The following is a 144,179-nucleotide window of genomic DNA, read 5'->3' on the forward strand; positions in this document are numbered from 1 at the left end:
AAAGGTCTGAAGCTTCAGCTGTGAGAGCACATCCAGTACTAATAAAGTCCTTCACACACAGACAAGATGCAAACATCAGTGATGCACAATGGAAAGTATAATAAGCTCTCCAGTATTCTCACAGTTTTTGCCAAGTCCTAAAAGTTTACTATAACTTAAAATATTTAGCTTATTTCTTATAGTTTTTTGCAGCCAAGTCATTAATTGCCAGAGGAAATATGTTTTTAAAAGATTTTGTAGTGTTTATGATTGCAAAGCAAAGCCTAATGAAAATATGACTTGAAAATTTCTTAAAGGTTCTGGAGACACAGAAAATGTGAACAACTTTCAATTCTAATGTCATGATTTTTAGGGCCTGGCTAATGGCTCAGAACACCTGAGGTTGTTGATACTGCAGACAGAATATTTATTTTACTCATAGCTATTAGATTCTTCTCTTTTTCTCCCCCACATCCATCCCCTAAAAGCAGATTAACTGTCCTAGAAATTTTATTGATTTTATTGAGCCTTTGTGACTCAGTAGAAAACATTGCTTAAAGAAAAAAAAATAGTTTTAGAATAATTTCTAATGCCTTCTGCTCAGATTTTTTTAAAAAATACATTTTGTAACCAAGAACATTTTGTACCATGTGTTAACTTCAGTACAGTTAGTCAGGCTTTTTAGACTTCTCAGGATGATATCTTCATCTAGATTTATGTAAAGAGGACCCAATAGACATCACTTTTGCAGAATACAAATATGGTAAAAGATGCTAATTTTTGTAATGTATAATAAATAACTTTGCTTCCTGTTTGTCTTTTTTTTTTTTTTTTTTTTACTAGCTGTTAGTCTTATTAAGTGGATATTTCCTCCCAAAATATTTTAGATATACCTTATTTTGTACTCTCTGTCCCATTGAACATCCTAATTTTGTTCTTAAACCACTGGCAAAATGTTGCACTGTTGTAACAATCACAATGCCAGTATCACTGTAATTGCTACTGTATCAATTTGTAACCTGAAAATTCAGGCCCAAACTCCTGCTTGGGACCTACACCTAAGATCTGGAAGGATAACTATGATATAATGATACAAAGAAATTCTTCTTACCAGACAAGTAAACTGAGTCCACTGCGACACCATCACTGAAAAAAACTAAAATCTATGCACACAAATTGTTTGCAGTACATTCTAAAGTTGCGCATATGCTTGCTTGAGAGATTACAAACTTATCCTTTTGAAGTATCCTTTTGATACGTTTTGGACCATCACATAGGCTGATCTACCTGCCAGATACATTCAGGGGCTCAGATCTCTGAAGAGAAACCATACAAATGTTTTTGCAATGGGTACCTGTTGATACCAGGTCAAGCTTGGTTAACAGCAAATAGTCTGAAGAGCAATAGAAATATCTTTAAATCACAGATATGCTTTCATGACTCTTGACCCACTTGAAAGGAGTGGGATTGTTTACTATAACATAGAATAAAAATTCCATGTAACAGTTTAATCTACAAATTATCATATCATTCAGATAAAGAATTGCACTGGTTGTTTCCGAAGGAATTTTAAGAATTAAGGAGAGTTTTCTAAACAGTTTGTCGCATTCTACCTTGCTTGCCTTTGTATCAGCAGTGTACAAATAGCATAGGAAGCCTTCTGTTTGTGTGCAAAAAAATCCCCACCAGAAGCTATGCAGCTGGTGACTAACATCTACGGCACAGTTCTGATGTGACTCTAGTTGAGATAGACTTCTGATAGACTTCTGAAAGAGACACCATAATTTTGAAAATTTTCTTTGTATTAAAAATATAGCTTATCTTTATTCTAATACTTATTTAGACAACTAGGATTAAGATGCTAAGGCAAACAGTGTCTGTCTAGTCTGTCTAGCTGCAGGAAGCTGTTTGAATACAAAATGTTCACTATAGCAAAGACATAAGCTGGCAAAAGCTTTAAAAGAAATTCCAGCCTCCCATAAACAATTCTGAGAACATGAACATTGGGGAGATATTGTATCCTTCTTGCAAATGATGAAGCAGGAATTAAAGCTGTTGCTTCTTCAGTAATTATTTATCTAATGCCCAACAACCACATCATATTGCTTTGAGTGGCCCTTTCACATACACCCTTGCATCTTCTCTCTGTGCTGCATCTCAGGTGTATGACGAAAAAGCTTAAAGTGAATGAGATATTTAATTGGAAATTATACAGTTGTGATCCTGACCAGAAACAAAACTTCTGATCAGGCCACTCAGACCAAATAGCTTAGAATTGGCAACATCCTGAAATAACAGAATATTCAAATTTCACATTTAAAAGATACTTTGAGTTCCTCTTTCAATCATGTTGCTATGTAGACTTTCAGGGTCATGTGACTTTATTTGAAATGGAATGGAATGTAATCACAGAGAAATGCACTTAAACAGTTAAGACTTAACACTTGAAATATTTAATGACTACAAATTCTTCAGACCTTCACCTCACCTTCTCCCCAAACAAAAAGAGTGAATCCCAAACTGAACAACCCTATGCAAACTCTAACCATACTGCCAGCCTGAGGTTGAGCAACTTAAACGAGAGAACAGAAGCCAAACTTTGGTTTGCATCAGTTGTTATGGACAATGTGAACTAATTACAGCATTCAGAAATAGCATTCAGTAAAAGATCTTTCTAGATTTTAAAGAAAGGTACAGAAGTTCATGTTTACTGATGTTAGAAACAGTCTTGTAGCTGCTTTCATAAAACTGCTTTGTAAAGCAAAATCGGTCTGTTGTTCTTTCAGTCCGTCCCTCCCCCAGCCGTGCCTGTAATTTCCCCTTTCCTTAGTCTTCACTTGTTTTCTTGTAAAGGCCATGAGAACACATCCTTTTGCTCTCCAAATGCAGGCTACTGCTCTTTCAGAGGTTATTATGATGGCAATTGGGTCACCAATTTCATTTTTTGCAAGCTGGTGAGCTAACACTTATTTAGGTTGTGGTACTGCCCTCCTTTCAGGGCTGGAAAATAATTTGAACTCCTTTGTGCTTTGCTGCAAGTTGGCACAGTTGCTCTTTTATTGCTAAATCCTGCTTATGCCCCTACTTCTGTGCATGTTGTGTCCTCCCCCTCACGACTATATTTTTGTCTCTTTACTTAGTGCACTTTCTATGCTTTACTTTTCAAAATCTTTAAAAACTTTTGGATGTAGAGCCTGAAGGTGCGATCTATGTATTTCAGATTTTAATGCTGCATTCATCCATCATTTCAATAGACAGCCCCGCGGCTCTCAGCGTTCCCTGTGGGATTTCAAAATGTGGATCTAGACCATCAGACCACTCCTTTAGCTTGTAGTGAAAACTGTAATGAGTGCAAAGAACACTAAGATGTTTAACAAGTTGGAGTTGTTTTATAACTATGAAGGTATTCACAGCCATCAGCTTTCAGGTATTCCTTCTAGATGAGCTAAGCATTTGTCTAAGCCTAAGAGAAAAAATTTCTGTGAGTATTTTAAGGACTGAGTGCAAACACTTTCTGCCAGGTTTGCCTTTGACTACAGATATAAATACTTGCCCTAACACAGTACTTCACACCGTGCTTGTGGGCCTGTGGAAGCGACATGAAAAATAAGGCATGTGCTGCTCTGCCTGGATGAGCGTGGTGCTAACGTGGCTGCCCTGCTGCTGCTAAAATGCTGGCTTGTTGCAGTGCCTGTCCTGAGCTGTGTGTAATGAATGCAAAAGGATGACACGGATAAAACTCTATTATGGATGACTCATCAAATCTAATGCAATTATTGTCACTGGAAGATGGGCTCAGGGAAACAAATGTTCTAGTGCTTCTGGCTTACCATTGATAGCTTTTAGTCTCTGTTGAAGCCTCATTTCCAGACCTGTTTGCACTAATTTAGAAACACCCTCCTTCTGAGAGGGAAAAAAAAAAAAATACCATTTTCCTGCTTATTATAAGAATAGGAACTGGCAACATAACTGCTGGTTTGTTTTCTCTTCCTCCCAGCAGTTTTTCAAGAATTCCCTGATATCATCCTCTTCCCAAGCTGCTGCTTTTTCTTGACTTTCCTTTATAAGGCTCCTTCTTCTGCCTTGAGTCTGTGTGGTTCAGTTCTTCCTCAGCCTCACTCCTTGCTGTTGCAATTACACTGCCTTTCCCTTTTGAAGTTGAGATGATATTGACCAAAAATTAGAACAATGGATTCTAGCATTAGTAAAAATTTGGAACACTACTAAGGCTGTGCAGATTGCTGTAAAATCAGAGAACAGTTTTCAGCAGAAGTACTGGTAGGTTTATTCCAGCAGTGCAAGAACAGAAGGTGCTTCCCAGGCTATTATGCGGTTGGGCTGCCAGATTCCAAGCAGAAGTAGGGGCAAATTCAAGTACAAAGAATTAATTGTGACTTCATCATGCTGGGAGATTTGTGCAAGATTTGCTCTTCTTTTACATCAGCACACTTAGGATATATAAATCTTTGCAGTAAGTTGTCAAAAGGGATTATTTATTTTGAAAACCTTAACTGCTGTACCTAAACATGGTAAAGAGATACAGTGCTTATAAAGTTTGTTTTTCTAGGCTATTACCTTGGTTCAATTACTATTATTTATATATATATTCATACACATAATGAGATGTTTTTACCTCCTGCTTAACCCTTACATTTTATGAAATAGGTAATTTTTCTTATCAGTTCATGATACTGTGCTTTGCCCAGAGGCAATATTTATTGACTCAATAACATGTCAAGCAGTAGATGCTTTAAGATTCTATTTCCTATCTACCCAAGTATGTGTTGGAGTTTTTTCATAATTACACACAGCTGATCATTTACTGATCACTCTGCTATTTTATGGGTACCTTCAGGATTTCCTGTAGCACAGATCTGAGCACAGGACATTGTTTGCTCGACTTGAAGCACAGTGAAAGCCACAAATACGGATCCTAGCTGTGTACATATACATTGGCCAAATAAGCACCTACAAAATTTTAGGGGACCAAAGAAATACACTGGAATTGGTATTTTACAACTCCTATTTCTCAGTGGTTTTGAACAATTTTTAATTTATCAGGGTGGTGAAATACCATGTGCAAGACCTCTGCATGGTGCTGTTTTTGCTAACCCTATGGTTTAAAGTAGAGTTGTGTGTGCAGTAAGATTTGGATTTTCCCTGAGGGATCAGCTTGGGGGAAAAAGTACTGCTAACATGAAACATTCAAAATTACAAACTCAGAAGTAAAAAGCTTATTAGACACTTAGAAAATGTAGTAATTTTTATTATTTATAAAAGACAAATAATTATTAGTATCAAGGGTTTGCTCTTTTTGCTTCACATGACTAACAGCTGGGTCTCTGACAGGGGAAAAACAGTTGCATGAGTAAAACTGAAACCCAGTAATACTCACAAATAAAACTAAGAAGTGGTCAACCTTGAAATGTTAAGTATTTAACAATACCTGGGAAAATTACAGAACTTCTGCAAAACCCATCAGCCTTAAGAACTGCTTAATGCCCTTCACATTTCTGCAAGAAAACTTATTCTGCTTTTATTGAGGGAGAAAAAAACACTGTAATTGAAGAAGGTTGGTTTTCTTCACATTAAAATAGTAGTGTTGCTTTTCCTCCATCTTTCCTGCAAACCATTACTATTTCTTTCGTGTGCATGTTGTTCCTGGCAATGCAGGAAAAAAAATCCCATCTTGTTCCTACTCTCCTTATGCACCTAAGGCTAACTGTGTAACTTAAAGTCTAGTGAAAAAACAAGCACACAAACAAAAGCCTACAGAACAGTGCTTAAAGGAAGAGCAAGACGGGAATGTTTCTGTGTATTCAAATACTAAACTGCGGTGGCACATCACCCCAGGGTTCTCTGAGCTGGGGCAGATATGGCTCTGTTTCTGAGGAGATGTGTTTCTGTTCCATACTTTATGCCATTACTTAACAGTGTACGTAAAAGGCTATAGGAGTTTCGTTCACAGAATCATTGAGCTTGGAAAAGACCTGAGATCGTCAAGTCCAAATGACCGATCACCACCAAGTCCAGTAGACCATGACATCGAGCGCCACATCCAGGCTTTTCTTAAACATCTCCATGGACAGTGACTCGACAACCTCCATGAGTGGCCCACTCCAATGTCTAAACACACTTTCGAGAAGAAAATTTTCCTAATATCCAACCTAAACCTCCCCTGGTGCAGCTTAAGACTGGGAGTCTTCCCGCCCTGTCGCTGGTTGCCTGGGAGCAGAGACCCCCACCTGGTTACGGCCTCCTTTCAGGGAGCTGTAGAGGGTGATAAGGTCACCCCTGAATCTCCTTTTCGCCAGGCTGAACAACCCCAGCTCCCTCAGCCGCTTCTCAAAGGATTTGTGCTCCAGATAAGACATGAGCCCTTCCTTAGCATCTAGAGCAGGGAAAGACGCTCAGCGCTGCATACGTCACTGATGGATGAGAGATGCCCTGCTTGGTCAGAAATTTAACAAAATATTTCGATTAGCGTCTGCAGCACAGTTTCCTAACACCGAAGGGCTGTAAGACTGGTCACACCAAGGGAGAGAGGGAAAAAACCCCAACCCGCAGTTTCGAGCTCCGTGCCCTGCGGCCGGACCGCCGGTGCCGGGCAGGCGCAGCGCGGCCGGGCTGGGCGCCGAGCGGAGCGCGGCCCCGGCAGGGGCNCTGGCGGCGCTCGCCTCGCCTCGCCTCGCCTCCCCGCGGGGTGCGGGGTAGCTTTCCGCGCGGCCGCCAGGCTTCACCATGCTGCGGGGCTAGAGCCGCCGAGGCGCCGCCGCAGCGCAGCGGGGTAATAATGTTAACAGAGGTAAGAGCGCTGCCGAGGAGGTGCGGGAGCGCGGGGAGCCGCTCGCTGTCCGCCCGAGCGCTCAGCGCTCAGTGCCATGGCTCAGCCCTCCGCCGGGGCCTTCGAGTTGTCTCGGCGGCTGGCAGTTTTCCCCTCGGCCGCGGAGGGCAGAGCCACTGGCCGGCTCGCCCAGGGCAGCGCTGGGCCCCTCTTATCAGCCTCCGTCCTCTCCCGGCAGGGCGGGACGGGAGCCCGGCCCGCCGTGCCCGCTCCGTGCGGCGGCTGGGCCCGGTCTCTGTTCCGACGCGGTCCGCTGGCCGCCGGGCTGTGCTGCCCGGTGAGGGCCCGTGGGGCCGCGCCCCCGCGGCGGGCCCGTGTGTGCAGGAGCGGAGCGCGCCTGCTGAGGGGAACCCGCCTCGGCCCTGGGCCGCGCCGGGGAGATGCCCCCGCCTGGGCCCCGCTCCGGCTTCAGCCCCGCTGGCCTCCTTCTCCGCGGTGGCTTCGTAAAGGCTCCGTGTTTGTTTTCTTGGAGGGTTTAAGCGGAGCGGTTCGGCTGTGCTTGCAGGAGTTTGTGGCACTAGGTAATGCTTAGAAGTTGGCTGCCCCGGTTCACCTCTGCCTGGTGGAGGGAGGGTTTCTGTCCCGAAGCAGCTCGACTGTGAGGCAGGCAGGTATTTGAGGATCAGCGTGGGCTATAAATGTCTGCTGTGTCCAAAGGCATTCTAAAAGGTGGAGTCTGGCAGTGCTTTCCAGTTGCTGGAAATTAGACTTTACCCCGTATTCTGTTTTGTCTACAAAGAGCAATTGATTTTCTATTTTTAATGTCAGCAAGGTGTCCTGAGTGCAGATACTACTGCAATACAATGACTGCGTTAGCCATGTTTTATAATTTGTCATGTTATTCCACAGTGGAGGTTATTAATCCAAAAGTGAGTTGTCTTAAGTCTTTCAGGGTAAAGGCTTTCCAGCGCCTGAACATTTCAGCTTTACTTTCCTGAATGATATTAAACAGTATCTTCCATGTTTTAATTTGCATCATTTCAAAGTTTTAGAAAGCAGTTCTGTGGAGCCATGAGCTCTCAGATTTCTCCAGGAGGGTGAAATTTGCAGAATGAGTTAAACCTGTAAAAATATATGACCTATTTTTGAATTGAGGGTATTTGGTGGGTGGTCAGGATTAATAAGCTGCATTAAAGAGAGCTGGTGAGTGCGATGGCTATGACTATTAGCCATAGTAATTTAGATTATTTTAAGGGCAGCATAGAACGTTCTGGGTCGGTGCCTCCTACTGGACTGTTTGTTCCTTTTGGTGGTGGCTGTGTGTGCCCATCCAAGACATGTTATCATGGACTGAATTTTCTTTTTTTAACAGTGTTGAAATTCTGTGAATAGCAGTGTGGATGACAATCCATTGGCTTTTTGAGATAAAGCTTAATGATTTCACATGTGATGACCAGTTATGACACTTATCCTTGGTGTCAGGAGGAGAGGGTTCTGATGTTCCCTACTTCTAGTTCCTGTACATATGTTATTTGTAGACAAGGTGCTTCAAGGTGAAGTATTGCAGCCTTGAGATGAATTTAAATTTTAAGGGAGTCTAGCAAAACTTCAGGCCTTGCCTGCCTGAAAAGCAGTTGTGGGGATTTCTTTGGGCTGTCAGACAGCTCTAGGCTGTCAGGAATACCCACCTAAGGTGGACTGGAGGAGTCCTTTCTCAGTGCCCTTTTCTGGGTGTTCTGATGGTGACTTGGTAGCTACAACAGCCTGGGAAAACTGGACACAGTTGCACCCATGAACCCTTACCACACTTTGGAAGAATATGCATATTGTTTCAAGTCTTCTGATATGTGATTTCTTTATATATGAAAATTGACATTGACTGTTTGGTGAACTGATGTTAGGAGCAAAAACTGTGGTAGTTTTTGGTGCTGGATATTTATGGCCTTGTCAAGTTTGCTACTGTCTAGAGTGGCCAGAATCACTGTAATTTTGTTTTTATCCATTAAAAATTTAGATCCACTTCCCCTACTATAGCTGCTAGTTTTATAACTTACCAATATAGAAAGCATTTTTTCTTAAATATGTTTAAGAATGAAGGAAGGGCAGATCAGGTTTTACATTATTGTTGTCATGCAGTTACATAGTGTTGAGTTTTTCAAGGTCAGTTTCCTACATCCTTTGACTGCATTGGTATATGCAGACCCCAGCAGATTTGTTTCAGTTTTGTGTGAATGCAGTTAGGATTAGAACTTTGTAATCAGTAATTTCAGGGGAAGATCACACTTCCTGTCAGGAAAAAATACTCTCTGCGTGTTGTTTTTTTGGCCCTTTCTGCCCATCTTATTTTAGTTGCATTCAAAACTCATGCTGTTGGATGCCAAGCACATATGCTTATTTACCTAACTAGAAAATGCCATTTCCAAATTTTTCACCATAAAACTAATTTCTGCAGTAGTGTTGAACACATTCTGTCGGCATGTGTTCAGAGTCCTGCTGTGGTGATCGTTTCCCTCGTCTGTTGTGTTGGCCATTCCGTGCCTTTTCACTTGTTCCCCTTTTCTTGTTCGTCAGATGTCTCCTCTGCTTTCCAGGCCCGTGTGGCCTGTTCCCGTGTGACTTGCTGCCTCAGCACGTTCTCGTCTGGCGAGGCCATGGTGGACACAAATTGCGATGGTCTTTCTCTTGTCTTTTTGGACAACTGGCTTTGTCATGCTCGCCTCTTGTGCTGTGGTAACTGCCCTGCACGGACTGAGGGAAGCAGTTGGTGTTTTACAGCTCTGGCTCTTGGTGGTCAGTAGTGTCTTAAATTCTGATGGACCAAATATTCAGTAGGATTTTGGCTTAATTTACAATAAGTTGTAGATGTTTTTCAAATTGATGGTCTGTGCTGTCTGCATTTGTAGCCTGTGTTGTCTCTGAAGAGGGCACTTTATCTCAGCTGAGAACTAGGTTCCTTTTTTTTCTTCCCCAGCTACTCATTAAACTACTTTGAGATGTTTAGGGAGGACTTCAGAATTTATCAGCAATAAATTCTGAAGTTTTTCAGAACCTAATTCTCAGCTTAGCAAGAGTAACTTGTTGCAGTACTAGTGACAGTTGAGAAGATCTTTGAAATTTGACTTTTTTTTTTTTTTTCTTATCCACAACTAAAAGTGAGCCATACTAAATGAGCTCTGATGTGTTGGTATTTCTTGTTATTTCAGCTGATAATGATAATTCATTAACTACATGCAGTATTTCCTTTCCATTAAACAATCTACATTTTGTTTATAAGAGAGGTTTAGCAATCTTTTCTTTTTTTGGTTAAATTTTGTTAACGACTAGCCATTGAGAACTGTTTCTAAGCAAAACCAAGCAAATTAGCCTTATTTTTAAGAATGAAGGTTGACTCAGCAGTTTAACTTTCTCTAGAATAATAGTGAATTAGCCTTTCTGCAACAGTAGCACATTGTAAATATATTAGTACAGCTCTGAAAGACGCAGAACACAGTTAACTGCTTGATGTACTGTAGCATTAACATTTTCTGTTCCTTGATACATGTCAGTGCCAGATTGCTTTGGTGCTTCTTATGTCTGAACTATGTTCTGCTCGTAGAGCCATTTTCAAATGTGTAGAAATTTACCAGGGTGCTGAAATGAAAAAGTTTTCTGTCGTTTTGTGAAACTTGTGTTTCACACAAAACTGGGGCTTTCTTTAGTGCCAGTGTTTTGCTAGATGAGATCTAGTAGGAGCATTAGCTGCAAATCCTTGGGAGGTAAAAAAGCCTCTTTCTCCTTCAGTGTTTTCTGTCAATGAGGTTTCCACTACAGCTGGTCTGTGTTGTGTCCCTAATTGTTCCTATTACAGCTCTTTTAATAACTCTATAATGTATGAAGTGTCAGTTGAAAATGAGTGAGAAATGATAAAATTAAGAAAACTAACCTTTTGCAAAGAGCAGTTATCATATATTCCTAAGTACTTGCTTTTAAATATTTTGCTAGTAAAACAGTGTGTAAACACTCAGGACTATTCTTAGAGTGTACAGTTGGGCCTAAACTGCTGAGACTGAATGCAGAGTTCTGCAACAACTCTAAAATATCAGTCTGGACCATTCCCTGAAACATCGTGGAAGAAGAAAAGCATGAAGTTCGTTACTGCAACAAAAATAGTAATAACTTGTTGGGTTAGATAGCTGAAGGAGCTCCAAATTATGATTTCCTCTGTCTGGTTGCACTCTAGGGAGTTATCTCTCTTTTAAATATGTTTGTCGTCTTCTCCCCACCCTTACAAAGATGACAAAGCATGTTTTCTTTGAGCTAGCACTGGGAGAATTGCTATTATTAGAAAAGAGAAGTCATTGATATTGTATCTAAGTTATTTGCAACAGTGAAAGGATTAATATTTAGCAGTCTCACTAGCAATTTTCCCCATTGCTTGGTTGAGAATGCCAAGGCTGGAATGATAGCAAAATCAATTGCAGTTGGCACTTGCAGTTATGTGAGCGAGAACCTTCAAGAAGTACAAGGCATTGTAAGCTTAGGTCTGATACTCTGATTTCTGAAGTAATAGAACAAGGCATTATTTAATGATGTAAACATATTGACAAGTTCAAACAAGAGCACTCTAACCTTGTTTACATAATTTCTGTGGGATCACACCTCAAAATGATGATGGCACGATGGTGATTTACAAGTTTGAGGTGAAATGTGTGTTTGTTTGTACTGTGAGTAAGCACAGATGATTGACATGTTCGGCCAGGGGGACTCCTTTTATAACTACCATTTGTTTTGGACAAGAGGTCAGTTCCTACTCTGTCATAGTTTGAGAGGATCTGTTAAAGATTATTATTGCTCTAAAACAGGAGTGGCTGTAAAATTCTGAGAGAGTGGAGATGGATTTCTGAAGAAGTTGCAATGTTGATTGACTTTGTATTCTCTGTGGAATGTGATGTGATCTCAGTGTTGCAGTTAAAATAGTGTGAGTCAAATTTATTGCTGCATTCTAATACTGACATGTTACAAACATTTAAGAAGTCCCACCAATTTTTAACTAGTTTTTTTTCAAGTGGGATGTTATGAAAGATTCGTGATTTCCTAGCATGGAATATAGAATTTGACCATAGTGGTTAGTACAGTAGTTTATTTTGAAGCTGTCCTACTAGTGATGCTGAAATCTTTTCAGTCCTGCTGTTTTGCCTATTTTCTCACAGTGAACACAAGACTAATTTGATTTGAACCTCACCAGTTTGTCAGTCCACTAGTTGCCAGCAGGAGACAGAAATAAAATCATCTCTGCTGGCTTGAATCCCATTAAATCCCTTCATGCATCAGATGGCTTGTGTGATATCCTTTCTTCAACTTCACATGGAAGGATTTTTGGATAATTAGAAATACTAAATTTCGAGAACTTTTTCTTTATTTCACAGGTGGAAATGGCACTATGCTCGTGTGAGGGCTCATATGGCCTAATCAAAAGTTCACAGGTACCATGAATATCTGAAATGCTTAATTGAGTATCCCATTGTGGTTGGAGTTCTGAGTAGGAGGACAAGCTTTGCATGCATTTTCTTTCCAAGAACGTTTATAAGTTTGGAACATTCTTGGAAGAGTATTAACTGCTTAAATGCAGTTTTGCTTTTGTTACAATGTTATTTTTTAAATCTTTTATGTCTGTTCCTTTGTAGTTCTTCCCTTAATCTCATGCTTCTTGGAGGAAGGGGGTGATCCTGGTTCTATTTTCATCATATCTGTTTGTGTCAGAATCTTTTGATTTCAGAACTGTCACTATTGTAAGATTCTTGTTCATCAGTATATTTTTGCAATTTTAGGGAATAACTACTCAGCACTTCTGCTGGTGCCTCTAAGCCAGTGCAGGTTAGGCTATCTCTTGTGATATAAAGGAATGAACTCGAGCAGGAAGTTTGAATTGCTACATATCCTGTAGGGCACCCTGCATTTCCACTCTTCCAGTCAGCGCTGTTATACAAGGCCAAGTAGAAGGTAGTCTAGAATAGCAAAATTCTCGCAGCAGCTGTCCAGCTGATTATGCAACAGTGCCTCAGACTTGGAATGATTTCCACCTACCTCTTAAGTGATACTAAAAGCAATGGGGAACAAATGTGCATGGTGTTCCCAGTCACCCCTTATTCAGGATTTGGCATTCCAGACTGCACAGATGAATTGAAAATCTGGTGGTGTACATGCCTTGGGAAACAAGAATGCAACCTGTGTTACTGTAAAAAGAGTGATTGCTTTGAAGTCTTGCTGGTTGTCAGAATGATCTTGGAACTGACTTCGAGAGATGAGGGAGCCTTGTTGTCCTGCTGCTGTTCTAACAATGGCTGATGCAGGCTGAGATATCTCTGAGTCTTGAGTCTTTTCTCCTTTGTGAGGCCTGCTTAAACCTTTACATTCCATGTCCATGATAATAAATCAAAAATTTGTTTAGGTTGGGTTTCCCCAGAGGTTGTGGTGTTTCATACTGTTTTATCAGCTTAATTTTCTGAAGCCTATATAATGATTTTTTGTGATACCTTGAAAATAATGGAATCAGTAAAAATTATATATATTCCTTATTCACTGAAGGACCTCTTTGTTCTTCAAATTACATCTGTGTTTATCTATATTTGTGTGCTTTTTATTTTTTTTTTCTAAAAATCTATGCAAGTGGTTGTAGTTCTGTTCCCCTCTCCCCCGACCTATCTTGGTATATTTGTTACTGATAGATACCTATTGGGGATTGAGGTATCCAACCTCTTGTAACATACTTGGAAGCAAAATACTATTTTTTATAGCTTATATACTCAAACTATATTTTTGATCATAATGCTAACAAATGGAAATTTCATTAACTTTGTAAAGCAAAATCATATACTGTGGAAATTTAAATCTTGTAGTTTAATGCCTGAATTACAAATTTAATTTGATGGTACATATAATGAAATGGTAATTACTTTTTATGCTTGTTTATTTCTTCTATAAAATTTAAAGAGTCTTGTGGAGAACAAATTTGTTTCTGTGAATATAATTTTATTGTTTTGATAGTTATTTATTTATAACATTAGGCTAGGAGGATAAAATTTTATTTAAAATTTTCACATTTACCAAAGCTTTTTCTCTTCAGAGTCAGCTTTTTTTCTGAATTGAATAGAGTGCAGTAGGTGTTAAAAATAATTTGTCCTTACTTTGTGTATACGAGCACTTAATACTGGTACCTTGCTTTATGTTCATACAACTATGTACTTAATTTCTTCTTTAGTGCTTCATGCTTAACTTGCATGTGTGCTTAAAACTTTGAAATAAATTTCATGTTCATTTCTTTAAGTTGTTTTTAAGGTCTGGACTTTAAATGGTAGTGGTCTGTCTTTCAGTTGGCAGTTGCTCTACTGCAGCTTCTTATTAAAAATTCTTATTAAGATTATGAGTTAGCAAATAGTGACACCAATAGCAAACAGTATGTATGAATGTTTCTAAGCTCTTACTTTATTGGTGATTTTCCTTTATTGAATTCTCCAATTAATGATGGTTGGCTGTTGCCAATCACTGTTTCTTCTAATTGTGCTTTATTTTACTGGCATTTTATTTGTTTGAAATATTTTTTCTCTTTTAGCAATCTCAATATAACATGATGCTTGCAGTCTTTTTTCTCTCTCTAGATTTCTAGAGAATTGCCCAGAACTCTAGTTTCCTTTTTTCTCTGTTTTTTGATGCATTATGCCAAATGGTTTTTTTTGTTTTTCAGTGATAAAAGTAGCTGCATTGTTTCTGTGTAGAGTTGTGTACCTGGGTTGGTCTATGAATGCTTCCACCTTGCTGGCTATGTGGTTTTTCTTTTGTTCATTCTTTTGTTTCTCTTGTGTATTGTCCTATTCTTTATTATTTTCTTTATACATTTTTGTTTTCCTGCTGCTGTCACTGGGATGGCCATATATTTTTCTTTAAATATTGTCCATGCATAAAGGTATTTAAGATGCTAGGAGTGCCATTTCATGTTTGACTTCACTGGATCTAGTTCGGCTGCTACTGAAGTGGTTTTCTCCCCTCCACCAGACGCAAGCTGGTCTGACAGCTTCTTGTTTCAGGTCTAGCAGCTAAGTAGCAACTGCATGAAGGATTTTTTTGCCTTGGTGAACCAGTCTTGTGGAGGGATATGAGGGTGGGAACACAGGATAAGTTGCCAAATCAACAGCTGCATGGTTTCAGTGCTTGGGAAGTGCATAGTGTTAGTCTGCATTTCCTTCTGTGTAGATCTAAAACGAGTCAATACCCAAAATAATTCCTGTTCTTTTGAAAACAGGGACTGTCACTATCCCTTCTGTGACTTCTGATTGCATCTCTGCCTCCAGAAAAAATTACAAATAAGGTTTGGTAGTTCCAGTTAGGTTTCTTTTTTTGTTCTTGGCCATGTGGCAATGATTGAAGTTTTTAGATATCTTCTCTAAACTTGCCCTGGGAGCTGGATATTCAAATGACTATTAGTTTAATCTATAATTAGTTTCAGTCTGTAATCTAGAATTGGCAAGAGTTGATATACCATTTCTATGGTTTCCTTCCTCTCCAAATTCATTGAAATTTGTTGGCAGTTTTCCATGCCCTTATGTATGAGAATGAAGTATTCCAGCAAGTTCAAAAAAACTGTCCCTTTATGTAAATGTTATTTGTAGGTATTCACACTTCCTTTCTCTCTTCTGTGTCTTCATGAGAGAGGTAGTATGTGAACCTGGGAGATATCCAGGAAATAGTTGGCATGCTGATTCTGGGCCCAGATTTTGTACAAGGAACAAGATGATTACATGAGGCTAGAAGATTCATCTAGGGTACTCTACAGGTTCTCTTCTTCCACGGAGTGGCCAGATGGACAGGGGTCATGGACCAGAGTCTTGGAAGAAGTTGTAGGAGACTTCTCTCTACTTAGACTTACCTGCAATGCTGCCAGCAGTGTTCTGTAGCAAACCACTCAATAAAACCTGTGGAATTTCTCAGGGTTGTGCAGGCAGTAAACACAGTTTTCTCAGAAGTGGTGTTAAGGGAAAAGCAAAAGTGCAGAGAGGAATGCGGAAGAGATTCATGGAGTGAGGAAGCCTTCCTGAAAGGGATGGGGGGCCAAACATCTTTGGAAAACAAACAGGTAAAGCACACAAACAATGAAGACTGGAGGAGGTACTGGAAAAAGGGGGATATTAAATACATGAAGGATAAAGATTTTCTTTGTTTCTGTTACATTCCCATTACATTTGTCCCATTGTAAAAAGACAGTAATATTTAACAATTTCTCCTTCACTGATTCAAAGCAAAATCTTGAGTGCTAATTTTCTGTGTTGGCACTGTCCATTCTGTGAAGAGTTAGGCAGCAGCTGCTTATTGAAGAGGTTGCAGATTTTTTGTATACTGTGAACTACTGGAAAACTTGCTGACACTGAACTGATCTCTTTCTCTTGCTTTACTTTGTCTAACTGGGTGATATTCTGTCCAGAAAAACAGCTGAGAGGAACAGTAAGTTTTTAGGCTTACTCTAGCTTTGTAAAGGTTTGCATCACTTTGTATAACAGCTGTCTCCATGGTTGTTTTGTCTTCATCTGGTTAAGCATACTTCATACAAAATTTGGCCGCGTAGGAGTTCAGATGTACTCTCAGAGACCACTGGGAATTTGTGGTGAAATAGTGGTTGTATCAGAGTTTCTGTATTTTATTTATGTAACTGGAGAAAACCTGTGGCACTCAGAGAACTGCATATAATTTAAACTTTTGAAGAAAACAGTAGAGTAACATCACAATCTTCAAAGCAAGGTGCTAGTATTCTGTCAGGGGTTTTAAGTTTTATAAAAATGGACTATATTTATACCTTGGGATCCTACTTGTTAATTGTGTATTGACAACAACTTCTTTGTGGTGCATACTCTGATCTTTGGAGTTCTATTTTTAATATCCATTTAATTTTCCAGCTTGTAGATTATGATGCTGATTAAAAAGCACTATATAGTTTTAAGAACTGTTGTGAAACTATCAGTACATTTTTGACAAGAAATCAGTTACAGTGAAGGGGTGATCATGGCAAGTAGGAGTCGAAACTGAAGCTAGTTCACAATGCTGGCACTGACTGAGCTCTTGGAATGAAAAGAACAAAACAAATCTGCCAAAATAGTAAAATCCATGAATACAGTTGTTGGTAGCTGTTTCTTCAGAATCCAGTCTTTAGGCAGTAGGTGCCCTTTATTATTTTGGTGGCAAGGGTCTAGAGACTGCTTGTTTCTGTGTAGTCAGTGTGTGGCTTTATAATATAGATATATTTTATTTTAGCACAAAATCCTTTGTGGTAGAGTTGGATTTTGTATATTGGTTTCCAGATGGATTTGTATTGTAACAGGAAGACCAAAACTGGACACAGGGCTCCAGGGATGGAGAGGAATGGTTCCAAATGGAGAGGAAGGTTCACTTTGCTGTCTCTGCTGGTGACACTTCTGCTGACAGAGGGTAGAATACTGTTGGCCACCTTTGCTACAACGGCATGCTGCTGACACGTGTTCACCTTAGAGCCAGCCCACCTTGGGGTGTCTTTCGGCAGAGCTGCCTTGCAGAGGGTGGGCCTCAGACTATTGTGGCCCAGGGTTAATCCGCCCCAGATGCACACCTGTGCTTGTTCTTATTGAACTCAATGAGGTTCCTGTCAGCCCCCTTCTCCAGCAGGATTCTGTGCCCCCTTTTACTGAGAGTTCACTGTGTCACATCACCCACATTGCTCAGGCATCATCAGTCCCTTTTTGATGCGTAAAGGCTCCCACCTAGTCACTGGCTGCACACTGTACTCTGTACCACTGATCATGTGTTTGCATCTGGCATTTTTCACTCACCTTTTAATATACTCATCCAGCCTGTACCTCAGCAATTTAGTGATAAGGAAGCTGTGGGATATTGTGCTCAAGGCAAAGTGCACACATCATCTAAGGCCTTGCCCTTGTCCTCAGCATCACTTGCCTCATCACAGAAAGCAGTTGGGTTGGTCAGGCATGATTTGCACTTGGTAAATCTTTTCCTTGCTCGCAACCTTCTTGGGGACTGAGGTGATGCTGACTGGCATATTTTTTTCATTTCTCCTTGGCCTGGACCTTCTTTCTTGCTGATGATCTTTGGCTGCCAGTACAGTCTGAGAAATTATTTATGGTGGCTTTCTGTTAAACTTTGTTTTTTTTGGATTCCATGATAGGAATTATCGTACTGTCTTCAATAAAGGTGACGTTTTGCATTACAGATGAGAAACTCAATGTGGTTTTCCTTCATGAACACTGCATTAGTGCTTACAGCTTTTCTCCTCCTTTTTAGTAAATTAAAAAACAAACAAGCAAAAAAAAAAAACCCAACAAACTTTTTTCAGGGGTAGTAAAAAGGATAGGGATGCTTTTAACCACATTATTTCATTTGCCAAAATAATTCTACAAGGGCAGGTGGTATGACTGACTGTATTTACAGACAACAGCCTTTATGACTAGGGACGATGTGGAAATCAATTTTTAGTCTTGCTGGGTATGTCTGTTACTGGAGGATTCCTGGCAATTATGATAGATAATGTGAATTGGCGTCTTCCACTTGTATTCTTTCAGATTTGTAACCTGACCTAATAAGGCAAGTAGAGTCAATCTTTATATTTAGTACAGTCCTTGATAAAAATATTCTAAAGTTATGTTTTTAGCTTAGTATTTTTAGAGTAACTTTTTCATCTAGATGAGGAATGTTGTGTATTTGGGATGTATTAGATTGTGGTATATACTGTCAAAGAATACTGCATCCGAAGCGGTTGCATCTTAACTTTAGTGGAATAATGATGAAAATTTTGCTGCAAATAGCAACATAATATTACCAATGGGTTAAAGAACTTAACAAAACTCTTTAATGTCTAATTTTATAACCTAACAAAGCCAGAGTACTAAAAGGTTGATCGGAAATTAATGGCTAAATCTTTCTGCAGTAAACTTACTGCAGTATTGGATTTTGTGTGTGTATATATAGTATTTGTGTGTATGTGAAATATGTATAAACATACATAAAATGTTTAACTCTCAGTGAAAAAAAAAAATCCCACATCCTGCTGATATGTATTGAAATGTATGGTTTAACAGTCTGTTTAGAAGAAACTACTGATTTTAAGGAATTTACTTGAAAATAATTATTTGCTTATTGTTGTTTTCAAGCAAGTAATCAAGTGATAGAAACAAAAAATCTTAGTATTTTTGTCAGTATAAAATTTGAAGGTGTTGTCTGCTGTTTACATGTGATGAGTTGTTTAGGAAAAGGCTAAACAGTAAAGCTCAATGACTGCTGCTGCAATGTGCTGTTCCAAAATGTTCCAAATTTTATATAATTTGTCTTATTTTGTACCTTCATGTCTTTGACACTTCTGTATTTGCAAAAACTGTGCACTTTTACTTCATTTCACTTTTTGTTATAGTGGGGCTATTGTTTGAAGGTAGTGAGATTTTCCAAAGCAGAAACTGTATCATTGTGCATCTTTTTTGTATTTATTCTTTTTTAAGCTGATTCTGTCTATTCAAGATTGCACAAACTTTTTTGCACACAGACACTGCTATGAAATTGCTTGGTATCTCTATAGAAAAAAAGAATGGATTTAGTTTAGGAGAAGTAATCATTGTTCATCAGACCTCTTATAACCCATCTTTTCCACTTGTTCTCCCTGTGAAGATCATAGACAATAATGCATTGCCTTTGAAAAGAAGACTCTGTGCAAAATAGTGTTTATATAAATAAACTTATAGTAATGATATAAATTGGGCAAGTGTAATGGAGATTTAAGTTCCAGGAGTAGGCAGATGCTTATTACTTGGTAGAAGAGAAGCTGAGTTGAAATTACCATTACCATGGAAGAACAGCTTAGAGCTAAAGAAATTTCTTCTCTACCTTCCAAAAGCTTAGCTCTTAAGGTATGAAGAAACCTTTTTAAAAACGTGCCCCATGCAGCTGTTTCTGTAGTATCTGTGAGCTCTGCCGGTGTGTTTTTATTAGAATCATAAAGAGATGAGCACTAGATCTGATTCTTGTGGAGAGAGACTCATTTAATGCATACAGGTAAATTTCCATACAGATAAATATTAGAAGCTGGAGTGGTTGAAATTGTTCTCAAGGCAAAGCTTATGATTCTTAACGTTCTTTCAGTGGAATCAGGTTTCTTTAGCAGTGGAAAAAAAAAAAAAGAAAAAGGTGAAAAGAACTTTTAGATAACTTCTTTCCTACAGGAAAGTAAAAAGTTTAAGATGCTGCTTGAGCAGTAGTCACAAATGAAATAGGCAATAACAGTTTCTTGACTTAGCACATGTGACCTCATTATTTTGAGCCATATAGGAGAACACACCTTTTTTTTTTCCATGTGCTAAAGATTTTGGAGGCTTCCACCTCACTCCCCTTCGCCACTATTTTGCACCAGAAAAACTTGAAGTAGATGTAATCTGTTTATTTAGAGGCTGAATGTAGAACAGTCTAGATTATCTCATTGGCTTGCATTCAAGGTAGAGTTAGAGGGATTACTTTATTCTCTCACTTTAGATCACCTTAGGCAATCCTGTCAAGCCTGGCCCTGTTTCAGTCACCTAAGGTGATCCAAAATGCTTTTATCTTTTCATCTTGCTTTCTGTCCATAAATAAATTAGCTTGGATACAAGTCAATATGGATTCTTACAAAGGAAAAGGATCACTTCCTTGGAATTTGTATTAAAGATGAGTTTGAGTCTGTCACTTTTATATTCAAGACAGTAGCAGAAATTGGGGCTTGCATCTCTTATTTCCCATTGCTATCCAAGATGCTCAAGTGCTTCTTTTAAATTTGACCAAAATTCCATATCCTGTAAGTAGAACATGATTCAGACTGGGTTTTATTGCAAGGATGTTATCAGAAAAAGTGTGCATCTGTGAAGGTAGCCTCTTTATTTTTCACAGCAAGTTAAGTACTTGGGCCACTCAAGAAAAGGTTACATGGAATGAAACTTTCTGTCCCTTGCTGATACTTCTTCTATATTATAAAGTAGCTGTTAGCCCTGGAAATAAAGGGTAGTAAAATGAAGGTTAGTTCAAAATTAAACATTTCGCTTCCTAATTTCATGTAATGATGAGCAGTGGTGGCAAAGTCAGGTGTGGGAGAGGATGAAGAAATAATCTTGACTCTTGTCTGTTCATTTGAGAAGAAAATTTGACACTGAAAATATTTACTATTTCTTATAGAACTGTGTTAAACAGAAAATTGGTCTTTTTCTTGTAAAAAACCCATTTGTATCAAAATAGGGAACATAACATTTTTATTTTTAATTATATTACAAGTTGTGTAGTAATATTCTGATTATTGCAAACAGTAAAGTTTTAGTAAGGGAATTTGTTGTTCTCTGGATAAATACTAAAATTGAAGTAATGTGCACAATAACTTTGAATCTTTCTAGTTACACACTGTAACGTTGCATATTTAACGAAAGTGTCAGCATGTATTTTCATTTAAATGTTTGCACTTCTAAAAATGAGCTTCAGCAATAAAACTGCGGTAATAGTGAATACAGATGAAAAATTGTCACCTATCCATTAGAGCCTAATCTATTGGCCACCTTGAATAGCTGTAGGGGAGAGTAGGGGAAAATCCCAAAAGCTTTGCTGTTCCATGCAGTGTGAGGAACAGCAGGAAAACCCAAGCTCAGAACAGTTAGACATGATTATGTTTGAATTAATGCAACTGTTAAGTAATGAAGCCATTTGACATCCAGTGCGTGCATTAGTGGAAGAAGAGGAGGTGAGGTGGAGAGGGCACAGATGGACTCTTGCTTGCAACAGAGTTTCCAGCCTCTTTAACTGCGAGGGACCAGCAGGAATGCTGCACTTATCTGGAAGAAACTTCATTGGCTAAACTTCTTAACTCTTAACATTAATTAGCATTTCCTTCTTTATTTATTTAAAATATTTTAGTGTATATTTATATGCTTTTAGTATTTTAAGCTTTCCTTGGAAAAAAACACAATACAATCTAAACTTAGAACACTAAAAATAAAATAGACTATGTAAAATCTTTTAATTTTTTTTTTTTTTTAATCCCAAGAGTTTCCTTGGGAGTAGTAAAATAGACTATGTAAAATCCTTTAAATTTTTTTTTTAAATCCCAAGAGTTTCCTTGGGAGTACTGCAGTAAATTATTGCGTAGATTCACCACAATTATTTTTCCATAGTATGAAGTAGGAGCAGAGTTTAGGGTGTTTTTTTCTTTGCCTTTTTGGGCTAAGAAAGGAAAAGGGCGAAAGGATAAGAAGAAAGAGGTTAAAAAAGACCTTTAGTCCTGTTAGGAAATCATGATATGCAGAAGTCAAAACCACGTTGAAATATATTCTAGATGATCGCTTTAACTTTGGCAGATAGGGGAATGTAACTAGAAAGTTGTTAATGGTTTATTTCAAAATTGTTAAATATTTCTCTGAGTGGTGTAATGTAACAATTTCATTGCACTGAAATTGGCACGCTGGTTGGTACAGCTTTCCAATTTTACTTGTCATGCTAGTGAAAGAGACAGTAATTTGAAACCTAAAATAATCTTTTTAATCATTTGACAAAAGTGACACTCACCTTAATTATATAAAGGTTTATATGTGAACATGTTCCATTTGCACTCAAAATGGAAGTCAAATTAAAAGGCAGATGTGTGGAATTAACAAAATTAAACTTGACATCTACTGTAAATGCAATCCCTGACAATTTTTCCAATGTGAGCCCAGAGGAGGCATTAAAAAAAACGCTAATAATTTAAACTACCCAAATGGCAAAAATTAGTTTTGTCAGTGTCTGTTAGAAACAGGTCAGCTACTATAACTTTTTAAATATTAATGGGAAAATGTAATTTGATCAACAAGATGAGCAAAGAAGCATGTTTTTGTTTTTAAATGTTTCTGTTCTTTCAAAGCTCATATTATCCTGTTGTGACCATTAAATGTGAAAATAATCACAAATTAGAATCTTCCAAGGTGGAATCAGTCTTTTGGATGCTATTGTAAGATTTAAATTACTCTTCTGCTTCAGCTTTAATAAGATTGACAAGCAGATGATTCCAGAGCCCTGCCTTCCTGTATGGCATTCAAACTGTGTCTCCAAACTTGAAGCCACAATTCCTACCAGTGTGTGTGGGAATTGTGAAGAGAGGCAAGTGCCTGGAACAGGAGCTTCTCACTGGAGTAGGGGGGTGGTGGCACCCAGAGCCACATGAGTGGAAATACTAGTTCTCTGTTCAGTGGCAGAGGGGGCTAGGAAGAACATGTCATCTGAACTTGTGGAGTAACACTTCTTGTGCCCTGAACCTAAGGTAACACATGTGTTACCTTATTGCCAGTTGCAAGCTAAAATTGACAGCGTAGTTCAAACAACAAACTTAGGTTACCTTGGTGAATAATTTCTAGAGAAATATGTGTCAAGACCAAAGAGCTTGCTTGAAAATGGGTGTGGGGCAAAGGTCTGAAAGATTGTCAGATGGATTAAGCAAATAAGAAACCTGTTGAAGCTACTTTTTGCTAAGACATAATTTTGTTTGTTTCTGGAAGAAACAATTTGTAGAAACTTCTGTGTGAATGGTTGTGTTAAGTGATGTAATCAATCTTAGCTCAGCACTACTAGCCATAATGTCATGCAGCTTTAACCATCAAAATGTTGCCTTGATTAGGAAGCAGAAACCAAAGAAAGAAAAAGAAAATATGCATAAGAAAGCAAATTCTTTATGTACTGTTTTTAGTACTTAGCTGTATACTGTGGAAAAACCATTCAGTGTGAAAAATGGACAAAACCTAGTAAAAAAAAAAAACAAAACAAGCAGGTGTCATTGAGGTGGCAGTTTTGTTAGCTGGAAAAGCTGAATCAAGCACGTATGAATATTCACCTTTTTGTGTCTTCTCACACCTGATGTGCCTCTGCAGTGTACTGTTGGAGCTTACAGACTCCCCTGTACTTTAACTGTTTATTTTGCTGAAGCAAAGTAAATATTTTTTTTTGCTGAAGCAAAATATTCAACAGTTTATTTTGCTGAAGCAACTCCAACTGTGGAAAGAAAATTACTGTGTTTGACCACAATTCTGCATTAACCCATTATATATGTATGACCTTGGTAATATTCTGCAGAAGTCTGCAAAATCTTAAACTTGAAAGCTAAGAAGTGATGATGGTGAGACAAACATGGAGTATCTGTAGTGGTGATAAGCAAAAGTGGCTAAAACTGATGAAGTGGAGCTGCGGCTGATACGGAGCGTACATCCTTTACCCACGTGTATGCGCACAGTATATACCCAACCATGCCTACCACAGCACTAAGGCCTGTATATCTCTTCAGGCTTTAGGTAACTGTCCTTAATTCCTTGAAAGTCTGTGAACAGCACTGTGCCAGGTCAGCTTGGAAGTTTGCCCTGCCAATATAGGGCAGGTTAGCTTCTTTTAAAGGGTCTGTGACTTAAACCCCAGCAATTACACCAGAAGACTGGTTTGTTCTTTGTGTTTAGGGTGATAAGCATTCACCCTGCAACTGACTTCAGTATAACTAACAGAGCTTCACTAAATCTGTAAATCTTCTAAAAAATTAACATTGTAAATGTAATTTGGAAATAAGTCGTAAGTGAGGTTTGAATTTAAATACCTGAACTATTTTGATACTGACCAGCTGTATAGTCATATTTGTGTGTGTTTGGACATTCTGTTGAAAAACAGTTGATATTTATGTATAAAATAAGTTTTCATTTGCATTCCTTGGAGTTTTACTGCTGAAGTCCCTTCAAGAAGTGTGGTGTCAGGGAAAGTTTTGTTTACAGTCAGCAGATAGGGTACTATCCTGATGATTTAATCCCTTTGAGTGTCTCAAAATCCATAAGACTATAAAGCACTCATAAGAATATGCAAGAATTAGGCCAATATCTGTTGTGCTTCCTGCAGTGTACCAAGTTGTACAGTTTTTAAGAAATCCTATTAAAATACCAAATGAGATTTGAATCTCTGTACCCATATGCTAAATTGCAAAACTGGAGCATAGGACAAAAGGTCACTGTTTTATTTATTGGAGTTATAGAGCTTTCTTTGTTAATTATGCATTCATCCAACTCTGACTATACATCCATCTAGTTTAATTAAGTCATTTAGAGTGCTTATCCCATATTTAGAACTTAAACTTTTTTGAATGATGTGATTAAGCATAATGGGTTTCTGACATAAAAAGACCAACATTAAATGCTATCTTCTGTGTGCATATCTTCCTTATCATGCCTATAGTGCTCTGCAGAGGCTTTAAAATGTATTTCTGAGGGTATGAATATGCTGAATCTCATTTTTATATTGAAATGGAGATGTGCAATGGGATCTCATGTTTTAGTTAAATCTTGCATTTGCCATGGTTTTTTGTTTCTTTTTTTCAGCTGGTGTGTCCTAGAATGGTTAGGGTTGGAAGGGACCTTAAAGATCATCTAGTTCCAACACCCCTGCCATGGGCAGGAATGAAAAACTTTCTGCTAAACCAGGTTGCTGAAAGCCCCAGCCTGAGGCTTGAACATTTCAGTGTTGAGGCATCCACAGCATCTCTGGGCAGCCTCAGCCCAGAGTGCACTCAGCAGTGCCCAACATCACCTTATATCTAATCTAAACTTAGTCTGTGTTTGAAGCAGTTCCCCCTTGTTCTGTCACTACATGCCTTTGTGAATAGTTTCTCTCTGTCTTCCTTGTGGGCTCTCTTCATGTCCTGGAAGGCCACAATTGTCTACTGCATTTACTTATTATGAGTCAACAAAATAAAATCTTCTACTCAGTTGTGATTTTAGTAGTGTGGATTTTGTGGTTTATATTATCTATTGAAGCAATTCCTCAGCTTAAAGAGAATTTAATAACTTGCAATGGTTTTTTTTAAATTGCTGCTCTTTAATTACACTCATCTACATCCTTGTATGTTTAATTTTTCCCGGCCTCAAACATTCAGAACAAAGCCAGTACAACTCATATCTCCTGCTAGGAAAGTTCAACTAGGAAGAAAATAGAATTTAATCTCAAGGTTCCATTAAACTTTTAACTAGGAAGAATTAAATAATTCTGATTATTACAGTTTAGATCTGTGAAAGTCTCTCTTCAGAGCTATGATTTTGCTTTTTGATCTTGCTCTCAAAAAATAATCAGTTGCTTTATATAGGAGTCTTAATTTATATTATTTTTCATTCTCTATAGGGTTTTTAAAACTTTTTTTTAAAAAAGTTGATTTTTTTTTTTTTTAATCCTGTGACAAAATCTAAATAGTTCCTTGAGAGAAATGAGCTGTAGCTCCTTCATATTAAAAGCTAAAAAAGGGCTCTCTGCAAGTCTGCTGTTCAATCTCTGTTTGTTTTCTAAATGTCAAACTGCAAGACGAGTTTATTTAAATACTTTCTTAGTGCTACTTGTTGACACAGTTGTCTGAGTTCCCATCATGGTGTCATTTGATCACTGTTAGGAAAGGTGTAAATTAGACAACAGCAGCAACCAAAAAAAATATTGAGAATCTTAGAGCTGGAACAGTTTGAGTGGCCTATAAATACTTGTCATTGTTGTGTTTCACACTCTTGGGACTTGGCTGAAGCATGCTTTCCATATTGAACTAGAGACTAGATTGAATTAAATTTATGTAAGCTTTGTTGACTGCATTGCAGCATTGTGATGATTTAAAAACTATTGTCGCTCAGATCAGTCAGGTTTTCACTGCCTTGCCTTTTTAGTTTAGCATGCATGTATGTACAGGTATCTGTCTACACAGATAGATCAAGTATATGTGCATACATGGGTAAATGTAAATGCACTTAGACTATAACCTGTAACTGGAATCTCACTGCTTTTTTTGTACTCCTGCTGGCTGCCAGTGCAGGTCGAGTTTTGCCTGCTGCATTTGTGCCAGACATCAACCCCGAAAATCCCACCAGCCCCATGTGTGCTCTTGTGACTGACTTGAACTTCATCATGGGCTTTTCAAACAACCCTTGCCTCCCTTCCACTGCCCAAGAATCAGTTGCTGAAGTTTCCCTCCCTTTTATTTATGTGGAAAAGTATGCCTGTGCCAATTATTTGGTGCACCTGTTGACCCGCCTGTGACTTGACTGGAGAAAGCGATGCCTTTTTAGTCTTGCACCTGGTTTGATCGAGGGAAGAAACAGTATTTCTTGGTTGTAGAAAATAACATGTTTAGATGTGTAAAACAAGGCTGTATTGTCTCTTCCTGTTCTGTCACAAAGCCTGCTTTTTCCTAGGAGATGGTGGAGAACTTTTCTCACGGTAGGGATAGGGGAAGAAGTGAGGAGGAAGGGATCTCAAAGAAAAATGCATGAAAGGAGAACAGAAAAGAAAAAATTGGCAACTTAAAGGATGATAGTTTTATCTGAAATAAGAAATGAGGAGCAGTATTTGAAAGAAAAATGCTCTTATGTTGGCTAAACTGGATTAATGGCCCACAGTATAATGAAGGACATATTTGATAGCAATATACTCTTAAAAACAAGGGTAATTTTTTATTTAATCAAGCAGAGCTTAGATCTGGTTAAAATGTCTCAAACATTATAGAAACTACAAGTATTTCTCTGGAGACTTAAAGTTGTATGAATATAATATTAATTATTCCTTTTCTATATGTTCTTGTTTACAGACCAGTCTTTCCATATGGGGATGGGGAAGTCTTGGCCTTGTGCTTTTTCTAGTAACTTTTGGACCCTTCGCTATATTTTACTTTGCATTTTATATCCTCTGCTTTGTGGGTGGGTAAGTATATTACTTAGTGTTTTGTTTCATTTGTTGTGAAAGTAAAATTTTAATGGGTGTGTTAGCAAAGAGCTTGCTGTGAAAATCTGAAGTGGCTTTATGTAATTGTTTCCCCATTTGAGCACCTCTTTATGAGCAAAATTTTTGTAATTGAAATCTCAATTTAGCTATTTTTAGTGGATATTAGAGGACAAATGCTTACATTAAAACAGTGATAATTTCAGTTCATACTTTTTATTAGTGTCTGTTCTTTTCCCAGGTACTTCTAAGTACTTACGTTTCCTTTTCTACCATAATCTTACTTTCCTATCTAAGGCACTTCATTCATGGGAGTGGATTTTGTCCTGTGTGTGTGGAAATAATGCTACACTTTGAACAAGTAGATCAGTTCAGCAGCTGTGGACTTTTCATATGTTATCTATATGGGCAGAAAGGGAGCAAATGTGAAGTTTAGCACCATTATTACATTGTATATTATGATGTTTGTCTTGTAACCATGAAAACATTTTTAATGGCAAGTTAGAATGTCTTAGTGGTATATTCTTTTTGCCTTCTTCTTTGATACCATACAGAATGTATCTATATTCCTGTATATCTCATAAAAAATGTAATAGAATGTAGTAGCTAGAATTTCAACTGTACTAGGCTTGGTATTTCATCTCTGAGAAATCAGAATAGTCAGTCTGTTAGAAAAGGGATTTAGTTAAGGTAAAACTAACTTGAAGTAAATGCTTTTGTCTTGTTAAGTCTTGATACAGGTATGGTTGGCATATTTTGTTACCTGTCCAGGGCAAAAGTCAGAGTTTATCCAAAGGGCAAGAGTGCATCTGCTTGCTGTTTTGTCTTACCACTTCCTTAATACTTGCAGTATGGAAAATAACATGGGATGTAATAATTTCTTGAGACGCTATCCTTCATTCTTGCACAATTTTGGTTTGGTTTTTCAAAGCTAAGAGTCAAAGCAGGGTCTCAGAGCATGTCTGAAGTCAGCTACAGTTTGGCACCATTAAACTGCACGTGGTGCCTGAGCTCATTCATTCTCAAGTCAGCTCTCGTATCTCTTTGCTGTGGTTATCGTGCTGCTTTGGTTCATTTTTGTAGCTAGTCAGTAAACATTGAATTTGTTAAGGATAAATTCATCTAGTGGTAGTGTATCTGTTAGAGCAGAGTGTTTACTTACATACATAGATGTGAAGTCTCAGCCCTTGCAGTGGAATGTCATCACTTCATTACTTTAACATATACATCTTGGCTGTGGCTGTGATCTGGCCCTTTGTTACCCTGTTAATCTTTTTCAGAGTGATACACTTACTTTAACATTCAGCATGCAGAAGCGTGAGTGCTAACTAGGCCAAATGGGTTTTTATCTAAATTATTCTTGCCTGCTTTTTTTCCTTGTTGTTGTTTAATTAATTTCCCTGAAGTTTCACAAAGTGCTTGGTCATGTTTCTGTTAGAAACAAACAGAAATTGTTATGAAGTAACTTTTGCACTTATAATTAGCAATTATACGTCATAACATCATATATATGAATTTAGAAAACAAAAATTTAGTTTTGGTTCATGATCATAGTGGTGTCTGCAATATTTACTGTACACTTCTCTGGAGTAAAATGGCTATTTTGGACATGGATTTTTGTGATTGAATTTTTTGTTGAAACTTGGAGTTCTTACCCAATTTCACACAGTTTTCTAGGTCTTTATATTTAATTCAAAAAAGAAGCGGCCCGTGTCAAAGGTTTCTGACTCCCAGTAGCCAAAAGTCCAGTTTCTGTCCCATTTTGCAGTTTTAACAAAAGGAAATGCTGACTCACAGCTGGTCACACTCTTAGTATTGACCTAAGCATATTGACCTAATAATATATCAGTGAGCTGTGCAGAAAGACAATGGTGATGCCATATCTGTGTGAATGCAATCAACCTGTTTATACTGTTTAATTTCTATTATGTGCTAATAATTTCTTTTTTATATGCACTCAACTCTGTGATTGCACAGATGCCTTGTAGTAAATGTACTATAGTTTTTGGTGTACATGGAAGAATACTGAAACCATTTGTATATATGAATGAAAGTTGAAATCACAATTTCTGTGTATTTCATTTTGTTTTGTTTCAAGACTGATTTATAAAATGTTAGCCTTTTTCCATTCAGTGATCATTCACTTAGGGAACTGAGCTCAAAAGCAGAGGCTAAAGATAGATACTGTTTACTTAACGTGTGTAAGGTATTACAGGGTGGTATTCTTTTTTCCTCAAGTACTGGTGTAGACCCCTTTACCTGAGTGCTGAGCCTGTCTGTTACCATCTGTCTATCCTACTAAGAGTGTTTCTTATCTTATTCTCTTTCCTTCTCTCTTTCAGCCCTAAGGAAGTGAAATAAAAATGATGTGAATTGTGGTTTTGCCAAGTACAAAAATTGAAATTTCTTGGAAATTTCAATTGAAATTTCTTGAAATCAATTGCTTTGGCATTTAAAAGTATTTGCTCTGTCATCAAATCCCACCATTATTGATACTCAATTACATCCATGTCTATGTAACTGTCTGGTTCCATTAATGATTGTAACTGCTGACCAAATCAGGAATGGTTCTGTAGCTGCTATTTGACTTTCACAAAGCATTCAGCTGAGACATTACTTTTCAGACTTGAGGGGAAAGTGATAAATCTGTGGTCTTCATTTTTTTATCTTTTTACCTTTGTTCTGTTGTTAATCTACCCTTGAAAAAGCTGGCCATCCAGTAATCTTTGGAAGAATTCTATTTAAATGAAGCAAAATACAATCTTTTCATTTTTCTGGTCTTTTAATTTACAGAAGATGAATACGATTTCTCATTCATGTATTAAAAATCCTCTTAATGAATTAAATAAGCATTTACACTAGAAGATTCAGATTAGCTAACAGATGTCCTGAATGTTCAGACTATGTATCCTTCTCTATTGCTCACAAGATTTTATATTAGAGAATAAAATATGTTAGTTGCTGCCAGAGAAGAAGCAGCTCCTAGCATTTCAAGCATAAAACTGATAATACTTCAAGGCTAAGATTAGCCTTTTTTTAAACCATATTGGTAGTATTAGTATTTTTGAATGAATCATTAGCTTTAAAAGAGAGAAAACAGAGATATAATCTTTAGGTAGTTATTTCCAAGGTTTCATTATTTGAAGATAAGCAACTGGCTGATAGATGTTTGAAATTGAAGTTGATTTTAGGTCAAACTTGAGGATACTGTTTTCTTTAAAAGACAACTGAGGTTTCCAATAGCAAAGTCATAGATAATCAAAAGAAAATCCAAACTTAAATAATTAAAAACAACCGAAAGCATTAGTGAAACTAATATTGTGATTTTTCTAAGCAAGTTCTTGTCTGTGAACTCTGATAAGTGTTATGATTTTTAAGTTGCAGGGAGCGGGAGGGCAATTAATCCTGCTTTTATTTCTTGGTGTCATATGGCAGGTAAGGATGGCTGTAATGGAGTTGGAGGATCTGGTGAACTCCTCTTATGTGTTGTCAAGTTACTGACAATAATTTGTGTAGCGTTTTTTTTTTCCCTCTCTTTCATGGAATTAACCTCATAGCTTCTGAATTACTGGGCCTCTGGGGGGCTTAAAAGGACATTTTTTAATTTTGGGAATTAAAACCTTTAAATGGCATATTTTAGCTTGGATAGGATTTTTTTTTCTGTAATCTTGTGAGAGTATCATATATCAACAGCAATCTATATTAAAAGAACATGTTACTTCAGCACACTTCAGGCCTGGAATAGCTTTGTGAGTTCCTGTGGTCACAAATGCTGGTCAGCTGGCCTTTAAATGGAATGCTTTGAAATTTTTGTAAAAACTGTGTGTGTTTAGCCATCTCAAGGTTAATCTATTTTATTTTCTTCTTTGCTTGATATTTCAAAGGTTACATCCTCTGCTTATTCCAGAACTGGGAGAGACACTAGGTTTTCATCTATTTCTTAGTAAAATCAGCTTGATGTTCATGTGTATCTTGTGCCTTAGATTCATAAACTGTAAATAAATTCTTGCTGTTCTAGAAGGGTAAGCAAAATGTCTAAACATATGCAGTGGTTAGTTATGCTTGCTGCATCAGTTTATTCCTGGACTGTGATTTTGTGGCTTACACTACAGTGGAGCAGCCTACAGAGTTTATTTCTTCATAGTGTTGGAGACTCTTCATATAAATCCAACCAAAGCAACTTCTGTATGTACCCTTCTTCCCAAGTGCTAATACTTGTGAGCACAGGCAGTGTGCCATCACAGCAGGCACACTGTAGCATAGACAATGCTATATAGATCTTCTGTATGGTAAAAATACACCAAGACAGACCATACAAGACTGGGAAACTTCATACTTAGGCTTCTGTCAGTTATTTTGAGCCGCATGTTACAGTGTGAAAAAGTGTGAGAGTAAACAGCGAGGACTATCATGTATTGTCGTTTTATAACTTGCTGTTAAATACTTTCTAGAGGTGAGAAAATGTGACTGTTGTTGTACCTGGTCTTTCTTTTTCTGTTTTAGGGGTTTTGTGGTTACTCTTTTATTTGGAAAAAGCAATTCAGAAAAATACCTTGAGCAGTGTGAGCATTCATTTCTCCCTTGTACATCGGTTGGGATCCCTAAGGTAAGGAAAGTTTTCTGGTCTTCACTTGTAGATCAGATTTTATAACTTGGTAAGAAATAATCAGTTTTAATGTAAGAATTGTGCCCATTTCTCAAGGTAAAAGAACCTGCATTTATCTTTTGAGTCAGCTGCAATGTGTAAATGAAATGACATATTTTTCCTTTATTAAATACAAGTTTTTTAATAGGTTATGGAAAGTTTGATTTAAGTATTGTTTCTTCATTGTGAGAAGTGAGTATGATATCACTGGCTCATATCTGTGAGAAAATTACTAAACCATTCCTTTCTAGACTACTTGTGTGTCTTGGTTTGTTTGGGGGTATAGCTCTTTCTTGCTTTTTTGTGCAAGACTGTCACTATTTTGGTGTCTTCCATCACTGGATCTATAGTCTGTCCACTTTGGATTGTGATCAAAAAGTTGCCTGCCTAACTAAGAAAGTCAAACTGTTACAAAGTCTAGATTTGCAGTGCTTCAAGAATGCAGAGGTCATCTTTCTCTCTCTTCAAGGCCAAGCAAAAATTATGGAAATGCATAGATAAATACAGAGCAGCAGTGAAATCCCCTTTCAGCTCTGTTATTTTCTGAATATCTAACAGGCACATCATTTTGGTTGATGGATTCGAGTTCAGGGTTCCTAACTGGATAAATCTGCATCTGTTCAGAAAAAGTTGTTAAAAGCCAGGAGGTAGAATTTCTAGCAATTCCTGGTTTATGAACCAATGCCATCTTCTTAGGTCAGAAGTTTAGATATATCTTGGTCTAATCTATTTGCATTCATCAGAATAAACACTTTAACCCAAAGATTGCTAATTATAGTAAATTTCATCTCACAGCTATTCTGACTGAAGCATCTTGATATTTCTTAGCTGCCAGTTCACTACACCTCATGTCTATCAAAGGGGTTGATTGTTCAGCATTATCAGTAGCACGTAGAAATTTACCTTGTGATTCAGCAGTATGTTTTCTAGTCACAGAACTTTTTCTGTGACTGGTTCATTGCTTGTTTGGTGTGTGGCCTTTTCACTTAAGTCTTTGAATATTTTAAAATAAATCTGAAAGTGTACCCTAAACTGCAAAGTAAGCTCACTGCTCCAGATGAAAAGTACAAAGTTGAAGGCTGAAAAAGGAAAAGTCAGCAGTCAGCTAATGTTTCTGTTCTGTTAATGAAACCTCATTGTGGATGGCTAAGATTCTTGGTGCTAGATAGACTTTAGTGCTTCTGTTTTATAGGTTGTTACTTAATGTCCTGTGTTTTGAGAGCATATTTAGAGCAGTTTTTCTGTTTTTTAGATTTCCTCTACATGCTGAAACTTTTTTCATATGTTAATGTTCTATTTTGGGTTCAGTATGTTGCTTTGTAAAAGAAAAATCTTGTGGAGATTTTTGTGTGCTCTTTGCAAATTCAGTAGTTTGACATCTGATTTGGGTATGGACTGTTGACACAGCACTTTCCTCAACTGATCTGTCTCAACTAATCTCTGGATTTAAGTTTTGTAATAAAAAGGTATTTGTTTTTAGCTGACTTATGAAATGCTATTTGAAGCTGTTCACCAGATAAAATCTGTTTGTCATCTACAATAGTGTTTTCTCTTTTGCCACTGCACTAAAGTAGTGTTAACAAGGGTAGGTAGGCTTTGCAGTAGCAGTGCTAGTAGAGATGAGTCCCAGCCAAAACCAAACATGTTGTTTTGTGATTCCTATTTGTAAAGTGCTGCTGACTTGTATGGAAAAGAATATTTTTAACTTGTTTTTTTATTATTTTTTTTTAAGTAATTATGGACCTAAGTGGTCTTAAACAATGAATATTCTTTCTAGTGGCTGGTGTGTATAGATTATGCTTCTTCCATAAACCAAGTACAAGCTGAATTCACCTGAATATGAAATTCTTTTGTGGTAGTCTGAGGAGTTATCTGGTTATATTTATTCTTTATAAGATGCTCTTTTCATCAGAGTTTTATTGATAGTTTTGGGGCATTTTTGGTACTTAGTGATTTTTTTTTTTAGGCTAAGATAAATGTTCAAATGCTTGGTTTTACAGAAATCAGTAGTAATACAGAGCATTAAAGTTGTGGCTGGATGTAATGTGTAGAATGTACCATACATTACAATACCAGATCTGGTTCTGATAGGTTTCCTTGATTGCTGCAGGTTATACTTGCAAATATATAGTTAATACCTCACATTAAGGAGAATACTTAAGGTACATTTGATGGAAGATTGTATACCTTTCTACAATTTATTTCTTTGTTTGTTTACATACAAGCAGGGAGGCTTAAAAATTAGGCTTAGACTTGCTTTTCTTTTTGCAAGTCATATATAACTTCTGTGTCAGGAACCTACAGGATGATACAGTAATGAACTGGCTCTGCAACATACACAGTTGTCTGCAGGCTTGTATTAAAACAATGTTGAGTGAAAGGTAAGTTTGGAGCCTTCTGAACTGTTAACTTGAATGCTACTTTCAATTGAAATTACACTTTCACTCCAACATAAGAATGAAATGTTTGATTATAATAGTTGATGTCTCTAAGCTTTACCCAAAAGACAAAGAGTAGGCTTGGTACAATATTGCCAAAGTACAGTGAGAAAACAGTGATAACAACTTACAAGCAGTAGTTACATGTTGGATCCCAAAATAGCCTCTGAGTCTCTTTAAGTCAGTGGGTCATATCCTATGTCTCGGATTTGAGGCAGATTTGTAAATACCCTATGTCTTGTCCACTCACAAAATGTGACTGCAATTGACAGTCTAAATGAGCCATATTTCATATTTGATAGTTACCTAACAGTTTCGAAAGAGGACTTCAAAAATACCCATTAGTGCAGTGAAATAAAAGTCTGAAATAACTCATTCAGTGCAGTTAGATGCTTGTGGAGCCCAGATTTGTTTGTGCTGCATCTCACTTTGTGGAGTCTGTCTTGAATTCCTCCGAAGTGCTTCCTCCTGCTCAGAATGAAGCAAGGAGGTGTCAAATGTAATAGTAACAAGTGATGCCCATTTTTCCTAACCAATCTTTTAATACTGGTAGAGTGCATCAGCTTAATTGTGAGTGAAGTGACAGTCAAATGGGACAGTTGTCATGTGAGTTGGGTCCTTCCTTTAAGTCTGTCTTCTGTGTCAGCATCTGGGAGGCAGAAGTAAAACCATCAGTGCTTTCCAAGTGAGACTAGAGTCAGCTGTTGTGCCTGCAATGGAATAAAAGCACATACTCTAAATTTTAGATATTTTCAGACATATCAAATTAAATTATACTGCAGGCACATAAAGATTTCACTGGAGATAAAGAGTAGTTAAAAATGGCCTAACTTTGTAGTTGGCTCTGCTTTGAACAGAAGGTTGGGCAAGATTAATTCCTGAAATCTGGGTCAAAACCTGGATCCTGTGAGCATATGAACACTCAAATTTTTACCAAGTAGTCTTGCATATTCTCTGTGTCCCGCTCTTTCTTGTGCCTGCTGCTTTTTTACTGCTATATTTTCCTCTCTGTTTTCCAAATGTGGGTTTATGCATGCAGTCCTTCAAAATTATTTTGAAAGTTTTGTGTGGTAATTTGTACTATGCTGTGTTTAGTAAAAATGTTTAATTATTGGGTACCATGTAATTTTTACTTTGCAAATTCATTAGTCTATAGGTGGAATATGCTAATTGTTTGAATGTGACCCAGTCTTATTTGTATTAAAGTAGCATTGAAGGTTCACTTGCCTTGAAAGTTAAAAAAACCCCAGAATTTTGCAAAAAAATATTTCTGTGTTGTGATACAGAGTTGCTTAAATAGGAGGATGATTTTTTTTCTGGCCTCAGGTATTTCACTACCATTCACTGTTAACTGATTTGAATGAGTGATACTTGGGGTGAGTTTTATTCACATAGAATAAGAAGCTTGGATATATGGTTTATAATTCCTTCATTTACGGTTTTTGCAGTTCTTTTCCCAATATGGTCATAACTTTCTCTCTAGATCAAAGAAATTACTGGTTTATTTGAACAATAGTGTGAGTTGTCGGGTTGTTATTACTGTGGAAATAGAGGAGTTTGTTGCCGATTTCATTGAAATTTTGTAGAAAGACACTGCATTAGTCCACTTGAGAGAAGCACTGATAAAGGGAGTTCTTTTTCAGTATGTCACTTGCCGAAAGTCAGCTCTGATGAGGTCATTCTTGGAGTGAACTGCTTTGAGATGCAAATCCTTCAATAAAGTAATTTCTTTCCCTCCTCATTAATTACTTTCAAAAAGGCTCATCTGTTGAGTAGCAATGGTATGAAAAAGTAATTTCTCTTCTGGTGTACAGAATAAACTGAGTTGGATAAAGAAACCAAAAACCCAACTGAAAACTCTCTGTCTGAGAGTGCACAGTCAAGTACACAAACAAGAGGGGAACTGGAATCTTGCACAAAATCTACCTTGTGTCTCCCCCTTCTCTCCTTTTCTATTTGAGTTTTATTTCCTTCTGATTTAGTAATTTACCAAATACTTGCTCATTTATATTAAGCAAAAAGTAGGTTTTCAGGGGTTCTTCATCATTATATACTATATAGAGAAAAATACAGAAAATTTTGCTGCCCAGAGAGGTGGTGGATGCCTCATCTCTGGAAACATTCCAGGTCAGGTTGAACAGGGCCCTGAGCAACCTGATGCAGCTCAAGATGTCCCTGATCATTGCAGGGGGTTTAACTAGACTTGCCAACCCAAATAATTCTATGATTATATCTTCTCTATAAATTATAATAATATAGAAAATATATATAGTCATTACTGGGTGTATGCATATATATCATAAGTGGTAGAGCTGTTTTTTAATTAGAGCTAAACCCTGCAAAGTTACATTTCCCACTCTCTTTCAAGTGCATAGAAGAAATGAAACGTGAAGCCAGACCTATTAAGATTGACAGAAGACTGACAGGTGCAAACATAATTGATGAGCCTTTACAACAGGTAGGTTCTAACCAGGACTATTTATTTTTTACTTTTATTACTTTGCAAGTATTGACTATGTAATGCAGAAGTAGTTGAGTGACAAATAGCATTTCAAAATTTTACCATAGATGAGAGTGATAAATGAAAAAAACATGGGAGATGGGCCAGGATATTGGGCAATATTTGAGTATGTTTTCAGTATATTTTATTTTCTCAGTGTAGTGGTGATAAAAACAATGTGTGCAAACCAGTCTGAAAAGAAATTTCAGTGTGTGAATTCTCTTGTTTCACTCCCAGTTTCATAATGGCAAAGGAGTATCATTCATTCTGGTAACCCTTTAGAAAAACTGCTGTTGTGTTACCAGGTACAAAAAATCGTTGTATGTTTTTTTTGGTCCTTTTTCATTAGTTCTTTTTTTAAAAATTTTCTTTCCAATTTCAGGTGATCCAGTTTTCCCTGAGAGACTATGTGCAGTATTGGTATTACACACTAAGTGATGATGAATCCTTTCTTCTGGAAATTAGGCAGGCTCTTCAGTATGCTCTTGTTCAGTTTTCTGCCAGGTAAGATTTGTTTTTATTTACATCAGTATACTGTGGGCTGTGTGGTAGTAGGTAAGTGGTTATGTTTATCTACTAGCCTAGTTCAGTGCATTTAACAGAAAGAACATATAAACATTTAGGATTATAATATAAGAAATACGATCTTTTGCTGATCCCCTAGGGAAATAATGGAGATGACAGTGTTTGAAGTCATAATCTTTTGCAAAATGGCCATTTCCAAATTTACATTGTCTAAAATCACTGAACTGCTATTTTTTTTCCTTTTTTACAATTTAAGCATTAAGTTTGTGAATCATTACTTCTTTGTATTCTTCATGTAAAGAGTAGGGCAACTCCTAAGGTAAGTCTGAATACAGTCCCGAAGTCTGAATTCAACATATCTATCACGTCAGATGATTTTTAGAAGTGGTATGACTCTTCCATATGTAAGAACAATGGGTATTTTAGAAAGAATAGTAGTCCAGAGAGTGAAATAGAATGTCACATAGGAAAACTTTTTTTTTTAAAACATGTTTCCTGCTACTTGATTATCAACTTGTCTGGGAAATTAATTTCTTTTGTATTTTCTCAGCCCAGTATTTTCTCAGCCCAGTATTTTCTCAGCCCAGGTACCATGTGCCTTTCTATCCATATACTTGTTTATTAATTTTTTATTTCAGGTATTCACTATGCTTATTATTACTTGCTTTCTCTGCGGAAGAGGTTGTGGGTTACCTAAATATAAGTAACTTCTTAGCAATTTTAAGGTGTTATCCCCTTCCTCTGTTGACTTGAAAATGTAGGTTAGTGTGCTTTTCTGACAGTAAGGGTCAAAGATGGAAGGTTGGGTTTAATATTAGGAAAAATAAATTATAATTATAAATATAATGATATATGATATAGTAAAGTAATGAAAATCCTAGGAAACAGTATTGAAATTGTGAAAACAATGCTTAATAAACAGTTATAGCAACCAAACTTATGCATGAAATGGACCTGACTACCCAGCTTCAGTGTTTTTGTCTGTTTGGCACTGTCCAGTTCATTGGGCAGTGTTGAGCACTGAGTTTGTGTCAAAGTAGGTCAAATTCTTCCAAGTTTGTTTTTCTTTCCTACAGTACAATGGCTCTTCAAAAATAGGCACATTTCCTGTGCAGTTGTGTTCTGCTGTAGAAAGCAAATCAGTTTCACAGGCCTGCAGCCATTCTGCAGAAAAAATGATGTAGTGTATTTATAATGCCTGTAGTTGGATATAGCTGAAGCAGTTTAGGTTAGTACCATTACCTGTAGTTTCACACAGCCGTCAGCTTCTGGAGAGAATGAGTACAGTGGGAATTTAGTATTCCCTGAGAGCTGCCGCTTTGGGAGCCTGGGGTAAGGCTGCCATCCAGAGGTTTTGTGCAGTTCTGTCTTGTGCAGTTGGGGTTCTGGATTGTTTGATCAATGGCCCTTTGGGAGAGCTCTGTTTATAATTTACACATCTAGATTTTGCAGTAGCCTTCCCTTTCTTCCAGAGTTCCTTATCTCTTTCTCCTTGAGAAAAGAAAGAGCAGGTAAGGGAACAAACACAAACAAAGGAAATGTTGTAAAAGGATTCCTGTTATAACAAAGTGGGCATCTTGAGAGAGTTCATGCAGTAAAATACTTAGTGTGGTGTGGGAGCTATTACTAGCATCAAGGCTTATTAAAGCTATAGTGCACAATCACATTTTTAGGCTACATAGTAAGGCACAGATTCATAAAAATACCTCTTTCCTTTTCACACCTCTAAGGAAGTAGTTTAATGTAACAGTAACTATTTTCTGATCTAAACCTATGTGTGTTGTTGGAAGAGTACACTAAGAACCTCATATAAGCTGTGGAATCAATTGTTGATAATATTAGATAGTGTTAGTTTCAAGTGAAGTGTGTGTTTTCTCACTGGTACGTATTCTGCAAGTTCAGAAGAAAATTATTTTGATTAGATGCCTTCCAAAATGATAGAAAGTATGGCTGAAAAAGACCTGGAGAGTGTTTTAGTTTTATGTTTTGAACTGTTTATATCAGGACTTCTCACAGATATTTGACACTGTCACAAATCAGAACACTATTCTTGATGCAAATGTTGACTTTCAACTAAATCGAACATAAATATTAATGTGGTACAAGAGTGGTATTTTACAATATTTGGGTTTTCAGTGGATAAGCAATTAGGAGACTGATTTATTTCTTTGCTTTTCCATGTTTACTATCAGTGTGGTTCTTGGCAGGAAGGAATGAGAGCTAGGAATTTATTGTTATTCTTTGTGTTCACAAGAAAATAATTACTTTCCGTGGATGTCCTTTACTAATAGGTCAAAGGAAACAGACTGGCAGCCTTATTTTACTACGCGACTTGTTGATGACTTTGGCACTCATCTTCGAGTTTTCAGAAAAGCTCAGCAAAGGATAGCAGAGAAAGGCAATCAGATGAAAGGTAATGTGAAGTATTTTTTATTTGAGTCTGAGTAGACTGGTATCTTATGTGTGTGAAGTATGGTTAGCTTTATTTTAGAATTCTAAGTTCTCTCTCAAATTTCTAGTTTTGACAAAAACATGCTTTTTAAATTTTCTTTTGCACAGATCAAGCTGAGGAACTTGTAGATACATTCTTTGAGGTTGAAGTTGAAATGGAAAAAGAAGTCTGTCGTGATCTAGTCTGCACTTCTCCCAAAGATGAAGAAGGTCTCTCAATATTATCTTCTGAGTAAATATTTTAGTATGGGAAACTAAATTAAAATATTAATAATTGTGTTCACCATATGAAATGCTTTAATATCTTAGCATATGACTTTCAAAGTGTGGTGATCTACCATACATGTATATTTCCTCTGATTTGTACATATTAATGCAATAACTAAAATGAAGTATGTAAGCATGACTTACCTATGTAAGTCTTCCTCCTTTCAGTGGAAAAATTTTAAGATAAAAATATTTTTCCCTGGGAGGGAGGGGATGGTTTTGCAGATTCTTACTGCTTTTTGGTAGATGTGCCTTCCTTATCACTATTTTGTAGTCTTCCTGCAAAAAGCACTATATTTTTAGGGAAAGTCTTGAAGGAGAGGAAAAAACCCTGAATATGTTAAGTGAGGAAAATGTATTTGAGTTAGGTTGTTCCAGTTTTTTTTAATCTTGGCTTTTGTTGTCTTGGGTTTGAGGTAGATTATTTTTATCAGTGCTGCTTATATTCCATCTGAAGGTGCTACTGTAATGCTTGGAATGTAAGAGATACATGATTGTATGTTTGAACTCAGAATTAAGGATTTATCTATGGCATTTGGTGATATCAGGTAAGATGTGAAGTAACATAATGTAAAATTGTGCTGAGGGGTTTTTGTTTTCTTTCTCTAGGATTCCTAAGGGATCTGTGTGAGGTTTTACTGTATATATTGCTACCTCCTGGAGACTTCCAGAACAAGATCATGCGATACTTTGTCAGGGTAAGTTCAGATTCTAAAAGCCATCCCAATTCTTTGGTTTAATGTCATAAAAAATTTCTAAGCTGCAGATCTTAATTTCTAAAATTGATCTAATTTAATATTAGGGTATTTAAAAGTAGTAGAATCTTGATAAGTATTTAATAGCAGTGAGCAGTTTGTCTGAAATGTTTTTAAGGGCTGTTTTAGCTCCATCATGACAAAAGCTTGAGAAAGTAGATGTTGTTTATTTTGAGGTTGTTTATTCTTGAGGAGGCTTTTTTTTGTAATTTCTTGCAATTGCAAATTACATTTGTAGTGTTAATTGGAGGAGAATGTGGTAGTGCCTATTAAATGTTTTCTGTAATTACACTTTTGTGGTTTAAGCTCTACACAATGATGATAAATTGTTGCAGTTATACTTGCTTTATGAATAAATGTATAAAATGATGATCTAGAAATCCTTTGTTTTTCAGGAAATCCTCTCCCGAGGAATTCTGCTTCCGTTAATAAACCAGCTCAGTGATCCTGATTATATTAATCAGTATGTCATATGGATGGTAAGATATAAAATGTTTAAAATCATTTGTATTTCCAGAACAGGTTTCTGGTATAAATCACCAAATATGTTGGCAGAGAGAATGAACTCAGGGCTGCTATTTTTAATTTTATACACACATACACATAGAGTCTATATATCTGCATTCTTTATTTGATTGTTCAGCAATAGTTGCCTGACTGAGGACTAATGTATCACAGAATGTAGTGTTCAGTCCTTTGACTGTTCTTATTGGCTGTTTGGGAAGTATGGCCGTACCTGTGGAGTTGTTTTCTGCTGACTGTTTACAGTTTGGCCTTTCAAGCTTAAGTGGTCTCAAGAATGAAAACTAAGAAACATTTATTTTCTGCTAAGGAATTTCAGGGCAGTTATTCTAGGACTGTTTGTATTACCCCTAAATAATTCAATGGAATGGGCAGAAACAAATTTTTTCCTTTAATAACTCTCTAATGGACCTACAAGAAAAGCCCCCAAACTTTTAAAATGGTATTATATAGTAAAGTTAACATAAATAGAATATTTGTGCTTTAATTAACACTATTGATTCTTGCAAAGCAAGTTAAAACTACTCTTATACGTTATTATCCTGTATAGTTCATGAATCAATTTTAATTTTTTCCCCCAAGTTCTCTCTTTTTATTAACATAATTTAGTCTTGTAGTGTACATTCAAATCCTATGCTGAAAACACCTTTGCATTTCAAAGTTGTTCTTATGTATGGAATTATGGAATAGCTTCAAGTGTATATGTACAATGTTTCCTTCACTCCAGCCTCCTTCATTTAATGTAAAAGTTTGTACGCATTCTACAGGAATCCTAGCTTTAGTAAGAAAAAATATTGCTCATCTGGAGCAGAATTTTAAGTTGTCGATTCCCCTTTCCTCCTACGTGTGTTCTTTATTTGTAACTTGGCCTCATTCTTTATTTACTGAACACTGCCCCCGGCTGCATCCAGAGATAGGATTCTGAGCTTTTTATAAAGCTTTCTGTTATGATAGTGATGTCCCAAATAACTAATTTTCAAAATTGCTTTCTGAGATGAAGAAGCAAATGTGCTGGGCAAAAGATAAGGAAAAAATTTAATACAAGTCTTATGAAATGGAGATTGTTGCAGAAATTAAGGTCAGAAGTAGAGATGGCTGAAATAAATCTTGGCTCCTTTTGGAACCTTTGACATAAAGTCACACTTGAATGGAAAGATCAGTTTATGGAAAAGAGAAGTTTAATTCCAGGCATACCACAGTCCAATACTAATTACATTGCAATAAAATACAAAGCTTCAGTACAAAATCAGAAGTTAATTCAAACTTCTCTCTTCACTATGAAATTCACAAATCTACAAAATGTTGTAAGTTCAAATACTGCTTGTACTATTACTTTTAAAAGCAGATTTTTAGGGAGATTTTCCCATTAACTTTGATCAATGTTATCCAGTCTCCATTCTTTCTGCTTCGTGCAGCTCATGTCAATGCACTTCTTCGGTACAGACCAAGTATTACATTTCCATCAAAGTGAGCATTTATAAGAGATGTAGGTGAAGTGACTTTTTTAGCTTCAGATGATTGAATTCTAATGCTGTCTTTACTCTCAGCACCTGTGTGCACGTGTTGTAAAGCTGCCAACCTTTCCCTGATCTCCATGCTGCATTCACAGCACAGTTTCCCAGTGATCTTGGCAGCACAGCAGGCTTCTTTCACTTGCATAAATTCCTTTTGAGTCCCTAGAGCAGGTTCATTCTATGCCAGTACTGGTAAAATTGTATGTATTTGAATAGCTAATAGTATTTGTCAGGGTATCTGAATTAGGGTTCCAGAGAGGAGTTGTGTAGAGTTGTTTTTCCCTCAGTAGGTTGTGATTACATGGTAGAATGTGTTAATTCTTTTTGTAATTCTGTATCTTAAGAAGCCATTACTCTGGGACCATGTATACTTGTAGGGGATCTTGGTAAAGGTGAACCTTTTCAGTGGTCTCTCCATTTTCTACCTACTTAGCTGAGGAGATAATAGCAGAAGATGGTGGATTGGATTTTGGAGGATCTCCATTAAGGATGGACTTTGTTGTCTTGATGTGTCTGTGTTGTACTTCTTGAAAACAGAAAGTGATGGTGTGAAATAGTTTTTGACTATGTATGCTTTTTCTGTTTTAGTCCATGTAAAATTTCTGTACCAAAAGGAAAATTTAGAAGCGTCAAAGAACTTTCAAAATGCCACTTTGCAGTACTGTATCAAACTAATTCACTTGAAGAAGAATCATGTCTTGATGTTGCATTTTGCTGTTTTGCGTTACTTACACTGTAAAACTTTGTGTTTCAGATTCGTGATTCCAACTGTAACTATGAGGCCTTTATGAATATTATTAAATTAAGTGATAATATAGGCGAGTTGGAAGCTGTGAAAGATAAAGCAAGTGAAGAATTGCAATATCTTCGATCTCTAGATACAGCAGGAGATGGTTAGTGCTGCATTGTTTTGCAAAATATGAAATGCATTTAGAAGCATGATCTCTGTAGAATATTGCAGCAATTAAAAAAGAAAAGCTCTGATGCTGCATAAAGTATTTTATTTTTAAAAATTGCATAAGAAGTGATAAAACTTAAGTTTTCATTTTCATAAGTGTTTGTTGGTTGGTGTGTGTTTGATTCCTTTTTGTAGGTTAGCTAAGTGTATTTCTGTTAAATCAAAACTGTCTGACTGGTGGTTCTGAATTTCAGTAATATTTGAGGTAGTAATGGTAGTCAGTTAACCATTAATCGGAAAAAGGGAAAAGAAAAATATTTCTTCTTGTTCACTTCCATTAGCAAGGTATTTAAACTGAAAAAAAAACCTGCAAGACTTTATTTAGTCATCTGCATTTCTTAATTCTCTTTGTTTTTGCTTGCAGATATCAACACTATAAAAAATCAAATAAACAGTTTATTATATGTTATTAAAGTATGTGATTCAAGAATTCAGAGGTTGCAGTCAGGAAAAGTAAGTGTTTTAAAATTTTTTTAGTTTCAAAAGAGTGAAGTTGCAAATGACGGACTAGTTGTTTGTTTTGCTTGTTTTATATTTAAGGGTTGATAGAGCTGGTATGTTTGGCTTTACTTAGTTTCCTGACTCTTAATTTGGCCTAGATGTGGTTCCAAGATAATGTAATATTCTACATGTATTGACTATTAAAATAATTAAGCATTCTGTAGCTGGACCTGAAGGTATTGCTGTAATAGCAAGAAGTGTCATATAGGCAGAAGAAAATGTGACAGAGATGAATTTAAGTTATGGTGACCTGTGGCCTATCAAATGGTGACGTTAATTCTTGTTAATTAATTTTCTGCTACTGTCACTGCTGATGAGGTATTCGGGGTTAATTTGACCTGTAGAGTATTACATGAACAGTAGTTTTAAAATCCAGCTTATCATGTAGCAGAACAGCTGCAGCTGGTTTTGAAGGCAAATAATTAAGAAAACATGACCTTCTAATCTAGACTTTAATTTACTAGTGTTCATGAAAATAGCTAATCATTGAGCTGCTACTTTGTTATATGTATTGTAATTTTTTTAAACCTCTGTGCTTTGTAGTAAGTAAAAGTTTTAAAAGTCAATTTTAAAAAAAGCCTATGAACACACTGAACTATGGTTACAGGAAATAGATACTGTGAAACTGGCAGCAAACTTTGGAAAACTTTGCACAGTCCCTCTGGACCATATTCTGGTAGACAATGTTGCACTACAGTTTTTTATGGGTAAGTGTCAATTTATCTGATCTGTTTTATTTATAAAGAATATGCTAACTCACAGGACTGTGTACTTGGAATTGCTAAATGTCAGTACTAAGGATATCCATCAGTTTTGTTGGTGGTTATAATCCTCTTAATGCAGTAGATGGGAACAGTCCAGGAAGTTTCTGCAGTGCGTGTGTGGGAGGTACTTCCTGACACAGTTAGTAAGGCAGCCAATCTAGAAAGGCACCTGTCTGAACCTGTTGTTTGCAAACAGGGTGATGTGGTAATTGGAGGCTGTCTTGGGCATAAAATGAACACCCTCAGTCAGTTTGCAGATGACAGTTAAGTTGGGCAGGAGTGTTCATCTGCTGGAGGGCAGGAGGGCTCTCTAGATGGAAGAAGGCTGAATTTATGGTCTGAGATCTTTGTATGAGATTCAGTAAATTGAAGTGCCAAGTCCTGCACTTGTGTCAACCCCAGGCAGTGCTGCAGGCTGGGCGCAGAGTGGCTGGAAAACTGCCTGGCAGAAAAGCACCTGGGAGTGCTGATTGACAGCAGCTGAACATGAGCCAGAAGTGAGTCCAGGTGACCAAGAAGGCCAAGGGTATCCTAGTTTGGTTCAGGAATAGTGTGGCCAGCAGGATTAGAGTGGTGATTGTTCCCCTGTACTCAGCACTGGTGAAGTCATACCTCAAATCCTGGCCTTCACCATAAGAAAGACATAGAGGTGCTGCAGCATATCCAGAGAAGGGCAACGAAGCTGAGGAAGGATCTGGAGTATAAGTTTGTGTGGGCTGTCCCAGGAAACTGGGGTTTTTTTCTTAGGCTGGAGAAAAGTATGCTCAGGTAGGACCTTATCACTCCCTACGACTGCCTGAAAGGAGGCTGTAGTGAGGAGAGGGCTGCTCTCTTCTCCTAGGCAGCTAGCAAAAGGGTGAGAGGAAATTGCCTCAAGATGTGCCAGATGAGGTTTAGATTAGGTATTAGGAAATATTTTTTCACGAAAAGGGTGAAACATTGGCTTGACTGGCTGCCCAGGGGAGTAGTTGAGTCACCATCCCTGGAGGTATTTAAAAGACATGTAGATGTGCTGCTTAGGAACGTGCTTTAGTGGTGGACTGGAAAGTGCTAGATTGGCAGTCTTGAACATCTTTTCCAATGTAAATAATCCCATGATCCTGTGAACCTGTTTTTTAGAAATTCGGTTTGAACTTCATCTCCATTTGTATCATGCTGTGCAAGCCTGTTATATTCACGTGGTAGTGAAGGATTCACTTTTTACATGTGCATTTGAGGATTCAGTGCTTAGTTCCTAGACTTTGCTCTCAGGTTTTTTTTACTGATTGTCACCAGTATGTATACATATATACACATACGTATCACAAATATGTATATGTAGTTTTTGTATTTACTCTATATGGCAAATATTCCAGATGTATAACCAGATCCTGGTATTCCATGTGTAGTCAGCATCATAGAGAATTCCTGTTTCAAGATGTACACCAGTAACTACGGTCACGTGGTGTCTGTTTTCTGTAGATTACATGCAGCAAACTGGTGGCCAAGCACATCTGTTTTTCTGGATGACAGTGGAAGGATACAGGGTTACAGCACAGCAACAACTGGAGGTACTTCAAAGCCGGCAGAAAGATGGAAAACATCAGACTAATCAGACCAAGGGTCTATTAAGAGCAGCTGCATTTGGAGTTTATGAGCAATATTTATCAGAAAAGGTAGGAATAACTTCATTCTGCAGTTTGTTTATTCATTATACTGATACTTCTTTGATATAGTTATGGCTAAGTTAATATGAAATGGTTGATATGTAGTACAAGTTGCTTACATGTAGACACTTAAGCTATTGTGTGTGTATCTTCTCTTTCTCATGTCAAGCAGTAAGGAAGTCTTCCTCTTTTGTGTTCCCCCTCATTTATAAAGGCTCATGTTGCCCTCATTGCTCTGACTGCCTTGCCAGATGCACTGTGTTCCTCAGAAGTTGGCTTTCTAGAATACACAAACTAGAAACAATGTAAAGACTGAATAAAAAAGTCTGCATATGCTGTCCTTTTCCTTCCTTTTATTCTACCCTCCGCCCTTGCCAGCCCCCTTAAGAAGTGTTATTTAAAAAATGGAACAGAGTATTTGTCCAAACTTGGATTAAGATTGGATTTTCTAATGAAGTAGCTTCCTGTGCTTCTCTACAATTGTCTGTGTAAATCACTCAAATATCACCATTGGATATCTTTCAATAGGCAGTAAGGATTCCTCTGTGGAAGAAACTGCTCATCAACTTGTATTGACAAAGCATCTTTGTTCTAAATTTGTGTGTGCATAAACCTCTCACTCAGAAATGGGCAATTGACAAACTGTTAGCCTTTCCTCAGATGTTTCAGAACTTCATCCTAGTACTTTTTTATTGGCTTGTTCTTGATTTCTGAATCTTCATCTTTTTCATAAATAAATAAAAGCTGTTCATAAGTCTGAGTAAATCTGATTTAGGTACTTCTTCAAAATGCATGTATAAATTGTTTTTGAGGCAATTCATAGTGTTTAATAGTGAAACTTCCAGGTTTTAACACAAACTCTGTACTTAATTTTGGGGGTGGATGGGATCTGACTCCTGTTGTATGTTCTAGACAGTTACAGAGATACTTGTGAAAAAGAAATTTAGTTTACTTAGAGAGTTGCAGCATTATATTGGATTTTATTTGATAAAGTAGAATTTTCTTATTTTTATGCTGCAAAAGTTGATTTAGATCTCTATGACAGGCATCTCCAAGAGTTAATATTGATGACAACTTAGTAGCAAAACTTGCAGAAACATTGAACCATGAGGATCCAACACCTGAAATCTTTGATGACATTCAGAGAAAGGTATACTCTATTCGTCCTTCATTTCATAAGAACTGTTAATGCTATGGAGTATAAAACATAACTATAGATGCTAGAAAAGAAGTCAAATATCTAAACCCTAAAAGCTGTGTAACCATTTTTCTGATCTATGAAAATCACACTCTTTTAAAATTGTCAATTTTTACTTTTCCATTCGTTAGCCCATGGTTTTCAGAGCAGTAGATAGAAGGAGTAGGTGTCCTTCCTGTATGAATCTAAGTATGAAACACAGTTTAGAATGATCATGTTTTTATTTGTGTTAATGCACCAATTTAAGAAAAATGTCATGACTACACTGAAACATACCGTTTTCATTCAGTTTTACTTCTGTTTTTCAAAGATGAATGTAATGGTCCCTTCTTAAATCCTATAGCTGTTCCCAGAAATTAGTTTGACTCATCCATTTCTGAAAACTTGAGCAGTGAAGCACTCAGAAGTAGCAAGTGCTGAAGAAAAAACCAGTGTATTTACTACCTGCTTATGTAGACTTTATCATTCAAGTGTAATATATGTATTTAAAAAGGAAAAGTGAATGATTAATATTCTGGCAATAACTTAACATACCCAGTCTGAAATGTTTTTATTTTAGATCCTTACTTCAATGTTCTCATTCATGCTACAAATTAGTGATACGAGCTGTAGAATTTAGAATCACACTATTTATGTGGGACTCCCATTTAAGACTAATTAAAGCAGCTTGTGAAATCTGGGCCTTGCTTGTGAATTCTGCTGAAGAGCATAAATTTCCCATATGTTACAAAAGAATTGAACTTCCTCAGACCTGGATGGATTGTTGTTTTTTTTTTTTTTTCTGTTCTTACTAGATTGAACAGTGGTCCATGGGAAAAAAATAATTAAAATATTCTAGAGTTTACATGAGTATCCAAACATTATGAATTAATTCCTGCTATGTATAGATACTTGTGTATATGCTGTGAAGGTAAATTGTTTGAGGTGGTGTGGTTAAATCTTTTTTGAGGTATGGCTATATTGTATTGACTAAACTAGAAATTTTCAGAAAAGTGACATATGGTGTCTTCCCTCCCCTTCTGTCCCTCTTCTCACCTTTTGCCCTAAGTGTTTGCCGGTCTACATTTATAGTTTATCTACAAGGAGGGACTGAGATAACCTTTTATGAAATGGATAAAGACCAAATAGGTTTATACTGCAATTGGAAGGGCTCTGAGCAGAGGACAGAAACATTTGTATGTATTGTGCCACTTCCCTTCCTAGATGTGCATGTCTGACTCATTAGGTATTTTCTGATAACCTTTCCATTAAGAGTAAGTCAGAGACATGTATGCAGAGGTACTTGTTTAAGTAGAATTTATGAAAACTAGTCTGATTCATTAAAAAATGCAGTAAGTATTTCTGAAGTTGGCATTTTTGTTTCAATAAGGTGTATGAGCTGATGCTGCGAGATGAGAGGTTCTACCCTTCGTTCAAGCAGAACGTGTTGTATGTGCGTATGTTAGCTGAGCTGGATATGCTGAAGGATCCCAGTTTCAGAGGTTCAGATGATGGTGAAGGAGGTGAGCTTGGTATCTCTAAGGGGTATTTCCTGGGACCATTCTTTTCTCTGCTTTAAAATGAAAAAAAAAAAAAAATCCATACTGTTTTCAGGAAATTAAATACTTCTGTGGTGTCTCGTATTTAAATTTATTTTCCTCCTTGTGCTTTTGTGTGTAAACTAACATAGGGATTTCACTGTAATAAGTTTATTAATCTTATATAAATTCTTGTCAGGTCTTGGTAACTAGTTTGTCATTAAAATAAATATGCAGTTCTTCCATTCTACTTTTTTCATGAAAACACTTAAAACTCTTCAATGTATTTGGTTCTTTAATGCATAAGTATACTCCTCTCTGGAAATAGAAATTGAAAATGCATAGGAGATATGGCTTTTTAAAGCAAATGATATTATTGTTCTTATTAACTGAAGTACAAATCCAGTGGAAAATTGTTTTCACTGTTGAACCAGCTCTTAACAAAGAGTACCATGTGGAGATAAAAACTTAAAAAAAAAGTTGAAGTATTTATTTAGAATCCTTATAAATTTACATTTCTTTAAGTGTCCTTACTGGAAATTTGAAACACTCGCATGTTGCATGCAGCATTTTGCCCAGTGCCACAGTTCTCCTTCATTCTCCATGTTTTGTGCATCCATTTTTATTTATGTGTGGCCCTACAATGGAGGGAAATATTCTAACCTGGTTTTTCCTTTCCTTTTCCTCACTGCTTCCAGAATCTTTTAATGGGTCTCCTACTGGCAGCATAAATCTGGTAAGTGCTTGGATTTGATTTTGTCCTCAACAGTAGAGCAAGTGTGATAAAATAGTTTAACTTAATGTACATTACAGGTTTCACTTCACTGCAGTTGAATTTCTGAAAAAGTTTTTGAATCAAATTGAAACACACAAGTTATTAATTATTCTGTAAGGTAAAACTTCTCCTTTTTGTATTTTCCCATGTTTAATGGCATTTTGTATTGTTTCTCACGGAAACAGTTAATTTATGGAAAGCATAATTTCTTACCCCTATTTGCTTTTCTTAAATAGATATAAATTTGGAGTTATGTAATAACAGGTGAAAACAAATACTTTGAAACAGAAGTCTCCAAGGATTAAATTCAAATAGACTGTAAAACAAGGCATTTAATTGCATTTTTGTTGGTTGATTATTTTTTTTCATTAAAGTATCTGGAGTTTATTCCAACCATGAGTCTTTGTTTTTTTTGTCTGTCCAATTTCAAGTTCAATTTTTTTTTAAAGTGATTCTTGACCTGTGTCGGTTTGTCAAAACCTTTTCTTTGTTAAATGAGTGTACCTAAACCAAAAATGCAAATACATTTATTTAAAAAGTCGAAATCATAAGAAGTTTGGTATGTATCCTCCCCATGTTTCTGCAGACAGTGGGTAGCTGAGCCCCAAAGTATGCGAGATTCAGTTGGGCATATGAGAGTATGTTTCCAAACCTTTTAGTATCATGAAGATTTTATGTGGAGATTTACAATCTGCATGCAATTTCCTGGGTTATGTGATGCCTGGGCCTTTTTGTTTTTTTCTTGGAAGGTGCTGTAGCTCCTTAGGAGTTCCACTGTAATGATAAGGTCATGCTTGCATCAAAAGGAATGAGTGTTTTCTAAAGGAATACACGTAACATTAATGTTACAATAGTGTTTCACTGTGATGGTTTGTTGTTCATAGGGTTTGGGTTTTTGTAAGATTTGGATGTTTTTTTAATTTAAATTGGGATTTTCTTTCCTATTATTTTCCTGTTGTTGGCATTTTGAAATGTAAAGAAGAGGGGAGGTGTTTAGCTGATACAATTTATGCAAACTCCTGGTTGATGCAGAAGAAAAACTTAGCCATATTTTTCACAAGAGCCTTTTAACTAATTTCTTTTAAAGATGTTTCAAATGTCTTTTAAGTACTCTTTCTAATAATGTTGTGACATACCACAGTTTTGTTTTATGAATGAGGATTTGTCATTGTGGTGGTTTATCTGGCTAGTGGTGATCTGCTGCTTCATTTCAAGTGACTTTCCAAGCTAAGTTAGAAAGTCCTAAAGTCTTTACATAGCACTGTTGCAGTGCTAATAATAGGTATTTGCATGGAACTTTTCAAAGACTTGATTTTTGGTTTTGTTGTGATAAGGGTATTTATAGAATGCTACATTTATTATAAAGAGTTAGGAACATTCTAGGAGAAATGCATAAGTAAATTTCTCTTTATGCAGAACTACTTTTACTTTTCTGTAGTCCATATTGTTCAGGGTGTTCATTGCTTTTACAGGTGTTTGAATACTGATAGATTAGTTTTTGCTGGCTGAATTCCATGTCAAGAGTAAGTTTCTGTACACATAATTTAGCTCCCTTGTGTTAGTCAGTTACATAAGAAAAATAGACCTTGGAAAGGTTACTTCAAAGGTCAGGGAATTTCTGTACTTGCAGCTAATGACAATGTATTAAATAAGATTGGGTTGTGATATTTTTAGGTTTTTAATTAACTTGTGTTCCTGTGAATATATCTAATAGTAGAGATATTAGCTCATATTAAATGACTCTCTGTTGTGTAATCTGTTCAGGTTTCAACCTTTTAATTTACTTGTATTAATAGTTGCTGCATAGTGCCTTGCCACAGTAGTTGAGTGTTTCCTAAAGTTTCTATTATAAAATAAATTGTCTGCAATTCATACTTTCACTGGAAGAATTTGGAAGACAGGCTCAAAACTGTTTTGAAGAAAAGTTGTTTTACAAAAATACCTTAATTTCTGCCTTTTGATTTGATACATTAATCTACTATATTAAATCAGTGGGTCACATTTTGGGAGTATAAAATTATTGTAAATATTCACAGACTCTTGCAGATTTCCTCTGAAGGATCCATAATGGGAGCTTTGCATTGAGTAAATAGAAGGATTTACACAGGTGTTCCAAGACCTTGAAGGGCAGCAGAAGTGGCTGGGTTGAACTTTTGGCAGTCATTAGCATATGTCAGCTTGAGCCCCACTCAGTAATCACAAAGAAATCTGAACTTGAGTGACAGTGAAGGGAAGCAGGAAAACAAGAAATAATTATGCCTTTAGAAATATAACAGTACCTTAATGCCAGTATTTTGTAGCAAACAAAACATTTGAGCAGTTGACAGTTACTTGTCTTCTCTTACAGCGTCATATCACTTCCATCTTACTGATAATCAAATCCTAGAGCTTTCAGAATATCAAGCACTTTATCCAAGCTTTCACAAATGTCTTCTGTTAGTCACTCTCAGGTGATACTCTGCTCCTAAACTCAACACTTCAGTATGGAGCAGCACACCTGACAGGGTCGTGGCTGTCTGAGGAACTTGCACAAGAATGGATTAAGTCAGTGTTATGTCCAACAATGACTGAAAGCAATCATAATAAAGATTAAAGGAACAGCCCACTTATGGTGATACTTAACCAGAATAACTTTCCAGCATCCAGTAACTTATAGATTCTTGAGGTAAAGATGATGTCTGCTGTCAAAATATTTTTGCATAAATTCATCTGTTCTACTGTTCAACAGACATAAACTTCTAGCACTATAGCATGTTGTGGCAAAACAGATTTTCCCAGAAGGGTTTTTCTTTTTTCTACCTTTTCTCAGTCTGGGACCTTGGTATTAGAAGTCTACAGGCATATTGTTCAGGAGAATCCCTACTGCAACACGTTATTCAGCCACTTACAAGCTGTGTTTTATTCAGTATTGAGACTTTATAACAGTCTATGTTATAAAGTTGTCTTTTACTTACCTTCAGGAGTAGACACTTAGGCACAGACTGATTGAGGGGGTTGAGGCAGACAAGAGCCATTCCTTGAAGAGAACTAGAGGAGGAAAGAATGGAGCATTATGTTGGGATATTGTGAAGTTGATAAAGAATCAGATGAAGAAGGGGCAAGAGCAGAGTCTTTAAATAATTCATGTTTAAGTCCAGCCTATCTTTTGGTTGTAATCTTGTATATTGTTTTATGTTTCAGGAAACAGAGATTTAGAAACTTAATTGATGTAGGTAGAGATTTTAATTTGACATGGGCATGGCACTGCTAACCAATAAGCTCTATTGTAGGCAACTTTGCATTGTAAGTCACTATTAAACTGGCTTGGTTAAATTGTAAAAGACAAATAGCTGTATTCATTCTGAATGTGTTTCTTTGGATAATTTTAGAATTATGGGGTAAAATACGTAAAGTAACTGGGAGCCACCTAAGTAGAATTCAGACACTCGGATCCAACTCTTTTTTTTTTAATCTCGTAATTTAAGATTAGGATGCATATTGGCCCATCCTCTATTTTTCTCAGTTGCATATGCAAGTCTTTCAAAAGTCTTGAAGAGCTTTATTATGTTAAATCTTCGTAATCAGATGTATTAATTTTAACTAAAATCAAAACTTCTCTAAAAGACCCATCAGGCTTCTTTTGATCTCAGTTATTATTAAATATGGAGACAGAGCATTAACCAGCTGAAGATGTACCTGTTCATTTTTTTATGACAGAAAATATTCCTGAGAAAAATGTTGGCTGTTTCTTTTTTTTTTTTTTTTTTTTTTTTACATAAAGCAGAAAAACTTCCAGGTTCTTCTGCTGTGTAACATTTGTGTAGGGCGTAAAGACACTTGAAAGAAAGCAGAATGCTATGAAGGTAAAAGCCAAAAGACCTGTTACACATCTCTCTCTCCCCAGTTGTTTGGGGAGAGAGAGATGTGGGTCACATGAGTGATCACAAAACTATGTGTGAAAATGATGGGGGAAGTGAAATGCCCTGTACTGTGCACAAGAATGGCTTTGGAAACCAAGTAGTACAAACACCTGCATTGTTACAGTGCACTAAGCTTTTAGTATAGTGAACTGAAAGTTTGAAAATTAAATAGATTAATCAAAACACATCTCAAATATGATGTATTTCTGATCTTATTCTTTTTTTCGCATTTTTTCCTCCTACATTATCTCCCACCCTGCAGTCCTTGGATGACCTTTCAAATGTCCCTACTGATGAGACAGTTCAGCTCCATGCATACATCTCAGATACTGGTAAGTGAATCTGTTATAATGTCTGCTAACTTTTTTGCCACCATTTATTTTGAATTTTGTAATATTACAGGCCTTTGGAATCCTGATTTTCTCTTTTTTGTTTTTGGCTCATAAAACATTTGAATTCATATTTTTCATTAAGTCTTTTTGGAAATCTTTACAGTATTTGTTCTGTAGGTCAGAGACTATGTATTTGTACTTAAAAAGTGATTTAATTTTTATTGCATATGGTAGTATTATTATTGTTACTACTTTTATCTCTGGAAAATCATTCATTAAACTTACTATTGAGTAGGATTTTTTTTAGCATTTATTTAAAGAAATTCTGAAAGGCATCTCTCTAGTCAGAATTACAATTCTTGACTGTTTCATTCTCTTAGTATAATATTTTTCCCTTATTATTTGTACTTCCTTACTGACTTAGCTTAGTTTAAGGAAGCAACTTCTGTCGTTATTGTGGTGGCATTTTTGGTTATCTTTTTAAAAACTTTACCTTGAAAGAAATTATTTTTCTTTATTACATGAGATTAAATAACAAAAAAATCTCAGCTATTATTTGCAAATACTCTAGTCAAATGAGATTCCATTGGGCAATTAAATTGTGAAGTGATCTTCAGATACTTTTTTGGTAGATTTTACTGTGCAATATGCTCTTAAATCTATGCATTTATCAAGTGGACGCATGCTGTCAGCAAGCATTGAGCTACTTTACATTTTAATTAAACCTATTCCAACTCAGTGTGAGGGCAGTGTGCAATCCAAGTGTCATGGTAGTCAGCCCTCAGGGAAAGTGGAAAATTAGTTGGTAGTTAAGAACGAAATTCTGCTTTTTTATTAAAATGGCATGCGGTACGTTTTTTCTGAATTAAACTTAAAAGTTTCATTGTTCTAACCTAAGAAAGAAAGGTAAACTTAAAACCACATAGATTGTAACATCTATAGTCTTGAGGGCTGCATGTATTGATAACTACCAGTCTGAATTTGAATACATAATGCTCCAGTTGTATCAGGAGGTCTGTGAAGGTTTTTATTGCCAGATAGTATTAAACTGCATCTGTGAGACGCAGTTTAATACTTTTCCTCACCCAGTTATTGTCCTTTTCTGTGTGTGAGGGTTATATACCAACAGAATTATTTCAGTGTGTTTCAGGATTCACACTGTCTTGGGTTGCAAAATAAATACTAATTAAGAGGCTGTGACATAAGGGACAGCAGGACAACTTCCTTCTTTTTCTGTCTGAAGTGGTTCTAAAGATGCCACTTGGCAGTGCCCCTGGGATGTGGTCTGGTGGCTGCAGGGCCAAGGGGTCTATGTTCATGTAGAGGACAGAGCTTGTGCAGCATCTGTGGTGCTGGAGGTTTCTGGCTCTGCTCTCTGGGCAGTCTTTTGGCACCATCCTCACTGCTGCTCATTCCCCTAGGGATTCAGCACTCAGCATTCTTCTTTTAGAGGTTGGATGGCAACGACAAGATGCTCTGTGCCCACTTTTCACCTTCCTAGTGTGTAGTTCTTGCATTGGCAGCAGCTGGCACTATCCTACAGGTGCTCCCTGAGTGCTTAGACAAAAGCAATATACTTCAGAGAAATCAAGACTGAAATACTACAGAGGATGATATTGATGGTTTCTCAGGAGGATTGTATTTTATGCAGTGTGGGTGCATAGAAAAATTCAGACACCTTGATTAAAAATATATTCATCTTGCCACTGAAAAACTGTACGTACTGGATATTGGCTCAGTAATTAGAAATGCAACATGTTGCCAATTTAAATGGTGTACAGTGTAAACAATATTGGTTCTAGGTTATTCTCTAAATAAAATGGAAGGTTTTGAAACAAACTGTACTGGGAAAAATTCTGTGAGGGAGGAATGTCCTGGAAGACTTAAGTATTTAAAGGAGATCAAAAAGATGATTGCTCTCTGTTTCAGATAGCTATATGTGTTCTTTTCATTTATGAATTGACTTTTCCATACAATGTGTGTGTGCACTCACAGAGAATGCATTACATATACGTACACACGTCTGTATATATAGTTGACTAAAATAGCATGGGGAGTGCTTTTTATCCTAGAGTTAATAACAAACTGATGTGTTAATAACAAACTATTGATGCCAATAAAAAAAACTGAATGCTTGCAGCTTGCAATCATTGCCTTGTATTTATAGGCTTTTCTGATGGGCAGACTTTTGCAATGTTTTGCGGACTGGAATTTCTTCTGGTTTCACAGTTGTCTTTCACCCCCATCTTGAGTTCTTTACGTTAAAATATTTCTTTAAAAGTTCTGTTTACTATTTAAAAGTTGAAAATTTTTCTGTTTATGTTTTGCATGTCATTGAAACCTGTCTAGCTTTAAAGCTGCTTAATCTCTATTTAAGTTTACATAGTAAGTTTTGGAGGGTATCATACAGTGTTTAAGTTAAAGGGATAGTTTAGTCTTCCGCTTGCATGTCCATTTTTGTCTTTCAAATCTGTCATTCCAGACATTTCTGCACTTCACATTTGTGTCCTTTCGTCTTCCTTCTTTCTGTTTGTTCCTTTTTTATTTTTGTTTTTAAAACTGCTAGTCTATGCTGACTGTGACCCATATGCTGTGGCAGGAGTGTGTAATGACCACGGCAAGACATACGCCCTGTACGCCATCACTGTCCACCGGCGAAATGCAAACAGTGAGGAGATGTGGAAGACATACCGGCGCTACAGCGACTTCCATGACTTTCACATGAGGATCACTGAGCAGGTAACCAATCTCATGAAAACCTTTACAGGTGCTTGTTTCTGTAGCTTAGTAACTGATGACTACAATTGCTCTTTGAAAACGAAATGGGAACTTAGAAAGTCTCCCCCCTTTTCCCATATGGCTTAATTTTACTTTAAATCCTTATATGGAAGTGCTGTTGGTCTCAGAGAGAGTTAGTTATATTTGTCAGAGATTAAGAAATAAAAGCTGAGGTTGGGAAATAGGTATTTAGGATTTTAAGTGAATGTTAAGAATTGGTGGGGTTGCAAAAGGGAGAGATGGTAGCACTTCACTATACTACTAGCAATCTGCCTTTTACTGCTGTACTTGTATTCTCAGACTCTTTAACCCTCCTAAAATGAAAGAAGGAAGAAATAGAGAGTTGTAACTCACCAGCTGGTACAAAGTAGAACCTACTGACATGAAAAAAAGGATGAAAACACAGTGCTTTTAAAAGGAGGCTGAAGTGCTTTTTAACCAAGCCTTTGGAGAAGTCAGATTTGACTGCATAACCCTTGAACTAGTCAGAAGGGTCAGTTTATATCCCTTTACTCTGTTGTTAATTGAGAGTCATAGAGAACAAATTCTGTGCAGGTAAGTTAGCATTTTAAAGTTACAGCAGTAATAAAAATTGAAAAGGCTTTATTAAGAAAGTAAACATGTTAATACTTGGGTTAATTATAAATGAAGTCAAACTTTTCTTTGAATTTCTGATGGTCTTAATGTGCTGTCAGTAAATTTGAAATACTGGTTTTTGTACTCTTTCAAATTCATTTTCTTATATTAATTCAGCGTTTTGAAGAATCCTGGATCTTAGAGTGAATTAACATTCTCCTGGTACAGGGCAACCATTTAAAGCTAACATAACTTTAAATGAGTAGAAATAAATGTCAAAAGCAAAGATGTTCAGAATATGAAAGCTCAACATTTCTGATTGCTAAGTCTGATTGAATTTATAGAGACTAGAAATGTTAACCTAGAGCACTAAGACTGCAAAAAATAAACAGATTTCTGTGATTCACTGTGGCATCTCAGATGTTCCCAACAGTTGTGCTTAGTCTTGTCAAGAAAATAGACGTTCTTACTGTCTTGTGTGCTTGTCTAAGACATTTTTATTGACATGTTAAGGGTTAAAGTTAGAATAATTGATTTAAAATTAATAAGAAGGTCAGGGACTGTTTTTCAGAGAAAATAGATAGCTGATCCAAAATGGAATTAGTTAGCAGTTCAAAGTTAGCAATTCAAAGTATCTGAGGTTTTTTTCCTTAGAGCAGTGAATAGATTCACACCAGTTCCTTTAGTTAGTCATGTAATAAATACCATTTGAAGTAGATACCTATATTTAAAATAGAGGCTGTTAGTTGCTTATATTGCTTCTGGTTAGATATAAGAGTCCAAATGAAAACTAGACCATCTTCTGTTCAGTTGCTTTCCCATATGACCTACTTGCAAGGGAATGGGATTTCTAAAGTTGTAAAGAACTATTCGGTGCTTTCTACAGACCATAAATTTTATATGAGCTTCGTTTATATGGCCTTCCAGAGTTTAATGATGCAAGAAGAGATCTTCCAGGGACTGAATGGAATCCATATCTTTAAATCTGTAATGCTGTGATCTTTTCTAAAGAGGAAAAGGATGCAACCTGTTTCCAGATTGTTTCTTAAAACCTAGAATGCTGTATGTTTCTCTCTTTGCCACCTTAAGGATAATATTTACAGCAAGTCTGCATTCTGTATGGGGATAGTCCTGATTCTTCAAGTTTTGTTCTTGTCACTTTTTAATTTTTTGTGCATTTTACCAAATATATTCAGCCTTATTAAGTGTTAGAGCCTCTTCTTTCCTTTTTCCTTCCCTGGGACTGCCATTCTTCCTGCAAAAGTAGATCAGAGTACATGTCAACCACATACAGTGTCAAAGAGTACAGTGCCAATCACTGTTATTACCTGGAGAAAAGGCACAGATCATGATATATAGAGCAAGTTGTGATAAACCTGTGTGTAAACTGGGTGCTGCCATCTCTCCAGGGAGAAAAGCTTAATTATTTCCTTGATAGGCTTGATCAGGATAGGAAAGGAGAGAGATTTTTAGAAAGAGTTACAAGTTCTCTTGAAAATCTTTACTCTTTATGTAGTCTTATAATTGAAATAACTTCATTCCAAATAATAATGATAAGTTTTGAGCCTAAGCCTTTTGCACACTCTACGGGTTTGTATTTCAAAAGTGTACTGCAAAAGAGAGTTTCACAAGAAATTAAATTTTACCCTTGATAGTCTCCTGGGAGTTTTCATGCATTTTTTATTGACAGCGTACCTCGCTCTTTGACTTCTCCAAGAATTCTGAGATCCAGGCATGATTCAGATTCTTTTTGCCAGGTGTTAGATGATATGTAAGAATAGGTGAATAGAATGTGTTTATATGAAGACTTGAAACTCTTGAAAACAGAAAAAAAAAATCTTCTCATTTTTTCTAGTTTGAAAACCTTGCAAATATACTAAAACTTCCTGGCAAGAAAACATTTAACAATATGGACAGAGAGTTTTTGGAAAAAAGGAAAAAAGATTTAAATGCTTATTTGCAGGTAAGCTGTTATTGGGGGTTTTTTTTAGCTCTGTGCTTGGAATTATTTTTTAGAGGTAGCTTGTCTTTGCGGTTTTTTCTTTTGTAAAAGAAAAAAAAGCTCTGTTGTATTTGGTATGCAAAACTAAATAATATGCCATAAGAACTTGATACTGTCTCATAAATTTGCATTTTCTTTGGCATTTTGGTTTATTCTCAGACATTTCTGTCACAGCTTTTCTGAGCTGATGAGGTTCCAGGTATGTTGGTTTTGAGCTTCATGCCATTGACCTCCTCCTGCTGACAAGTTTGTGTTCAGTTTTTCTTGTGCTGCTATGTAAGGATTTCTGTGGCACCCACTCCAGCAGTGTAGAAAATCACACAGTTCCTCTGTTCAGATAAGGCGTGTATCAACCCAAACCAAAAAAATCAGTTGTCTTCCTTCATAAAGACTTCCTGGTCATTAAGCACTAAAATTTCTTGACCAAGTCAATGAACATGTAAATAGCAAATAATGAAGATAAGTAAAACACTGTGACTGTTTGATGATAAAGGTGTATATTTTTCTGTGAGGTGCTATAATTACCATTGTGGTTAAAATTATGGTAATTACTAAGAAACCCATTGTTTCTATCTTTAGACTAGTGTAATGTTGGAATAAAATTTAGGAATGAAAAAATACATAGCTACATGTGATGTCATTGATTGTGTCTTGTTAATTAGGTATTAAAATAACTTTTAAAAATTATTTTACTCAGCTCTTGTTAAATCCTGAAATGATGAAAGCTTCTCCAGCTTTAGCCCATTATGTGTATGACTTCCTGGAGAATAAAGCCTACAGCAAAGGGAAGGGGGATTTTGCACGGAAGGTAAGTACAGTCAAGGGAACTTCAGAGCATTCTTTCGTGCAATGATTGCATTAAACAGACACGTTGAACTGATATTAAAGAGCTATACAGCACTTTGAAAACATCTTGCAAATGCGTTGCTTTAAAACTTTCAGTGGCAAAGTGTCTGAGGACATACAGAACCAAAAAATGACCATTTTTATAATAGGTAAATCTGTTTGTATGATAAGAAAATAAACTTTTGAAACTGGACACTGTAAATTCCACTGAGATTTCTCTACTAGTCTAAAAGTGTAAACACACTTTGTTGCAAGTTGCTTTCTATCAGACATCTGTGGTTTTATTTTTTGTTTTGTGGTCTTATTCCTTCTGATTCCTTTTTTCAGTTCTTTACTCTGTGTTTGCTGCTGTTACCATGCTTTCCACTCTTCAGTGCAAAACACAATATGCATTTCCCTTCAAAAGCACCTCTTATGTATTTAGGTGTAACCGTCCAGAGTCATTGGTCAAATTCAGAGCTCTGGGCTCTGCAATCTCTTTGTTAAGCCACCAGACCTGTCTCCAGACAAGTGGTTCTTTGTTCAGTTTGTGTGAGCATCTGCTTTGCAAATGTAGCCATTTCTAAAGTTTAAGCAATTTAGATATAAAAAGCATCTGCAACTCTATTGTCAGCTCAAGTTACTGTCCTGCCTATATTCCTTAAATAATTAACAGTGAAATAGTTAAATATTTATCAAGGTTTCTATATTGACTAAGATGTGTTTTCCAGCTTACAAGTTTCTTCATAAGCATAACTTTTTAAAGGGCATTACTCTGGTATTTGTGCTTTTGTTTGGACTGAATTCAGAGTATATACTGAAAGAAAAATTGTAACAGTTTCTGTGAATCTACTTTATATTTTTAATTATACTTGCCATGATACCTACTATTCCAGTGCTGTTTAGGAGAGGTATGTTGCAAAGATGAAGAGTTGAAAGCAGAATTGAAACATCTGGAAGCAGAAAGCTTGGAAGGGAGAAATGGTATTGAATAGAGAAGAAAAGGAAAATAAATTTAAGCTAAGAAAAGCCAAGGGATGGGAAATGAAAATTACTCAGGAAAACATCTGTTGAAAGATGTAAATAGCTGCAGTAGGGCTGTAACAAATGAGAAATATAAATGGAAGTAAAATTAAAGCTGTATTCTGCATTCTGTAATGAAGTTAAGTAATTGGACTGGTAAGAACAACTACTATGTTATTGTTCTCTGTGCCATGCTTCTCATAGTTTATTAATATGCTGGTGTCCTCATAGATAATACAATTCTGGTTAAACATCTTCCCCTTCAGATGGACACATTTGTAAATCCACTGCGTAACTCTATGAGAAACGTATCAAATGCAGTCAAGTCTATCCCTGACAGCTTGGCAGAGGGAATGACTAAAATGTCAGACAACATGGGTAAAATGTCAGAGAGATTGGGACAAGACATAAAGCAGTCATTTTTCAAGGTAAGAAAATACTGGTGGTTAATACATCCTAGTAAATTGACAGAAGAGTCATTATTGGCTCGCTGAAAGTAATGTTATATAGAAGTCAAGTCATTAAACACAGCCAATCTGTTTTGTACCTGCACCTTTTAATAAGGTTCAGCAATGATTTTACTGCAAAAAATGGAGGTCTTTGCAATTAAGTAGCATGTTTTAAGATGGCATCTACACATTGTTACAGTTCTCCACTTAATTTGGTGAAGTAACTTGAGAAGAACATGAGATTCATGGCTTATTTTTTAACCAACCATTCTCAATCAGCTAATTTTCTGCATCTGCTGTTTTTGTTAGGGAAAAAAAACCCATATATTTTGAAACTTAGAATAAGGAGATAACCTCTTTTCTGCTTTTTCCTTGCTGAATTCTGGTTTAAATTTTTTTTTCTGTCTTTCCTGCCATCTTCCCTCATCTCTTACATTGATAAAATAGAATACTTTAGAGGTGAGGAATGGTAGCATGATATGCAATTTGAAAGTCGTATGAAAATAGTTATGTTCAGAACATGTTCATCTTCCCTTTGTTTCTCTGCTCTTCCTCTTTCTGTGCATAGCTGTAAGGTTTGTGGTCAGGCGTTGTTCTATTTTGTGCTATATATGGCAGATGTAGAGCAGCAGCTGAGATGGGTGAATTAATCCTTAAATCATGAAAGGGAATAATAAATCTGGGCCTGGGGGGATATGTGAGGCTTTTTAATTACTTGCAGGGTAAAATGACTGTCTCTGGACTTGATCATTGTTAGTAACTTCCCTGGTGTGTGTGTGACTCGCAATATCATTGCAGTTTTACTCGCTAGACAGGAGTTAAGATCAGGAAGAAATATCAAAAGAAATATCAGTCTCATAAGAGTTTTTAGGTATTTTCCAGTTGAAGCACTAGGCACTTGATAAATCAGATGTGAATTGTCTTAAAGGTGGTGTGAATTTTGGTAGCTGTACAGAAATGTATACAGACTTGATTTTTTTATTTTGCAAGGTGAAAGAGCTGCTGTGTATTTATCCACAGCAGTGTATATATTAGTTTGCAGTTACTTTTAACAAAATGTTGTTGTTTTATATTTTCATAACCAAACTGCTTATGAAACCTTTTCTTATTTATTTGTACTCTAAAGTATTTTTTTCTTTCATTAACATAGCCTTTTTTATTGTAGGTGCCACCTCTGATGCAGAAAACCTATTCAGATCCTGACCACTGCCGTGTTGCAGCACCAATTGATGATAACGTGAGTCTAACATTTGTTCTTTCAAAGTTGACACCTCTACAACCAAACAAATTTGTTACTTACTTTGCATTGAGCTACACTTTTTTCTTATCTGACACTATACCAGGCACTTCAAAACAGTTCTAAGATTTTTAAAAAGAAATTTGCATACTTCCTTTTAAAATTAATATTTTTGCTATCATTGGAATGGTTTGCACAAGATTGGAATAACTGTGAAGAGTGCATGTACTACTGTTTCTGTGTATTAGGGCTGGGGGCATTCATTATTTTTTTTTCTCTTCTCCCTCCAACATGTTTTTTGTAGGCCTTTCTGTGTAACATTATCTACGAAAAAAGTAAAATTACAATCCTTTTCTTAATCTTCAGGCATAAAAGCACAGGATAGTTATGCAGGTTACAATAATGCCTAAGTAAAAAGCAGTTCATTGCAGCTAAATGTCAGCGAAATGTTTTTAGTATCCATAAGAAAATGGTACCCAAGAAAAGCTCCTTCTTGAGTTTTTGTGTGAGGCAGCTGGAAACACAGCAACCAGGAAAAGATCAGGGATGAGGTCTCTCTTTAGGACATACTTACATGTGTTAATTTTATTCAACTTCTGTAATAACTGTTGACTTTTGAAATAGCTGCTTCTTCTTGTCATATTTTAAAAATTCAGTGTATTTGGTTTTATATTTAATTTTCAGTCCTTCTTTGCTACCAATGATTTTATAGAAGATTTAGGGAAGATTTCATATTACAGTAAAATATAAAGTAAAGTGTTTGTCATGGTTGTGCTTATACTAAAGTATTTGACAGATAAAGTAGCTTCTAAAACTGCAGCTTTCTTGAACTGAAATAAAATTTACTGTTTATTCTTTTACTTGGTGGTCAGGTGGATGACAATATTCCGCTGAGAGTAATGCTCCTACTTATGGATGAAGTCTTTGATTTAAAGGAGAGAAATCAGTGGCTAAGAAGAAATATAAAAAATCTGCTTCAGCAACTTATTAGAGCAACATATGGTGACACAATTAATAGGTACTGCTTTTCTTATATAGAGCAATGATGTGAGTGATGCTGTATAGTATCTGTCTATACATCCTTCATGGTAATACTAAATTATCATGCTTTAAATCTGCATGTATTCCTTCTCAGAGAAAATCAATAAACTAAGTGAAAAAGTGGTGTAAAATGGGGGATAAACACAAAACATTATTGAAAGAAAAATTCTAGTAACTCTTACATGCCGGAGAACTTACAAAAGAGCTTTCACATGTAAGTGTTCTTGTTTCTGTGAATGTAACTTAATATTTATGCTTTTTGTCCTGTTTTACCACTATACCTTTTTTTATTAATATTATTTATTATTTTCTGCACTATTTCTGCTTACATCTCTTTCATGCCACAAATGATACAGTGGCACTTTCAAATTATGTGAACTGAGTTGATGTGTTAAGTTTTTGGTCTCACACTTAAAAGATGGAAGTGGGAAAGGAAAAGGACTCCTATGGGGTCTGTTTTGGCCACTTCATATTCTTTGTAATTCACATGTACTCTTATTCATGCCAATGCAAAGCCAGGTAATAGTGCTAATTAAGTAATGTTTCTTGCCCTCAGCTTAGAAAGATACATTTTCCAGTCTTGCCTTCTAATAATTTTTTTCTGAAATGTGAACAAGTATAAAGATACATGTTTAGAACTGCATTGTTACTTTCGATTTAGTGCCATGAATCAAAAACTTAATTTCTAGATGGTGAGAAGTAGCTTCCTCTTATTTTTTTTCAGGACATTTGTCACTGTATCATTTCTTTTTACCCTTCACAATTATATTTGTGATGTTTTCATCATCACTGTTAAACATACAAACTTGTGGTAGCAGTAATGAGGTAACCATGTGATAAAATAGCACTGGTATTTTTCAAGTAATTCCTTATGGCCGGTTGAAAACTGTCTGGATAACTGTACTTCTAAGAACATGCTGCCCTGTTGAACAACTCTGAATGCTTTTTGCTGTTTCCAGATAGTAGTATAAGCAGCAGAGTTTCTGCACAGGCTGCTGCTTCCTTATTACAGAAGTGACTGTAGTGTAGTACTGGTTTGCTTGTGCATTTAGAGCCATTTCAGATACTCATGGCTTCCTTTGGTCAGCAGTCATACCTTCCCTTGGCACGTTCTTGGGATTTAATAGCATTCTGCAGAAAAATCATCTTTTTCTATTTCTTAGAAAACTAAATTCAAATTGTGGCTAGGGAAACAGTCCTGGGATTGTGGTGATACACAGATGCATCTATCATTTCTGTAAGCATCCTAGTTTGGATATAGAGCTGTGTGTATGGGTTGGTGAATGAAGGCCTGATGAATTACCAGTCTGTATCTCCTGTTAAGGATTGTGAAGTAACTGTACACATTACAGCAAGTATTTTGAGATTCTGAGTAAGTCCTTTGCTTACAGAAGCAGAACTTAAGACTACTCCATAAAGAGCGTGAAGGGGAGTGCTCTACAAGCAAACCAGTTATCTAATGCTGACAGGAAATGCAACAGCAGCTTTGCAGCCAACTTCATTATCATATATTTATCCAAAAAAAAAAAAAAGCTTTGTCTTTAGGGAGTGATCAGTGAACTTAGATGTCTATCTTGAGAATCAGTGTTTGCCTTCCCATTGTGCAGTATTATAGAACCTACTTACAGAGTTGGAGAAAGTTGAAATTATGCTTTGTTTTCCCTAGAGTGCTCATTAAAATGCTTCACTTATGGGTTCTCTGCTTTAAAAATTAAACAAGAGATTTGTTGCTTTGATTTTAGAAAAATAGTTGATCATGTTGATTGGATGACATCTCCTGAGCAAGTAGCAGATGCAGTGAAACGCTTCAGGTATGTCTTTTATCACAGATGTTAAATACAAAGCACTCACCAATTGATGTCTAATATCTATATGTCTTTCTTTTCCTCTTACATGAGCAAATTATTATTCTCCAGAATACAATTGGATCATACACTGCTTTTTACACGTTAAGTGAGAGAAAGCAATTGTCACATGGAAAAGAGTATTTTTAAGTTTTCTCCTCTACCTTAAAATTTGTCAACCAGTCTAGAAGAGCTAGCGTACAGGTATACTTGGAAATTTCATCATTTATCACTGTAGCGATGTAATGTCTTGTTTGCTTTGATGAAGGCACGTATGTGCCTTGCTTTTAAAGGCAAACAATCAGTGCTGAAAGAGCCCTAGCTCTGAGATAGTGTTTCACTTTGGATAGATACAATGGAACTGAAGTCTGAATTTGAAACTATCAATTTCCTAAAAGTTTTAATGGCTTCTACATTGGTGTTGAGAAAGTGTTACACACTTTTCCCCTATAGTTTGAGGTTTTTTTTGTTGGGGCGAAAGTCGAAGTAGGGTAATGTATTCTCCAAAGGATTATACTTTACAAGTGTACTGTTATTCTTTGATTAAACTGTAAGAATGTGTACTTTTTATTCAGAAAAAAATCGGCTTTCACTGAGGCAAAGCAGCTTATTAGAGGCATGTCTTTTGCACTGGACTTTCTACTACACTGGAACTATTTATTCTCAGTTTTAGCTTCTTGAAAGTAATTGCTAGTGTCAAAATTTTGATGAAGCAATTAATAGACCTAGAGTCTCAGTAGCAATAAAGCCTGGTAAAAGCAAGGCTTAGGCTTCTTTTATGTAAGAACTATGTGGTATTTGAATTGTTTTGATTTGCATTATTTTATTAAAATTTCATTTCTTCTAATTCCTGTAATAAAAAAGTATATGGTAGCTGCTGATAGGTTGAGTATATTGTGCTACTTGCTTTTGATTTCTTCATCTTCTTCATCATTCTTCATTTTTTTTCCTCTCCTGATACTTGAAATGTGTGTTAGGTTGTGTGCAAATTACTTTCTTGTATTTATTTTATGAGATAGCCTTGAGAGATTTAAAAGAGCTTTTCATTTGATAAAATGTTAATGTATTTTGACAGATTTGCTTTTGTTACAGAGACGCTTTTTGGCCCAACGGCATTTTAGCAGAATCTGTTCCACGAAGGGACAAAGCTATTAGAATGAGAACAAGAGTGGCAGGGAAAACCAAATTGCTGGAGGTAATGCCAGGTAAGTGAGTCTGGGATTAAAACCGAATAATCCCTACCACATATTGTTACGAAATTAATGTCAGTATTCTTGTTGATTGTTTTAAGTACTGTAAAGAAACCTTGATATATGAACTGTATTTAAAAAATGGGTGTGTTCCAAACCAGTACAATTTCTTGCAAACATGGTTTCCACACGTGTAGGGCAAGAGTGAAGTAATTTTCAGAAATGCTCACTTATGTAAGAGAACTTTTAGTTTAGTCATGTTGTGTAGAGGCACTGTTACCTCGAATTTCAGGCTACATAGTTTGAAAGACTTAATATTCAGTTTAAGTTTGTTGTTAACATGGAATTAGAATTTAGCTTAAACTTCTGTGTGACTTCTGTTTTTGTAGATGAACTGAAGCACATCATAGGCGCTGAGACGACGCGGAAAGGCATTCTTCGGGTCTTCGAAATGTTCCAGCATAGTCAGCTGAATAAGAGAATGGTGTATGTGTTTCTAGAGAGATTCCTAGAAACCTTATTTCCACAAAATAAGTTCCCTGAGCTGTTCCACAAACTGCATTCAAGGTCAAAGCAAATGCAGAGGTATAAGCAGAGACTACACTCTACTCAAGCGCCTTCATTACAGAAAAGGTGACACTTCAAATCCATTAAGCTGGTGTTTGTTTGTCCAGGATTAATTACTTGGGCAGATTCTCTGGGGCTTCAAACTCACATGCCGTCATTTCTGCACCAGTCTTCTAGTGTCACATATTAGATTATTAATGCATCTGTAAGACCTGTGGATCTTCTCATCTTCACTTGTAGTTCAACCACGACCAGAATGGTTTGTGTGTCTTAAATGATTTGGTGCGTCTTCATGCAACATTGGGAAGAAAACTGGCCCAGTATATCAGAATGCTGATCCCTTCCGTTCCTGAGTCGATGTTCTGCCAGCAATGCAAAGTGCCAGATTGTCCAAGTAAAGCACAACTGTGGTGATACAATTGAAGAAAAGGCTGTTTTGGCACTGGGAGATAGTGCAATGTGTGAGAGTCAGGTGGAATTCTTCGGCGTTACACGTGTTGAGGCTCTGTAGGGCTATTTTAACATTCCTGTAAAGGCTGAATTAACCGGAAAAGCAGTCTGTGGAATAGCAGGTTGATAGGAGCAGGGAGAAATAGCTACAGCCCCATAATAAAAGTACATTTATTGAATAAAAGTGGAGGTAAGGTGGCTTTTATGCCACATTTGCATCACCTTTCATGTTTTGAAAATTAAACTAACCTTATATCTAATGGGGGGTTTAGTAAAAGCAGAGGTGCAGTAGAAACAAACCCTTTATTCTGATTATTCTGTAGCATTTAAAGGCCATATGCTGCTCTTACAGCACCTGGCATACATTTTGCATGTAACTTAAGTGGAGAAGGAGCATCATATTTATGTTCAGTTGGTCTATTGGAATATAAGTCAAGTTGTTAGTTGTAGAAGGAAAGGAGTATATGTTTCAAAGAGGATAGATATTCTGTTAGAAGATGAGGAAGTTGCACTAAGACACAGTTTACACACAACTCCCCACTAAAATCTGGAGCATTTTTGGGATGTGAAAGAACTATGTCCTACTTAATTGAAAGATTCCTTACCTTTTAGTGTGTAAGCCTCATATGGGAAAATGTTAGAATTACTTGGTTCCTCACAGGTAAAAGATTTCATTAGTCATATGCAAACACTTGGAAATTTCTGAATGCATCTCAGTGTATATATGAAAATAAAAAGGAAATAAAACAACAATATTTTTTTAAATAATTTTTTTATTTTTTGCATAGTGTAAAATTTTAATAAAAATTTGACATCAAGGCCCCACATCCATCTGTTTAGTTTCATGGGAGATGTTCTGTCCGATTAAAAATACAGTAACATTTGAAAAATCCTGTTTGGCCACAGCATATCTCAGTTTGTGTTTTCTTTTTCATAGTCCCCGACTGTTTGAGCACTGTCTTGAGTGAATAGAAGGTAGTCTTTTAGAGTCCCTTTTTTTTCTGAACACTAAACACAGGGTAAAATACAGTTATGGATCAAGGATCCCAAGGATCCTTGTTGTAATTTGTGTCTTAATGGGAGCAAATGGTCCTTTTATGCAAGAGAGAAACATCGATCTTTAATGAAAGCATTCTGAGACAAGATAGAAGGCTCTCAAAGGACCTCATTAAATTGACTGACACTTCTATATAGATAATTTTTCTCATGGACTCTATTAATGAAATGTAGCCTTTTATCATACTACTTAATGATGATCATATTGTACTGTTAACATTCTCATACAGTATGCATGGGCTCAAGTGCACTTGTTTTTTTCTTTTTTGCAGAACTAAATGCTGTAAATTAAATCCCTTTCTTTTGTAATCCCTAGGAAGACAACTTGGTAAATATAGAAGAACCCCTCTCCCTTCCTCTCTGCAGGTTCTGTGGAAGTGTGATGGTTAAATGCTTTTGAATTTAACAAAATTCTTGAGTTCTGTATGAAGTAATCAACATAGCCAGCTCCTATTGTTTACATGCCTGTATCTTCCTGTCAGGGTGCTCACGCATAACTGATATCTGACGGATGAAATATCATTCAGCAGTTGTTCTTAGTGATACAGTAAATATCTCATTAATCCTACCAAATCTAATTTATGTCTTCTAAGTCACTAAATTTGTTAAGCAGTATGAAAGTGGGAAGTTCAAATACTGTCTTGTCAAATCTGTGGAGCCTTTTATATATCTGTAGGTACAATGAAAAATTTCAACAGGATAGTGATAATATACAAATTTGGCTCTTTTTTCTTTTAGTTATCTGGTACATTTCTGTACAAAAATAAAATAATATCTCTAGGAATGTGAACTAAACATAATACACCATACTTACTAGTCATTTTACTTAATAAATTTATTACATATACCTATACACACATTTATATCCGCATGTGTGCATACGTATATATGTATTGAAGTTTTGTCTTCTGTATTTAATTACAGAATGTGGCTTCCTAATTCAGTGGTGCCTGTTGGCTGGCAAGAACCATCAGAAATGAGCACTTTTTGTTAAAGTGAGTTTGTATGTGTCTTTATTTAAAAGGTTTTCCTGTCGACAATTTGAAGTACCCACGCTGTCAACCCATGCAGCCTATTATCCTAGGAAGTCTCCAAAACTGAATGTTAATATACAGCACTTAAGTGTCTGGGTGTATCTTCTGGCCTTTAGGTGCTGTGACTGGCCGCTGAAAATTGTGCCACTGTCAACAAATGCACTTGTTTTAGCCTTAATTATTTTTAAGAGAAAATAAGCAATTGAATTTTTCATTTGGTTCATCCTCAAGCTTGTGCTGCTGGTGTTTGCTAGAACTAAACAGTTAATTTTAAGTGCTACCAGAATGTGTACCAAAATGAAACTATATAAATTCCACAATCTAAATTTTAATTTTGTGCAATATATTCATTTAATGCATGTGTATTTGAATAGCTGTAAAATAAATGAATTTTTAATGTTCTGAAGTCTAGGTTAAAAATGTCTTCTCAGGTGAACAATTCTGCATTCTGTTGTTACTTTAGTTTATTTAAGGACTTGTTTTAAAAGTCTTACTTGTTACTCCTTTGTTAATTCCTTTGTTCTCAATGATCGTTGCTCTCCTGAGCAAAGCTCATGTATTACAAGGGAAGAATCTGAAGAACACATCTCATAAACTCATAGAGCTGTTATAAATTACTTGTGCATATCATTGTACAGTAAGTGTCAGCTGTGTGCCTAATTGTTCTATTGATGCTTTTCCCCTCCCCTCCCCCTCCTCTCGTTTCTGTAACAAAGAATGAACATGAAATGGGCTGCCATGGTCACTTCTACTGAATGGCAGAGGACTCTGAATTTTTTTTGGAGTTTGCATTTATGTTCTGTCCAATAGAAAGCTAAAAAATTACACTAATAAAGTATTAACAGGATTAGTATGAGTCTCCATTTATTTTTCACATAACTTTCTCACTAGCAGGTACGAAAGGTTGCTAAAGATAAAACTACTAGTGTTTAAATAAAGTAACCATTCTTTGAAGTTTTTCTGATGTTTTATAAACTGGGTTTGCTTCTAACAAAATAATCTTTACATTAATTTTTGACCAGTGTTTGCAGAGAGTCATGTGTTTTAAAAAGAAGCAGAAATAATGGGATTGTATGGTGTAAGAGGGGTTTATATTGCAGGTTTTTTAAATCTTCGACTCTTTCCCCCTGGGTTTATTTTTGCAGCAGCTGGGTCTACCATGGGATCACAATTGTTACCCTTGATCTGTTTATTCCAGCTGCTTCACATTCATCAAAAAGATGTCCTGAGCTAGAGAGATGTTAGTTCTTTGGCCCCTGAGTAAAGTGTTTACCACTTTTGCTGCAGGATATAGACACATATCAGGAATTTTACTAGCTGATTAGAAGTTCTTATTTGTTGAACCTGTTGTCCTAGGGTAATTTCATGGCAAAAATACACTCCAATATAGGCTTATTTTTTTAAAAACATCTTAAAATTGTCTGCCCTTTGCTAACTGAGGGTTATATGTGTCTGTGGTTTATTTAAATCTTCAGCCTAGCAGATTATTAATTTTGGTTTTGATGTCTAATGTAGCGTGATTGCTAAAGTTTTTGTGTCAGCATCAATCTTCCTTAATATGACTACAAATTCCATAATTTATCTCTTGGAAGAAGGCCAATTATGTCATGAAAACAATTAGTTCACTTTTGGTATGTATTTCAAAATAAACTAATCTTCAGTAAACACTTGAAACACATACACCACTACAGTATGTGTTCCTCCCCAAAATATGTTTGCCTACTTTTGTATTCAGATGTCTCATATAACTGTTTCCCAGTTATTTGAGATATTTGCCATGTCTTTAATTACTATGGCATGTTGGGTTTGGGGTAATCTGCATGGGTCAGTTAAATAATTTGATACCTGCTTCAGCAAGGGCTAGCTGGAATTCTCATTTGGCACATTAGAATTAGCCTGCTAATTAATTCTGAGGTTTGGTTTAAGTAGAGAACAAGATTATACTGAATTTGTTGGCAGTCAATACGTACTAAATGAAAATAAAAAATGTAGATTTCAAAAATTGTATTTTTATTTCTAACCATAACACTTTTAAATATGATTCCAAAGTAGTCTTTAGAGGTTTTTCTGCTGAATTTTCTCAGCTTGAGCTCTGAAAACATGTTAATTCTGAACTTAATTGAGAGATAGTGGTGAAATTTTTTTGTTACCAACTTTTGAGAGTTTTAGGTAAGAGATTATAAAAATTATTTGAATTGGGAACATTCTTCATTTGGAGCATGTGGAATATAGTTCTGCAAGTTCCTGTATAATTCCCTGCACAGAATAGCCAGAACTTTCACTTCTTTTGTTCTTTTTCATAAAATAGCCAGCCTGTATTAGGGTAAGTACAAAACTTTGCAGATGTCATCTCCCCTACAGGTTTGTTATTTTTCAGTGTGACAGTGAAGTTGGAATTTGATTATGAAAGGCAATGTTTTTGTTATCAAGAACTTCATACAAAGCATTCCCTTACAGTCTGTTTAAAAAAGTTTCACATCTTAGTCAATTTTATGTTATCTATGTTGATTTAAAACACTGGCATCCCATTAATCCCAAACATAATTTCTGCAAACAAACAAGACCTGTTTATGTCTAATGTAAAAACATGGGTATCTGGGGGAAAAAAGGGATAGGACCTCCATGCAATGTCCTTCTGTCTTGTATCAGTGCAAACTTGAAACTGGGATGTCATGCATTTGGAAATTGACCAGTTTTGCTGACTTTGTACAGTACCACGTAAAGAAAACATGGACTCATGGTTCTCCTGTGGATCTGAAGGAAAAGTATTTTATTTTCTTCTTATTGCATGTGTGTTCTAAGTGTTGCTGAGGCTAGTGGTGAGTAGTTGTGGTAAGTGCCTCTGAATGGGCTGGAGCCTCACTGTTCTGCTCATGAGGGAAGTGCAGCATGTAGAAATCTGTAGAACTCACGGGAGTTCTCTAGAACCAACACATGGGGCTGTCACCACTGAAATAACTTGCTGAAGCACCTGAGTGATACAGAGTGATTCCACACAGAAACATTTGTGCTGTTGTACTTGCTATAATATCCATCCTTTTTTACTTTCTGTCAATGGTATTGCTATTGCCAAGAATATTCTGGTCTCTAGAGGGTGTATCATCCTGAGCTTCAGGGGTGTAGCAGTACTGGATAGAGGGCTCCTTGTGTAGGTGGACTCTTGGCTTGACAGTCGTAATACTTTTCTCCTAGTATTGTGGACTACAGCTGAAAAGAATCCATAAGAAGCAATAATAAGAATAAGAGGAATTCTAAATAATAATGATTAATTATTAAGAATAATAACTTTAAAATTATTTTAACAATAAACTTTTAAAATTTATTTATTTATTCAATGCCAAGTCAAGTGATCCCTTACCTAACTGAGAAAGATGTGGCTCTCACAGTGGGTCTATTAACCCATTTCTTAGAAAACAAACAGTAACATTTTGTACTCATTTAGCAACAGCATGTGAAGTACAATATTCTCAGTTAATTAACTTGAGAAAGAATTGAATAATCTGAAAAGAGAGCACTGCAGAAGACAGATTGGTAGATCAGAAATATCTCTCAACTTCAGATTTATTTTGAAAACTTAAATAAAACCTCTATTGACATCCCATTCCAATACTTTAAGCTCTTACTCTGTTAATGCAAATTAGACAGTAATTTATTGAAATTTCCAATATAATTGATTTTTTATGCATCTCTAATATTGTGTGCATTTGTGCTTCTGAGACTTACATTTTGTATTTAGCATTTCACATCAGAAAAATACTAGTACACATGCAATACTTGTTTTCTTTCCCGTTAGCTGCTTGCAGGTTTTACCACAGATGAAGGGAAGCACTCTCCAAATAAATTGCCTAGTCTTTGCAAACTGCTTTAGTAGATCACATCAAAATTAGTTGCATTTACTCAGCTGGAAAATACTTCTCTTTTGTTAATAGACAAAAAAATACTAAGTACCACCACTACGAATTGCCAGAGATAATGTTTGTTTCATCTGATTTTTTTTTTTAATCAATCAGCAAATCTCATGTTCTTTCTTACAAGGAAACCTAAATCAAGGAAATCTAACATGTAGCATTAGGTTATATATAAGTACATAAGTGTATGTTGTGTGTTGCAAGGTATAGAACTAAGTACCACCCTCCTGACCATTTTGTGGGAACGGTGCAGTTTTAGAATCAAACACGGGAAAATTAAAAATAATGCTTTTTATTTTATTCAAATATAAAATATGCCAATCTTAATGCTTTTTTTTTTATTGTGTGATTCATTAATTGCTGTATGAGCAATGTTTTGACAATCCTTTTGCCTTCTACATGGTGGCCATTGCTCTAAGTTAAATAAGAGAGAAACCCCAGTTAGGACTTCTGTTTCTGTGCCTATTTTTTTATGGGCCTGCAATAATTAAATTAAATGAATCTTCTCTCTCCTATTAACAATTCCACTGTGAGCTAAATTCCATTCTTAACAGCTTGCTGCATCTTTTAGGTAATTTCAATTTACAAGTCCTAATAAAAAATATTGCAAGGATTATTGCTTGAGATTTTCCATACTTCCACAGTGTATTACCCTAACACATCAAGTTAAAAATATTCTACTCTTGATTTTTTAATTTAATTATGCTTGAAGTAAACCAGACAATTCTAGTATTGTTTGTGCTCAGTAGGTTTTACATTAACAAATGTTTACTCAGTGTAGGAATAAGTTTGAAAGACTGTTTTTTGTGAAACAAATGTAAACTCATAAAAAAATGTAAAATATTTCCAAATGCAATTAAACCTGCTCAAACACTTTGTAAAATTTGCTCTTTTTCAACTCTATAGTCAGAAATCACCATTTTTGTTGTTGCTGTTGCTCAAGTTGTTTTGTTGCAAAGTACAAGCACAGGATAGTATGTTTCTAAAAGCAGATGTATTTTGAAGGAGACTGCATAGTGCATATGTACAGTTGAATGATGCCTGTGACGAGGTACTTGTGAGTAGGCAGCAAAATTACTGAGCTCAATTAAGAGGTGGAGTAGAGGAGCTGAAAGCCTCTTGAACTGTAGAGGTTAAAAAGAGGTCAGGCACTGAAGTCCTTGGATCTATACCCCTTCCTCTTGTTCATCCTTCCCACTCCCTGCAGTGTTTTGGTTATGTTTTATGGCTTCAAAATTCAAGAATTTTGTCTCCTGGCCTGATTTGCTGCTGACATTTCATAAGAATAATTGGTTGTATAATAGGAAAATAAATACTTCAGAAATATTTATGAATTCTCATCCAAAACTTCATGGTAGCTAGTTCCAGGCCTCTGTTCTCATTTATTCTAACCGTGAGCCACGTTCCTGGTCTACATTCCTCTCTCTTCACAAAGTGTTTTATTTCTGTGGTTTTTGTCAGTGTGTGATGGTCCAGTAGTGCCTGAGATGTGCTTGGCATAAAGAAAGTGGTTATGTATGTCTGTGTGATCAGTGCATGCAGTAAGGGAGCTCCACTGGGGGAAAACTGACACACAGCAGGTGTGCAAGGAATAAGCAAAAACATTTTACTATGATAAAGATCATGAAACTGAAGGCCAGAGAATGTCAACTATTTCTAAGACCCCTGACATTTTCATAAAGTGGTCTTATGGTACACGCTTGCCATCATCTGTTCAGCTGTGGAGGGTTTTAGAAAAAAATGTTAATTCAATGCTGCTGTCCTTGATAGAGTCCCAAAACTTCATGTTATTGCACAAAAGTCTGTAATCTTTGAAATTAGTGGAAGGTGTAATTAGAAGTATTTTCTTCCAAAGCACTTGATCTTTATGCATTGTAGCACATTTTTGGTTGTTTGTGGGTGGGACCATGCTTTGAACTTGGGTTTGAGAAGCACAGGAGTTTGTGTTTCTGAGCCCCACAGGATAGGGCTGAATACTTGCTACAGCCAGGTGTGTTGCAAGATGGGCACCACCTCACACAGACAGAGGTAAGCTCCACCAAAGGCATTTATTCTTTTGGGAAGAGGGAAAGGTCTATTTTTTAAGTTGCACTTTGGAAATTCTCTGTTCCCTTTTGTGTCAGACCTGCTGTCCCTTTTGTGTCAGAAGAGGCTTTTCTGAAAATATGTGGGCTGTGGGTGTACCAGGAGGTTGTCCTGGATTTAGCAGTTGGATATGGCATATCTTCTATTGAACATTATCCTGCCAAAAGTCAGGGATCTCCTTAGCATCTGAGTCATCAAGAGATGTCTTTGCAGGTCAATTTGCTGAAAATCTGCCTTAGTTTCCCTCCTAGGAAAGAAGATTTGAGTAGGAACAGGTTGTGTGGAACCTGCACTGAGCAGAAGCCTTGAGGAACATCTGGAGAGTCCCCCAGCTGAGAGCTGGCCAGGCTCGGGGCTGAGCCCATGGGAGCCTCCATGTCTGAACAGGAGAGACTGTCTAGGCAGTGGAAGAAGAGTTTTACACCCCAAAATGTGGTGTGACCAGAGGAATGGCATCCAGGTGTAGTGGTACCAGGGTGAGATCCTGCACCCTCACAGGTAAAGACTTTCTTTCATGGAGCCCCAGATTGAGCCTATAAAAAAACATGGTTCTGCTTTCAGGGGCACAGAATGAGCACAAGGTTCTGCAGGGAACAATTCGGTCCATTGCTTTTCATTTTAGTCCTTCCCAGGAGCTTTAGGGTGGTGCTCATAGGTTTCAGCTTATTGTCTGAATGATAACTAGTAGGATAGCCTTGAATAATGCAGATAAATGAATCCATGACTTTTCCAGCTGGTGTTATTGATGCCTTGAGAGGCATCATGCCTAGAACAGAGACTAGACAGTGTTAAAGGAATAAAGTTATCATTTATTTAAAAGACCTTCAAAGGATACGCCTTGGGCAGTACAAGAGCCTGGCCATGGCTATACCCAAGATGGATAATGGGTCACAATTTTTCACACTTTTATAAGTTTTTGTCCAGTTACATATTGGGATTAATTGTCCAATTGCAGCTTCAGGTTATTTAGTCCCATCCTCCCATACTGTTCTCCTCAATTCACTGCTGTTTACACTTTTTGGGCCTGAAGCTGCAACAATGTCCTTGGTTCTCGGGTTGGAAAAGGATTTGTCTAACTAAATTGTGAAATGAACTTGCCAACTCTTTGTATGAAGTTCAGAGTTACATACTAATGCAATACAGAATCTGGAAAATATGAAAGCTAAAACTTAAGGCACCACTATTTTAAAGCCCTATCTTTAGTGTTCTCTTTTAAAAAAATAGAATTTAACTGGTTGCATCACTATATTTTTGCTTTGGTGTATCAGTCTTGGCCAGCCCAGCTTCACAGTAGTTGACACTTTTACCTTCTTGGAAAAAAACTTTCTTGCTACAGGTGTTTTTCTTTTTCTGTAAGGGGGCTCTAGAAGGTCACAGAAGCATGAAATGTATCCTAATTCAGCTTAGCTGCTAATCACAGAGAGAGAAAGGAAAGTGTGACTGAGTATTGAGTAAATGTCAGTTGGCACCTGTTTTCACAATCTCAATTTGTTTTTCTTCTCACACCATATTACACCTCTTAATTTAATTTGTGACTAGCCTTTTCTCCTTCCAGCTGTCCAGGGCTGCAGGGCACACGTTCCAGCTGGTGTTTTTGGGGGCTTTGCTTAGCCTGAGGACTGAGCTGAGCAAATCACCCAAGTCCCGCAGCCGCCCAGGATCTGGTCGCTCTCTTGCTGCCTTATCTCACTTACAGGCTGGTAACTTGATTCCCTGGACCTGAAATGGAATATGCATATTTCAAATGCCTTTAAAAAGTCTTTCCCATCCTAACTATGTTGTTTTGGGATTAAAATGGCCTTTAGGTAACAGAGTGACCCATTCATCAGCTTTGCAATAATTATGGTGCTAAAGTTGATTTAAGTTTGTTTTTTTGAAGAGAAAGGTTCCTAATGGCATTTGCAGAAGGGTAGGCTGCCTGGCAGTTGTACTCTGAGTGTGTCACGTGTAAGGGCTGCATTCTCCTTCTCTCCCATGTGAAAGCACATGAAAAACAGCAGGGCGGGAGAAATCCAACATCCCACCCCTGAGCCACAGAAAAGTTTAAGGCAGTCCCAGAGTGAGGTTCAGAGAAGTAGCAAATTTAATTTCTTGGACCACAGGCTATGGTAGCTTAATCCTTCCTCTCCAGAACAGTTATCTTCAAAAATAACATGCATGACTGGCAAAAATAACAGACAGACTGAGAGATGATGAATTTGTAAGATACAAAAGCCAGAGTTATCTCCAGAGCTTGTCTTTGTGTAGATCTTGCATTCCAGGTCAAGAAAGAAGGAACAGCCCTGTTCTCCCTGAGCAATTTTTTCTTGTCTTCTGTCAACTCTGAATTTCTAAAAATTATCGTCTATGTTGTAGCGCACATTATTAAATAGGCTGTTAATTTGTTGTACAGATGCTAGTCTGTTGCCAGCTCTGACTACCAGTGAAATCTGCTAGCTGAGGATACTTCCATCCTGATAAGCTCATTTTTTTTTTACAAAAATCATTGTCACAATTTCTCTGACTACTGTTAGCAATTTCTCCCATTTTAATTTAGGAAAGTCCCGTATAGTATCGTGGTCCCTATATTAAATGATACTTTTTTTCCTCTCCATAAGTTGTTCCAGAGTGAATATGTTAGCAGTTGTCTTTGAATAAGTAGTCAGATTGAAAATGTATTTCTGAAAACAGGTTCTAAACAGAAGAGTTGTATGAAGGGTTTTTTGTTGACAGCTTTTGTTTCTTTGTTTCGTTTGTTTGTTGTTAATTTTTTTGTGGGGGGGAGGGGTTGGTGGATTTGCATGGAAAAAAAATTGGAAAATCTTTTCTTTAGATGCAGTTTTGATCAGCACAGGCTGTGGTTACAAGTGGTATTGGCAGGGCAGGCATCAGACACATGGTCTTAGAGGTGGAAAGGGCAAAGACCTCGGTGGGAGTGGATGTCAGCTCTTCTAGCTCACAGAGGCTGTTTAAGGAGGTTCTAGAAAGTCTTTTTAATTTTCCCAAACCCCAAATAATTGCAACTTTTGTATTAAGGATGACCCAATATTGAATTTCATTTCAGGGGTCATTCACTGTTGCCCTTCTCTGTCATTTTCTTGGCTTTGTGTAAAAGCTCCTGGTGGGCAGAGGATCTGACATCTATTGAAATGTTACCCCCATTCTGCATGTATTTCATGGACGTGGGATGGATATTTAAGAAGAAACAATCTTTCAGTCTACAGGTTTTGATTTTTAGTAAGTCTCTGCTTGCACATGATGACTAAAGAGGAATTTTTAGAAAAGTCACTCTTGTCACAGCTGGTGACTGCTTGAAGCTTGAAACTTAACACATGTTGAGGCTATCATCATATAGGTTACTTCAGCTTGCTTTGTCCCCTAGCCTTGACAAGGGCAATCTTACCTCTCCAGAGGACTGCCGAAAAGACTGTATTTTTAACAGGAGCCATTATAATTTTCTGCTTTTCCCGCTGTAGCTGTTTTCAGAGTGCATGATCTTTTAGTCCCCCAGAACCTGTAGGAGCAGAAACAGGAAAAACTAAACTGCAGAGAGATCCCAAAACAAAGTCAGAAAAGTGCACGTTGGCAGTTTTTGTCAAATGATATTTTTTAAAACCTCCACATGCTCATTTTGATTTGTAATTTTTTTTTTTTTCACAAAAACTGTCCCAGCTGTACTACTTTATATTTCTCATAGACCTACTTCCTGTGTACAGCAAACACACTTTGAGCAAATGTGAAGAGTCTGGTGCTCAGGTCCAGTGTGGTGGCTGCTTCTGCAACTGGTAGAAAACCTGGGTCTGCTCATAGCATCACCTTCCTCCTCACCCTGGTGCAATGCATGAGATGATAGATAGATAGATAGATAGATAGATAGATAGATACATACATACATACATACATACATACATCCACTGAGTGATAGAGATTAATTTTTCTTGATTTTTCTGATGTTTGCTCTTCCTGTTGTGCCTGATATTCAGCAAAATTATGTCATAGAAATTGGAAGTTTCTCTGTTTTGAATTTCCATATTTCTTTTTCAGCTCTCCCAGTCTGCAGGTTTGCCATAATAAAATTATTAGGCTCTTTTTTTTTTTGCCTATATTTACTTATGTTTTGTGCTAATTTTCACTACTTTGAGTCAAAAACGTGCAGATGGCAACACCTGATTTTCAGCTAAACTCAGCAAGTAGAAGGTTTTTATAAAATGTTGGAAGAGATTTCTGACTTGCTGGCAGTCTTCCCTCTCTCTTGCCTCATGTTTCCATCTTTATTTTAACCCTTACATTGAAACCTGCCCTTTCGAGAAGGTATCACAGGACTGATATGGCAAATGATTTTACTTGTGTGCCTATTGCTGATGACAAAAATGTCATGTTAAACTTGAGCATTTGCAGGTTAATCTGTAGAGGCTGCTGAATTTCTCTTCCATTTTCTCTAATGGAGGATTACTGCTGCCTAAAACTGTCACACTGAGATAGGGAAAAGTGAAGCTTGGAAGAGAAGTAAACAGTGGGAAAATTTATTTGCCTAATTATGCCTTGTGGAAACAGGCTGGATTGAACTTCCTAAGATCCTTCTGTGTTCTGATAACTTTTATTTTTCTAAGTGCAGAGAAATTCCCTAACAATAAAACAAAGACTAAGGCATTTGGCTTTAAAGTAGAACCACTTAAAAATAAATATTCCACTTTTCCTGCAGTAAAAGTTGCTATTCTGAGTATTTCAGGCCCAGCACATCTTGAAAAGTAATGTGGAACAACATCCAAACAAAGTATGTAAGGAGAAGTGGTGCATCCTTTTCCTGCAAGAAGAGGCTTCTCTTGAGAGGAGTCGAGAGAAATAAGAAGGTTTCCTGGTTGAAAGTGCAGCAAGATTCTCTGCAGAAGGAAATAGAGATATTTATTTTACAAGCTCTGAATAATTGACTCAAATCAATGAAATGAGACTTTAAAAATAATTACCTGTTTTAGAAGGTCCTAGTTATATGGATCCTGCAGTGTCTGTAGGACTTTTCTGTCACAGATCTGAACAAGTCTTGTCCTGTGTCTCTCCAATTGCTCACATACAGCTCCACTCCTAGCCCAGCATAGTGGGGGAAGAAGGCAGTAAACATGTTCCTGTGTGGCAAAAGAAGATCTACAGAGCTGGGGAAGGGTCTGCAGCACAAGTCTTACTAGGAGGGAATGTAGGGAAACTGTGGGATTGTTTACCCTGGAGAAAAGGAGGCTCAGGGGAGAGAGACATTATGGCTCTTGACAAATGCCTGAAAAGAGGTTGCAGTGAGGTGAGGGTCAGTTTTTTCTTCCAGGTTACGAGTGACAGGACAAGAGGAAATGACCTCAAGTTGCACCAGAGGAGGTTCAGATGGATATTAGGAAAAATGTATTGTCTGAGCATGTTGTCAAGCACTGGCTCAGGCTGCCCAGGGAAGTCGTGGAGCTGCCATTCCTGTGGGTATTTAAGGGAAGTGTAGATGTGGCACTTAGGGACAAGATTTAGTGGTGAACTTGGTTAATTGAACTCTATGATGTTAAAGATCTTTTTCTATCTTAATGATTCCATGATTCTCTGAAATTTGTCTGAAGCCTCTGCTGCTGGAGGGACATGGCCTGGGCACTCCCTCACTGGTCTCTGCCTGAAGGATTCCAGTCCTGCAATATTTCACTGATTCAGCCTTCTGTGTTCACGTGGATTTTTTGCATGGCTGAGAATTAAAACTGGTGCTTAAGGTCTTTAGATGGCAGTACCTAATAACTGAGAGCTGCTGTTTGTTCAAGTTACCTTTGTTAATTGTGCCCCCCTGCCTCTTTCTGTTCGGGTTTTATAAGCATGCATTTTTAGGTTAGACATTCTTCACTACCAAATCTACTCATTAATGGAAACTTTTCTGCCTCTGTTTTTTTACGGCTGACCACCCTGACTTAAACACAGATTCAGGTTTTCCTGAAAGAACATCTTTTCCAGGGTAATTGTGACTTTGCTTTCGGCTGCTGACTCCTGTGCCAGTATCATAAGTGTGTAACTAAGGCAGGAAATACATGACTATAGTTGTTGCCTGTCTTGTACTTCCTTTGTTACTGGCAAGCTCTTAGACAAATTTCGTGTTCAGAGCAGTATGTTTCTTCCAATGTTCGTTGGCAAATCAGGGTTTAATAACTGGTAATATTTGGGTGCCTGTAGACAGAAATCTGTTGAGCTAAAAGTGCAATTAATAACTGGAACTGCATTTATTTAAAAAGTTAATCTTTTATGTAAAGAACTTCTTAAGTAATACTCAAACTGAGGAATATCAAGCATTTATTGAAAGGTGACCTAAATTTTTCATGTGCAACTATGCCTAATCTAAGCACACTGAAATACCACAATATTATCTAAATTCAAGGGGAGAAATTACACTGTGTTTTTTGCAAGGTTTAGCACAATGGTGGTGTCCTCCCAGCATTTCCCCTCACAGAGGGATGGCTGCAGGGCTTTGTGGCCATGCAGAAATAAGTATGCTGCTGCTTTTTTCTTTTCTTATACTTACCAAGAAGGAGGGGTGCTGTCAGCAACCGTAACAAATTTGAGCAGAGGGCGTTTCCTGATGACCTGATGACTGACTGGTTTAAATGACCCTCAGCTTTTCTTTGGGTCATTAACTCTCCTAGGTAGTTATTAATCCCCAGGAAACATTCAGGGTCGCAATGTTCACTGTTTAAAGACAAGACAGTCTCTTGCAGATATTTTTCCTACAAGGCATCCAAAACACATATTCGACTATTTTCTTTTTTCTTTCCAGATGTTCCAGTGTTTTTCAGTCTCCAGGAGGAATCTTCTCTTATCTTAGTGATTTATTTTGGTCTTATGTTGCATTGGTATGCAGCTAGTGTACATCTGTGAATTGAAGGTTTCCACACCCTCTGGTCTTGGGGCCTTTACTCTCATTTCATTAAATGAACTGCAAACGCCTGTACACAATATAATGATTATTGTGCTTTGAAACATATAATTTATTGACCTAATTCTTGCTTTCTGTCCTTTACAGTCACTGTGCTGTACTGGTGCCCAGAACAGCAGCCTCTTGCAGAGGACAGAGGAATAACTACGGGAGCCAGGGATGACGAGCCCTGGACCTCAGCGGCCACAGCATGGCTTGAATGGATGGTGTCTCAAAGCACCAGAAATTCTTTGGTTCTTCTCTTGTGTGCCCTTATTTCCTTTAATATAGGAGTGCTTAGAGTTATCAGGATGGTTCTTCGAAAAAATTTACATGATGATGAAAAAACATCTGCTGCAATGTACAGCTGAGTCCCAGAGAAAAGAGCCCATTTTAGGTGCTGATCTGGGAGGTGCAGCCGTGCACTGGTGGGGATCCTGACACTGAGCATGTCATGGGACACTGATGAGAAGCCTCAGCTCCTGGTGCTCTCTGTGAACAAGCTCTTCCCTTAGCATTGAACATTTTGGAATCTGCAACATCAGAAATGAAATGGTTTGTTAATAATGGTAGACCTCCTTAGAGGCTGATCTCCTGGTTTTTCACACAGCTTGCAAGATGAAGTTCTTTTCTCCAAACTTAGAATTTCTTGAAACATTTCTGGGGTGAAAAATACCAGGTTATGTCATGCAGGCTGTGTTAGAGTAATCCCTCTGGAGAGCAGAAGCACAGCTGTGGTGCCTGTGAAAGCTCCCAGTCAAACTGTTCTCTGTGATGCACCTTTGTCTCTCGGTGTGTCTCTGTCTACACCCAGGACCTTGGAAAGCCAGAAAGGCCAAACTTTCCCAAAATGCTCAGAAATGCTGTGGCAGAAGAGTAGAACTCAGGGAGTGAAAAATCATCCCAGACTTGTGTTTCCTCCTGTTCTATAGTGATCACAGAGTTTGTTGTGGTAAATCTTCCATTTCCTTCACTGGGTAAGGTGTTGGTGAGTGGGATCAGGCTCTGTGTAAGAAGTAGCTCCTTCCTCTTTATTTGCAGGATTTTTTTTTTTTCTGCAGACCAGGGCTGAATTTCTTTGTAGTGTGTATGCATTTTTTAAATATATATTCAAATATTGTTTGTGTGTGTTCAGACACCCATCAATTTTTTATTTTATTACAGGTTCTTCCAGGAAGCCAAATTTACAGCATCTTTCCAATACCAAGTTCCTCTGTGCTCATTTTGTGAGGAAGGCAAATCCCACCTTCTGTAAAGAAAGCTTTCCATTGAATCTACTTCCACTTTAAAAGTTCTGCCTATGAAATAAGCTCATGGTCAGTTTCTCCACTCTAAATGTAATTATAAATAAGAGACCTGTTGCAAAATAATTCTACCTACCAAGAACAACTTTTAAAAAATATTATTTCCAGTTGGAATGCTCAACTTTAATATGTCTTTATTTCTAGAGATGAGGAGGTTTTTTTTCTCTTTTGATGTTGTGCCTATAGTAAGATGTAGCTGCCAATTGAAAATTGAGTTGGTTTTCATTATTTATTCTGCAGGCATGCACAGGTCAAAGTCCCGATGCTGGAGTGTGACTGAAAACAGCACAAGTATGAAACAAGATTGCCACCTCCTGGTTGGAAACTGAGCTGAATTGGATGGATTGCAACAAAATTTAAACAGATTTTATGCGACAATATTGATGCCTGCTTTTCTGGCTCTGTGCTAGCTAACTGCATGCCTGGTCGACGACTGTGATGAATCAGGATCCCTGGGAGAGGGTGTCACGCAGGGAAACAACCACAGTCATGTTTATTAACTTTAGTCAGCTCTGCAGCCCCTTTTAAGCCCCAGAATCCAGGGGGGAATACATATTGAAAAATTTAGAGATATTAGGTAATTATAGCTGTGGGAAATCCAACCAGTTAGAGCTGTCTTTTATGCATTAAAAATGGAAAAATAATTGTAGTGCCTGAAGTATTCCTGTGGTGACAAGACAAGGCAAATATTTAAATACTAGACCTTTTTAAACTATCTATTGGAAAAACAGTGGTGGGCAATGTAGATGTTTACCAAAGCAGCACTTTGGTTTCAGAGTTTTGTACTAATTCCCCCATTTGGAAATGAAGCTAACAAATATTGTTTTAAGAACTGTTAAATATCTCTGTATTTAATGTACAGTGGTATGGATAAACATTTGCAGGCCTATTGAGCTCGAAATCAAGGGTGACTTCCTTAACAAGTAGGAACTGCAATATCAAAACTGAATCACTTCACTGATCTGATATTTTTGTAGTGGAACAAGCAACCTTACTTTTACATTCCTACTGCACATACTATTTTTAAAGACATATATTTAACTGTTGGCATAAGTCAATCTAAAGAACCAGAAGCTCTAGACCTTGAGACAATATTTTATAAACAAGCTATATCCCTAATGATTTCAAAGGGAATGCTTTTTCAGAACTGTCTGGCTGGGCCCACTGTGGGTGCAGAGCCTCTCTGCGGGTCCCCTCTCTTGGCTTTGCCTTGGCCCCTGCAGGGGTGGCAGTGGCCGGTCCTCTCCCCAGCTGCCCAGTTCTGTGTGTGCTCTTTCTCGGCTACTGGTTCTCTCTGTGACTGATGTCTGCCTCTGGACACCAAGAACAGAGACAGGCAATACTCTTTCCATCATTTTCGTTATAATATAACTTGTCTTCTTCTCCTATCCTCTCAAAGGGCCACATTACTGTCAGCTGTTTTCTGCCACATAAATGGCATCTGAAATGGCACATTTGCTAAAACATCTTAATTAAAAATATTTGTGAAGGCTGAAGTCACTTCCTTGACCTTTTCTCAGGTGAAGAACAGACAGACTGTATGGAAGTTGTATAGACATACATCCAAACTAAGGATAAATCCACTTATCCAAAGTGTATGAGCAGTGGTTAAGTGCTTTATCATCCAAACAAAACTAGGTAAACTCCATTTACCTTAACCACCCTCTAAATATGATTGATATATTGTGATGTCTTTTAACCTCATGTATTTAATTTGAGCAAGTACAAATATTGATATATGGCTGTAGATTACAATACCTCTTTTCAGACTAACTGAGCTTTATCCTACTCCCTACAACCTACTGAAATTATCTTACATTGCTACCTGGCCATAAGGAAAAACTGCAGAAGAAAACTTATCCATGAGAGAAACTTTTCCAGTGTGCACTTTGTTAAATGGGGTCTATAAAATGCATGTAGAAATAGTACTGAGGGTGCTAATTACTTATTATTGTTTATTGCTGAAATAGAGAAGAAAAGAATTCCCTAGCTTTTGAAAACTGGGCCCAAACAGTGCTCAGAGCTGACTCTGTTTTTGTCCAGCATTTTTTTTTCTGGAAACTGAAATATCCTTCTGCAAAGTGTGAGGTGCCAGATAATGTGCAACCTGAAAGAACCCTTGGTCTTGAGGAACTGAGCACAATACTCTAAAATGTGTTTAAACTGATGGGTGGTGGAGGCTGCTAATGCTGCTGTGTGGTTTTTGTGGCAGGAACATGCAGTCACAGAGAGGCTGCAAGGTCTCAGCTGCACGTTTAACCTCACACTGGCCACTGGCGTACAGCTGGCTGTGTGCAGCTACAGCAGGACAGGACTTACATGCCCTGCTTCCTTCCCAAGCCTGGGTAAATAGCTGAAGGGGAGATATATGGTGTCATTTATCTGCTGGGAGTTGGACTGAGCTGACTGAGTCACTTAGCAGAGGTCATTACTTGGAGATTTGCAACTGTCTCAGTCACACTACTGGGAGGAAGACTTTAGACTCTCAGCCATGAAGCACTTGCAAAGTAATGCATTAACTCCTATTAAATTCAGCACTTGTTCTTCCTTTTTCAGGGTTTGCTTGGTGAAACAACAAAATGAAAGTGTGTGCCTGGAGACAGAGCTACAGCTCTAAGCATTACTGCTGAAAATTTGAGGAGAGCTGCCAACTAATTAACACATCCAAGCCCCTAAGCTGTCCTGCTGAGTTACAGCTGCCAAGGGACTATTCAAGGAGCTGGTTGGCAGCACAGTGGTGCTCTGTGCCTTTTTCTGAACTTTTGATATGTGAGCAAGTGACAAACTGGAAGAAGAAAAACATTCAAATAAATACTTTTAAAGTACCCCAGAAATTACTCATAAGCACATGTTCCTGTGAATAATAATATATGATTTTTTAAAAATATCCTGCTTGGAAACATTGAAGATATGCTCAATACAGAAGGGTTGTTTTAGGTGGGAGGGATTTTCTTCTTTCATATTTATGATTCTGACACCTTCTAAGAGTCAGATTTGCCCCAACTCCTATTTCATCACCTGAGATCCAGATTTTCAGAAGTAGTCAAACTGGTAAGTGTGTTTGAAAATGTAATTCTAAAGGGCTCTTGGTCATTTGGAAACCCAGTGTATGATTTACTGTCTGAGCAAGGCTGTGGAATTTGTCCTGTGGGAAGGCTGGGACACACACATATAAATGGGCCTTTCTTTTCTGTGGCACACAAACGAGATAGGAAATGTAGCCTTGCAAGATGTTGTGCACCTCTGCCCTGTGTCCTGGGTACCTGTCACACCTGCCCTGGCATCCTGGCCCCTCCTTTTCATGTCCCACGTGCATGTCTGCCATTAGCTCTGCTTTGGAGCTAGATCACAGACCACTTGAAAGTGTTGCTTGTGATGTACATGACCTTTCCATCAGGGAAAAGACCCCAAGGGGAGTGGGCTCTGGTTTTCATGGGCAACCATTGGGTCTTCACTTTGACAGAGCAGTGCCACAGCTGTTTCTTATTTTGGCTTTACTTTGTTTTCTTTGCTTTTCCTCTCCATGGGCTGGTGCTGGATACCGACCATGCCAGCTCCTGGCTGCACCCACTGCATACACAGCTCACGGACAGACAAGCTGGATGGGCAATCAGGAAAAGTAACCCACCAAGAGTGCTGGAGAAACAGCACAGGCACACAGCAGGGCCTGCTGCTTTCCTTTGCTATCAAAACAAATTTGGCTTTCCTTTCCACCTTTCTCTTGGTAATCAGCCTTGTGAATCATTGGCCTGCTGGATAAAGCAGTGTTGGAGATCAGAGCAGTTTCCGTGTGTTTTGTTGTACATCAGTCCTGCTGCAGGCTTTTGTGACGAACCCTTGGGCTGGCACATCCACCCTCCCTGAAAGTGTGTCACCTTCACTGGAAAGCACTGGATGTTGTGTCCCAAGTTATTAGCTCTTCAGGTTAAGAAAAGTCAGGCTCTAACTTCAATTCCCATCATTTTCACTTTTTTTTTTCTCAATAAAAATCAGCAAACCTACTACATGGACTATTAGTTCAAGTTTTAATAGTCAGTAAGTAAATAAATACAAACAAAATAAGTAGCATCCATTATTACTATTACTGCAGCTCAAATTCTCTGTGTAAACATTTAGAAATGTCAAGCTTAAGGCACGAATTTGTTGTTTCTTCCTCCCCCCATGCTGGATCTTTCAGTTTATGAAGTTTAAGCACCATTCAGAGCAATATAAATATAAAGTGATTTACATGTTGCATTTTGTGGCCTTAATATCGTCTAGAAAAATTACTTTCCTGCTTAACAGGACAAAACGTGTCAAGTTAAACCCCTGAAGAGCTCTTAAAGAAGGCTTAAAAAAGATAATATTGCTTTTTCAGACAGACATTTGCAACAACTAGAGTAGAAAATACTGAAGAGCTCTAAATTCACTGGTGGACTCGTAGTGCCACCTAGTGAATAGGGGAGAATTAGCCACCTTATACAACCCTCTACTAAATGAATTTATTTTTTACAAATATGTCATGAGTTTGAAAGAGTAGCTTTGAAAGTTAATACACTTTCACTGGATTTTAAGCTTGCAATGCTTGACATTAAATACACTTATTTAGCCTTGTGAAAAGACTTGTCTACTTGATAAAGTATTGCCACAGGGTGATATATATCATGTAATGGACTTTTTTCCCAGAAAGCCTATGCAAGTTATTTTTTGTGGCCTCTTGAAAGTTTTCCCATGCTGTGTCTGGGTAAACTTATTTTATGCATAATCCTGATCACAGGGATAGCTTGCACATTTAATGTTGTTCCCAAGTGACATTTTCACTGGAGGGATTTAAGGATATGACATCTGGAAATCAAGAGCAGGTGAGCTATTTTTCTGTTTATTTGGTTGGGTGGGTTTGGTTTTTTTTTTTTTTTGTTGTTTTTTTTTTTTTTTTTTTTGGGTTTTTTTTTTTTTTTGTTTTTTGAGTTGTTTTTTTTTTGAGTTGTTTTCTTTGTTTGTTTGTTTGTTTTTTGTGCTGCAGGTTTGGTTGTTTCTCTGGATTTTTTTTTTTTAGGGGAACTCTTAGATGGTAGACTTTGATTTACAATATTAATCCCTATTTTGTGTCTGTCATTCCCATGGTGACTGCTTTCTGCTTTGTGGAACCGAGATATGTGCTCTAAATATTTGGTCTTACACAGAAGACAGAAAGGCAAAACACTAAGTATCCTTTCTTGTATATCACTACTTAGGTAAATGCAAACAGCTTTTAAAAGGTATTTGCTTTAAAATATGCAAAGAAAACAGTGAGCGTTTCAAGTAATAGGGAAGGAAAAACAAGAAAAAATATGGCCTCTTTGTATTTGTCAGAAGTATTGTCCGTATTTTTTTTACTTCCATTTAAGCCATCCGAAACACACTAAATTCTTACTGGAAACAAGAACATTTACCATCAATAACCTTGATGTGTCACTGTGTTTGCTTCCTGCTTTCAGCTATTTGTCTTTTGCAAGAAGAGGGAGTCTTAAAAAAGAAATTTTTTTTTGTAGTTTTCTTTCACTTGTTTGAATTATTTGGGAAAAGAAAAGTCTGCATTTAATCCCTGCATTTTAAAATTTATTTTGGTAATATTTGCTGTCATTTCCCTCATACTGTTGTCCTTATACTGGGAGCAAACAAAAGTACCTGATTGCAAACAAAAGCTCCCTTGTATCCTACTCTTGTGGGATAGCTCTAATTTAGTTGTATATTATTTTGGGGGTTTCCCCCTCCCCTGGTCTGAACAGAGCCCTTTGGATAATTTTACTGGGATGTAAAATTTTGTGACTGCTCTGTTTGGAAGTTCTTTCTCAGCCAGAAATGGTGGAGCAGACCCTGTCCCCAGGTGCCTCAAAGAGCACTTCCAGGTTGGATGAACCCCTTTTTGAATGGAGCCATGGCAAATTGTTGTAGAAAGGAAATGCAATTAGGGAAACATCAGCCCGAGCTCTTAGATATGAGTCTTCAGGAAAACCAACCAACAACAGATGCGCAGTCTTTTGCTGACCTCCAAGGTCAAAAACTGGCACATTTAAAAGAAAAATGCTTTGGTGACTAATGGAACCCTTGCAGTAACATCCTTTCCCAGCCCTGGAGAGTGGCCATTTCAGCTTTGTCAGAAAACTGCCTCTGAATTGTATCACAGCCCTGATAACTAACTCTTTCAGAGTAGAAACAAATTCTAAAGCATTCAAAAGCATCTCTGATCTTTTATCTTTATCCATACTGTGGTGAAAAGAGTGTGTGCACTCTGGGCATGCTATGAATAGGGATGCAATGAGTGTGCTGGCAGGTTCTTTTTTTCAAGGAAGCTATTCTATTTAATACACTGAATCCAACTCCTATGAGGTTAAATTTCAGATATAAACTAAAAAGTGCGAATTTAGAGGCATGTTGTTTCTTTAATTACTCCCTTGTGAGTAATGTGCATTTGTTTTGACGTCAGAATCTTTCATGGCATAATCATGTAACACTGACTAGCCTCACCATTTTTGATGATACTGATCATCATGTAATTTTTCTTCTTCAACATGTGTATTTTTAGGGTGTAATAGGAAGACAGCGGGTTCAAGTTCTTAAGATTTTTTTGAGTTTCAAAATGAATGTAGCACTTGTCTTTAATATTTTAGCAATGCTTTAGCAATGCCGAAACCTGAGGTTCTAATCCCTAGACAATGTCAGAAAAAAAGCAAAGTAGAAAATGGTGAGGATCTCAGGCTGGGGAAAGGTTCTGGCACTCAATGTTTATACACACAGCATGGAACAGGCAGCTCCAATGGGATGCAGACAGACACCTTTCAAGCTTCTTCTTACTGAGAGCCAGCACAGGCCTTGGTGTGGGATGACACAGCTCAGACACTCAGAGAGGCTGTATTTGTTTGACTGCAAAGTCAGAAAAAGGACATTTGCTTGTCCATTGATGAGTCAAACCAATGGTTTTCCAGGTGTTGTTGAATTAATGACAGTTTCCCAGAGCTGGGGAGAGAATCTTGTGTTATATCCCTGTTCCTAAATGCCCATTACATGCTCCCATTCCTACCCTGTCAGCCATCAAGAAAAGTGGTGTTTGAGCAGCTTCTCATCATGATTGAATAGAGACCTCGCTCGACATGTACCAACCCCTTCATGATCCCCCCAACCAAAGTGATGGCACTTTTTTCTTTCCCTGCTTGCTGGTCTGGTCAGTCCTGAAGGAATAGGTCCAGTCACCAGAATAGCAGCTTGGCTCTTAACATCAGCCCTGCAATAAATCCTCTTCACGCCAAGATAACTGTATCAATCAGTTACTAAATGAAATTAAGTTGATGTGTTTGAAGTGCTCTGGTGTGTTTTACTAGTTTTGCAACTTTTGGTGCTAGCAGCAGTTTCAGAGGCACTTCAGCTTTCTGTGTACTCTGTCAGCTTCTGTTTGGCTAGCTGTGTAAGGGCTGTCTTTTTGGAAGACAAAGGAAAGAGACTGTCAATAAGATTTCAAGGCTACTTAATTTTTGTCCTTGCCAGCTGAGATAGCTGTCTTTGGTCTTTAACAACTGTAGTCAAGTGGCAACTAGGGACTGAAATAATTTTTACTATAAAAAATATACTGACAGTCCTGTATATTCACCGCTGGTTTCAGGCTACTGTAGGCAACTTGCTTCAGCACTCTTCAGAGGGTCAAAATCAGAAGCCTAGACTTTCAAATGCAATGCAGATGGATGCAGATATTAACTATGCATAGCCACAAACAATCACTAGTGCTGATGGGACTCCAGGGAAAATTAGTCTTGATTCCTTAACTTTGACTTGTATGCCAACTAGAACCAAGATTTCTGTATGTCTTTCTTGTTTATGTGCACTCTGTGTTTCTATTCTTAGTGAAGGAACAGAATTGTGTTTTTGTAGTACTGCATTTGTTTGCTCTGCTGAAGCTGATGCTAATGGTAGAAATATGTAAAGATTAGACTGATTTTCCTGAGCTGTTTTTACCAAGCAATGCTTCTGCTTTGGCATCCAGTAAGTGCCTTGATACATACACTTGCACTTCATAATAATTCTCAGTGACTCTTGCTGAGAGGCTCTCAAGAGCTATTCCTACTGGACCAGGATTTGCAGAGGGATGTTGGGAGCATCAGCCACTGGCTGATACTATTATCCTGTGGATGCTTGTCTGTGCATGCCTACACTGGCTGATGGCTGAAAGATAACTCCTTTTCCCCTGCTAGATAGCATTATGTCTTAGGGCAGAAAATTCTGCACAACTCTATGCTTAGTTTTGTCATCACACATTTTCACTTTGTTTTAGCTGCTGGTTTTGTTGTTGTTGTTGGTTTGGGGTTTTTTTTCCAAACTGGAACATGTTTTTGTATTCTGATGCAAAATACCCATTCAGTTAAAGGCATGTTATTGCTATGGTTCACAATATGGGGAAAACTACATCTCAGGTGCTTTATTTATAATCACTGCTTGCTAAAGGTAACTTGCAGCCTTAGGCTTGAAAAGTGGTTAACAATGTGCTGATGGGCAGAGTTGTGCTTTTGGAAATCTTTCATTCTGTTGCAGAACAATTTAAAAAGGATGACTGTTTGAGAAGTTTACTGGGTGGAAAAGATGACTTGGGTACTTGAACATGTACCTTCTAATTGAAGTCATCCATTCACACATCTCATATGATTTGGCAGGCTAACATAGAAACACATCTAGCTCAAAACTAACCTTGCCTCATTGAGGGCTGGGGTGGGGAGAGAAAGGAAAAGTTACACAAGGAGTAAAGCAGAAAATTTATGGCTTCAGCTGACAGAGGTTTGGCACAACAGGCTGACTTCAAAGTGTACTAATACTCTGCAGAGATCAGTAAACATGATTAATATATAGTCTGTGGGATATTATTTTCTCTGTGTGTGAAGTTATATAAAAACAAAAACAGCTTTTATATTTAATGTCTAATGTGTTCCATATGAGGGAGTGTGTATCAATATGTCCCCACTAAGGGACAGATTTGGGACAAAGTGCACATGCTGAGTAGTAACTTAGTCTGCAAATAGTGCAACAGCACTCTTCTAATGAGAAAATAATTAGCATATGAGTTTAAATTTCCCATATCAATATGTTTATAAAACCAGCAACATGTTTCTCCAAGTTGTCTCCTCTGTGGTCTCCTATTGGTCTCCTGTACTGGTTTTCTATGCATTTTCTCCCTGGAGTCTCCTATTGGTCCCCTTTAACAGGCAGCCTGGGGAAACATGTAACTCTGATATTAATTTTTATTCTGTGGTGGGTCTGCTGTGTCTGACTATGTGGTCTGTGCTACTCATGCAGGGGTGGCTTTACTGGAAATTCTTTCCCAGAACCCACTCTTCCTTTGTGCATCTTTTTTTAGCTTGGTGGGTGATACATCTTCTCATCAGCGGATGTCATGAGCCTAGAGCAGTGCACTAGTGGGTCTTGTGTCTCACATGGTAATCATGCTCTGATTCAGGTGTCCTGAGTCATCTCTTCACCTTCCTTAGCTTTCTTTAAATGTCAAAATTTATGCAATTTGTGAATTTGTATTTTGTAGACTTAGAAGGGTCTCCTTTAGATATTTGTAGAGGAGTTAAACTCCAGCTGTTCTGCTATCTAGCTAAGGGTATAAACTGTTCTCTTCTGTTATCATTGGTTTTTCAGCTGGTACAGAAATTTGGTGTCTGTAAATGTCATTTCCCTGCAATTCTCTTACTTCCTTTTAAAATGGTGGGGGCAAGGGGGAGAATGTATGTTTAGTGTGTTTGCTTTCTTCTTCCATTTCACCTTGAAATTATTTGTACCAAAGCTATATGCTGTTAAATTGTAAAATTTCCCTGTTTCTCCTCCTTTCCTCTGCAGCTGCTAAACAGTTGGCAGCCAGCTGTAGCTTAAAAGGAGAATTTTGATGCCGTTTGTGATTTTCTGCTGGCATTGAGGCCAGGTCTGCCTGCAGCCCCACTTGGGTTTGCTGGATTTTGTGCAGCATATGTGTGCTCCCTGTACCCTAACTGCTGTAATTACTGTGAGCCTGGAGAACACAGCCTTTTCTTACTGTTATATAAACTCCCTTGGCCAGCCTGTGTCAGCTGTCCTTTGATCTACAGGCGTTGCTTGCCATGGCCTGCCAGTGAATGCAGTGAAAGGTGCTGTATTTTTCTTCATTCAACTTTTGTAAAAAGCTGCTATCAAATGTAATACATTAATTTATTAAAACTAAACACTGAAATACTGTAGATCCCAAACTGAAGTCCACAAAATGCTTGTGTACAATGTGCAAAGAGTTGCCCAGTTCTGTATTATCCCCTTCTCAAAAAGCAAAGTAAATTTATGTTCTTTCCAATAAGAATGTGGCACAACTAATATTTATGACAGCAATAAGCAAAAGATCGTCTATTATTTAAAACAAGGCATTTTGAGGTGTAAATCTGCAGATGTCCAAGAGAAGCCAAGCAGGTGGGTTTTTTGATGACTTCAGTCCTTTTTTCACCTGTACACCACTCTGACAGGCCAGCTGGCAAGGGTGGCAAGACTGGGATGTGGCCCTTTGTTGTTATGTCCTGCCACTGCAGAATATATTCCACTCTCTGACCTTCATCTGTCCATTTAGAGATGGGCCATGTCTATCCTGGATGTTGGAGCTCTCCCATTCTGACTTTCATACTAACATTGACAAGGGAAGGCATCTAGGGCTGAGTTTCTGGAAAAAGACCCTTCTTTATTAGGCTGAAGGCTGGGATTGCTGTGGAGCATGGCTTTCTTGCAAGATGGAGAGAAATGACTTAGAGTGTTTCCAATGCTGCAGAGCTTCCAGGAATTGTAAGGTTTTAACCAATGCTGGTGAGGCATTATGTAGGGACTTTTATTTCTGATCCATGACATGAGGTTAGAATTACAAAAATAGTAAGCCCTTGCAAGAATTTGGGTTTGCTAGAGTTGTTTTCATTTTTTGTCTATTACTTAAATTTCTAACTAAATTTTTGAAATGTATTTTTATTTTCCTGTAATTTGACCATGGATGAAAATAATTATACCTATTACACCGTGTGCTTGACAGCATGTTTGGACTGGAAACCTGTTAAAGATCCATTCAGTATGCTAAAATCTTATAACAATCAGGTGCATTACTCAATAGCAACAGTCAATTAACCCAGAAACTTAATAAATGCAACTTTTTCAATAGGTTTTCCTTGCTTGTACAGGCAGTAGCATGCATCATGCTTTGCCAAAACACACTGTGTAACCAAGAGCAGTAGAAAGTGAATATATGAGGTTTCTGCTGAGGACAGTGAGCTCTTGGAGGGAAATATTAACCATATTCCATCAAAACCAAAGCGATTAGACATACAGTATTAGTGCGAGAAATATCTGCTTGCTCAGTGGAGTAGTTCCTTCTTCAATGGAATTCTTCTTTTGAAGGTGGAATTAAAGCTTCACAGCATGGAAGGACAGAGACCAGGCAGTGAAGTTTTCCACAATCTGCAGGAATCTTAAGGATTGAAATCCATTCCTCTTTGCCACTTGTTATACTAATCTTGATTTGAAAAGCCTCAAATGATCCCAGGTCGCAAACAGTTAAATATTAAGATGTTTTCATTAAGGATTTCAAAGCTCTGGATTTCACAGTACTCTATCAAAGAGAAATACCACAATGAACCAAATATTTTGGAAGAAATTTCTCCTCTGGGACAGAGACATCTACAGAAATTCCGTACATGAAAATGTCAAATGTTACTCATCCTCTCTGCAGCTTTTTTCCCCTTTTTGAAGTATATTTACTTCCACTTGCTAGCTGAGGGTGTCACTGCTTGTTATTTGATATGTGGAACTGGGGCACACAAAAGGATGACTATTCCATTTACTGGAATTTTACAGTTTTCATCAAGGCCACAGTTTCCATTTCAAGCTTTATAGTAAAAGCAAAACGTCAACTGGCAAACTGACTTCTGGTTATTGTTGCAGTAAATTAACAAGGATTACTATTAAAGTAAAAGTGTTCTTTTTGAAGGTTTTTTCTTGAATTGAAAAGAAACTTACATTTAAATATTTTCTCAGGGGCAGTTTATAGTAGCTACACTGAGAGTAGAGAAGGTTCCCTGTCCTGTTACCTGGCAGCATATTGTGTCCTTTTGCAAAAACACAGGCTCTCTCTTTCTGTGTCTCAGTCACCCTCTCTCTCTTTCTCTCCTTCATTTCATGATTGAAATGTCAAGACCAGTGGTTTTCATCCAGGCTGAAATAAACTTCTTGTTATAGCTATGTGACTGTCATATTTATCAGTGAAAAATACATTCATGAATGCCTTGTAATAATTTTTCTTTATAATTCAGCAGAACTTGAGGAAAAAGACCTCATAGTCACTGTCTTAAGCTGTTCCTTGCAAAAGCCTTTCCTTCTTCCAGTTTCTCATGCTTCTGCTGCAGTGGTGTTTCTAGAGCCTCAGTGGGGGCAGCCATTGTAAGCTGTTCTGAGCTTATGTGACAAATTTGACTCCCCTTTTTTACAAAAAGAAATCAAATGTTAAGAGCCACGAGTCTGCACTCCAGCTCTAAGCCCCTTTAAATTACACCACTGTGGTGAAGTCTCTTCACTGGGCCTGGATCATACCTGCAGCTTCTCCTTCTTTCCCTTTCTGCTCCCATGAGTTCCAGTGAGTCTGGTTTTTTGCTTCCTTCCATCCTGCTCTCTCCATATTACACCCTATTGTGCACCACTTTCTGGCCTCCTTTGTAGTGGGTTGCTACAAAAGACCACAGACTTTGGAATAACAAGATAGACAAAAAGAGATTAGTTTTATATAGAAACACAATCGGGGTTGACTCATTCTTTGCATTATTGAAAATCCTACAGTACATGGTATTTTCTCAAGCCCAACTGCTGCAGATTTGTCTTCCTAAAGACCTGACCTGGGTGAAGCTGGAGGATTTAAATAGGTAAATTCTAAGGGTTGGTAGTCACAAATTTGGAAACTTCATGAGTTTTAAACCAAATCTGTTTGGATTAATCAGTCCTGAATATATGACAACTTATTTTATTGCTCAGTGGATTTTTCTCCTCTTTTCGTCTGGACACTGGGTCTCCATAGTGAAGTCCCTTTTTTGTGATGTTAAATACAATTTTTTCTGGGGGGGAATTGTTAACTGCCCTTTCTGGTGTAATCAAATAAAGAAACTACCAACACACAAAGGATAAATCAGAAATCTTTGGAAATAAATGAAAAATGGGGCTAATCTGCATTGGAAAGATCTCTGTTGTAAAGTCCTCCAATTCCTGAAGACTGAATTCCTCTTTTGCTGGCAGCTCTGGGACAATTTTTGGTTTATTGAGACTGAATGCAGGTTTTGGCCACATGCTGGGACCAGACAGATGAATTGTGCAGGCTGAGTTTCTTTGGAAGTGGGAAATGTGGGATGTCCCCCTGTCAGGTACATCAGGTAGAACCTGTCTGCGTGGGTGGCAGGTCCCACCACACTGCCAGCCTGCTCCGTCTCTCAGGGCAGAGACCTTGGCAACTGCATCCCCCCGGTGTGTTTTGCTCTGGGCTGAGTCTGTGCCAGCCAGCCCTGGTGACTTTGGGCACAAGGGTCAGTCTCCTGTAAGTGCAGCCAAGCTCACCTGATTTATTTTGATAATTGTAATGACTCTTTCCCATGTAATACAATTTCCTCTCCTACATGATCCTGTGTCCAAACTAAAGGTCAGTGCTCATCTGGTTCAAATCATCATGGCTGTGCTGATTTCATGCTTGCATATATAACTAATGAGCTGGAAATTTACAGCTAGCACTGTTATACAAATGGATGGAGACTCATGGCACAAGGGTCATCAGTGACAACATGAGTAAGGATGTTGAGACATTTTGGAGTTGGTTCTTGTGATGTCAGTAGTTGCGAATTTGGAAAATCACCCTGCCATACTTTTTGTGGGGGCCTAACATCTCTGTTTTCAGTTAGATTTCAGCTTTTTATAATGAACTGTCTATACTCCTACACCATTCTTCCACATGCTGTTCATCAGTGTAACTCTGCTAATGAACCAAACGTGGCCATCCCCAGATCCCAGATCTTCCTTGTAAAACTTTCATTTGCTTAAATGGCAGCCAGCCTCAAAGCCTTCCTTTTCTCTAAGTCTGGTGAGACACTGGTGAGACAGAGCCACTCTTTTGACAGCGTATTGAGAGTGGTCTCAGAAACCACTGCTGATGCCAGTGTTACTCCTTTGTGTGTTGAGGGAGCCTCCCAGAAGCTGGAAGCTCTGCCATGACAGTAGTTGTCAGCAGCTGAACTGCTCTCTAGAAGTGGAAACTGTGTTTTCACATCTTCTGCTAGTCTTCTCTAATGAACTTTGAGGGGTTTTTTTCCTCTGCTTTTCTTGCCTGATCAAGCAAGTTACCTAATCAGCTGAACCTGTGTACTACAACTATTGTTGTCCCTTAAAGACTTGGTATTAATACAAATGTCTCTCTTAGCATATAGAAATATTTTTAGACACTATTTCAAACAGAATAAATTGTAATCCAGCAAAAGTTACTACCTCTAGTTTTATTTTTTTTTATCTCTGTGAGATGCTAAGAATGATACTATGACTACCCTACATTTTAACACCATTTTATGGAAGAAAACAAACATGACCAGGTTAATGACACAGCAATAGATTTGTTTTCTTAGAGAGAGCTGAACTGTAGGGTGTCTGTAACAGTGCTATACATGTACTTGGACATTGAAAGTCTGCCAGGAGTAAGTGCTCCAAACTGATCTGCATTGATTACATGTCTCCCCTACACACTCTCTATGGAGCAGCTTTCCCTCTCTTAGATTTTCCAGAAGGTGTCACTGTAAGGCAGTGATGGTCAAAAGTCTGCATGCTTAAAATTAAATGAGTGAGAAGTGCTTAATGGCTCTAATTTTCTTGCAATTATTATTATTTAACTCCTAATAAATCAACAACAATAGTTTAAAACCTTAGCATAAGAACAAGAATTAGGAGTGTCAAAGTTTCCATAGTTTGAATTTACAGCCTGTCTGTTTTGTCATCCCAAACAAAATTCAGCTGCTCAGGCCATTAGTTCAATAGCAGAGACCAAAATGACTGAGCAGTTTTAAAGCCTGCTCTTCTAATGCTCCTATTATGTGTGTGCACACAGGGGCACATCTGAGAAGCATATGTGCACACCAGTGGATTCAACTTCGTAAAGAAAAACTGGAAAAAATAATATCTATTTTCCCAGGAATTCAGTGAGTGTGTTTGCTTGCTGATTTCAGCTTCCACTGATCTTGGGGGCTCAGCACAACACACTGGGGGCCCTTACAGATTTGGAAGTTGTGCTGCTGTGGGTGGAAGGATTGGAGGGTAGCGCTAAAAGAGCAGATGAGCATGAGGTCTCCAGCTACTGGAGGTGATACACATATTAAAATGGAGTGCAAAGGCTCAGATTTAGGAAGAACAAGCCAAAAGTTTGTCTGTAGGCTACAAGTGAAGACATGGGAAGAAGGCTCAAGTCACACTGGAATCCATATATCTATAATCAAGGTGTAGAATCAAGGGGAAGAGTTTGCAGTGAAGCTGGAGGAGCTTGAGCATCTGTGACCTGAGGCTGGCTGAGCACTCACCTAGAATGTTGCACCCAGCTCTAGTCCTTGGCCTTGGGAGGTGGTGAGTGTGGGCTGAAATGCAAAGAGCACTGGCATGCCTGGGGGCCAAAAGTAGCATGCCAGAAACACAACCTAGGGTGTGGGGAAGTGGCAGCACAGACTAGTCAGGGGATAGTGTCCATTCAAGCTGTAAAGCAGACAAACAGACTTTGTGGACAGCACCCTTTTATTATGGTAAAATTAACTATAGATTATGTGATGTCCATAATTATAACTCAAGACCAAAGGTGACAGTTCTGGAGTTGCCTGTGTCCTTCCTGTTTCCTCACGAGATAATAACATGCAAATGCTGGATCATTCATTCCTCTTCTTCCTGGCAGGGGGTGGGTGCAGCCCCAGACATGATGCTATGTGACCTATCATCTGTTTCATGCTATCCCAAGCATAAACCTCTATGACCGCTCTTGGGAAGGAGGAAGAGGAAAGCAAACACTTTGTTCTGGTCTTGGCAGTTTTCCTGGAGGAGCTCGGTCTTGTGAAAAAACCCTGTAGCAGGAACAGTTTTGGGGCACGGGTGGATTGGTGAACTCCTGGGTCTTCATTGAGTGGGAAGGGGGTACCTGCCAAAAAACCCAACGGATACCACAGATACCCTGGTTGCAAATTTGCAGACTTGGTTTATGGGTCCTTTGGATGAAAAAGCTGACCTGAAAGGTGGCCACAAAGCCATGATGCTCCTGTGATTTCTGCTTCCCCAGGACAGTCATCAGAGTGGAAAGAGGAAAGGAGAGCAGCGGAAAGTGGCGGGGAGGCAAGGCAAATATTGGAGTTATGTCCCTGAAGGACCCTACTGCGGCAGACTTTCAGGCATTCATTTTTACAGCACATTCTTTAGCAACAAATTTTCTATTTAACCAATGTGTTGACAAATAAATCCTGATTTGAATTTGTACATTGCTTTGATTCTTCAGGCAACTCTTGGATACGTAGCCAGATTCTTAATATAGAAGCAACTGGAAGTAGGTCATTTCCGCCCTTCAAATACCATTAAAAAGTTTCTCTGTTATGGAAGAGAGGGAAAAGTTTTCCCTGTCTTTTTATCTTCCTAGGTTTCTGCTGTGCAAAACAGCCTATGAAAATAAATTGGCATCAAATAAAAGTTATTTCCTTTTTCCTTCGATTTTACTCTTCATCAGGACAGATTTAATGAAATCCATCCATTTAGTTTGTGGGATTCTAGTATCGTACCTTCTCATTATACCATAAATAATGGCAAAGTAAGAATCTTATGACTATTACTTTTAAATCAAAGTTATGGGTTTCCTAATGGATTCCATAATACAAATTTCAAAGTTTACAGTAGTTTAACCATACACAAACATTGTGTCCTCCCCTCCTTTGTAATTCAGCTGCTCTTTATTTTCTTCTGCAGCTTCATATGGTTTAAACATCTGGGCTTTCGGAGCCGTTCCATGCCTGCTTGCCTTGTTAGAGGGTTTGGTGCTGGAGCCTCAGACTGAATGCCAGAATCCTTCCCTTTGTGTTCCTCAGTGACGTACACAAGAACTTTGAGGTGGTGTAAGAACAGAAGGATTCGTGGCTAATAAATACTTCATCTGAATGGGTGAATGTTCGAGCTGGGCTGTTGGTTTAATTCTAACCATAAGGAGAAATAACCACAGCATACTTAGGGTGGGAGAAGATATCAATCACTGTCACTTTTCAGCAGAGGAAAATGAGCAGAGAGAGAAGAAGCTGGGGTAGATTTTAGCTTTTGGAAACCAGGATGTAAGCTTCTCATCCAGGCTAATTGTCCTCTGGGTTATTGGTGTTCCTAATGTTTCATTTCAGTAGTAACATTTCTCCTGTTACTAGGTAAAACAAGATGATTAATACATGTATAATGACCAAGGCTGGCTACAGTTACATGATTCAATTGTGTTGGATCTTAGGAAGACCATATTGGTGCCTGGGTGTGTACAGAGGTTTTCAAAGTAACTCCCTTGACACACCAGAACTGACATACCTCTGCTGTGCTCTGAAGTTTTTCAAAGTTATTCAGCCTTGGGAGAAGTACTGTGAATCTTGTCACAACTTAACATGCTGCCGTATCAAGCATACAATAATTTTAGAAGCTTCTTTCTCATGGTCATTTTAAGCTTAATTTACACTTAATTTACTAATTTATATTTGTAGGCAATATAAAGATTTGCTTTTAAATCATCATGGTATGTTTATCAGGGACAGTGATTCCCTAACAGAATTCTTTCTGAGGTGGAAATTATTTATTCCCTTTAGTAAGTTTTGCATTCACTGTTTTACATACAGAGGATGAGCTCCTGGCCCTGTAGATGCCAGGAGAAGGTTTGCCTTTGACTCTAGAATTTCCAGACATCACCTTCAGTCTTCAGTGCAGTCTGTCTCCTCATAACCCTCATTTCCCTGAAAATCTCCTCAGCATTCCCATGATTAATAAAAAATCTCATTGACACTGTCTCTTCCTATTTGGTTTTTGGACACTGTGTGCACCCAGGGAAATCTCATTTTTGTCAGCAGCATCAGTGCTGTCACTGGCATGGGTGGGGGGGCAGCTGTGACACTGCATCACTGTCTGTGCCCATTACCAGCAGAGGAAAGAGATCTCCCATATGTCTTATTCATTTAGAAAGGAGCCTTTTTCAACTGCAAAACTTCAGTCTGCTAACTGTAATCACCATAGATTTTTTTTTTCTTGCAGACATATTCTGCCACGTTGAAGCAGCTGAGTCTTTTTGTAAAGAAAATGCATTTTCTTCTTCTGGAAAACTGCTGGCACTCTGATGAGTTGCTACTTCTCTTAAATCTCTCCCTCTGCCCAGCTTGAGAGCCAGCTGAGTAACACAACAATACATAAATGAGAATTAAGTGTCAAGGGGTTTTGCTTTATATTTCCCCCTAATCATTATTACTCTATCCATGTCAGCTTCAGATTTACACCAGATTAAATTCTGAATAGAAAGAAAGCTGACAGAATCCTGCTGACACAGCAGGATCTCCTAACAAAACTCTTTCAATCAGTCATATTTTTCCACCTTTGGTTTTAACTTTTCAAGTTTAGTGGCCTGATCAGGTTGGAAATGTTCTGCTTGTGTCTTTTGTAAAAGCATAGATACCATTTCTGTACTTAAATTGCCATATAGAGTTTTTCTGTTCACTTCAATGGAGCTAAGAAATTTTTTTTTGTGTCAACAGATATACTGTAATACCCATTGATAAAGGTAGAAGTAAAAGAAACACTTATTGCTTTTTAAGTGGAACAAAAATAAAGGTTCATCATGTATTTTTTTTTTCCCAATAAAAGCATTTTCTAAACAGAATTTTTGGTTGAAAATGTTGGGTTTTTTCACATTTAATTTCAGCCTGGCTGATAGAAATATAATTGGTTGAAGAGGGTTTTTTAATACTTTGTTGCTTTTTTCCTCTTTTCCACCACCATTTCTTAGAATCCTCCTTCTATTGCAGTTTGTTTTGTTTTCATAGTGGTTTCCATTTTTATTTGCTTATGTATATCTGCATGTATGTATATGTTGTTTTCTTTTGCTCTTTGTATCTCTCCTTTTTTAGAAGTCTACATTCCCTTCCCTCCCCTATCAGCTTGTCCATGCTTCTACTCCTTCATACTGAGGGAAGTGACTAAAACCTCAAATCTGCATTTAAGATCATAATTTTACTCCTCTCATGTGAAAAACTGAGTTCCTTAGTACCTCCATCTACCATGCAGCTGCTAAGGAAGGAAGGTAATTCACCAGACAAAAATATCTATAAAATGGATATTGGATATAAAATATCTATATAATGGATATAAAATGGAAACAGTGTAAAGCACTGAGCTGGTGTTAATAATGTGAGTGTCAGAGGAAGAGAAGACCACCAAACATTGTATTTGGCCTCAGTTGTGGAGACTCAGCATAAGGTGGAACTCCGGTGGATACGTGGGGCGTGGAAATCCAGCTGAAGCCTGGGAGGCTATTGAATGGTTTTACTGGGCCTTTCTGAACACATCTGTGCATGCAGAAACTGGTGATTTGCTTTGAGAACTTCAAAGCTGTAAATAAGTACATGGCGAGCAACGTTTGCTGTAGTAGCAAAGCTGCAATTTTGGTGCATATGTAGAAGATGGAGAACTAGAAATATGATGCAACCCCCGAGAGCATACCTGATGCAACAGCTCCCAGAAAGGACTGGAGAAAGACAATCACAGTCTCTTCAGCTGGTGACTGGGGTGTGCACCAGAAGCTCATCTGGTTTGAGTAAATTCCTGTCAGTAGCCTGCCTTCTGCTTAATGAGGTTTGGGGTCAAGAAATTAGACTTCCTCTTGCCCTAGCTCTCAGAATTTTTTGTTTCTAGTTCTGTGATTTCTGGGGCTCCCATAGTGATCATATAGGATTCATCTTAACACATTGTGTGTGTGTTGAGCAGTCTTCTGAATAACAGCCAGAGTGCTTTTTTAGAAAGTGGGAGATTTAGATTTCAACTCAAAAGATTTTTAACAGCACTGTACACATAAAAGAGCGCTCTAGTGATCTTGTCTAAGTATCCTGATAAAGTCTGACCCACTTTATCTGTGGAGTTTTGTTTTATGCAAGTTATCTGAATATTTTTTGGAGCACATAAAAAAATTACTTTCCAGCCTCATAATCTGGTCCGTTGCCTTGTGAGATTGGAAAGCCAATTTCAAACCTGTGATTATTTGCAGTTATTGTCCTGAGTTTTAATACAAAGTGAGGAAAAGCAATAGGAGTTCGAGGGTACCCTCAAAACCAGTCTATAGCCTTGTTGTTCAGGAACTAATTGCATTGATTTAAAATTCCTTAATAAATGGAACTAAAGTCCCTACAACTTTAAACATTTTTTGATTTTATGTTTGGCTATTAGCAGACAGCCTTAATAATTTTAAAATGTAGGTTTTGTTTCACAGACTTTTACTAGAGACACTTTGGGGCATGTACTCTCTAAGTCAAAATTTTCTTTCAGTCTGTGGCACCTTCTTTGAAAAGTTTTGTTGGTTTTTTTTAAGCCAAAACAGTATTTTTGTTTCTAATAATTCTGTTCTGTTTTATTCAAATCAGTTATCAAACTTTTCTGATTACCTGCTTAAGTCATTCGCTTTGTTGACATAGTAAGGGAAGCAAAGACTGATTGATTGCTTTGAAAAAATCTGTTTCTTTCTTCTGGTACACAAAATAGAGGTGGTTGACCAGACAAAGCCTGCTCTTATTCTTGAAATAGTTCTCAAGTGGGAATATTCAGCACCGTGGTTGATGGGTCAATGTGTGTTGCCAGTGAAGAATAAACATCTCCATGTTTACACAGTAAATAAAACTCTCCCTGCCCCAACTACCCAGGTCCCCTCTGGATCTTCCTTACTGACCAGACACAGAAAAAGCATGTCAGCACAGAGAGATGGAGCTGATTATGTCAAAGGGAGAATTCAAACCACATACCTAAAAGCTGTCTGGAAACAGTTTTGATGTATCACTAAACCTGAAGACTACTTGTCTTTGAATCTCTCCTGCAAGTGATCACCCCTAATCCCTTCCAACTAAACTATTAAAAAGATTTCGCAGACTGACTTTCAATTCACTAGTTTTGGAAGCATAAGCTCTCTTACAATAATAAGGAAATTGATCTTGGCATCTAAAGTACTTCTGCCTATTCCACACTGGATCTCTTCAAATGACTATTGCCACTAATGCTCTTGTAATTCATATGAGTTACTACATATCTTTTAATCCTGTTAAATAGAGAATAGTGATTATTTAGTTAAGGAGCTCATTGGAAAAATGATCTAAATTCTGCTCTGAATCATTAAACAAAGCCCATAACTGAATTTTGTAACACTGTGGAAAAACTTGTGTGATTATTTCAGAGGGTCAGCAATGAAGATCAATTTCAAATGTATTAAACTTTGATTACATCCAAGAAGGATGTTATTCACTGTCGCTGTTTCTTATTTTTATCCATATCACTTTTGAATTAATTTAAAAATTTGGGATTGGATGGGTTCTAAAAAAGTACTGTCAGCCAGTTGTAATTCTTCTGAGCAAATGTAGCATCTGCTAACTCAGAAGGATGACAGTGTGATTACTCACCTGCTCATAGACATATTCCAGTTCTTAGTGCATTCAAAAATTCAAATTTTAATTGTATTTTTCTATCAAATATATAAACTTTTTTACCTTTTAATATAGAAACAGATGGTTTTTTTCTCTCTGAAACCCCATTCCCCCCAGTCCCCTAGTGGTTTTTCTGCTGAAAAAGCCTGTATTGCTCTTCACCAAGCATCTAGCAAAAGTAAAGACATTTGAGGAACATTTAAGAGGAATGGTGCAAGTCTGAAGTGTGGTGGTGAGTGTGTCTCTTGAGATCTGACCACTCTTGCAAGAAGAATATTTTTCTATTTACCTGAAGTAAATGATGAATCAAACCCTGCTTTTAACTTTGCTTTTCTAAGAATATTGCACTACCAAGTAACAGAACAGACCATGACAATTGGTTCTGTAAATAACTATTTTCAACATTAAAAAAGTTATAGGAATTTCTTTTTACCTGTTTCTTGAATCAGAAAATGTTTCTGGAACACTGAGCCCTCTGCTGAACCTACCTTGTTAGATAAAAGAGAATTTAAAACTCAGTGTTAATATCATTGTTAATGCTTAGCCATACATCTTTAGCAAAATTATATTAGGCATATCAAAGCAAAAGAGTGTTCAAACAAGCAAAATATGTAAAAAACAACTTCACATTCCCCCTCTCTTACTGCTTTGAAAGAGCAGTTTCATAAAGCTGAAAACAATTAAGAGCTAAATCTTTGGGGAAAAAGCTTTTAAACAGAAAAATGTGAATGATAATTGGGAGCTGCTTAGGAATATTTTACCAAACGCTTCAAAAACCACAAATGAGAGAGAAGGCCATATTGGTTAAAAAAAAAAATACCACCCAAACAAAACAAAACAGAATGAGACCCTGGCTCAAAGGGAAAGTGGAAACAGAAACGAAACAAACAAACAAAATAAACCCAGGAAGAATGGAAATTTAAACAAAAATGGAATAAAGGCAACTTTGATAGTGGTACAAGTCAGAATCACAGAAACATAGAATGGTTTGGGCTAGAAGGGACCTTAATGAGGGTGGGAATTTTTCAACAATTGTTAAGGGAAATAAAAACCTCACAGAGACAGAACATGAAGAGTGTAAGAGGGAAGTTTTAAAATATGTTAAGAAAAGTTGCAATCATATTGTTCCATTGCTAAAAGAAAGTGCTATTATTGTCTATAATAACCCAGAGAGTCAGAACTGCTCTGTAAGTAATCACGTCATCCAGTACTTAAGGACATCAAACACATACCATTCAAGTTAGATTTTTTTAAACTAAATTAGTTTGATAAGCCTCCCTGTAAACATTTATTCTAATCTAGAGCTGGGAAAAATTAATACTATACTAATGTTTTAAAGGAACAAGACAGTGACTGCAGTAGGTGGAGGATTTGTGGGAAGCTGCTGAAGAACTTCTACATGAAAAATGGAAGTCCTAGTGTCAGCATCAATTGGTAAAGGTTTGCAGCAAACAGCTTCTTCTATCTTGTTTAGAATAAATTGAGATATTTGGTTGTTAAAGACAATAGCAGTGAAGTGTTTGTCGTTTGGAATTCTGGTTAAGACAAAAAGGCAATTGGTAATATAGCATAGACTAAAACCTCATTGTGATAGCTCACATTTTAACCATTTCTGGCAGCTATCAGAGGAGAGGTGGTTCCTGTCCTATGATGTATCAATGCAGAAAGAAATTATTAATAATTTATTTTGGTATGGGAAGGTTATTCATCAAAGTATGAAATAGTGCACCAATGCAACAGAGGAGATAATGGCTGAGGGAAAGTGGTGACAATCCTGTGATCAGGATTAATAAATGGCTCTCCTGACACATTTGGTTTCTGCCTTTCTATCTACAAAAAATTCATTAGTATGGCCAGAAAGTATTGTCATAGTTTGTCTACTGCTGCTATTCAAGGCAAATTTTTTTTTAGGACTTAATTGTGGGAAGCCCTGCAGTCTGTGAGAAGGTCAGGCTAGACAGTCCCTTACAATCGATGAAGTTATAAAGGAAGAAAAGACCATCCAAACCATGAAACCCATAGAGGGAAAGGGAGAGAACTACCCAGGTTTGAAAATACTGCTGCAGATGTCACAACTCACAGAACATTTGGAGAGTTTTACGCTAATGTAATCCATCTCCTTAAAAATGACACATCTGTTTCAACTTTCTGTTTCTTATATTATCTTCGTAACATCACTGTAGACTCCATCTGGAACTGAAATTCTCTTTAATTTTTTCAAAGCAGCGTTGCTGATAAAATCTGGCATTGTAATGATTTGAAGGCAAGGGTAAGCTTGGAAAATGGAACATTTTCTGTTTCCTGCCCATGTAACTATGGTCCTTCCCTCTCTGCAGGCATGCATGGTAAAGACATACAGAAATATGAATGCATTTACATCACACGTATACTGTGAAGGGAAAACCAACACAATTAGATTAAGATGATAGATCCTTTTTTTTATTGATAACATTGTACTAATCCTAAAGATGAATTAAAATGTGTATTTGGAGAACAGTTTTAAATATTAAAAGGCATGATTCCTAATTTCTTAGTATTAATAATTGTTGTACTGTTCCTTCTTCTTATTACTCATGTTTTAAAATTTCCCTTGGCTTTGTAGTCAGTCCAGTCTGCTGGGGCTTGTTCTTGTCTTACTGCAGTTTAAAGGAATTTTGTCACTGATTTCAGTAAGGGCCAGCTCTACTTTTACTTCGGCTTTGCAGCCTCTTTTAATTTCCTTTACTGTACACATTAGCCCAGAGGTAATATTCCCAATCCTGTTACTGAAAGATCCTTTTGAAATTTCAGCATTTAACTATTTCAGTGGTAGTATGAATAATATTTGTGTGTGTGTGTGTGTTTTGATGATTAATACTAAGAGGGACTATTAAACCGTATCCTCAAGCTGTTTATCTATGGATTTAACAGCGCAAAATATATTTGGAAGTATAAAAATATTCTTGGTTAATATGGAGTAACTTTGGGTGTATCTTATTGCATTAGGAAGAATGAATAAATGTGATTACTGGAAAACCTGTTTAGTCTCATATTATGTTTCCCCTAGAGGTCCCAGTACAAACTCTCCTGGAGTCAATGAAGACTTGGAGTGCGAGCATTCCTCCAGTGCCTTTGATTTAGCAATAACAGTGACTTATTAATTTTCAGTTGCTAGACTAGAGTGGATATCTTTCCAGGAAAAAATGAACAGTAATACTTTGCTCAGGGAAAAGGAGGAAAAGAAAAGCAATTTAAAAAAAAAAAAAAAAAAAGGAAGGATTATATTTTTAAGCAAAAAAATCTATTGAATTCCCTTTAAACTGAGAGGGAGATAATCAGGAGGGCTTTCTGGTAACCTAGAGGTCTCCCAGTGTCTTTTTCCTGGCTGACTAGTCAGGTACTTCAAACTTTTTTTGCTGGCCAGAAAAGGAAAAAATAAGTAATGCCAGTCATATGACAAAATTTGAACACGGAGTATAAGAAGGCAGCTTCAAGGAAGACTGAAGACCATTTCTTCTCCAGATTCATAGCTCAGTTTAATTTAGATTATTTTTCCTTATAGAGGAGAGGAAGTATTTTGCAGCGTCACATGTGGTTATAATGGAACTATCTCTAGACTTCTCTTTCTTCTTTTGTTTCCTTGCACTCCCATTTCCTGCCTCAGGTTTGGGAAGGAAATGCACTGCAGCCCCAACACAATGCCTTAGTCCTTCACAGCATGCGGGAAAGGTCTGAGAACTTGTTCATGGTAGTGGCCTGGAAATATCCTTTCCCTGTGAGAGCTGGCACTACATAACTCATCCTTATGACATCACTCCTGCTTTTTCCCAGAACCTTATCTATGTGACAACAGCACTCAAAAGGCATTTTGCCTCATAAGAGTCAAGTAGCATCTTGAAGCTGTGTGCATTTTTCACTTTTCCCATCAAAGAGGGTATTGAAGTGGTTTTATTGTGCCCCAAATAAACAGTTATCAAAAAATTATGCCATCAGTACATTCTATCCATTTAGAACTGGTAATTTTACCCTCTCTCTCACTCTGTCCTAGGCATGTACTTGTCTAATCTGGATAATGACCCATCAGTCTAATCTAGTGTGCACTTTGATGGATGCAAGTAACCAAGACCACCACCACCCACAGCTGAAGTGCAAGGTGTAGGTTTATTCCATCATGCTGCTGGCTGGAGGATTCCAAAAACAAGAGGAAATACATACACTGTTATGCTCAGTTTGTGTTAGCAGGGGCAAAAAGCTGGGAGGACATTCCCACCCTCAGCATCCCCAAGGGCCTGGCACACGCAGAGTACTTCACAGTGCTGTGCTCTTGGTGTGCTTTCCATAACCCCCAGCTCCTCATCTCTCTTCCAAACCTGCCCATGAAGAATGTTCCAAGTCTTTGGCAGCTTTCTGTAATCCTCTACAAAAACTCCACCTCTCATGACAGAAAACAACCCAAAGCGAGCACAATACACAATTAGCATCCCCCAGCTGCAAGGTCACCTTGAAAGAAGACCACTCTACTTTCCCCTCTTGCCAAATCTGCTTTCAACTCTTTCCCTGCAACACCTAGATAGATACATTGATGGATAACTATGAAAATGAAGGAGTTATTTTAGAGATTTTCAAAACATCCCAGACAGCAGTCTCTGTTACAGTTCATGGGGGCACTTAACATTTAAAATTCTGTCTTTCAATGAAGACTAAGAACAGAAAATGAAGTTCCAAATACTTTACAAAGAAAAAAAACAAGAAGTAAACCTTCAAATAGTGAGAAGATTTCTCCTGACTGTAGAGGAGACTAGATCAGCTCTCTGGCCACATCATGCAGTCTAGACTGTCAAGTGATACTGATAAATATTCATAATAGCATTGAAGATTACACAGGGCAAACTGGGCATAAATGTATACATGTATTGCGAAGTTTTAAAAAATCTTGGATGGGAAAAGCTAAACACCCAGCCATTTAATTTTGTTAGCAATTCCAATTGGGCTTAGACTGAAAAGTTCTGAAAGCTGTGAACATTGAATAAGTAACCTGAGTTTGCAATAGTAAGGTAGTTGCAGAGAGGGACCCATCACAAAATCTGCCCTGATAGCCAACAGTTTTCAGTAGAGACATCTGCTTCTGTTCTTGAGTAGAGAAGAGGCACTGTCATTCCAAATCACAAGGAGCTAGCTCAAGGATTGCCATTTTAACTCCCTTGAGGCCAGATGTGAAACATTAGGTGGTGTCAAAGCTGGAGCCAATAGGATCTGGCTGAGTGCTCTGAACTCTGTCTGCTACAAAACTACCATTGCCATATTATTGAAAGAATTTTTAATCAGTATAACTTAGATTTACAGTTTATGTCAAGATCCTTTAGAACCTTTCCAGGAAAGACATGGAAAACTAAAGTGAAGATAAATTGGAGTGAAATGACTACACCTTAAATTGCTACTTTTTTTTCAAGCAGTGAAAAGAGTACTCACTGCAAGTGGGAATCTGCTGTCCTTAATCAGGACTCGGGAGTATAAATTTTCTGTAAAGCTCCTTGAAATTTCCTCTGTTTAAATGAGAGAAATATTTACAGAAATAATCAAATTTTCTGGACCCCATTATTCATCTGTCATGAAGCAGTCTGAAAATTTTAATTGATTTTAGTGTTTGAGAAAAATTGACCCATGGAAGGAGAGTGTATTATTACTTTTTGTAATCTCACATGCGGAATTCAGTTGTGTACTATATTAAACTCTTTGCCTTTACTTCTTTTCACCACAGAAATGGAAGTGACAACTTTATGTAAGATTTTCCCATTTGCAGAAAGTACAAAGAAATAATACACAAATTTAAAGTTTATTTTTGATAAATTTAGCACTTCTCTATGTTAAAAAATTAGTTTCAAAACGAAAATATTTTCTCATCGAAATGCCAACATTGGAAATGTTCGGTCAGGCTAAACACAAATTTGCAAAAGCCTTGGGTTTGCCAGAAGCTTTCATACAGCTTCTGCAGCTTGTCAAAAAAACTAATCCAGTGTTAGTCTTAATTTGCTCTGATATGAGTGTGAGAGGAAAGTTAAGCCACATGTTTCCATTTGCTCATTCTAAGCCCTTTTATGAAGTGTCCAGTTTCAGTACAATCATATCAGATTTGAGATACCCACAGATACACTCTGAGATCAGCAAGCTGGAAGCGTTTTGACAGGTGGTGATAGGTGTGGATGTGTGCACACACACGCCTTTGGAGGTTTCCTTTGAGGCTACGAATCGTGATTTCACCCAGTTCTACATAAGCCACTTAGTTTTAATGGAAACTTTGATCACTGATAGAAGAAAATAGTTTTCTTTATTCAAATTTAGAATGCAGATGATGACTTAACAGTGAAGTGTATGCTCAATGCTCACACCCCTGTTTCAGCCCCACTGTGCTGCGCTTTTCCTCTCAACCCAAGAACATCACATTCTGTTCTAAAGATTGAAGTTGATAAGACATTTAGGCATGTCTTTCAGTACATGTTGAACCCAAAAGTTCACTGCTTTTGTTTCTCAATCCTACTTTGAAAATTTTCAGAAGTCATCAGCTGTGGAAATGATCAAAAGCAAGAGCTGTGACATTACAGAGAAAGATTTATTGCTTAAAATGAAGGAGAATGGTCATTCAAGAATTGCCTAGGGCCAGGGAACCATGATACAATTTCACAGACAATGCAAAATTGATTTTTTGCTAAATAGATAGACTTCTTATAAATAAAAACATTTTAAATTATCTTAAAATTAAGAATTTTATGATAATGAATCTCATGCTAGTTAAAGCATGGCACAACAAGATAGAAAGAAAAATACTAAAAGAAGAACCTGGTCTCATTCCCTGCTCTGCTGTTGGACCAGTGGATAATCTCAGCTCCAGTAAAATCAATGTGGTTTCAAATAAATTAATATTAATTCCGCTGATTCTTGGGGTTTTTTTTTCTTTCTCTATTTTTTTACCCCCAGTGTGTGATGCATGAAGAATGAAATCTGTATTTTCATGCATTCAGTGAAGAAATTATGACATTAGCAAATCCCCTCAAGTTTGTTAGTCAAGTGATAATCTGAATGGAAGAAAAATTACTCAAAAATGAAATTAAAAACACCTGCAACTGTAGGTGTTTACTCAGTACGGAAATGCACATTTAGATGGATTTCTTATCATTAACTGGGTCTGCAAATTCCTAAATATATAAACATCCCTGTCTTTTCACAGAAGTCTTTGAGTATGACTGGATGCTGGAGTTTCAACCATAATTCTTGATTTCTAGTATGTATAAAAGAAAGAACACTAACATTGGGTTTTGTAACTTTTCTCTCTTTGACTATGATTTGTACAGCATGTGGTCAAACAGCCAGGTGAGAGTGTAAGGAGATCATCCTCTCTTCTTTTTTGTTTCATACATGGCATGTGTCAGCAGAATGGGCACAATATGAGGGCTGCCAAGATGTTTGTCCACATTTCTTCCAAAAAGCACTGCTTCTCCTGTATCTTCTGAAGATAAATTACTTGCATTTCCAAAGGTTTGTGCTTATTACTGTGTAACAGTGTTTAGAAGACACTATTGCATATAATAATTTTCTTCAGAGTGGTCTTTCTGAACTTTTCAAAGCATTTCCTTGGGAGACTGCTGTTAACCCAGAGGAAGCCAGGCAGCCAACCAAGACCTGATTGAGTATTCCTCAACTACATTGTGCCACAAAGAGTTGTTCATTGTGCTTATGCTGCTACACAGTGCCATAATAAGCTCTGAAAAAGAAATTAACAGAAAGAGTGCTCACCAGCTCTAAACATGATATTCTTGTCTGGCTAAAATTTTTTTACCTTTCATTCTTAAGAAACTTCAAAAAGCTTGTAAAGGTGATGAATAGGAAAGACTTTCAAGGGAGATTTATCATGTGGTTAAACTATATACCCTCTCACACAGGTGGTTTTGGTTGTAGTGGAGAGCTTGTGATATGTTATAGCTGCTTGAGTATTCTCAGCAGTGGATCTGCTGTGATCTCAGAACTCCTGACCAGAAGTCATCCCTCTGATGTGACCCCAGGGGGAGTGATAGGACCTGTGCTTCCAAGGATCATTGATGGTAATTCCAGTCCATCTCCTTTCTGTTATCAGGATGTTGATCTCACAACTCATTTGCTAGTGAAGTAGAAGAAAACCAGCTGCTGTAAGACTGCTTCTGGAACAAGTCCCCTGTTATGCCCACATTCTGCAGTTTGTTCACTCCAAGACAACATTACACTATTTGACCAAACTGGAGAGCTTCCAGTGAGAAGAGATCCAGCTGGGTCCTCGTGTGCTTACACCCCTTCTGGCCAATTGGGCCAGACTAGACTAACCTGCTGTAAAATCCTCTTTACTGAATGAAGAAGCTGGCTCTTCAGGAACAACTTTGTCTTTCTAAAGGTCTGCTCCTATTACAATCCATCACCTGCCAAGGCAGACACAGACAGATCTCAGTTTCTTGTTGTGAACACAGGTATACATTGGCATTTTCTGTAAACTGATGACAGAGCAGTTTTGCTTGATAATGCTTTCTGCGCACAGCTTTCCTCCAGAGCTTGACCCAGGCAGATCCATGATTTAAGCATGGATGCTCCCCTCCTTGGCTGCTTCTCGTGACTCAAAGTGAAGGCTACGGCTTCCTTCCTGCAAGAGAGCAGGCTGACCAGCTGCCACACCTCTCTGCTGATGGATTGAAGTGTTTTCAGGCCTGACCTTGCATTCCCTCCAGCTGCTACTATGTATACAATTTTTACTAGGCAAGAATAAAGGGATTTAAGGGAAGAAGGAATAAAAGTGAATTTTCAAAGGAAATCCTGCTGTTGGTTCCCACTATTTCCTTCTATTGTTGAATGTCACAGATGCTGAAGTAAATGTCTACTGAGATGGGAATCCCACATTAACTATTGTCATCCAAGTTTGGTCATGGCCAGCAGTTAAATCATTCTTCCTTCTCATTTGAACAGCTGGAGTCTACAGTGGTATTTCAGATATTTTCTGAGTAAGCATGTAAAATGTTTCCCACAGGTCACTGTCCTCTGAAACGGGCCAAAAAGATTTAAACAAAAATATTGAACCTATTCATTATCATAAACTTTCTGGCAGTTTCTATGGAATTGCATAGAGCAGGATGCTTGCCAAAACAAACAACTTATAAGAGCCATATTTTTTTTCATTCTCTTCCCTATATTTTTAATTTATATGGAACACAATTCAATCCCTCAGTGATGCTGCTGATTTTCTCCCTGATGAGATGACTAGAAAATTTCTGAGAATCCCTTCCAATCCTGAAATGTTCAAATCACTCACCCTTGAAGATATAAATTCAGTGTATGGGACAATCTCTGTTTTTGCATGCTGTGCTTAAAAGAAGATTTAGAGACCTCATTGTGCATCATTTCTAATGGGGCTATGAGAGCAAGGGGAGTGCTTGGCCCTCCTCCACTGACCATGCATGACATTATCCTTGCAGACCTGATTGTGTTTTCTCTCCTGCAACATGAATTCACTTTACTAGAGAATGTGGGTTCCAAGTATTCACTCTGGTCTGCAGTTCTGTTCACAAAAGACAGAAAAATGATCCCAGTGAGAATCACCCAAAGAAAGAATCCAAGCAATAGAATTAGCTATAATGCTTGTTAAAACTGATAAACTATTAATGCTTGTTAACACTGAAGATGCAAAGAGTGGGAGAGTAAAAAGACAAATATCAATCCACTTGCAAAGTGATATAATAGGCAGTGTATTTAATAACTATTTTACTTGAAAGAGGGTAAGAATTTAAAAGCTGTCTGAATATGGCCTGTAGATAATTCCTTCAGGGAACAGTCTCCTAGATGGGTTAAATCTGCTGATTCTCTGCTTCCCACCCCTCCCTCCCCTACAGTAGTCAGCAGCACAGGGACTGAAGTGGGGCCAGCTGTGCCAGGACACGCTGTGAGCACAGGATCCATCTATCCACCCTCTGGCTGAAATTACTCAAGATATTGGCATTGCTGGAAAGGTTGGTTTTAGAAGTTTCCAGTCACCCCCTCTGCCCTGGTGCCTTGTATCTCCTTGCTGGTGTTTACCATACCCTCAGGTCGCACTTCTGTGACAAATTAAACAAAGCTGAGTCAGCGCAGTCATGGTCCCATCTCCACATTTTGCTCTGTGTCTCTCCCCTCCTCTCTTGTACTGCTCCTGGCAGCAGAGTGCAGCCTACAGAAATTTCTGGTAGCTTTCTGTTAAGCCTTTTGATCCAGTTCTGAGCCACTGGAAGCTGCCAGTGCCAGCAGCAGAGGGGTGGAGATGGCAAGAGAAAGACAGGGATGTTGGTGGCAAAGTTGGTTTAAGCTGTTGAGAAACCTCATCCCCATTGCACAAGAAAAGCATATGGGGCTACTCAGTGAGCTGAATTACTGACATGAACAAAACAAAACAAGCAACTCCCAGAAAAACCCAAATCAAAATCTCCCTCCCCATAAAGGGCTGGTTTTGGTGTGGCTGAAGGGGTAGTGAACTACTGCAGAGTTCCTTTGGGGTCACTGAGGTTCTCATTTCACCCCATAAATTTCATCCCATAAATTGCCCCCAGAACTAAGAAGATAATAAAAAAAAGAAAGTTAGAAAGCCTTTTTTAAACTGAAAGTGGTATAGTTTTATTTGAATTGGAGTTGCTAAATTAGAATACTGAATTTTAACAGCCCGTTCAAAGTTATTGAATTTATGTCTTGGTATTCTGCACTGCAGTTGAGTCAACGAAAACCTGTTGTGCCTTTCAGAAAAGATAATTAACTCTCCTAAATGTGTTTGCCAGAAATATTGGGATATAAATCATCCCAACAGAGTGGTTTGAACAAATTAAAACCAGTCTGTTAGAGTGACAACATGCTTACTTAACTCAAGATACAGTAATAAGCTCTTTGTTGTTTTCCTAACTGAACCAGATTCCCAAAATTATTTTCTACATTTAATTTTAATGTCTTTAATTTTGTTTCTATGTCTCATTGAAATAAAACCCCATGTGTTTTGTATTTTTAGATGCAGCACCACTCATTTTGGAATATTTTTGGATAAAATATTTAAAATGTTGACAGAATTTTAGGTGGTGGATTGTTATGCTTATTTATTTATTTATTTATGTGAAGGATAGAAGACCTTTCTTCCTTATCAAGTATACAGATAATCTAAGTGGCTGAACAAATATTTCCTTCATCTTTGTTTTTGAACATCTCTATGTAAGGATAACATCTTGTGTTAAGAAGCTGTGTTAATAGTTAAGTGGATCTTTTAACATTGTACACCTCCACTTCCCAGGACAGGCAACACAGCAGAACTGTCCTTAGTACTGTTCTACATCTTTTTCTTTTGCAGTTTATTAAAGAAGGACATTATGACATATCACGTGCCTTGCTGGGTGCCTAATTATGGATTTTACCCTGCTTGTTCAAGGGTCTGTGCATCTCTCCCAGTCTCATTTATTCTGTTCCATTAGTACCCATATCATGAGATGTTTTAGTTTTCAAAGGAACATTCAAGTGAATTTCCAGAAGATGAAAATGCTCAATGGTACCTGTTGTTTAACTATGCTGGTTTGGTTTGACTGTATGGCATTATTTCTTTAGTACAGCCATGCCTTTGTGTTCCTGTGTCATGACATTAAAGCAGAGCTGCCTGTCTTTTGTAGAACACAGTGGCTAAACTATTGGGGATGACAGCCCAATAGGTGTGGGCATCAAAATTTAGATAGTTGCATGCCTTGCATCTTTTTCTTTAGGAAAATAATGGACGGTCAAGATGTTAGTAACGTCTTTAAAAAGAAATAGCATCATTTCAAATGAATGGAAGAGGGGTGTGCCTGGTTCTCACACTCTGAAAAGAAACCTCCAGAGCTCTAAAAAATGGGATTCATCACAGGGCACAGCTATGTCCAAATCCCTTCCCTGCTCAGATGATTTCAAAGAAACAAATGAAATTCAAAAACCAGCCTTGTGGCACAGTGAGCTGGAAGAGATGTGTTCTACTGAGATTTATGCTTATATCTGGGTAAAAATTCTTTCTGTTTTCTGTCCTAAAAGAAACTGCAGCTACACTTATAGACAGGCTGTGGGTGCTGGCTCCAGGGTATTTCTTTCTTGAGTGAAGGAAAAAACAAAGAAACCCCTAGTGGAGGTGAGAGAGGATGTGAGCATTTTTAGTGCTTTGCATTATATTCTTCTGCAAATTGTCAAACAATCGTCATTCTTGTTCTATTCATAGACTACTTAGCAGAAAGCAAACTGTAATAGCATCTGAGAAATCCATAGGCAAAATAGACTTTAAGGCTCTTTTGAGCCAAACCACAAAACATACAATTTATTATGTTAATTTGAATTAATGTACTTTGACAACAAGATTCAGAGTTGCAACACTTTAAGTAGAATAAATAACAGAGGCTTGTTTTCACTGTTTCTAAACTTCTGCTGTTCCCAGTAAATTCATCAAGAAAAAGAGCATTAGAGAAGAAAAGGTTTTTTCCACAACCATTCCCAGTTCACACTTCAGAGAAAAAAATCTCCCCAAGATAACTCATAGTCTGTGCTTCAACTAAATATACAATAAAAATCACATTGATTAGGATAAGCTAATTACCAAAGTCTCAGGACAAGAGTTTAAGGTGCTGTTGGCTAGATCCCAAACCAGGGAATTTATCTTACATGTATCAGAGCATGGTAGCTGTGCTCTCCCATGTTCCATTGAGTTTATCAGATGACAAAAGTGTTTTCCTGTAGAATTATGCTATGGAAAGAGAGTGCCTGTCCAGAAGCAATGGAGAGTCACTGGTTTACTTTATTTTCTCTTATTACAGTAATATTGAACAGGTTCTTCATGAATTATTTAATGTGTGTTTTCTGTGGCAAGTATAGCATCTCTAGAGCTATTTCAGAGGTGCCAGTTACTGCTGTTTTCCTCAAATGCATATACATCCTAGGGATGATCCTTCTCTTATTTGACATAAAATTGTCATTTCTAATCTTAATTTGTAATATTTTTGTTATTACAGTTATGAATTATTAAGATTACAAATAATATGTTTTTCAGAAGTTCCTGCCATCCTAAAGCATAGAAGAACATTAAAAAATTTACTGATGGAAAGTTACCTTAAAGCACAACAAAACATACTTCATTCCCTTTCATATAATTGCTTTTATACATTTTGGTTTTATTATTTTATTTATTGTACTTGCTCTCAGTTTTTGAGATTTATTCTGGGAATTTTTTGATTTGAAGCAACCAAGACAAGATGGTACCACTCAGCCTTACAGTGCAGAGACAAAACTGTGCTAGGCACAGCTTCAGGAGCCTTTCTTTTAATTTTTAAAGGGCTTGAGAATAGGCAGGGGAGAATGTAGTCTCTGAAGTTCAGCAAGGCTGGAAGTTGCCTGAATCAAGAGTTTTTATGCTGTTTGTGAGGTTGAGGTGTTGTTGTCTAATCTGCCAGTAAGGATCTTTGTTCCTTAAGTAATTTCTCTTTGATTTGATTGAACTGAAATCTGAAAAACAAATAATAAAGGTGTTCCAGATAGAAGGAGATTTGCAGTCTGTGCTATCAGTGGACATGTAGCATGTAGCTGTGTATGAGCTTATGCCTGCCTGTGCTATGAAATGGACAAGAGTTTGGAAATAATCCTCAGGTGCAGCACTTTTTATGATGCTTCAGTATTAATGTAAAGTGAAGTTGACTGTGTTATCTACATGCAGTCATAACACAGCAAGATTACAAGGGTAAAAGGCCACGACAGCTGCCTATTTGCCATGCTGTTTTGACTCACAGGCTGCTGCAGCTTTCACCAATGCTGACTAAACCTCACTGAAAATTCTGACTCTTAGCTTGAATAAAAGGGTCAGAATCTCACCCCTAAAGAAAAAAAGATAAAACCCATAGGCTGGACTGCTCAGTTCTTTATTGAGCTTGAGTTGTGGTGACATTTTTCTATTAAAATCTATACCAGAGTATGCATATATGAAAATGGATGCATATACAAAAATGTATGCATACATATTTCACATCCTGAATATTGTTCTCCAAAGAATGGCATACTTTTGCTCCAACAGCAGAGGAAAGTAATTGATGAGGTTTAGATGTTTAGAAGATTAGAAGATTAGCTGCCAAAGTCTGGTTTTAGTTAAAACTCTAATAAAGAAAATAGTTCTATATTTTCTGTGCAAGAATTTTGGTGTGGGTGCCCAGAAGGCACCGTGATGTTTTTTTTTGTTTGGTTGGCTTTTTTTTGTGTTTTTTTTTTTGTTTTGTTTGTTTTGTTTTGTTTTGTTTTGTTTTGTTTTCAAATAAACAATCTTCTTCCCTTGAAACTGAAAAACCTGACAGCTGCTATTCAAAGATAATATATAACACTAAACATTCAGTGAACTTTTTTTAGCACCAACGTAACTCTTGTTAACATTAGCACTGACTATGCGAAAGATCAAGACAGTAGGGACATTCCAACTATTAAAAAAAAACACTGCCACTGAAAAAACAGGTATGTGAATCTTAGGAATGCTCATCTAAAATTTGGGAAAAAATATATGCATTAAGATATGGTGTTGAGAAGCTTTAATTATAATTAGTTTGATGACTGAGTCCTGAATATAATGTCTATCTCTTCAATATATGTTTTTTTGCATTTTGTTGGGAAATTGTCTGCTTTTTTACACATGGCCTAATACTGTATCCTTTGTTTCAGGGAGTGGTGTTTAGCCATCTAAATAGCTGGGATTAAGTGCATGCCTAAATACTGATGTTGAACTACTTGCATAAGGAGCTACCACTCAGTGGGAATAAAACAGAATTGGGTGTAGAATTATTTGTTTATTACTCATCAGACAGAATTACTTGACCACCCAAATGGAGTCCCTGAGGCTGTATCTGAAAGCCAGTAGTTAAAAAAACCCAACCAGATTACTCTCTTATAAGTGGTCTGTATAGTGGATTTTTAATTTAGTTTTGTTCTGGAGAGACTTTTTTACAGTTTATTAATGACAGTGTTAAGAAAAGAACATTTGAACTTAATTAGTGATGTAAGATAATACATATAATTACAATAAGAAGAGAAGCTAAAATATCGGTACACACAGTGGCTGTAGCTATTCCCACAGTAATTAGCCCACATATAAAATGACTTTTCAGACCAAATTCTTGAAGTTAGTGACACATTTGGATAGCTTTCTAAAACTATGAGAACCTCACTGGCGCCATCCGACTTCCTCTGAAGTCAATGGAAATTTTGCCTGCAACTTCACTGGAAGTAAACAACGAGAGTTTGGAAAACAAGATGAAAGCTTTGCCATTAGTGAGTCATGAAATTTGGAATCAAACTCCTACAGTCTCTACATCCTTCAGTCTCCATGTAAGCGTACAAAGCAGAACTTCTGAATTCTTTCTTTTCCAGCAGTGCTGAGATCAGAGCAGTTGTGTAGTACACTCACATATGTGAACCCTTAAGCAAAGGCCCATGCTGTTGTAACCAAAACTCTGATTCTGCATTCCTGCCTTTTTGAGCCTGATGTTTCTCATGTATGGCCAGAGATGTGGGTGTTCAGAGCCTAGAATTTTGCAGAGGTCTGGCAAAACTGTGGTCGCCTCCATCGATTTCTCTTGTACTAAAATAACTAGAAACAAAAGTCATAGTTTTTATACTCTAAATGTTTTCCTAAGTAGCTTTTCAGCAACCTGAACAAAGAAAAACTATGGTCCATAAAATTTTGAGAGAATTCCTTGGAATAAGCATACACATAGAACATGGGATTAACGCAATTAACAACATAATTTTTCAGAGTGAAAGGACTTTTCTTTGTAAGGTATAAAGGGAAAACATTTTCCCACACAAGATCCCTTGTTACTCAGAGGGTGAAAAATGCTCACGTCAGGATAGAAGACAGGAGAAAACATGACTGGCATGGAGTTAAATCCCCTGTGAAAGTACTTTGGGAAAGGCCACTTCAATAAGTGCACAATTGTGCAAATAAGGATTTCATCCAATAGTCTGCCATGATTCTCTGAATACAACAGTGGTTCAGTTTGAATGTATTGTGCATATACTGCAAACTGGATGTCAAGGCTCTCTCTTCAGACAAAGCCTTATTGTTTATTAAAATGTTTCATAATTCCTTACTGTGGGAGCAACAAACCTCTCCTCCCCACCAAAGCCAGATCCAGTTCAGAGCACGATTTGGAATGCATGTCCTTTTTAATTTAAAGTACAGAATAGCCTCTCTGTGGTCTGTGCTAAAAATCCATCTGAATGCAATATCTTTTCCCTAAGCTTAAATGGGCCATGATGTTTTGTGTCAAAATAAAAGCATACAGTGACCCTGACAGTCTGCTCTGGCCAAACCATTTTCTGTCTAAAAGTGGAGGAGGATTTAGAAAGAAAGAATATTCTTGTCCACTTCTTAATTTACCTTATTCTGCCCATAGTATAGGTAAGTATAACTTTATTCAGGACTCTGATAAGTTTTTGCTTCACAGTTTTTTCTCCAGAAGATGTTGAAGCAGAAGGATCTCTCCATACACTGGATCTACCATAAGCACCATCATTGCAGGCCTTCTATACTGGGTCCCTCAAGTGTGCAGCACAGAAGTATTGTGCTCCTTCTCCTTTTTCTGGGATTTTGTTCCTTTGCAGCACCAGAAATGCAATAGAAGCTGTAGTATAGCAAATTTAACCCTCACATTTTCTCCGTTTTAATCTTTTAAGTAGAAATGTGAAGCATTTGGTAGAGATGTTATTTCATCATAAGTCTCCTGTAATTACTTAGACTCTTAAGAGTATTTTCATTGTTCTGGTAGCCTGAAATGTACTTCTATGTTTTTACTTACAGTAGTTAGATATATTAATTCATGAGTATTAGGGTTAAAATCTTGTTTCCATTGGTAAATGAAAATTATTTATGGATAAAATTATTTCACAGGGAATCAGAAGCTGTAGAGTGGCTAAAAAGTCTTCTATTTTTAGTTGATACACAATGTCACACATCTGTATTGAATCACGGCTCACTGATTCCCTTACTGTTTACTAAGAGAGCTACACTTAACACTGCAGCCCATGGGTTAAACAGCTCCCTCACTGCTGGAGAAGAGGGATGTATAAACTCTTGGGTAAATGGCACTACAATTTTAAAGGTTAAAAACATTTTCATGGAATTTAAAATAACTCACATTATTTAAGAAAATTGTTTGGATTCTTGATTTCACTGTTTTCCAAAGTCTTTTGATCCAAACCAATTCTGTAGGTGGCTGGGGCTTTATCATATTACCCTGTCATTTCCCTGAGATTAGGAACATTACTCAAGACAAAATAACTTCCCTGTTATTTATTGGCAGGGAAAGGGGAGCAGAAGGTGAGGTAGGAAAAGGACAAATAGAATCCCTCAGTGACCCATACCTTATGTTTTAGGTCAAAGACTTCAACAAAAAGTTACAGGACAGCAGGATAAGGAACTAGAAATTTAATCATAAAGTGCATCTTGGATAAATATATGAAACAAAGGATTCTGCCTTTTCTTCCTCGGAAGTATATTTTAAACATAAATATAAACCAGTGTTTTTCTTCTGAAAAACCTCAAACCCCAATGCAAGCACGTTCAAAAATAACTCCTGGAGAGAACAGCCCAACATAAACAACAATGGCCCACAAAAAGCATTTTTGGGCCATTGATGGACTTTCCATTTTTCTTCAGAATGACAGCTCAGGAGAGCTTCCAGTTGTGTTGGTATGTGCAGCTCATCAGCTAGAGAAGGAGTGCTGTCATTTATCCCATCAAAATGAGAATGCACCAACCTCAGCTCCCCAAAGTCACTTATGGGCTGCTGCATGGAAAATGTCCATCCCTGAAAGCTTGCACATTTCAGCACAGATTTCTGCCTCTCTGGAAGTACTGTGTGATCTCCCACCACAGCAAATGTGCAAGGGACTGGTTGCTACTCTGGGAAAGCAACATGCTCTGCTCACTGCCTCATGTCAAAAGGGAAGATTACTTACAGGTTAGCTTTTCTTTTTTTTTTTTTTTTTAATTTCCCATATCTCAGCTGTAGAATCACTGTCTAATGTTTGCTTTTATCCCAAGAATTACAGAGGTTTTGATTGAAATTAATAGTTTTCACCAAAACCTTTTCCTTGTGCTTTGCAGGAGGCTGTTTATATCACCTGTTTTACTTTGATGGCTTAATCACCTGAGCATTAAGCTCTTGCTTGCTAAACTGGGATTTGTCTGGCTGTCTGGTTTTTTTTTATCCTTCTATTATCTAGTAATATCACAGGACAGACATGAACGTGTATGAGTATGAGTAAGTACCTGGGCAGCCTGGGTGTGGGAATGAGGCATTGTCCTGGTCTCAGTGGGAAAATGGTGTCTTACCTTTAGTAGCTGTTTTCTTGGAAATGAATAAACTTCTTTTTCTTAGTGAAAGATGTGCCCTTCCTGCCCTGCAAACCATGGCTGGACAAAATTCCTCAGGCAATTAGCATGGAGGGTGCTGAGGAAGCATATCTGAGGGGGAGTTGACTTTAATTTGGGCTTTTGAGACCAACTGTAGTTGACTTTAATTTGGGCTTTTGAGGCTAACTGTAGTGTTTCTGCCTTTGTTTAAGGATCCAGCCAATACTGTCACAGTTCCTTCTTCCACTACGTGCCTGCTTTCCTCCTGACCTTTGCCTGGCCAGAGGAAGGAGAGGAAGGGAGTGGCAAGAGATCTTCATACCCAGAAAACATTTAATAAATCACCACAGCTTTGTTTTCTGCATTGTGTCCACGGAAACACCCACAAAATGAGAATCCGCTCAACTACAAAACCCACAGGAATGCCCTGTTCCTGTACAGTGTATATAAATTGGGTATCTTTACTTAAAGGAAAATTAGGAGTTTATAAAGAGACTTTCACAATCACTTAATATCTCCCCCTGAAAAATCCTGCATGATATTTCTTTTAGTGAGGCATATGTTATTTGATGAACAAAAGAAGCTTTTGTACTAGTGTGATTTAAAACTTTGTGAGCATTTTCAATCACATTCCTTGTATTACAAGGGCTCAAGAAAATACAATAAGAAATTAATATTTACCATGGCATTTATTAAATTAAATGCATTGAGGGATGTTTCAGCCTAAGAGGTATGTGAGATTTTAAAGCTGAGATTCCAGTCTGAGCCTAAATTTAATTCATGTACTGAAAGGCCCATGTGTGTGTCCAAAACAGCACAAAAAGCCTTCATGCTGCCTCTCTTCTCTTCTCTTCTCTTCTCTTCTCTTCTCTTCTCTTATTCTCTACCAGTGACTGATGCTGTTGCAACATCCCCACTTTGCCCTGCCAGGTACCAGTCCCCACCTCTCACGTCAGGGGCGGTGCTGTTCAAACAGAGCTCCTTGCGCCCCTCTGTAATTAATGGTGACAGCTTTCCGAAGAGAGGGAGGGCCTGCAGTATGGGCTGGCCTACAGCCTTTGACTCAAGCCTTTTGACTTATTACGCAGGACATATTTTTCCCGCCTACTCCTCTATCAGAGGGGTGAGTCAGGCTCCTGTGCACTTCGTCCATAACGTTAGGGAAGCTGCCTCATTAAGCTCAGTCTGGCGACACACATAAACCTTTTCAGACTGTGGATGCAGGACTGCAGGCCTTGACTCTGATGTGGATATCCTTTTCAACATCTAACTGTATGTCTTGATCTAGAGTGAGATTCCTCTGTTATTTGGGGCTTCTAAGTATAACTAAAAATGCCTCCAGGCAATAAAGAATATGGATATCTCCTGGTCTGTCAAAATAAAAGAAGAAAGGGAACAACTCACTGCTCTACCAACTTAATCTTATATTTCTAGCGAGTAAAAATGGTTAAATATGAACCCGCCAAGGCCGCATGTTCCTAACAGGTGTTGCTTCTGCATTTAGCTGCCAAAAAACATGTCTGTGTTTGACTCCAAAGGTTTCTTCAAAGACTTAAGCATCTATATGAGATCTTCAGGATAACAGTTTTGCCAGGTCTCATGATAATAGAGAAGCAAATCAGGACAGCTGAACTCTTCTTCCTTCAGGGTCACTGGGATAGCAAATTCTGATTCTGGTAACAGAGGAGTAAGTTGAAAATTTGCCATCTCTCTCTAAACCAGAGAATTTCACCCTGGTGACACTGTGTTAGGTACACATAACATTTAACTTATCTCAGCAACGGTGTTTTTGTTTTCTGGTTTGAAACTTGATGTTGCCAAGGTTTTGTGTGTTGTACAGACCTGTGGGAAGGGAGTTAAAGAACACTGCAAATATTTACTATAGGCTTTACCAGCAATTAAACTTTATATTAGTCCCTCCTTCCTAAGTAGTGTCAGATTATAAATGGCCTGAAGTTATATTCTAGCACTGCAGAAGGCACAGAGCATGGGTCTTTGTCAGCCATATATATTTTATGCAGATACAGGTTAGGACTTAGATAGCAGTGGTGAAACCAGACAGATGGAATACTTTTTTTTTTTTTTAATCAGGAATATTAACCTGCATTGCAATTCCTGCCTTACAGCAAGCCTTATGCCTTAAGAGATAAATTCCTACTGCAGGAATGAAAGCAGAAAGCAAGCTCCCCTTTATACAATGGCCTTTCTAAAAGTCTAGCATCCCAAACTACAAACAGAGCAGCTTTTCTTCAAGGACTGGAATCAAGACTGTACACCAGAAGCAAAAAAACCCGTGAAATTCTGTAACATGTTTAATGATACCATTAGGTCATGCTAGCATTAAGATAATTGTGTTCAAGACTTTAGTTTTCTTTGTATTTTTATATTTTAGATTTAATAAATTATTTTTTTTTAATCAGAAGTTATGTAGACTCTGGAGGTATGAAGAGGAAAGTGAATAGTTTTTTGAGTGAGATGAAATTTATGTTCATCATCTCTGAGAAAACAAAGCAGATCTCTATCATAGTGACTGATTAGGGTGAGGAAGGGAACAAAACCTGGAAGAAATGAGGTTATTTCAAAAATATTTGTAGAAGAAATGGAAAGGCAAGGGCAAAGGGGTCCTTTGCTGGCCCACCACACCACAAAGCCAGGCCCAGAGCACTGCTGGCTCCCCTGCTCTGATGACAAATAGATTTGAACAAGCTGTGACCACACCAGGCAGTAGCAGGGAGGGCTTGTACAGAAAAACCTGCAACCCTTCCCTCCCCACTGTTCTGGCACAACGTTGTCCCAATGTCTCTGTGACTCCACCTTGTAGGCAAACTTAGGCACCATCCTCCCTATTCACTTCCCAACAAACCCACGGTTTTTCTCCAAGGAATGTTGTTACAGAAGATGCAGTGCCACTATTTACTGTATTCAGAACATTGAAACCAAGACTAGTCAGGATGGTAAAGGTTTTGCACTAGCCAAAGAGATCAGTGTATTTTTCACGTCATTTGTCAGCTTAATTCTAGCCTTTCCACCACAAAAATATATTTGTCAATGGACAGCTTGTCTATTTAGTCTCTTTAGAATTACTCTCAGCTATTGGTGACAACAAATCTAAATTATTTTTTGCCAAATGAAATTGAAACTGCTGCCTAAGGCATTAATATACAGATGGCTTGAGCATTCAGAAGAGAAATGCCACATCAGCTGCTGGGAGCTCTTACTGCACATATAGTTAGAGCAAATTATCTGTAAAAAGAAGCCATATGAGAGAGGAATATTATTTTTAATTTTTACTATGGTTTCATTACTTAAAATCAGACTTGATAGAATCTTGCTTTATGATACACACAAAAATTTCCTGTGATACTTGCAATGGGATGAAAAAAATCTTTCCTCAGAAACTTCTTAGGACTAATATCTTCTGTTTACAGGTCCAGCAAACACCTCTGCTTATTCTACTTTTCATGCTCGTGTAAGGACGCGGAAGAAGGGAGTTTGTGTTGGTAATTAGGACGTGCTCTGTCCAGAAGAGGATAACATTGTACAGTACCATTAACACAGCCTGGTCATGGTGGTTGCACACCATTCTTCTCCCATTACAGCTTCAGGGCTGATGCTTTCTGTGCTGTGCACTGCATAGCTCTTTCTCCTCTGCTTTTTGACACAAATATCTTCTTTACCTCGTTACTGGCATTCCCTATGTGGTGCTGCAGCCTAACAAAAGAAGATAAAATTTAATATTTTCAATGGTATGCCATATACTCACAGTTTGCATGATTTTAAAACCAATGACTTGAAACATGAAAGTTCCCAACAGAACAGTTTCTTTCCAAAGGGTACTCTCCTTGTAAAAGAGGTTCTTTCCACTTAGCCTGGTGCCATCCTCTCCCTGTTGTCCCAAAATCTGTTTCTCCTCATAAGATCTGTCCTTATTTATGCTTGCATTCTTTATTATATCTAATTATAATAATATAACCACATAATATAATAATGTCTAGCTGTAGTTCTACATCAAATAGAAAGATTTTTGTAGAAGAATACAAATTTTCAGTGCAATAGGGAAATGAAAACACAAGCTCACTTGAAAGAAAGTAACATTTTTGCTTTGTTAGCTATGCATATCTACTAGTACATTTAATTACTTATTTTTTAGAGTTTGGCATTAGATTGAGTTGTTTAGCAAGCAAGTTTTTTTTTTCCAATGTTCAGCTGAAGCTAGACCGAAGCTAGTTAAAAGAACACTGGACACTCTAGGATTCAATAGAAAAGCTGAAAGTTCTTAATCAAAGACACATCTTGGCTGAGAAAAAAAAAAAAAAAAAGAAAAAAGAATAAATAACTATTTCCTTCTTACCTGCTCCTTGGTTGGGAATAAAAAAATTGATGCTATGCTCAAGGGGCAAATAATATAGGTTTGGTAAACCTAAAAGGAAATATTTTTAAAGGGGGGGGGGGGGGGGAAGAAAAAAGTTTCATTTGAATTGGAGTTTTTTTTGATGAATGAGAGTTTTCAGTCTAAATTTAGCATTTTCTTCAGAAGCATCCTGCTCTTCTATAAATGACTAAGACTGTGTACACACAGGCCTTCCTGAATGGGATGTTTACTTGCAGATGCCAAGATGTCCTTCAGACAAATATCTAACACAATATTATAGAAAGTGGATGCAAAACTAACTCTTGCTGTCAAGGACAGCCAGCTGGCCCCCATGTGTCCAAGCCAGAGAGAGATCCAGACTTGAGAGAAGCTGACGGGAGGTCCATCCTTCCCAAACTGCTATGGCTGTGAACATCTTAAAAATTCCTCTGAGAGTGGTTTTGTTTAGAAATTCGAGAATTTAAGATTTGTGCTTTTAATATGTGAAGTGACTGTGCCCAGAGTGTCAGTACAGAGTGAAAACCCTCTATGGAAGCCAAATTAGATTTAAGTGGTTTTAAGCACAAAAACTAGAAGCTGTTTCTTGAGTGGTGACAACACAAAGCAGTGAAGGAAATCAGGTCACATAGAGCTGGGATAAGGTTTTGATATGGAGGACTCTCTATTCAAAGCACAAAAATTAGATCTGTTTTTGGGAGTGTGTGAGAACTCAGAACTGCAGCTCTAGGAAACAGCAGGGCAGCCTTTGAGGAGGTCAGACCCAGAAAGTAACATACACTGTGCTGCTGTGTTTTGCTTCAATAGTAACAGAAATCTAAAAATACTCTTTTTTTGTCATTGAAGTTTTCTGCAACCACAATTAATTAAACCTTTATCTCTCACTTTCCAATGCAGAAACAGAAGCACCAAATTTTTAAGGCACAGAGATACCAAGTTTGGTTGTAAATGCAACAATATTTGTCAGAGAGCATTTTGCTGAGATGCTATTGAACAAGTGTAATCTCAGAAAGTGTAAAGCGGCAGAGATGATCAGACCTTAGAATTCATTTTCCTCTCCTCTGAGAAAACCTTCTTTCCTTTTTCAGAGCTCTAAATGTGAGATGAAATTTACTGAGGCAAAAATTGTATTTTAAAAAAGATACCTTCCTGCAAACTCTTGTCAGAATCACAGGAGTGTCTGTCATGTTAATAATTTTAATATGGACACTTTACAGCTGCAAAGAGAACCTTGGAAAGCAACCACCAAATGTCTTGGATTTGGATGTCAGAAATAACCTGATCATAATCTCAACCACTGGATCTAAATATTTCTTGTTGATGATCTCCTAAAAGAGCTCTTCTACATTATCTGATCCTGTAACTATAAACTCCAGAAATAGCCAACATTTCTGTATACAAATAGCTATTGAAACACTGAAATGTAGTGTTTCATCTTCATGCAGTTATTTTAAATTTTAAATCATTGCTTCTCAGTCAAAAAACCTAAATTTTTTAGTGGAAGAATGTTTTCATTCGATGCTCCCAAATTTTATTTAACATCTCACTTCATATTCGCAATAGCTATTATTATAATACTTATTGTTAACATGTTCCTTGTGTCTTTCCTTTTTGCAAATTTGAGTGTTCTCAAAACTTCTGTGACTTTAAAAAAAAAAAAAAAAAAAAAAAAAAACCCCCCCCCCCCCCCCCAAATGGGGAGGAAACTATTACATTAGGAATAATATATTTTTGGGTTTTGTATACTATATTGCATATACTAAGCTGAAACAAGCTTGTTCCATTCTATCATAGGTAACTGTTTTTAGACTTCAGCTTTTCTCCCCTCTTCTTGCAAATCTCACTCTATTTCTCCTTTTTAAATTGCACCTATTAAACACCTAGTGAGATGGAGGTGGTTTGTGTCTCATTCATCTCCTGCCTACACATCCTACAAAGCAAGGAGTAACTGCTTCTTTTGCTTCTCCATCCCCTTCAGCTAGTTCTGTGCCTTCTAGGATTATTCTTCCTTCCAGCTGGTCTTCTGAATATTCTTTGAATTTCTAACATTAGCCATACTCCCATTCCTGATTTACATTGTGTTCTTTGGGCTCCTGCATGCCGTTCTAATTTTCTGCTACATGCCATCCCCTCACTTTCCTTCTGTCTGCAAAGCCAGGTTTAGTGAGCTTTGTGAGATCTATTTAATCACTAAAAAAGCTGTGCAGTCCAGCAGTAAATGTAATATGTATTCCAGAAGACCTACAAACAAGTTTTACTTGGCACTCACAGCAATGAGGTAAGAGGATAAAATGAGTTTGTGGTCACATTACCAGACCACCAGCAGTGAGTTATGAGAAAACTAGACCCATTTTAATTAGGAAAAATATAAAAAGTTTACATGAGAGCCATCATTCTGGTCTTCTATGAACCACAAGCTGTAATTATAAACCCAAAGTAAGAATTTTCTTAGCTTTATTCTTGGATTTTAATATCAGTGTGTGAAACAAAAGTTGAATTTCTTTAGGTTATTCAAAGTATGCCTTTATTAAAGAAACATTTTTTTCAAAAAAACCCTGCAGGAGATTAGACTCGATAATCTATATGGTCTCCTTTAACTCCCAAATTGGTCCATGCCATGCTATAAATCTGTGCAGTAGAGGTTTTTAATTATTTCCATGTAAGTAGAACTGTACATCTTAAAAATTCAACCATTTGTCTTGTGTAAGGGGGGAATTAAAATATTCAGCTTTTCTCTGAAGCAGTTGTGTCCTGAGGAGTTGTTTAATTTTTACAGTGAACTTATGACAGGATGGACTGTTGCTTGTGCTGAGTGAAGGTGATTTCTTATCATGCAGGAGTTAAATGCAATTTTTTAGTCCAGTATTGCAATGATGGGATCAAACTTTTACTTTGAGGAACTGCTCAAAAGATAATGAATTTGATAAAAATATTCTCATGTAACACAGTCTCTGGTATTTGTTTACATCAGCAAGGATATGGTTAGATGGAAATAATTCAATGTCATGTTAGAAAGGTGAAACTATCACCAAACTAGTTGGTATGAGTCTGTGGCATAGTGCCACACTTTGCTCAGTCACTAGTAACCAACTTGGTTTCCAGAAGGAATGTAGCTCAATAAACATGATGTGGTACCTGAATTATTAACCATCAAAACTGGGTTTTCTGATGATAGTGGGGCAGTCTTTGCTTTCTCTGAAGCTATAACTGTTTAGCCATCTTCCTCTTAGCAAAAACATGGACCTATGTTTTCTAAGAAAGTGTAATCTCTTTGCCAAGTACATCTACACCATAATTTATAGGAAAATATAAAAGAAAATATGAAAAATCATTCCTGTGGTAGATTTAACTTCTGAAGCAATGGAACTGTGGGACCTGGAGTAAACTAGGAGTAGAATACTGGCTATTAGATGTAGGGGAAAACTCCCCTGAAGGTGAAGGGGCATCACTATTGGATAGCCTTTCTTGTGTACCTGTTCCTCTTGTAGTGGCTGTCATGACACTGCCCATCTTTAATTCAGTCATGATACTGCCCATCTTTAAATCAATAATTCAGTGATTTGGACACTCATGTGAATGTACCATAACCAAACTAGTTTCCTCCTACTGCTTGCTGAATTTTGGGTCTTTGCCAGCTTGCAAGCAAATGCAATGAACTTGTGATAATTGTATCAATGTACATAACTGCAGAGGAAGGGACAAGCAATGACTGAAAGGAAGAGAAATCTCTTGTTGAGGTTGTTTTACTTCGATTAGACATTTGTGGTCTCACAAAAGTGACTTCCATAAAGATGCTCAATGTCACAAAATTCAGAGAATGAGGAAATCTGGATTTCCTTCTGTCAAAAATAATTTAGGTTATTCTACAAGATGGCACAGGTTTAATAACAGGGACTGAGAACCATGTGAGGAAGAATTCTATTCAGGATGCTACAGTGCTTGCTCAGAAATTTTGCCTGTATGTACTTGGTCTTCTGTACTGGGTGTCTTGAAAAGCTGTTTGTGCAAGGCTCTGGATGATCTGCTTAGTCTGGTGCCATCAGCGCATTCCATTGCTACAGCACTTCTCCTCTGGCTTCTCCCACTGGTGCTTCCACTGCCCTCGATGGGTATGATTTTTTAGAGTAACCTGGGATGTTCATCAGTATGACTGGGAACTCAATAAAACCCTAGGTCCACAAAAGGAAAAAAATTGAGTTTTTCTAAATGACATTTCAAAGTAAGATTTTTTTGGTCTTGCTCATGTAAATTCATTTCTGCTCACAATGAAGATAAGATGCTAAAAGCTAAGGGACTGGTCTAAATTGTTTTTCTTGATGAAAACAGAAGAATGCATTGTCTAAGGTAAAGAAATGGAATCCTAAGGCTTACTGTTTACATCCTGATCATGACTAATAATTAATTTCAATGACTTATCTGGTAGACAACACCAGTAATTGTGAAAATAGCTGTCTCCTTCTTTAATATTTTTCTCTGCTTCAGGCTAAGGAATTCACATTTATTTTGAAAATAGGTCTTGCTTCCTTGAGTTGTCCTTGGAAGATAGTCCTTGGAAGAATTAGTGTTTTGCATATTATAGTGTTTCTTAAATCTTTAATTATTTCCTTACACTTCTGTCCCCATATGTGATCTGTGGCTTTACCTCTCTTATTTTCATTAGCCAGAGAACAGATTTTATTTTCTGAGTTCATTCGTTTATGTAGCTTTGGACAAATTTAGCCTGAGAGCTGCAGACTGACCGTAGGAAACGCCATGGAAATTATTAGTCTAAAATTCACTAGTCCTGATCTACTAATTGAAAAATTAGTGAGTAATCTCATCAAAGTCCAAAAACTAAATGCTGTTGAAAACATTACTTATAGGAGTAAAGTTTGGTGAGTCCTTATCTTAATTTCTGAAAGTGACATTTCCTCTTCATCATTTAAAAAATATTCTTAATATTAGAGCTCTGATCTCATTTGGTCCAAACTGAAATCCTTCTATAAAGTCAGATAGACTGATTTAGACCAGCTGAGCCACTCCACCTCCCTTAACATCCAGATTTTGTCCTTGCTCTCCCACACAGCTTTAAGTTGTGTGCTTCTGTGTACAATGGCCTTCAACAGCTCACAAAGTTATTTAAATTTTTGTGCTTTCCTCCCATAAAAATCCTCATGGATGAATGCCATTAACATAGAAAAGTGTAGAAAAGTGTAGAAAATTCTGAGCCTTCCTGACTGGAAGGGGCACCTTTGCATCAAGTTTCAAGCACAGCATTTTATATCAAACTTGTGTCTGCCTTGTAAACTCATGGGCTCTACCAATGAGATCTAACATTGATCTTGGTTTCTACCAGACCATAATTCTGTGGTCAGTAAGGTGAACTTTTACTCTTTTGGATTGCTTGTTATTATAAATTTGATAGAGATATGTCAGGCAAATTTCAGATTCTACTCGCCCTCCTGGTAGACCCAGGGATGTCTACTCTTTCATAACATAGAGCTGTTTTGGGATGGCTTACATGTAGTCCAAAATATTTGTGACAAAGGAATTAGTGAACATTTTCAACAGTTATGGAGAGGTTTATGTACTATACACACACACACATATATACATATATATATATGTAAAATTATATGTCCCTATCTCATGAACTATATTAAAAAGATACATGTAAACATTTCATTTTGAATTATGCAACCATACATAGTTTTGAGACAGAAACCAGTGCTGAAGAATTTTCTGACAGATTTAATACTCTTGTAATTTAGAGAATGCAGAAAATGCACCTACTTTGTGTGCTTTATCTGTAATATTTCAGGAATAGCCAAATTGTGTGGTTAACTTTGTTACTGGGCCAACATTCTCATTCCTTGTATGTGCTGTAGGTAACAGTTGCTTATGGATTCCTTACCCATACAACTTCCCAGACTTACACAGTGTAATTTCCTGTTTATGGGCCAACTAACCCTTGATTGCAGAGATTTACAGAGTGGTTTCATGGCCCACAAGTTATGGTTTAACATAACTTGAGGTAAAATGAATGCTAAAATTTTGCTCGTCATCATTTCTCTCTTTCCATCCATTTGATAGATGCTTTAAAACAGTAGCAATTTTAATATTAAATGTCTTTGCCAAAAATCTCTGTAAAAAGAAGGTTTGTTGACCGGTTATCAGTTCAAGGGATGCTAGAGAACTCAGAAATATTTTCATAAGCATAAGCAATTATTATATTTGGTTTGGTTGGATTTTTATATCTTATAATTGCAGTCCATGAATAGTTTGATGGCTCTTAATTGTTCACTAAAAATACCATGAAGACTGAAAGTATGGTGAATATTAATAAAAATTCTCTAAATTTTTATGGCATGCTTTTAATTTCCTAGTTCTGTTGCTCTAAGGGCCCATGCTGTTTTTCAGTCCTATTAACTCTTTTATCCAGACATTTTTTCTTCATGGTACACACAATAGTGAATTCTCACATGCATACTTCCTCCCTTCTGAAACCACTTCTGTGAAACAAGCCCAGAAAGAAGAGTTCTCAATTAACTGCAGCTAAATTTAGTTATAAAATACTTTAAAAAAAACCCTGACATACAGATCTAAATTGGTCAGGTAATAACTGACAGTCCAAAGAAGTATGAAAGTGTGTTGGGTAAATTATTCATGTCTTTGAATACAAAATGGGAAATTCTAGCTTGTGGTAACATAACTATGAGCAGCTGCCTTGTCTTGTCAGAAATGCCTTTAATCCATCTTCTTAAACTCTATCTGTTTTTCTCCCTTCCCCCCAAAAAAGGCTTGAGAGACAGATCAACTTTAAAGCACTTTACAGGAAAAAACTTCTAATCATTAGCAGCAGACACACCTTGTTTAAAGAAGGCCAAAGACTTCTAGAACTGGAATGTGTCTTGTCCTCTATGGAAAGGAAATACCTTTAACCTTTTGCTATATAACTTTTGCTCTTATCAGTTTGAAAAACCACAACCACAGGGGGGGATGATTGTTTCTAAATTGTCTATGTCTTTCTTGCAGCTGTAGACAAGCTCTGAAATTTTTCACTCATGGTGATAGTTTCTTCTGTGGGAAATAACAAGCAAGCTCATTTACTGCATACTAGAAATAAAATTGCCTTGCTGTGGCCAGATTTCAGAATAATTTACCTGCTTTTCAAAATTGTATCCATAGTTCTTTTCCCAGATTTCATCACAGTCCCAGCCTTAACAACCAACCTAGTCCATTATCTGCTCCAAGGATAAATAGCCACAGAGAATCACATGCCCTGTTACATCCTTTAATGTCTGCTGACATGAGCCATAATTTCAAGTAAGTCAGAGAGGCATTTTCATGCCATTTAACTGCATTTATGTATTTAAGTAAGGGGTTTTGTTTCATCTCGCTTTGGATGTCCAGAAGTTGGTATTCTGAACTACATGTCTAAGTAGTCAGTGGAGAAAAGAGTAGGATGACTTTGCTTTTGGAACTAGTGATTTATGGCTCCTACCCTGAGATTAAATCAATCCTTTGGGGGTAAAGAGCTCTTTATTAACTAGGACAGTGAATTGAGCTAAAAGTTAATTTTTAAATAGTGAAAAATATGTAAGATAAATCTTGTTCTCAATGGCAAGCTCTGAAGGCAGAATCTGTGCAAGAATTATTTTCTGTGAAGAAAATATTAAAGGAATTGTGATCCCAGAGCACCAGACCTTAAGTCTCTGCTCTCATGAACCATTTGCATTTTTGTCCCTGACCATGGAATTGGCCTTTGGTAATGTTTTTAAACATTCACTTTCTGAACTTATAATAACAGCATATGTAAAAATAACTGGTGATAATCTGATTTAATGTACTATTCAATTAATCCTATACTGCTCATGTGACCTTTCACAAGATACGGATGTAGAAATAAAAAAAAAGTTGCACCGTACACTAGAAATTCAAAAGAACAAGGAGGAAAAACACAACTATTCTAAACATTTACTTAAAACACTTGAAAGCTTAGTTATAACATTTAGATGGGCTATTTTATAATCATACTCAAGGGCTGGCTGCTTCCTCTCATTTCTTCCCAGTGATGCACAGTTCCCTGTCTTCTGAGCTGAGGACAAGCTATGCAGACAGGCATGGCAAGTCTACTGCACTTTTGACCTGCTGGTTGTCTTTGTTTCCTGTCTACCTGCATTAATTTTGGTTCATTTGCACAAGTCTTCATGCACAATAAAATAAGTACAATCTCACAGTGTAGTTTCTGCCTGCAATTAAGTTGAATAATTAACAAATATTTCTCCTTAATTTCTTTATATAGCTTTTACATGCAGAATAGATATAAAAACAAAGAATAATGCCAGAGCTCTCACTGTTCTAGGTCATTTGGCTTTCAGACTCTGAAGCTGGCCTCTCTTGGGAAGGTCTAATATCTTCCAGTGGAAGGCAGGAGGAAATGAAAACAACCCTGTGGAAAAAGAAGAGAGGAATATCTTTCCTTCCTTGCTGGATTATATTCCCTCAGGGCTCAGCAAATGTCTGTGCTGCATACTGAATATGCAATAGATGATTTTTCTATTGCTAATTTTGTGGTAATAACCCAGCAAGATAAAAAGCTAATAGGCTGCCCATGTGTTTAAAATAGTCTTCCAAAAACACATTTTAAAAATAAATGTATTCCAGAAGATGAACTGGAAAGAAACAGTTTTTTATATCCTAATTAGAAAAAAGGCAAAAACCTACATTAAAATTGATGTGAGTTTCTCTACTGAATTCAGTTTGAGCAGAATTTTAAGAAGCAATTCTTGAGAACTGTGTAGGAGATGTCTAATATCAAAGCAGAAGCAGGTTCATGGCAAATCCAGATACCTATGGACTATCTGCTTTTTCACAAACGTAACAGAACCTAATAAATAACTACTGAATACTACATGCCTACCTAATTCTGTTTGTTTACTTCATTACATCTGAATGCAGTAAAAGGTTTGATGGATTTTCTGCCTAAAAATCCTTGTACTGATAGGTCTTTTGCTGCCCATCTATGCCAACAAATATCAGTGGTACCATTTGCTCCTTTGACAGCTTGCATTCACTTCTGTGATCTTATAGCTTCTTCAGCAGTTTTTGCATTCATTTGGTGTTTTGCCTTCCCTACAATCCATGTGTTCCTTGTAAATGTTTCTGTTAGCATTTTCTTGATGCCTTCTTCTTGTGGTTTTGTGTGGCAGCACATGGGTCACTCCCTGTTGTGCTTACCTTTCAGTAACAAATACCTCTACCTTCCCTTATTACTAAAGTCCTTCCACTCCTTTTTCTGCTGTCTGTAAAGGTGTTTCCTGTCCTTTTTCTCTCTGTAGACTTCACTTTCCGTATTTTTTATTGCGCAAGACATTATGTACAACAAAAATACTAATTACGGTTGGCTAAATATAATCCACCACCTATGGAATTTCTGTCAAAAAGACAGGCTAAGCAATGGCTGACAATTAAGCATAAAGGTATTTAACAGTTACATAAAAGGCATTAAATAAAGGTATTGTCTGTGTGTCTGTGTAGTTATGGTTTTTTTGAAAGTGTTTTAGACTGTCATACATAAACAAGGGGGAAGCCATCCACCATTGTTCAGTGTTGGTGTCCAAAGTGAGCATTTTTGCATGTGAATCACTCTCTTTTGTATAATTTTGTTATTAATATTATTGATGTTACTCTTCATTTTCTTATTTAATTGCTGTTTCCAGTAATTTTTTCTAATCTCAAACCACGATCTCCACCTTTTGTGCCTCCAATTCTCAATTCTATACCACTGCAGCAGGAAGGGGGAATGGGACACCAGTGTGGGGTAAGGGACAGTCTTGGTGGGGGCACTGATTTGGGGACTACAATTCCTAGACCACAACACCTGACTGCATAAACTAATGACAGGTTCACATGTAAGCAACAAAACTTGCAGATTATATTATTCTGTGATCAATTTATCATAATATTTGAGTGACTTTGGGATGTACCAAAAGCTGAAAGGTTACTATTAATGGATATATTAAAATCAAATCTTTATAAATACACCTATATTTTGAAAGGTTTTTTGTCGAGTCATTAGTCTGTATTAATTACAATCACATGACCAAATTGCTCAGTCTTGCCAGTTCAACAAATGAATATGATTTAATTTTAATTTGAACCATTTTAACATTTTGTTTTAAATAACAACTTTTTGATCTCCCAGTACATTCATAGCATGCTAACAAAAAGAAAACTGTTACTCTAGAAAAATGAAATGTGGTTAGCTTTTCTCATACGGATGCAATAAAGACCAATTCTGGTGGCTTGACATTGCACAGCTGAATAGTTTTTGACAGGGAAAATAACTATAGTTTAGTCTGAGCTTTGGCAGTACTACAAGTTATTAAATATTTGCAGTAATCCAGTAAGTGAAACTTTATTATAGGCAGGTTGCTTCAAAGTGTATTATCTCCATAGTTACAGGCATTTTCATTATGTTGGCCTTTTTCTGTATGGAGGCACTCTTTGTTTCTTTATTTTTCTGTTGTTTCATGGACTGATTAATGGTCTCTTAGAAGTTTTTGACTTTCCTTATTTCTCCTCTTTTGTAAGTAGGTTGAAGTTTTTCTGAAATACACAGAGCAGAATAGTCTGGCAAATAAAAACCCCAAAGCTCAGAGCTGCTGTTCAAATCAAGTATATTTCAGCTCACATGTACAGTTCTCTTTGTTTTTTCAATATTGAGTTTTATCAAGTTCTTTCATTACTTTATTCCACAAAAATAGTACAGTATCACTCTGCATACGTTACCTTAGCTGTCCATTGGGTTTCCAGTTCCACACATGATAGTTCATCAATCTTAATGTACATCTCTGGTGCTGCATTTGGGAATCTGCCTCCAACTGCAGATATGGAAATGGGGACACGTGTAGGAGTGTAGGAGTGTACAGCACCCAGCGCAGATGTGGGGACACCGCAGGGCAGTCTGAACAGCAGAGCTCTGGCACTGCCATGGGAATGGCTCCAGTGCCACCTTCCAGAACTGTTCTACCACATTCAGGATCTCAGGGAACATCTCTACTGAGAGTTGTGTGGTGTCCTGCAGGTGCATCACCTGCTCAAAGTGCTGCTCTGCACTCCAGCTCCACGTTGGTAAACCCCATCTCCTGGATGACAACCACAGCCTCTGCTGCTTCACTTCTGAGCTGCAGAGCAGAGCTGAAGGTCGCTGAAGGGCATGAAAGGAAACTTTTTGTTTTGAGTAATATCTGTTCAGGCCTGTTGCAGAGACCGGATTCAGTAAATCTTACAGGGAGGTCTCAGCTAGGTGAGCTCTACTCTTCTTCCATATTCATGTCTCAGGATTTGAAACAAATGCCTTCACATTTGTAGAGGGAAAAATTAAACCCTGTTCTTTGGACTGATTGCACAGACCATGTGAAAAAGGAAAGAGGAAAGGATTCACATGATGGGACTTTCTTGCTAAAGCAGGAGATATCTGTGAATGAAGGCAAGACAACTGTGATTAATATACATACATGAAAAGAGTAATGAAGGATATTAAATGTGAAATGTCCAAATCATGATACCAGCATATTTTACCAAGTTCTTCCCCATATAGCCATGTGTTTCCTTAAATAAAATCATTATAATTAATGTGTCTTTGTACTGATGATCAATAAACTCAATTCACATGTAGAATGATTTTTTTCAATAAGAGTTTTGTCATTAGCAATTGCAGTTATTTTCTGCCATACATAAATGTGATATGAGGTGTTATTGAAGGTAAAAGAAGGAAAAGGTGAGAAATGATCAACTTAAAATTCCGGCAATGAATAGTGGAAAACAGATTAGAGAGTGATGGAACATTTTTCAGAATATTATTATTTTTCAGAAACAGAATAAATTCCTCCATTAGGCATTTTCCTCATGCTTCATAGTATCTGATTTGTTTTACACTACAGAGGAGTATCTTCTGCAAAAACAGTAATGGAAAAAAATTAATAAATTGGATTGTATGCAGTGAAATAAACAATACTGGAAAACTTACTGAAAGCCACTAAACTACTCCGAGCCAACTTATAAATATGATAAATTAAATATGAAAATTATGTGATCTTATAATTGGCAAGTTTTTATAAGATAATCCTATATCATATTTTAAAATAATGCACAAATAATTCATTCTGTTTCTTTTACACAAATTTTTTTTCTTGAGCCATAATAGTTTTTAGCTTTAGTCACATTGCCATGGACATGACAGGCATTTTCCACAATTATATAAGAAATAGATAATGTTAATCTTTATATTCATTAGAATAATCAAATATTTTTCATACAGTGGACTCCTTCAGGTAAGCCCAGTCTAAGGATACCTAATGCTGTCAATTAGGTCATTTTAAAATTAATTACCATGCTTATGGTGCAAAGTTGCTCTTTTTCTTGGCATTCAAAAGGGGCCAGTATTAGCTTTCCAGAGTGGAGCTATAAGGGTTTTTATTTAGTTGTAATTGTCACAATTTTACAAAAGTAAATTAGATATTTAATAGAGCTGCAGAAAATTTTACAAGTGTGTCTAAATTTTAAGACAGTTGCTTATGATGTCTGTTATTTTTAAACAAATACTCACAAGAAAAATAGTTACTAATTCTGTAAATTCTTAATGGATTTAATGAGGGAACTTAGCATGACTCGTAGTACCACAGCTCTAAGGCTTGACTATTGCAAAGGAAGGCACCACTGCAGGCAACACTTCTGCCAGCTACCTGGTAGGTGATAAATTGAGGGACTGGTTAGAAGAGGACAGGGCTAAGCTTTATGGCAGCCATGAGGAGAGCTGAGGAATGCTGATCTCTGCCATGCAGAGCAGGGTGAGGGAGGGGAAGGTGAACCTTTGTACTGAGCTGAGAGACTGGTGCCAGGTTACAAAGGTCAAATATTTAATAACACTCTTTTATCTTACAGCTCTATTCCATGTGTGAAGGCAGTCTAGGGATCCAGCTTTGATAAGGGAAAGGCAGAAACACATATTTTGCTGGGCTTTGATTTTGGATGTTTTATGTTTCTTGACTATAATACTACAGCCTCGAGGAGTGCCATGTTCCTGACTGAATAACGTAACATAAAATTGTGACTTAAACATCTGTACTGTAGTGCATTGCATTGAGGTGAAAAAAGGAAGAACCAATTCCTGCTATTGCAGTTGCTCTGGACTCCCTGGTGGTGGGCACAGAGCCATTTTTTCTATTCTGATTAGAAAAGTTTCTTAAATCTACAGGAGTTTCAGTGCTCTGTGGGGAATCTTCCTCACACTCAGATAATAGCTAGTTATAAAAACACAGCTGTCCATCAAACATTATTGAACTAATATAATAATTAACTGTACTGGGTTTGGCTGAGGTAGAGTTAATTTCCCCACAGCAGGCCTCACAGTGCTGTGCTTTGTATTTGTAGCTAGAAAGGTGTTGATAGCACATCAGTGTTTTGGCTGCTATTGAGAAGTGCTCACACAGTCTCAACATGGTTTCTTCAACGTTTTTCCCTTAGCAGTTTGCAGGTAGTAGACATGATTTTTGGAGGCAACATATCAAGGACAGCTGACACAAACTGCCCACAGAGACATTCCATACCATGTGGTGTCTTCTCAGCAATAGAAGCTAAGAGAAAGAGGAGGGGGTCATTTTTTATTATGACATTTGTCTTCTGGAGCAATTGCTACATGAACTGAGGCCCTGCTTCCTAGGGAATGGCTGGATATTGTCTGCTGAGTGGAAGTAGACAATAAATCTTTTGGATTTCTTGCTTCTGCATGCGCAGTGTTTTCTTTTGCTTTATTAAACTGCCTTTTATCTTGACCCTTACGTTTTCTTCCATCTTATTTTCTCCCTGCCCTGTCCTAATGAGCAGAGTGACACAGCAGCTTGGTGGGTAACTGGTCCAGTCAAGGTCAATCCAACACATGCTCTAAAAATGTGTTACATATGTTCATGAGCTTCTATCCATTTCTCCCCATCTCAGAGAAAAGTCACCTAGTAAAAGTTGCATCCAGACTAGAGAAAGGAAATAAATATTTAAATCCTTAAAATACAGGTAGCAAACAGAGTACTATGACAGGCAATGTTTCTCTGAAGGTCATGGTGGAATATATGAACACAGGAAAGAGCAGAAAAAAAACCTGTACAGAAGTTTTGTTCCTCTTGGAATTGTAACAAAACACTGTTGGCTGCAGCAACATTTTGGTTGCATGCCAACATGCTGTTGTATCGTGCTTTTTGTTTTATCAGTGGGTCTATGGTTTGATTTGTGATTTAGTGTTTTTCCTTGGTGCTGGTTTTTTCTTTTTTCACCACACTTTTCCCAGAAATGTCGTCAGCTAGTTTCTAGTTTCTATTTCTCCAAATTTTACCCATTTCCTAAAAACTGTTTTTCTTCCTTGGAAGTTTATTGGTTCGCTCCTGTTATTCCCCGCCTGGGTTTTTACTCCCAACTCTCCTGATTTGTTGGAAGTTGGGTCTGCCCCTGCCTTTCCCCTGAGATATAAGTCTTTGTCGGCCCCTTAGTCGGGGCCCAGGAAGAAAGAGGGGAAGAAACACCATCAAATAAAGTTTCCCTGGGACCCCTGTGCACTGCCTGTGTTTTATTCTGCGCCGAAACAACTGACAACTGGGATTCAAGGAGCTCCAGGGAGAAAACTGCCGCCCCTCACTCTCACATCAGCTAGCGGGGAAAGAGAAGCGG

The 144,179-nt window shown here is 37.4% G+C and overlaps 1 protein-coding gene across 4 annotated transcripts; it reads left to right on the forward strand.

The window, feature by feature from the left end:
* Positions 1-6,559: 6,559 nt before the first annotated feature.
* On the forward strand, positions 6,560-71,643 carry SNX13 (sorting nexin 13). 4 transcript variants are annotated; one of them, XM_041418235.1, is made up of 27 exons: positions 6,624-6,784; positions 27,387-27,499; positions 32,021-32,123; positions 36,969-37,058; positions 37,483-37,604; positions 39,917-40,038; positions 40,185-40,286; positions 40,953-41,041; positions 41,494-41,577; positions 43,889-44,027; positions 44,457-44,545; positions 45,201-45,300; positions 46,819-47,012; positions 48,049-48,153; positions 49,571-49,703; positions 50,417-50,454; positions 54,655-54,724; positions 57,291-57,463; positions 59,934-60,041; positions 60,778-60,888; positions 62,195-62,356; positions 63,543-63,614; positions 64,487-64,632; positions 66,398-66,466; positions 67,592-67,704; positions 68,079-68,175; positions 70,687-71,643. In XM_041418235.1, exons 1-27 carry the CDS (start codon positions 6,773-6,775, stop codon positions 70,754-70,756), a joined length of 2,826 nt encoding a protein of 941 aa, XP_041274169.1. In that variant the 5' UTR covers positions 6,624-6,772; the 3' UTR covers positions 70,757-71,643. The 4 variants fall into 4 exon arrangements, with proteins under 4 accessions (XP_041274168.1, XP_041274169.1, XP_041274167.1 ...); XM_041418234.1 differs by having other exon boundaries at positions 6,560-6,784; positions 57,324-57,463; positions 68,079-71,643; XM_041418233.1 differs by having other exon boundaries at positions 68,079-71,643.
* Positions 71,644-144,179: the final 72,536 nt, after the last annotated feature.

Source organism: Onychostruthus taczanowskii, unplaced genomic scaffold (assembly GCF_017590055.1).
Source record: "Onychostruthus taczanowskii isolate IOZ18803 unplaced genomic scaffold, ASM1759005v1 scaffold59, whole genome shotgun sequence".
NCBI lineage: Eukaryota > Metazoa > Chordata > Aves > Passeriformes > Passeridae > Onychostruthus > Onychostruthus taczanowskii.

Bases quoted from the DNA above. Each gene is read 5' to 3' on its own strand.
- SNX13 (XM_041418233.1), top strand. The intron at 48,154-49,570 runs GTATACTCTATT...TGTTTCAATAAG, and splicing joins TTGATGACATTCAGAGAAAG to GTGTATGAGCTGATGCTGCG. The intron at 49,704-50,416 runs GTGAGCTTGGTA...CACTGCTTCCAG, and splicing joins TTCAGATGATGGTGAAGGAG to AATCTTTTAATGGGTCTCCT.